Source organism: Pelodiscus sinensis, chromosome 11 (genome assembly GCF_052426305.1).
Source record: "Pelodiscus sinensis isolate ZL-2025 chromosome 11, ASM5242630v1, whole genome shotgun sequence".
NCBI classification, from domain to species: Eukaryota; Metazoa; Chordata; order Testudines; family Trionychidae; genus Pelodiscus; species Pelodiscus sinensis.
Window position 1 is genome coordinate 12,402,291 of NC_143062.1, and position 120,083 is coordinate 12,522,373.

Consider the following 120,083-nt stretch of genomic DNA (forward strand, 5'->3'; position numbering starts at 1 on the left):
GAATGAATGCAAAAAATAACAAGCCAGAAACTCCTTCACATTGGTGCTGACAATGACTACACCTTTGGTCCTGATCTACTCACTTTAGCTTTCTATGTCAATTTCCCCCATCAAAGTAGTTCATAATTATATACATCATGCAGAAGCTGGGAGGTTTAGTTAATTTTACAGAGTGTTTTTGGTGGCCAGCTTTGTTTTCTTCATTTCTCTCAATAGACAAGGAAGTCTGTCTTGTTCCTAGTCTGTTTCTCTTGGTTTTCATGGCTGGTATCTCAGGTACAAGTTGCAGCACTGCAATTCATGATTTACACTTGCCAAAAGAAAGTTAAATTAAAAATCCTTTTGAAACAAACTTCTGTGAGGCTAGTGGGTCAAATAATTATCTGAATTCCCGACGCGTAGCAAGAGAGGCAAACATGGTAGGAGACCGGACTGGCTTACAGGGGAAATCCTTGGTGAACTTAAGCACAAAAAGGAAGCTTACAAAGAGTGGAAACTTGGACAAATGACCAGGGAGGAGTTTAAAGGTATAGCTCGAGAATGGCAGGGGGTTATCAGGAAGGCGAAAGCGCAAATGGAATTGTGACTGGCTAAGGATGTGAAGGATAACAAGAAAGGTTTCTACAGGATGTTAACAAGAAGGTGATCAGAGAGGGTGTGCGGTCCCTACTGGATGAAGTAGGTAACCTAGTGACAGATGATGTGGGGAAAGCTGAAGTACTCAATGCTTTCTTTGCCTCTGTATTCACGGACAAGGTCGGCTCCTGGACTTCTGCGCTAAGTGACGCAAGATGGGATGAAGATGGACAGCCTGCGGTGGGTAAAGAACAGGTTAGGAACTATTTAGAAAAGCTAAACATACACAAATCCATGGGCCCGGACTTAGTGCATCCGAGGATACTGAGGGAGCTGGCAAATGTCATTGTGGAGCCCTTGGCTATTATCTTTGAAAAGTCGTGGAGATCGGGAGAAATCCCGGATGACTGGAAAAAGGCAAATGTAGCGCCCATCTTCAAAAAAGGGAAGAAGGATGATCCAGGGAACTATAGGCTGGTCAGTCTTACCTTGGTTCCTGGAAAAATCATGGAAGGGATCCTTAAGGAATCCATATTGAGGCACTTGGATGAGAGGAAAGTGATTAGGAATAGTCAGCATGGATTCACAAAGGGCAAGTCGTGCCTGACCAATCTGATTAGCTTCTATGATGAAGTAACTGGCTCGGTGGACATGGGGAAGTCAGTGGATGTTATATACCTTGACTTTAGCAAGGCTTTTGATACGGTCTCCCACAATATTCTTGCCAGCAAGTTAAGGGATTGTGGATTGGATAAATGGATGGTAACATGGATAGAAAGATGGCTAGAAGGCTGGACCCAGCGGGTAGTGATCAATGGCTCGATGTCAGGATGGCGGTCAGTTTCTAGCGGAGTGCCCCAAGGTTCGGTTCTAGGACCGGTTTTGTTCAATATCTTTATTAATGATCTGGACGAGGGGATGGATTGCACCCTCAGCAAGTTTGCGGATGACACTAAGCTGGGGGGAGAGGTAGATAGGGTCCAGAATGACTTGGACAAATTGGAGGATTGGGCCACAAGAAATCTGATGAGGTTCAACAAGGACAAGTGTAGAGTCCTGCACTTGGGACGGAAGAATCCCAAGCATAGTTACAAGCTGGGGACCAACCGGTTAAGTAATAGTTCTGCAGAAAAGGACCTGGGGGTTACAGTGGATGAGAAGCTAGATATGAGTCAACAGTGTGCCCTTGTAGCCAAGAAGGCTAATGGCATATTAGGTTGCATTAAGAGGAGCATTGTCAGCAGATCCAGAGATGTCATCATTCCCCTTTATTCGGCTTTGGTGAGGCCGCATCTGGAGTATTGTGTCCAGTTCTGGGCCCCCCACTACAAAAAGGATGTGGACGCATTGGAGAGGGTCCAGCGGAGGGCAACCAAAATGATTAGGGGACTGGAGCATATGACTTATGAGGAGAGGCTGAGGGACTTAGGTCTGTTTAGTCTGCAGAAACGAAGAGTGAGGGGGGATTTGATAGCAGCCTTCAACTTCCTGAAGGGAGGTTCCAAAGAGGATGGAGAGAGGCTGTTCTCAGTAGTGACACATGGCAGAACAAGGAGCAATGGTCTCAAGTTGTGGTGGGAGAGGTCCAGGTTGGATATTAGGAAAAACTGTTTCACTAGGAGGGTGGTGAAGCACTGGAATGGGTTACCTAGGGAAGTAGTGGAGTCTCCATCCCTAGAGGTGTTTAAGTCTCAGCTTGACAAAGCCCAGACCGGGTTGATTTAGTTGGAACTGGTCCTGTCTAGAGCAGGGGACTGGACTTGATGACCTTCTGAGGTCTCTTCCAGTTCTATGATTCTATGATTCCGTGAATGATCTAAAATCTTAAATAAGGTTCCTATATAATACCTGAGACTCTCACAAGCATGAATCCATCATTAACAACCCCTCGCAATAAAGAACTCATTTTGCAAATTGTCATATAGTCAAAAATCTAAGGGTGAATCTCAAATGCAAACTAGTCCGGTTAAAGTAAACTCAGCCTTCGTGCAAAGTAACAGCTGCTAAATTCCACAAGGGGGCAAAAATCTCTGTTTTACAAGACTAGATCCATTTTGGGCTCAGCTTTACACCCACTGCTCAATCTGGTAGCAACTCTGTGAATTTAGGGTGTGTCTGCACAGCTCCCTTACCTAGAAATAAGCTATGTGATTTGTGCTATTTTGAAATATGGAAATAAAGGGCTATTCCAAAACATCCCTTAACCCTTGTGCAATGAAGTTTACAGGGATGTCAGAATAGTAAGGCAATTCTATTTTGATATAACAAGCTTGCTCTAAGACGTGGAATAACTCCAGTATCGCGAAATAGCGCTGCAGTGTAGACACAGCCTTAGTCTACAAATAGTGTGTGAAGGACTGACCGAGGTTAATTTGATTTCTATACCAATGTCCCTATGTGATACATCCACCCTAGAGCTGACGGATATGCCTACAAAGGGGGAAACTAAAAATGTTGCAGGCAAACTAAAAAGAAACATGCCCCAACAAGACCTCAGTAGGTGGAGCCATTGGCTCTCTGGCTGGGAAGAGCCAGTTCCTGCCCAGTCCTTGCCCTGGGGGCCTGGCACCAGCAGAGGGCTAGGCCAGCGTTTCTCCACCAGTGGTGCCAGTGGGCAGAGAAGCCTGGGGACTGCATGTGTGTGTTGTTATTTTACAGCCTTTTATTATTTTTGCACTTTTTACACCCAAAAATGTCGTTGCCCGCCCAGCGACCGTTCAGTTGTGTAAACCAATGTGTTGTAATGGTAGAAAACATGGGGGCTGAAAAGTGCAGGTACTGGGGGGGGGGGGGCTTATTTTTTAAACGGGCACTTTATAAAACAGCGGTTGAGCGCGCGCTAGGAGCCCGCTCCTTCCCGCCCTCCCGCAGCCCCTCGCGCGCCCCGGTCAGAGTCTGGGCACCGGGCCCACGTCAGCCCGCCCCGCCCCGCCAGGGCTCGCGGGGGCTGCGGGCGGGAGGCGCCGTCACAAGGGGCGGGGAAGGGGGCGCTGAGCTGCCGCGGTGACTCTCCCTCCTCCAGCCCCGCAGGGGGAGTCTGCGGCCGGGACTGCGGGCGGGCTCCGGGCCGCCTGGCTGGAGAACGGGCGCGAGCGAGCGAGCAGCGGCTGCCCCGCCAGGAGGATGGTTCCCTCCCGCGGCTGGAGCCTCCCGGCGCTCGGCGTCCTGCTGCTGCTGGCGGGCGGTAGGTGCCGGGGGTGAGGGCCGGGCCGGGCCGGGCCGCTCCCTCAGGCGCTTGGGGAGGGGGGAGAGCCTCAGGCACCACCTTGGGACCCCCCCTTTGAAACGGCACCACCGCAAGGGGAAGGGGCAGTACCGGTCTGTACTCGGCAGGGGGACTGCGCCGCCCGGTCCCGGGGAGGGGCCCTTTGCATCAGACCCCCAGGGCCCCGGAGAGCCGAGTCACTCCCAGCTAGGCGAGTCCCAAGCAAAACTCTTCTGCCTCATACTGGCTGCGAAGGGGGATTAGAGGACTTCTCAGAAATTGTCCGGAACATCTTTTCCTGATCTCATTCTTCAGAACACTGACCCTGGCATCTCTTCTCACCGAATGCGTGTCCTGACATGTTTGGGACAGGCTAGATATTAACATTAGATAGGATTCCCTCTGCCCCTCCAGCAAAACTGTACTATATTAGGGTGGGTGTGTTTAGCACATCAAGTTTTTTTGCACTAAAAAGGAGCTATTGGGTACAAGGCAATGGTTCTCACACTGCAGTCTATGAACCTCCTTATGGGCAGGCTGCAGCTCCAGGCTCATTCCCCTGCCGCCCCCCACAGCTGGGAGCCTGTGCTGGTGCTCCAGTGCCAACTTCCCACTGCAGTGGAGGGAAGCCATGAGCTTTGCAGGCCGCATCCAGCTTGCAAGGGGAGCGAACAGGTCTGCACATTACTGTTCCCTCTCGCTCTGGCTGGGGAATGGCATCGAGGAAACTTCTTTCCTGGAGACTTTCCCCACAGCATGAGATGGTGCCTGAGAGCAGCAGGGGTCGTGGAGCCAGGTAAGCGCCCCCGATCCTCCTCATGTCTGGACCCCACACCTCTATTGCCCTTATACTAGGGAAGTACAACGAAGATGGGGTTACTATAAGGTGGGTGAATAAGTGCCTGGAGAACCATTCTCAGAGATCAGTTATTAACAATTCACAATCCTGCTGGAAGGACATGACACAATTGGCGTTCTGCAGGGGTCTGTTTTGAGACCGGTTCTGTTCGATATCTTTATCAGTGATTTAGATGATGGCATAGAGCATAGGCGGGGAACCTTTTTTGGGCTGGGGACCACACACAAGTGAGAATAATTTAAAACAAAAAAACCCCCACCAAACCCACCAAATCCTTACTAATGTGGCCCCTGAGTGAGAAGCAGAAAGACACTCCTCACATTCCCCTCACACACCAGAACCTTGGGGGGGGGGGGGGCAGGTTAGTGCTCCAACCCTACAGGGAAGTGTTGGGGAAGCTGGAGCACCAGCACAGGTTCTCCATTGCTGGGGGAAGCCCTTAGTCTCAGAGGCCAGACCCAGGAAATCCTAGGGCTACATCCAGCACCTGGGCCTGAGGTTCCCCATCCCTGGCATAGAGAGTATGATTATTAAGTTTGCAGATGATACCAAGCTGGAGAGGTTGCAAATGCTTTGGAGGATAAGGTCAAAATTCAAAATGATCTGCACAAGCTAGAGAAATGATCTGAAGAAAATAGGAAAAAGTTTAATAAGGACAAATGCAAAGTGCTCCACTTAGGAAGGAAAAATCAATTTCATACATACACAATGGGAAGTGAGTGTCTAGGAAGGAGTACTGCTGAAAGGGATGTAGGGGTCATAGTGGACCACAAGTTATACATGAGTCAGTGTGACACTGTTGCAAAAAAAACAAACCTGATTCTGGGTTGCATTAATAGGAATGTTGTGAGCAAGACATGAGAAGTCATTCTTTCTGCTCAACTCTGTGCTGATTGAGGATGTGAAAGACTAGTCTTTTGACTAGTTGATATCACCCCTCCCCTTTTGCTGCCTCTATTTTATAAAATACAAGGGGCAGCTGTGGAGCCCGGGATCAGCTGGGAGCTCCTCAGCTGATCTCGGGCTCCCTGTGGCATTTCCCCAGAACCCAGGATCAGCTGGGGACTCTCCCACTGACCCCAGGCTCCATGGCTTTGAAATGCACAAGAGTCCCCAGTGGGGGCTTTTGTGCATTTCAAAGTAGGCACCCACGTGCAGCCTGGAGTCAGCAGGACTTCCTGCTGGCCCCGGGATGTATGTGGAGTTCCGCATTCCTCCTTTGGAATGTACAAGAGCTCCAACAGGGGCTCTTGTACATTCCAAAGGAGGAATGTGGAAGTGCCTATTGACTAGTCAATGGAAATTCCGTGGACTAGTCAGATAACTGCATTTTAATATCCTTAGTGCTGATTAGGTCTCAATTGGAGTATTGTGTCCACTTCTGGGCACCACATTTCAAGAAGGATGTGGGGCTAGACTGTCACTCCTTTCTGCTCCAGGACTCTACATCCCACCCAAACCCCTTCATCCCTATCTCACTCTCTGGCTGCTCCCTCCCACATGCTGGACCCACGCTTTTGGCCCAACCCCAGAGCCTAGTGGGGGCTCTCAATATCTATTAACCCCGAGGAACCCAGAAGAGTTAATTTGCCCTTTGGGAAGCTCTGAACCTTTGTCCTCCCTGTTCTCTACCAGGAGTGCCAGGGGAGTGAAAAATTTCCGTTGGGTGGCCACATCAGTGAGTGTTGGGTGTGGTTTTTGCATTTTGTGCCTCTCCCTTTTGTGTGGCCTCCTGATCCAAAAAAAAAAAGGTTTCCCCACTCCTGCCATAAATAAAGACCATGTTGAAACCTCTTGTTTGGGACATAAACTAATTTTAACTTAATATTTATTTAATTGATAATTGACAGAGAGCTAACGAGCTTTCTCGGTGTAAAAATGTTACACAGATTAAGATGGATTTATGTGAGGTTTCAGTCCTGTTTGGCATAGGGATGTAATAGTGTAGTTGATTAACCAATTAACCGATAAGCAAAAGCTTATAGGTTAATGCTCTAGACAATATGCATTTCTGCTCTCCCTCCTCAGTTAATTTTTTAGCAGGCTGGCTCACTCCTAGCTCGCTACCCCCACTGTGTGTCTGCATTTAAAGTGTATTAGGAGCCGGGCAGGCAGCTCAGTTCAGCTCAGTTCTGGCTCGTGGTGGGTCCAGGAGCTTAGGTCTCCCTCCTCCTGACAGGGGTTGCTGCCACACCGCACTGCTGTCTCTGTATCCGAAAATCATTGCTCTGTCTGTTAGCAGCTATTGTGATCAAAATAAAACCAAAAGGAATGTCTAAACTTTACTTTACATGCATGGGAGAAAAGGTAGCTCTCTCCAAGCAATCTTGATTGGAGACAGCATATTATAAATGGAAAGACTGAAGGCTGAGAACTCACCTTAGCTGTGTTGGAAATCATGAATTTAGACACAACTGAAATAGTATTTATTATATTCTGATATCACACTTGATGAGCTGACAGCTAAGTTCGATTAATCGAAACATGTTTGAATTTTCAATGTCTGACTATTGGTTATTTCCTTATTTTCAGCTTTCGGTGAATATTGTAGGGCATACACAGATTCTGATGGCCGTGTGTATTCTGAAAAATCCTGCCCACAGTTCTGCTGTGGAAACTGCATCAGTCGATATTGCTGCTTGGATAGGTCTCATAAACTTGGAGAAGATGAACAGTTTATGTGTAACATGCAAAACAGGTATGTGACAAATTCAAGTGTGTGAGCTAGTACATGATTTTTTTTCCCCCCAGCATACTGGAAGATAGTAGATAAATAAGGGTACATGGATTTGTGGTTAGAACAGAGGATTTGAAATAGTTTCCAGAGCTGTAACTAAGCATGTTAGTGCCCAAGGCATGTGAGCATGTTTGCACCCCTGTAGCTTTGTGCACTGGGAGGTTGCCACACTTGCTCCAGACTGGTTCTAGCCATGGGAGGTCCTTTAGGCTCTTTTCCCAGAATCGCGGACTTTTTCTGTAAGCCATGTAATTTGTTTCTTTAATCCCATCTGGTAGGTGGGTAAACTGAGGCATAAATGCTTGCCTACCTGACACAATTGTAGAATTCTTTGAATCTTTGGTTGCAAGGCTTATTCCTCCTCCTCGGAAAGCAGTGGAGAATTAGTCCTTTTGCAGTATAAAACAGTTGTATAAAATTTCTCAGACATGCAGAAACTATAGGAAACCCCCGCCTTGCAACGGCCCGAGTTGCGACCCCCCACATTTACAACCATCTTTGTAAGTGCAGAAGGGGCTGAAAACCCCCAACTTACAGATGGCGCCTATCGTAAATTCGGGTTTGAGTTATGACACCCAGGAACCGATCGCGTCGCTAGTTGGGGGCTGCCTGTAGATTCTTACATTTGTGACCACATGCATATTTGCAATGGTACCATAAAACAGACAGTTAAATAACACGTCGCTTTTCAGAGATAATTTTGTTATTCAAGGCCAGTGATTACTGGATGGGGGGACTGCATGCCCACCGGTAAGGGAGGCAAAAACGGCAATTACCTGGGGCCTAGATAGTCAAGGGTGTAGTGCTTCTGGCCATCACCCACAGGCCTCTTTGAATTGCTGCTGGAGCGCCATGTGGCTCTCTGAGGGCTGGAGGAGGGAGGGCCTGCCGTGGTTTGAGCATTGCAAATGACTGACAGCTCGAGGCCCCACCCCTTCCACGGGCACAGAGCCACCCCTCCTCTAGGGATGTTAGCGTGTAGCCGATTACATACCTGAATTTCATCTGGCTTTTTCCTGATAGTGAGCTCAAGATATTCTCTGTTACTCCTAGCAGTAGGAAAGCTATTTTTCATGTATATCTAGGAATCCCAGAGAAAATACACTGACTTTCAAAGAGTGGAAACAAGTCCCGCTAGGTGGGATAGGCCTTTCCCCTGTGAATTAAATGTCAGTAAGCAGGCATGGTGTAACTTATACTGCACTTTTGAGACTTGGATTTGTCCTATTACAGGACATATCAACCCATGAAGGAAGAAACTTTGAAGTTGCGTTCACACTTCGATGATGATTGGGCACCTGGTCCCAGGTAAATAATTTAAGGCTTAAGCCTCTTTTTATCAAAGATACTTTATGAATGTGTGCATACAACTTATGCAAAAAGAAAATACTAACAAATCACGCCACAGTGTTCTCAAGAATACTGTATATTTTAGTTTATATGAAAAAGTAAGGACTTGAAAATAAAAACTGCACAATGTTAGTTTAGGCTGTAATCTCAACAGTATGTAATTTTCTATCTTAGTGAATGGAAGTTTTTCTAAATCATTGTTAGTCTTATAGTATATTTAAACACTGGCCAATTTTTTTTGCCTGTGGTGGCTACATTTAAAAGCTTCTTTCGTTTCTGATCTATAGAATAGGGAACAGTAAGAAAAGCCTGTACCTCTCAAACTGGTAAAAACTCTAATTATACCTGCTTTGCAACTGGTAGGTTTTTGCTTTAGGTTTGTTTATTACAGGGCCCATAAGTATGTTTAGTTTGCTGAGCAAAATATGTCCAGCATTTCTGTTCAGCACGGGGTGCAATTGGGTGCTCAGACAGGGTGCCTACCACAGCCCCATGGCTCTCTTGGAAGTGGCCAGATGCTGTTGCCATGTCTTTGTATGCCCGTTATGGACGGGGGCAGCAGCGGGTCTCCGCATGCTGCTCCTGCCCACCCAGCACCATCCTTACAACTCCCATTGTCCTGAAACTGGCCAGTGGGTGCTGTGGGGTGATGCTTTGGTGGAGGAGGCAGAAGGTCTCAGCGTACTACTTGAGCCCACAAGGAGCATGCAGAGACATGGCGGTGTCACCAGCCATCCACTTCTGGGAATGGCACAGAGAAAGAGAAGGGGTACGTCTACACTGCATCCCTAGTTCGGACTAGGGATGCAAATGGAGACAACCGAAGTAGTTAATTAAGCGGGGATTTAAATATCCCGCGCTTCATTAACATGATCTCGCCGGCGCGCTAGTTCAAATCGCAGCTGATTCGAACCAGAGACGCGTTAGTTTGGACTAAAGCTCTTAATCCGAACTAACATTACTCCTCAAAAAATGAGGAGTAACGTTAGTTCAGACTAAGGGCTTTAGTCCAAACTAACGTGTCCCAGCGCGCACTTCCTGGTTTGAATCAGCTGTGATTCGAACTAGCACGCAGTGTAGACATACCCAAGAGAGTGTCTCACCGAAGGATCTTTCCCACGTCTGTGTGATGTGGTTTTGAAACAAACTGCACAATGGTTGGCTTCTTGAAGAACTTTTAGGTGTATACAGGTAAAGTTTTCTATATTGTAGGTTATCTTTTGATGCTACCGTAAGGATGTTAAAATATGAATAATCAGCTATTTGAGTATTCGATGGAATTTCCATCAACTAGTCGATGGGGGGCACTCACTACCCCTGCTGCACCTCTGCAGTTCAAATGTAGTAGGAGCCAGGCTGCTAGAGGCAGAAAAGGGTAAGGGCTGGGGGAGAAGTGACTAGTCGCTTACATCCCTATGCTACATATCTCTGTGGGCAGCCCATGGTGTACAGCCAGATCACTATAAATACACTTAACAGTAAAACTATACTGAGCATAATTTAATCTTCTTTGATTCAGAAGGTACTTCAGCGTCTTGCAGTGCCTCAGGATCATAATTATTAACATCAGTTATCATTGTAGACATAGAAGGTGTTGGAAATTGGGCTGAATCTATACTTACCCGATGAAGCTGCTTTTTTAAATAAATCCTGTTTCCAGCTTCCTTACTTGCCTTCTGCCTCTTTTGCATTAAAGTAGAGTGCAGAACATGCAATTGGTAACTTGCTGGGCAGTAGATCAGTCTCGGTTACTAAACTGAAGATTTGTATTGGGACATAACAGAAATACCAGATAATTGATCTGGTTAAAAACTTTTGCTGTAATGAAGCCTTGAAGGTGTGCACATACTTAAACTAGAAAAATCACATGATATAGTTGTAGAAAACAGCTAAAAGTCTGCAAGTCACAAGGACAGGATAAAATGTATCCTAGAATAATCAACGAGCTGATAGAGGAGGTATCTGAGCCATTAGCTATCATCTTTGAAAAATCATGGAAGACAGGAGAGATTCCAGAAGACAGGAAAAGGGCAAATATAGTGCCCATCTCTAAAAAGGGAAATGAGAACAATCCAGAAAACTATAGACCAGTCAGTTTAACTTCTGTGCCAGGAAAGATAATGGAACAAGTAATTAAGGAATTCATCTGCAAACACCTGGAAGATAATAAGGTGATAGGTAACAGCCAGCATGGATTTGTAAAGAATAAATGTCAAACCAGTCTGATAGCTTTCTTTGATAGGACAATGAGCCTTGTGGATAAGGGAGAAGCGGTGGACATGGGATACCTAGACTTTAGTAAGGCATTTGATACTGTCTCGCATGATCTTATCAATAAACTAGGGAAATGCAACTTAGATGGGGCTACTGTAAGGTGGATGCATAACTGGCTGGATAACTATTCTCAGAGATTAGTTATTAATGGTTCACAATCCTTCTGGAAGGGCATAACAAGTGGGGTTCCTGAGGGGTCTATTTTGGGACCGGTTCTGTTCAGTATCTTCAACGATTTAGATATTGGCATAGAGCAGTGTTTCCCAATTTTATTTGACCACGGAACACTTTTAAACTTGGAAAAATTTAAAGGAACCCCTACAGCCAGGGGAAAAGTTTGACGAGCAAATTACACCACAATTAATAGTAATAAGATGCTTAATATGGTCATTTTAATTCAGCATATTTTAAAACAAAAATCACATTAAATGTGTACAAAAAATAAAGCTAAAAATAATATGAATTATATTGACAGTTTTCAATGCAAAGAGGGGTTTTTCTTCTTTTCTTGGCAAATTCTTTTTATATTTGGTTTAATACTAGAAAGTTGGATTCGCATATCTGCTGCAGCATTCAGTCGACTTCTGTATTTCATTTTTGTTGCTGCATAGTTCGAGAACCCAGCTTGGCACAAGTATGTGCAGGTGAAGGGTAATGAATTGTACATCTTGATAAAGATGAATATTCTTGATTTTTGACATAAGTCACCCCAAAATGTAATCAGAGAAACTTCTTTAAATGTTTGTATTAATTAGCCATCTGAAGGGATTTCGATTAGGTTTTCATAATCTTGTGTAGAAAAACTGACTGGCTTTTCTGTTAACTTAATGGATTTCAAATCCAGTTATTGTTGTCATTTATGGTTGGAAAATACTTAATGATGTTCATGTATAAATCGAGAAGATGATCTGCAATGTCACTGAGAATATCTTCATCAAGTTTGCATTCATTTTCTTCAAGGAAATCATTTGGGGTTGGTAAACAATCCAAACTATTTTGTCCTACAGACAAGATCCAAAACTGTAGCTTCCATGACAATGACAACATTTGATCTTTTGCATTAAAAATATTTACAGTCTTTCCTTGCAGTGACAGATTTAGTTTTCTAAAGATGACTGCAAAATATGCAGCTCTCGATAACCACAAAAAGTTTGTTAAATGATCAGACAGTTGGAATTTGTGATCCATCAAATATGCGGAGAGCTCATTATTCAACTCAAATAATCTAACCAGCACTTTGCCTCGTGATAGCCACCTGACTTCTGTATGTAGAAGCAGGGCTGTGTGCTGACTCCCCATATCTTCACACATAATTTTGAACAGTCTTGATTGTAATGGTCGAGTTTTTATATAATTAATAATCTGTACTGCTTCGTCCAATACATTTTTAAGAGAGGGAGAAATATTCTTAACTACCAGAGCATGTCTGTGGAGAATGCAATGACTGCTGGAGCAGTTTGGTGCTACATTTTTTTTTTCATGTTTCAGCAATAACCACTGTTCCTACCATTGCTTTGGCACCATCACTGCACACATCAACACATTTTTCCCAGCTTATTTAATGTGTTTTCATAAAGTTATCGATACAATTGAATATATTCTCACCAGTCGTATTGGTTTGCAAAAATTCACGTAAAAGTAAGTCTTCTTCAGTAGAACTATTAAAATCATAACGGACAAATACAAGCAGAACTGCAAGACCTACAACGTCAGTGGACTCGTCTAATTGTAATGCATATGCATCACATAAATGCAGCCGAACAATAAGATCCTTCTTGATATCAGCAGCATAATCGTGAATACGACGTGTGACAGTATAATTTGATAGCGGCATAGCCTCAACTTTTTGACAAGACTCCTGATCCAACATACACTTTACAGTATCTTTTGCACATGGTTTTATGAGTGATTCCCCAATAGTACAGGCAGTCCCCGAGTTACGCGGATCCAACTTATGTCGGATCCGCAGTTACGAACAGGGCTTTTCTCGCCCCGGAGGACGGGAGCGGCGGGACGCCCAGATGCACCGCGGTCCCACCGCCCGCGTCCTCTGGGGTGAGAAAAGCTTCTCCGCGTCTCCCTGGTCTGCTGGGGGCGTAGCCTCCTCCCCCCCCCCCCCAGCAGACCAGGGAGACGGGGAGCAAAGCCGCGGAGGACACCGGCCGTGGGACAGCCGCGGCACGTCTGGGCTGTCCCGCTGCCCGTGTGCTCCGCAGCTATGCTCCGCGTCTCCCTGGTCTGCTGGGGAGAGCTCCCCCCAGCAGACCAGGGAGACGGGGAGCAAAGCCGCGGAGGACCCGGGCGGTGGGACCGTGGCGCGTCTTGGTCCTGCCGCCCGCGTCTCTCTGGTCTGCGGGGGGGGGGCACAGCTAGTGCGTCCCCCCAGCAGACCAGGCTTTTCTCCGGATGCTTGTGGTAGAGCAGCTGGGGCGCTGCCGGTTGGTCCCGCAGCGCCGCTCTGGGCGCTACTGGACCAACCCGGCAGCACCCCAGCTGCTCTGCCCCAGGCGTCTTGATTCAGCCGCTGCTGGTCAGTTTCAGAAGCGGCTGACTTGGGGACGCCTGGGGCAGAGCAGCTGGGGTGCTGCTGGGTTGGTCCAGTAGCGCCGAGGAGCGGCGCTACTGGAGCAACCCAGCAGCACCCCAGCTGCTCTGCCCCAGGCGTCCCCAAGTCAGCCGCTGCTGAAACTGACCAGCGGCCGACTACAGGAAGCCCGAGGCAGAGTTGCTCTGCCCCTGGCTTCCTGGAATCAGCCGCTGATCAGTTTCATCAGCAGCTGACTTGGGGATGCCTGGGGTTCTTAAGCTGAATCTGTATGTAAGTCGGAACTGGCGTCCAGATTCAGCCTGTTGAAACTGATCAGTGGCTGATTCCAGGAAGCCCGGGGCAGAGCAACTCTGCATCGGGCTTCCTGTAGTCAGCCGCTGGTCAGTTTCAGCAGCGGCTGTATCTGGACGCCAGTTCCGACTTACATACAGATTCAACTTAAGAACAAACCTACAGTCCCTATCTTGTATGTAACCCGGGGACTGCCTGTATGTGCTTCTCTGGCGAGCGATATACGATAGCTAACTTTGTAAGATGCCTGTTGCATTTTCATTATCAGATTTGGCAGTTTTTGACAAGAGTTTACTTTTTTCAAGCGATTAAAGCTTCCGCTTAAAAAAACTAATGTCTTTATCTTTGTATTCTGAATGATTTGTTTCAAAATGTCTTCGCAAATTAGCAGGTACTAAACAACTATTAGATAATATTTTGTTGCACAGCACACACTGGGCATCTGGAGCATCTTCATTTCCATTGCTTGTGAATCCAAATGACAAATAGTCCTCACGATACCTGTGTTCCTTATTAGTCGGCTGTAATTTTTCATAATTAACTTGAACTGCCTCAGTATTTTCCTTGCTGGTTTCAGTAAAAATATGGGAGTTTGAAGTACTCACTTTTTTCTTTAAAGTTCCTTGGGGAATTTTGATACTAACTTGTATTCTTAAAGTCACAAACAGGAGCCACGTGTACTCACAGTGTTTATGGGGATTTCCGTTCCTTCACAGTGAGTAAAGGATTTCCGGTGTTCCACTCACTGATAGTACCCCCCCCCTTCCCACACACACACACTTTGCCTTTACCAAGGGACCTAGAAGCAGCAACAGCTGCTGGTCCCGCTTCTCCCGATCAACCCAAGATTCCTCTCCCCCGTCCCCCACTGCCGCTCTGCTTTTACAAAGGGACTTAGTAGTAGCAGCAGCTTATTTAGTTTGTAGATCATACCAAGCTGGGAGGGGTTGCTTTGGAGGATAGGGTCATAATTCAAAGTGATCTGGACACACTGGAGAAATGGTCTGAGATAAATAGGATGACGTTTAATAAGGACAAATGCAAAGTATTCCACTTTGGAAGGAACAATCAGTTTCACACATACAGAATGGGAAACGAATGTCTAGGAAAGAGTACTACAGAAAAGGATCTAGGGGTCATAGTGGACCACAGGCTAAATGAGTCAACAGTGTGATGCTGTTGCAAAAAAAGCAAACATGATTCTGGGATGCATTAACAGGAGTGCTGTGAGCTTCTGCTCTTCTCTGCACTGATTAGGTCTCAATTGGAGTATTGTGTTCAGTTCAAGAAAGATAGTAGTAAATCTGTGTGCGTATAAAATGACTTAATCTTTAGCTGACCTTTATTTAATTAAAAACAAACTATTGAACATATTCTACTGGGCTGTAGCAAGATTACAAGTGATGAAACGCCACCAAATTGGTAGAGTCCTGCAAATTCACGGATATCTTCATCCATGGATGATGGATGCGAATATCCTCAGCTCATGTATCTGCATCCATATCCACAAACAAATTTTACTTTATGAATTGGGGGCTTGCTGAAGACTGCCATTCATTGGCTTCTGTCACCTGATAGCCCCTTTGAGGACTATTTGAGAAAACATATGACTCTTGTTAATTTCTGCCTTTTCAACATTGGTGAGGAGGGGCGGCTATGTTCATGACTGGCTATAAAGTCTTAAATAATTGTTCTTGGTATACGAGGTTGAAAAAATGTGAAGTATTTGAAATTCCAGGGGGATTTCTACAAAAAGAAGAAATGCTACCTTAATGCTCTTAATTTGTCAAAAGTGAAATCAGTGTGTAGATTGAAAGATGAATACTATTTTAACAAGTATATATATTAGAGGAGATAATCATACTTCAAGAATATTTAAAACATGGCTTTAAACTAGATTGATCTAGGGAGGCTAATGAGGGCAACCGGAGTTGCAAATCAAGCCCGGGATTTAAATATCCCGTGCTTGATTTGCATGTTCCTAGCCAGTCGACATTTTATAAATTGGCTAGCCCAAAGTAACTTCCCGCATCTACACGTGGCAGTGAAACAGAATTCTTATTTAAAGCCCTAACTCGAATTAGCTGGTATTCCTCCTGCAATGAGGTTTACCAGCTAATTCGAATTAGGGGCTTTAAATCAGGATCCCGTTTCATTGCCACGTGTAAACAGCAGTTACTTTGGGCTAGTCAATTTCTAAAATGGCGACCGGCCGGGAACATGCAAATCAAGCCCGGGATATTTAAATCCCGGGCTTGATTTGCAATTCCAGTCACCCTCATTAGCCTCCCTAGATCGATCTAGGGGGCTAGTGTAGACGTATCCTGAGAAAATACGTATTTTCCCATTCTCTTCTATACAAATAGCTCTGCTTCCCTATTGTATTAGGCTTTTCTCTGTTGCACCAAGTTTAAAAACTCATTCATGCAGCTTGAAGACTGCTGTAGAGTTGGGAAGCAATGCAATAAGTATACACATATAATTGATACTCATCTCTATCAGTGTTGAAAAAGATCTTAAGCTCCCTATAAAATGTCCCAAAAATTAAGTTAGAGCACTTCCACTACCCATATTATTAATATAAGCATTTATGCTTCAAGGTAAAAATAAATCCACAATTCAGTCCACGGTTACTTACATTTTGACTCATAAGTTCTTTGGAAAAGGAAGTGGAGATGGAGAAAGAGCCATTTTTTGTTAAATTTTATTCCCTTGATTTTTGCTATCAGTATTTTCTTAAAGATACTGTTTAGTAAGGAAATTGGTTAATATATTGCGTTTCACAAAATTCTGGCGTATAACTGTCCCTCCTCTCCCTTTAGTTTTGCTAATTTCAGGCACATCCCATTGTCTGACACAACCAAACCTTGACGTTGCTTTAAGTTGCAATAAGAGGAAGCTGCATATCAAATTTGGTGGTCCTTTCTCTTATTGTTTTGGAGGAATTCTTGAACAGACTCATGGATGGACAGACACACTCTAAAATATATAGTAGAAGATAATGGAAGTTAGGTGCCATGTTAACTATAAAGAGACTATTTCATCTCCATACTGATGTTTGAACACTGTGGAGATGAGCTCTTGTAAAGGTTCCATCTCTGTTCTCTCGGATGTAAAAAGGTGTTTAAAAATAAAACTGTTAAGAATCCTGGCAGTTACCTCAACTGCAGGCTCTGCAGTATAAAGCTCTGCGAATTAGGCCTACCATGGACAGGGGCTGCTCTGGTGGACCGGCTGGAAAAGCCCCTGACTGTGGTGAGAGGCAGTGGGATGGGCTTGCCATGGATAGGGGCTGTTCCATCTGTCCATCTGGAGTAGTCCTGTCTGTGGGAGGTCCCTGGAGGGCTGTAACAGCCCCTGTTGGTTAACTGCAACCTGTAAGCCTCACCTTTTAAAGGTGAGGTTTCCCGGTTAACTGGTTAACATTTACATCCCTTCTCTCTCTCCCTTTTTTTGGGTGTGTCTAGACTATATTCCTCTTTCAAAAGAGAAATGCAAATGAGGGAAATCGAAAATGCAAATGAAGTGCTGATTTACAAATCTCATGCTTCATTTGCCTAATCTCCAATCCCTTTTTTGAAAAACGTTTTTTGGAAGAAAAAAAAAGCAGTCTAGATACAGTTCTTTGGAGGGAAAAAACCCTTTTTCGAAAGAATTCTTATTCCTGAAAAAGTTAGGTTTACAGGGTTTTGAAAACCTTTTTCGAAAAAGTGATCGGACAAGATTATGCAAATGAAGGTGAGATTTGTAATCAGTACTTCATTTGCATTTTCAGCTTCCCTCATTTGCATTCCTCTTTCCCCTTTGTTACTGTATGCTATGAAGCTAGTGTTAGTTACTCTGTGCAAGCCTCCTATTTTCAGAAAGTAAATAACAGAGTGAGCATGCACAAAGCAGGAGCTAAAGCATTATGGTTTATTCTGAGCAACTCCTCTATTGAAAAAGCAGCAATAAACTGAACAGCAAGTTTAAGGCCCGTATAAGCCATGATTTCAGGGACGTACTTGGTATTTCTTGCACCTAAGTAGGGAATAGGGCTTTTGCTTCAGAACATAGACAACTAGAAATGTTAACAGGATATTCAAAGGTAATTTTTTCTTTTGTTTTTGTGATTTGTGGTGTTAAAATTAGGTGACATGCATCTTTGTGGCTTTTAGTGAGCTTTTCTAATGAGATGTGCCATGTAGACTTTTTTGGTGTTTGATTGTGTTCTAATACTGTATTCACATTTCGGCTTCGCTGTCTGTTTTTGAAGTTTCACAAAGTATGTTTCACAGGACTTTCACAAAGTATGTGTTGAGGTGATGGTGGAGGAAATGAAAATGACAAATGCCATAGTACAGCATCTGCACTCAGCTGTCTACCACAGCTAGCAACTGTTTCAGAGCATCCTTAAAGCAGGAGGAAGTGTACAGCGCATGAGCATTATGAATGTTGTTAGTTTGTGTTTAAAGTGACAACAAAAAGTTCACAGGAAATAGTGCAAAGTTAAGTGGGGAAAGGAAGGTTAGGGACTTTACATTCCCTGCTCCTCCATGGAAGCTTTAAGAGTAAGATGTCTCTTCCATTAGAATTCATGGCAACACCCCTGCTAGGTCAAAGTTTAGTATTTTGCATTTCATCACCTCAGTTGCTAGGTTGAAGGGATGAAACCTGATTGTTCACAATTCAATCTGGGCTTCTGTGAGTTTTATCTGTGGCTGAATGTAGACTAAGAGGCAATCCTTTACAAGTTTAACCAACTCTTTCACTGACATGAAAAAGGTTTAAGGTATTGTATTAGATTCCATAGTGTGAAAATTGGAAAAAACAAATTTTTTTTCTTACTAAAATTCATTCTGTGGACTTCTTTCAAATGATTCCGCTGTAAATTAGGAGATGCAAACTATTAATTTTGGATGAAAAGGTATTTAAGGAAATCTCTTAAGCAAACAATCTAATTTTAATCTTATGTCCACCAATCTGTCAAAGAAGTGACAAAGATTGTGGAATATCTATCATTGGAGATTTTTAAGAGCATCTACTTAATCCTGCCATGAGTGCAGGTGTTTGAAGTACAGGCAGTCCCCAGGTTACATACAAGATAGGGACTGTAGGTTTGTTCTTAAGTTGAATTTGTATGTAAGTCGGAACTGGTACATATTGTAGGGGAAACTCTAGCCAAACATTTCTCCAGAGCTCCAGGGCGCGCGGAGCTGGTGGCAGCAGGATGCACGTGCCTGGCCCAGCACGGCTACTGCTGCTGGCATGCAGCCCGGGGCGGGCCACATCTGGCTGTGCAGGGCCCCACGGCTGCGGGGGGAAGGGTGCTGCTGGCCAGCACTGTGGGGGTTAACGTGGTCCCCGCCCCGGGCGGCCACTGCAGGGTGGCTGCTGGGAGCTGCTGCAGCCCGCAATCCGGGAGCCGGGCGCGCGGCACCTCATAGCAGCTATAAGGGATGCTGGGCACCCCTTACAGCTGCCATCAGGCACCCCCCCCCCCATAGTTTGGTGCCCCAGGCAGTAGCCCAGCTAGCCCATGCCTTAATCTGGCCCTGATGGAAATTGTTGGCTTTTGTAGACTGAGCCCATGTCTGCAGAAACCAGCCCCTCTCCTAGTCTCCAAACAGACAGGAGTGTAGCTAATTCCCACAGTACTATTAACCCTGTGTGGTTACTTTAGTCAGCCTTGGTGGTGCTAATTGAGCAGACAGTACCTTTCTGAAGCCCTTTTCATGGTGTTGCATACAGAGTATTTAATTTTTAACATGAATTACTTTTACAGTTTGGTACCCTTTACATCTTTTGCTTTTAATATGTAAGTTAGCAGGTTAAATGTGAATGTCTGAATTTGCAATTGTTTTAACAGACTGAAATGTAATTACTGGAAAACAGTGGACAAATTGGAAGGATTGTGTTGCTTAGATGTGTGTGCATAAACAGAGGACGCCCTTACACGCAGAGGAAGGTACTGTGCCTTTAAGAAGGCTTCTGTAAGCAGTGAGTGAGGTGTGTCCAAAGAAGCGTGCTGTGTCTTTCTGCTTATGTCACTGTAGAAAATCAGGCCTACAGTACTGGCGGCATTTCAAGAAATGCAGTTCAGTTTCATTTCTCAGTGAGGGAGGTGAGAGCCTGACAACTGTAGAGAAAGAAATTCAGAGAGAGACATCGGAGCCGAAGCTGTTAAATTAAAATGGGGTAAGCTTGAATTTTCCTGTGTGCAGACATGTCCTCTCCCTTGATATTAAATGAGCTCTGTGGATTTGCTGTATAACAAATGTGAAAGCAGTCAAACAGAATAGCGTCATAGTATCTAACCAATTATTTCAACATTTCCAACTGAAATTGATTTCAACAAAAACAATGTAAGGTATGCACATCAAACTTAAACTTATTTCTTAACTTTTAAAATTAAGTGGGTTACTATACTAAGGATTCTTGAAAAATGACAAGGGGATTTTTAGTCCTTGCATAATGTTTAGGTTTAATGTAGTTGAAAATAAGATTTCTTAGAGTGACTTGTTTCCTAGACTTGCTTGTCTAGAGTAAATAGCACGTGCTCTCTAGTATGACACACATGGGGGACTTATTTTTCTGTCCTATCCATATACTGTATATTTGCAGTTTCAACTTAAATTTAAAAATGCAGAGTATTAAATTCTGATCTGTACATACAATACCTATGATAATTCAAGTGTTGAACTCATAGAAATGGGTTTGTCTTGTCTCATTTGTAAAGATATATGTGTATCGGGAATAAGTGTTCTGAATTTGGAGATTCAAATAAGTATTGGCAAGAATAGGTAATTATTTTACAGTAACTTATAGCCCAGACATTTACCGTGGGATATAATATTGTAGTAGTCCCATTGAAATAAGAAATGTTCAGAGATTGAAATCAAAGGGACTGGTGGTAAGAGTTATAATCCACAGTACAATATTTGCAGGGTTGGTCCATAATCTGAATATGATATAGCCAAGAAAATTTTTCAAAATTATTTTTATGCTAGAAGTCTTTCCAGCGTTGCCCAGGTCAGGGGCGGGATGTGGCTATGTAGGCTTGCTGCTGATGCTCTGCAGCCCTAGTCCTGGGGTCTGGGGGAAATTAGGGGCCACACAAACAGAGCGCCCATGCTGGGCAGCAGTGTGGGGGTGGGGGGGTGCAACTGTAGCTCCTGCAGTGGGACAGGGGCTGTGCTGGTCAGCCCTGGCAGTGCTCCTGGGTGAGGGATGGGAGGTGGCTGCGGCGGTAGGGCTCTTCTTCCTCCCCACCCCGGTCTGCTGGGACTGAGGTCTGGGGAGCTAGAAGTTTGTGGCATGGGGGCCACTTACTTACTCCCTTGATGGTCTGGCTGCCCCCAGTGGTCACTTTGCAGTATAGCTGTCCCCGGGAGGTGACTGAGTATTGCTTCCCTCCGCTCAGCCCCCTCCCTTTCCATGTTATGGGAAAAAATCAACTTTCAAGCACATTCCATTTTCCTGGCACAACAAAACCTTGACCTTGCTTTAAGTTATGCTAAGAGGAATCTGCGTGCCAAATTTGGTGGTTCTAGCTCTTACTGTTTTGGGGGAATTCTTGGACAAACGGACTCACAGATAGACACACATACAGATCTCTAATAGATAGCTAGATGGCAGATCTTGTGTGTCACACTTTTTTAGTCCTACTTTTATTTCCTGTGACAGACGGATTGTGATAGGATAGGACTTTTAAGAAATTTAAGTTAGTCGTCTATCACTTTGAGCCTGACTTTGCAGGCAGATGTAGGACAACACCCATTAATATAAGTAAAGAAAAAGGAAAAGGAGCTTTTGAAGGAAAAGTCCTCTAAAGACATGCAGTGAGAATGTGCAACTTGGAGCAGATCCTCCTGTCCCTCATTTTGCACTTTGCAGGATAATGCATCTATGGGCCTCCTAGATCTGGATGCCATGAGCATTACTGCCATGGGACATTTGTCTTGCAATCAGTTATTTCTTGGTGGGCACTCCTAGCTCACTGTTGACAAGCTGATCTGCACACTGTCTGTCTGCAACAGAGCTGTGATGTCCATAGGAGGACTCAGGGTGGCTGCCCCAGACCCTGCGCTTTGTGGGCCCTGCAGCAGCCTACCCAACCATCTTCTGGGTGGGAAGGACTTAGAGGTCTGGCGTGGCTGCGGCAGCAGGGGTTACTTCCCCCTCGCTCACCACACAGATGGCAGGAGCCTGGCATCCTGCTCCGCACCCCCCTGCTGTGCATGGCTTCTCAGCAGTGGCAGGAAGCAGAGCACCCCGCCCAGAGGTTCCAGTTCCCTCCATCACTTCTTCATGGAGTCAGGTGGCAGGAGCTCCTGCCACCTGCATGGTGAGTGAGTGGGAGACAAACCTGCTGCTGCTACACCAGGACTGTGTTGACCTGAGGAGGATGGGGCAGGTACCTACACCTCAGGGGGGTTGCCCTGGGGCCCCGCATGCCCCTTCAGTGAGGCTGTGGCAAGTGATTTGCCAGCATGATAGGATGTCCAGTACCTCCTGAAAATTAGGCCCTTTTAAAGTGTCAAATCAGGTACCAGAAACACAAGTCATAACAAAACAAAACTGAATTAATATTTTCAGATTTTAATTTGAAAGATAGAAAGATGGCTAGAAGGCCGGGCCCAGCGGGTAGTGATCAACGGCTCGATGTCAGGATGGGGGTCGGTTTCTAGCGGAGTGTCCCAAGTTTCGGTTCTAGGACCGGTTTTGTTCAATATCTTTGTTCAATATCTTTATTGAGGGGATGGATTGCACCCTCAGCAAGTTTGCGGATGACACTAAGCTAGGGGGAGACGTAGATACGCTTGAGGGCAGAGATAGGGTCCAGAATGACTTAGACAAATTGGAGTATTGGGCCACAAGAAATCTGATGAGGTTCAACAAGGACAAGTGCAGAGTCCTGCACTTGGGACGGAAGAATCCCAAGCATTGTTACAGGCTGGGGACCAACTAGTTAAGTAGTAGTTCTGCAGAAAAGGACCTGGGGGTTACAGTGGATGAGAAGTTGGATATGAGTCAACAGGGGGCCCTTGTAGCCAAGAAGGCTAATGGCATATTAGGTTGCATTATGAGGAGCATTGCCAGCAGATCCAGAGATGTCATTATTCCCCTTTATTTGGCTCTGAGGCCACATCTGGAGTATTGTGTCCAGTTCTGGGCCCCCCACTACAAAAAGGATGTGGACGCATTGGAGAGGGTGCAGCGGAAGGCAACCAAAATGATTAGGGGGCTGGAGCATATGACTTATGAGGAGAGGCTGAGGGACTTGGGTCTGTTTAGTCTGCAGAAGCGAAGAGTGAGGAGGGATTTGATAGCAGCCTTCAACTTCCTGAAGAGAGGTTCCAAAGAGGATGGAGAGAGGCTGTTCTCAGTAGTGACAGATGGCAGAACAAGGAGCAGTGGTCTCAAGTTGTGGTGGGAGAGGTCCAGGTTGGATATTAGGAAAAACTATTTCACTAGGCGGGTGGTGAAGCACTGGAATGGGTTACCTGATGAGGAGTCTCCATCCCTAGAGGTGTTTAAGTCTTGGCCTGACAAAGCCCTGGCCGGGTTGGTTTAGTTGGGATTGGTCCTGCCTAGAGCAGGGGGCTGGAATTGATGACCTTCTGAGGTCTCTTCCAGCTCTATGGTTCTATGATTCTAAAAAAGCAGCAAAGTATACCCACCTAAAACCACCGGTTAGGAGACTCGTGTGAAGAATGTGCCCCCCGCCCCAGCCTGACATAGAAGGGTGAGCTTTGCAGTGTGTTCTGATGTTCTTGCACCCAAGATCATATTTTGAATTTAAGGGCAACCCAGAATATACCCTTCCCTGAAGCCTCCTCCCTGCTCACTCCACCTCCCCCTTCTCACCATCATTCACTTTCACTGGGAAGGGCAGGAGAAGGGGGTGCTAGCTCCCGCCCAGAGGTACTGACCTTGAGCAGTAGCTCAGCAGGGCTCCCTGCCTGTCCAGTCCCTATTCCACTCCCAGGAGGGGACAACTTACCCTGCAGTTCACGGAGGGGCACATGGCTCAGAACCCTGTACCTAGCTTCAGGCACTGCCTATGCATCTCCATTGGCTACCGTTCCCTGTCCCTGGCCAATGGGCACTGCTGGGACAGTGCCTGCAGGCAGGAGCAGTTCATGGACATCTCTCCTCTCCCCCCCGGGCCATGCCAGCATCCTGGCCACTTCCAGGAGTCGTTTGGGGCTGGGGCAGGCAGGGAGGGAGCCTGCCTTTATGGCAACCCTACTGCATTGTCAGAGATCACAGTCAACTAGGGGAGTTCCAGGATTAACCAGTCAATCACAATCAACTGGTTGGTGACCACTGGTTTAGATACAGATAGTTAAGCAGATGCAATTAAATACATCTCATATTTGTATCTGTCATAGAAGATTTACTCAGAGTTGCTTGGGTCCTTCAGGACAGGGGGTTGGCGGTGGGGGTGGGGGAGTGCAGAGAACTGCAAGGTCAGAGGAGGCTTACCAGGGCTACCCGTGGGGGAAGATTGGTGCTGCTCTAGAGGGAGGAGGTGGCCAGGACTCTGCTTCCCTAGGCAGTCAGCAATATTCAGAACCCCGGCCCCAGCTGGCCATTCTGCAGTATAATTTTCCCCTGTGATTGCTGCCCCCAGAGGAGCATAACTGACCCCTCCTATCATATCCCTCTCTTTCCACATTTTGGGAAACAACCTAATGCCAGGCACGTTCCACTTTCCTGGCAACATCAAACCCTGACCTTACTTTAAGTTGCAATCAGAGGAAGCTGCATGCTGTATTTAGTGATCTTAAATACAGCTCTTACTGTTTAGGAAGAACTTAAAAAACAACAAATAGTCTGCCACCTTAAAGACTAACAAAACATGTAGATGTTATCATGAGTTTTCATGGGCGTATCCTTGGATGGATGGACTCATGGACAGAGCATATCTGTATCTGCAAAAATTAGCCCGAGAGATAAAGTAGATATGCATGGTTTTGCAGGTTCAACTCATGGACGGACAGACAGCTGCACAAACTCTCTAAAATATATATAGATGAATATGCATTAGAACTACAAGGCGTGCTGTGAGATTCTGGGGATATGCCTGTCAAATTGAGAATAGTTTTTTCACCATTTCTGATTATGTTGTTCTTGACTTTCTTTGTGGATTAAACCATGCCTTTTGTAGCAGAGGCTTGAAGCATATTGAACAGACTGTGTCTGAGGAGCTGTGACAGAGCAATCAAAGACTACCAACACTGAATTTCTCTTCCCTACTGAGAAATATGCTTTTTTCTCAGCAGGGCCACTGACTTTAAATGTGTCTCTGCACAGAAGCTGGTGCTTGGACCTCCCTGCAGCTTATAGTTCCGGGGAAATATAGCCAGGTTGGCCTTAAAAGAGGCGCTGCTCTCAGCAAAGGAGGTCATTCCAGTGCTAGAAGCAAGACTACCAAGCCAGAAGGGTTGCCTGGCCTAATGATTGGGGCCAGATCCAGGACTTAGTGGGGTAGTGAGGTCAGATGCAAAGATTGCATTCATTTGTTTTCCATAGATCTGTAACTCTTGTCTATTTCAGAGTAAAATGTTTGTGGATGAGAAATTGCTTTGCTGACCCTGTGTACTTTGTTTTACTGCCACATTGTCCTTGAAGAGCATGACTGGGAAATTAGATCTCCCACTGCCAGGTGCCCTCTGGAGGGAGCATGTCTGAGCAACTAGGAACTCAGAAACAGAACTACACTGATTCCAGAGTTTTGGCAGCTGGGCTATAGATACGGTAACCATATTTTCTGAATCAAAAATAGGGACATATTAGCCACACCCCTGAACCCATTTTGCCTCCAGCCCTCTTTAGCCATGCTCACCTGCCACCAGAAATCCCAAGTACTTCCAAGGTCGAGATGGGCGCATGACCAGAAGTAAAGGGTGTGGCTCAGAACAGAAAACATAAATCATTTAATGGGTCACTTGTCTCACCTGGCAGGAGTTCATGAACTCCAGTACTTTCATGAAAATATCTTACTAAGATAGGAACAACCTTTTTGATAGTTGTGGTTAGATGAATCTACCGTAACAGTGAGACATGAAGTTTTGCCTAATTCCTGTTGCAAAATCTTTTGAGCTTCTGGAGCAAGAACATTTTTCACAATTGCGTCACTTTTTGCTTGTGCTGATGAAAATGTAGGCCCACACAATGTAGAAATTAGCTTAGAGGTGCAATCTGAAGATCTGAAACTGTGGTGGTGTTTTACTGCTTCCTTTGCCACAAGCTCCGTTTTCACAGAATCATCTTTTAGAATAAATTTCTTGATTGCTCCGTAGCTTCCAGTGCTTCAGACAGCTAACTGATGTTTCTTTGAGTATGTACAGTGATGTCAAATTTCCTGTCATGGGCAACATTTATCTCACTACTTCATTAGGTGCAAAATGTTGTGTGGATTGTCATGTTTCTTTAAAAAAGGATATTCCTTTTGCAAAGCCTCAGTAAAAGTGTGCTTCTTCTCCTGCTCTTTGTATTCATTTTGACACTAAAATAAAATTTTACAATTACATTAATAGGCTGTGCTTGCTAGTCTCCCTGCCGATACACTTGCCAATTCCCCCCCTCCAGCCCTCTCCAATACCCCAAACTTCCCTTATGTGGTCCCCAACCGAAACACTTCACTCCCCTGATGCTCCAGCCCCACAGTGTGCAGAGGGGCAGGGAGGAGTGAGGTTCAAGGCCTAAGGCCAGATTAACTTTTCTGGGGTTTCAGAGTTAGTCGATTTTGTGGGGCCCCCTAGTCTCTGGGGTGGATAGGGATGGCATTGTAGGAGGGGGTCAGGGTGCAGAGTCTGGCCAGGAAGGAGGTGCAAGAGCAAGGGAGGGGGCAGGAGTAAGCTGGGAGTGGAGGTATGGGGCCTCAGCAGATTGGTGAATGAGCAGGCTGGGGGTGTGGGCAAAGAACTATCTAGAGCAGGGGGCTCCAACCTTTTTACACTCAAGATCACTTTTTAAATGTCAGGGCAAGCCAAGATTTACCCCATCCCTTCCTCACGACTCCTCCCCTGCCTTGGGGCCCTAGCCTCTCCATTCCCCTCATCTCCATCATTTGCTGTTCCCAGCCCTTACTCACTCACTGGGTTGAGATGGGAGGTGCTGGCTCTGGAGTAGGAATGAGGGATTTGAGTATGGGAAGGGGTGAGAGGTGTGAGTTCTGGAGGGGAATCTGGGTGCAGGAGGAAGGATGGGGCCCGAGGCTGGAGAGTTTTGGGGTGTATGAGGGGCTCAGGAAGGAGAGGGTTGGGAGTATGATGGGCTCAGGGCACAGGTTTGCAGTGTGTGGATGGTGCAGGAGTGTGGAGTTGGGGTCTGTGGGAGGTGCAGGAGTGTTGTGATGCTGCAGCCAGACGGGGCCTTGGCCTCAATTGGGGGCTTGCTGGCCAGGCTTCATTTTTTATTAAAATATTATGTCTGACACAAAACATTTCAGCATTGTCTGTGTTTATGGCAGGGCGGGGAACCTGTTTTGGGTCAGGGGCCACTGGCCCACAGAAAAATCAGTTGGGGGCCACACAAGTGAGATGCAAAAAAAATAACCCCTCCCAAAGCTTCACTGATGTCCCAACTGAGACACCTCCCTCTCCTGGCACCCCAGCCCCATCATGGGGAGGGTAGGTAGGACTGAGGTTCAAGGCCTCAGGCCAGATTAACTCTTCTGGGTTTGAGGGATAGTGAATTTTGTGGGCCCCTCCACACTCTGAAGTGGGGCCAAGAATGAGAGATCCAGTGTGTGGGACAGAGCTGCCAGTAATTGGGATGGGTGCAGAATCTGGGTAGAAACTAGGATATAGGAGCAAGCTGGTGGTAGGTGTCTGGCCAGGAGGGAGGGGGCAGGAGCAGGGTGCTGGTGGGTTGGCCAAGGGGATGAAGTAGGGTGCTGATGGGGGTCTGGCTAGGGAGCAGTGGCCGGGTCCTGGTGGGTGTCTGGCATGGGAGCAGGGTGCTGGTGGGGGGGAGGGTCTGGCCAGGGAGCAGTAGCAGGGTGCTGGTGGGGGTTCCGGCCTGGGAGCAGCAGCAGCTCGGCTAGTACCTGGGAGTCTCAGCTGGCGCTATCTCACACAGCTCTGTCTTTTAAATCTAAGACCTACATGGCTCTTACTAGTTTTAAAAAGACAAGGGAATCGGTTGATTCCCATCTGGCAGCTGCTCTGCCCTTTAAACTTAGCAAGAGCCATGCACAGGACAGGGCCAGCTGAGCTTCAAATCAGCTGACCCCAGTTTATGCAGAGTGCTGGTCTCCCTTTTAAATCTAAGACGACCTGCATGGCTCTTGCTACCTTTAAAGAGCAGAGCTCCAGCTGGACTGGGAATCAGCTGATTCCCAGCTACAGCTGTGCTGCTGCTCTGCTTTTTAAAAAGCAGTGGGTGGTCTTAGACTTGAAAGGCAGAGCCAGTGCTCTGCAGAAATGGGGATCCAGCTGATTGTCAGATATTTGGTCTGCACCTGGGAATCTGCCTGAGACACCAAGAACTAGAAACAGAGATCAATAACTGCTCAGACCCAGCTGGCTTAATAGCACATGTGATTCAGCAATTATAGCTAACTAGCTAACTGTAACCCACACACCTACTAGGTGTGGGTCACTGTCCCATGTAGTAGCACTCAGACTCCTTATAGCAGTGTTTCCCAATTGGTGCAAAATGAGGGGTTCCGCGAGGAGCCGGCGCTCCCCCGCCCCCTCTGAAAGAGAGAGAGAGAGCCGGCTAGCCAGCAGAGGCATAGGCAGTGAGTTGTGTGGGCTTGTGGTACCCATGCTCCCACAATATTTGGAGCTGGAGCAGGTCCCGACCCCCCCCCCCCACCACCACCCCTCCCGGCGCACGTCCTCCCAACCCGGCCCCAGAGCGTCTCTTCCCCCGTCCCTGCTGCGCGCAACCTTCCCTGAGCTCCCGCTGGCTGGCTGCTGTTGCCCTGCGCAGCGTGCTCAAACCAGTGGGTGGAGAGACGCCCGGACGTGACGTAACGGTCACGGCCCAGGATTTTAAACTTGCTGGGTGCTGTGTTGCGCCGCATGGCTGAGTTGCGGCTTTGGAGTCTGGGGACAGAGCACAGACTCCGGCCCCACAAAGTGGAAGGCAGAAGGTACGGGAGAGGGAAAGGGAAAGGGAGGGGAAGGGCTGGGAGAGGAAGGTGCTTGTGCGGAGGGGGAGGGGAAGGGGAAGGCACCAAAGGGACAGGGGTGGAGGAGAGACAAATGGAAGGGGGCCAAGCGCAGAGAATGAGGAAAAGGACAGGAGGAGAGGTGTCAGTGGGAGGGGGACAGGGTGATGCTGGGAGGGGAGAGGGTAAGGGCATTGGGGGCTAGAGGGGTGAGGGGAGGTGCTGGGAGAAGGCTTGAAAGAAGGGGTGGGCATGAGGAAGGCTGGGATGGAGCAAGTCATGTGAGAGGGCACAGGGGCATGAGGGGAATGGGGGCAGAGGGTGGTGAGGGGTGGGCATCAGGGAAAAATGGAGCAAAGGGGGCAGGGAAAGTGAGGGAAGGGGGAGGCACCAGGAGGGTACAGGGATAAGAGAAGGTGCAGGTGCCAGGGGATTCTGGGCAGACACCTGCCCAGTGGAGGGACCACCATCAGAGGAGAGACGCAGGGCAGGTTTGTAGAGGGAGGTGTTAGGAGAAGGGATGAGGAGGGGTAGCTCACATGATCAGAGTGGGGCTACTGGAGAAGTGGGCACAGGGAGGAGAGAAGGGCTGGTGGAGGGGGGCAGGTTACAGGAGGGCTGAGGACAGTGAGAAGAGCAGGAGTCAGGACAGCAGAGGAGGGTGAGGAGTCGGGGGGGCAGCAGGCACCAGGGGAGCTGACATGGCAGCAGAGGGAAAAGGTAGAGGTTTAAAAATATTTAATAACTTGGGTGGCACATCCAAACAATCCACATGAACTCAATACTGGTGCACAACACAAAATTCATGTTGCTCATGTGAGGAAACTCTCAGGCTATGTCTACACTGGTTGTTTCTTGTGCAAGAACACATCCGCTCTTCCATGTGCGAGCTGTGCTTTTGCACAAGAGCATCTATGGCAGTGTGGACACTCTCTTGCCCAAGAAAGTGCCGATGGCCATTTTAGCCATAGGGCTTTCTTGCTCAAGAAATTCATGTTGCCTGTCTACACTGGCCTCTTGCGCAAGAATAGTTGCTTAAAATGGCTTATTCCTAAGTGGGAGCATTGTAGTTCTTGCGGAAGAAGCCCTGATTTCATACATGAGAACATTAGTGTACTTGCGCAAGAACACACGGCCAGTGTAGACAGGCAGCAAATTTTTGCACAAGAGCAGCCGCTTTGGCGCAAGATTGTGCCAGTGTAGACACAGCCAGGGGGAGGGAGGAAGGCAGGGGTAGGGAATCAGCACTGGCTCAGCATGTCTGCATGGTTTGGGGGAAGGTGCAGGGAATTGAGCTCAGCTGGGTTGCAGAGTGGGGAGGTCTGGGGGGGCTAGGTGGTGGGGTGGGGTGTGTGTGTGTGTGTGTGGAGCTCAGAGTTTGACTGCAGGAGGAGGGAGGTGCCTGGAACTGGGGCTAGACTCAAGGGGAGGGAGGGACAGGGAATCGGCTCTTGGCTGAGCAGTTTTGTGGGGCTTGGAGGAGGTGCAGGGAAACGGGGATCAGCTGTGCTTTGGGGAGGCATGCAGGGAACCAGTGCAGGGCTCAGCTGGGCTGAGGTGGATGGGGGAGGGCATACAGAACAGACGGGCAGGTCAGCTGGGCTGTGAGGGGCTGCAGGGAACTGGTGCTGCACTCCCTTGGATTGTGAGGGATGGTTTTGGGAGAAGTACAGGGAACCAGCAGGGGTGGGCAGCTTAGTTCGGTTGCAGGAGACAGAGGTGCAAAGAAGCCTAGTGGGGAAGGCGGGGGGACCAGGAACCCTGAAATGACCTTTCCTGGTCCAAAAATTCCTCATCTGGGAACAGTCAGGTCTAGAGGGTGCCAGATCAGGGAGGTCCAACTCCTATCCAAGTCCCCTCCTCGCACCCTCCCTCGTAGCCAGACACCCTACATCCAGCCTGCTTCTGCACCCTACCTATCTGGTCTGCACCCTACCCAGACCTTGTCCCCTTCCGCCCCCCAGCTCCCTCCCAGATCCTGCACCCCATCCCTATCCCGCTCCTTGGCAACCCTGCCATCCACCCTAGCACTGCCCTGGCCCCAGCACCTTGCCTCACACCCCAGAATTCAGCACCACCCTGGCTCTGGCCCCAACCCCAGCACCCTGCCATCCACGCTAGCACCCAGCAGCACCCTGTTCCTTGTCCCAGCACCCTGCCAGTCACCCTAGTGCCCAGCAGGACCATGTCCCTGTCCCCAGCACCCTGCCACCTGAGCCAGCATCCTTCCACCCAGCAGCACCCTCTCCAGCCCCAGCACCCACTAGCACTCTGTACCCTACCCCCACCAGCACATTTGGGACCACATTAGTGAGGCTTGGGGGTTTTTGGAGGAGCTTTTTTTTGTTTTTTTGCATCTCACTTGTGTGGCCCCAACTGACTTTTCTGTGGGTCAGTGACCTTTGACTCAAAACAGGTTCCTCACCCCTCTCACATATAAAGACAATGCTAAAACCTTTTGAGTTTGACATAATATTTTATTTAAAAATGAAGCCAGGCCAACAAGCCCCCAATTGGGACCAAACGCCCATTTCATTGCAGCATCATAACACTCCTGCACCACCTGACCCCAAATCTGAGCCTATCATACACTGGAACCCCCGTCCTGAGCTTCTTACATCCCCAAACTCCTGCATCCCCACATCCTCAGTCTTCTGTCACAACATTCCTCCACCATCCACACATCACAAATCTGTGTCCTGAGCCCATCATACTCACAAACTTCTTGCCCTGAGTCCCTCACATATCCAGCCCAAACTCCTGCACCCTCACATCCACAAGCCCTGGCTTGCTCGGCACCCCAACCTTCCACCTGAACCCAACACTCCCCAGCCTAGAGCCCCCTCCCTGAGTCAACAGCCCCTTCTCCTGCATCTAAATTCCTTCCCAGAGCTTGTACTTCTCACCCCTTCCCACACCCAAATCCCTCATTCCCACCCCACACCTCACTCTCAATAGGTTGACACAGGTATAAGGGCTGGGTATAGCAAGTGATGGAGAGGAGGGGAACAGAGCAGATGAGGCCTCACAGAAGGGAGATGGGGGGGGGGGTCTTGGAGAAGGAATGTGAATTTCATGAATTGGTGGGTCCCTTTCTCCTCCGCTCCCCCCCCTTTTTTTTTGCTTGACAAACCTAGGGGTTCCTTGAAATTTTGAAAAGCTGGAAAGGGTTCCTCAGCCAAATAAAATTGGGAAACACTGCCTTATAGGGGGAGAGTGAGTTTTCTCTACAGCCCATAGCTGAGAATCAGCTGGCTTTTACCTCAAGCTCTAGTTCAGGGCTATTCAACTTGTGAAGCCCTGTGGGCCACAATGATACTCACAGCACTTGTTGAGGGCTGCAACTTAAGTGTGGGTGTGTACACCTGTAAATATATATGCAAATGGCTTCTTTCACACTGACAGGCATGAATACAAAGATTAAGGCAAGACTACACAACACATAGGCCTCATTTAAGTCAGTTCTGCTGATATTAATAAAATGCAATATTTACCCAATGTCCACCCATATGATAGCACTTTTAATGAGCTATGACAGTCCAGGAATTTAACTACTAAAATGCATATCAACGAGGGCTGTCAAGCGATTAAAAAAACTAATCACATGATTAATCTCACTGTAAAACAATAAGAATACTATCTATTTAAATATTTTGGATGTTTTCTACATCTTCTAATATATTGATTTAAATTACAACACAGAATACAAAGTGTATAGTGCTCACTTTATATTTATTTTTTATTACAAAACATTTACACTAAAAAAAAATCAGCTCACCTCAGTGAAGTATTGTTGTGCAAATTCTATCATGAAAGCTGAACTTAAATTCTCCTCCTATTCAAAAGAATCCTTGTTTAGCTCAGCCCCAGCTGTGGGCAGCACAGGGCTGGAGGGGGGTAGACTCTGCTGTGGGCAGTGCAGAGTTCAGGGAGGGCTCAGACCCCAACTGCAGGTGGCATAGGTCTCAGGGGTGGGGGTCATCCCCCAAGCTCAGGGAAGGGATCAGCCCCTGAGCTGGGAGGGTAGACCCCACCATGGGCAGTGCAGAGTTTGGGAGGGGGGAATCAGCCCCAGAATCAGATGTGGAGGGAAGGTCAGTCCCAGCCCCAGGAGGCAGAGAGGGTGGCTTGGGTGAGCTCTGTCTGGGGTGTGTGTGTGGGGGGGGGGGGGAGAACAGGATATTTTGGGCAAGCCCCAGGCCGTTTTATTTTAAAAGATATGGTCACCTAGGAGGGGAGAGGGGCGGGTGTCAGGGTCTTTACTTTTCTTGTTTACTTCTCCGCTAGAGCTTCAGGGTTTTTTCCTCCTTTCTGGCTGCTTTGGTTTTCTGTGTGCCCTCTGGTGGCGGTTTGCATTCCTGCACCTTACCAGAGTAGGTCTCTAAAGCAGTTCATGCTGGTTTGTTGACTTATGCAATTAACGCAAGTTAATTTTTTTAACGCGTTAATTCTGCCCTGCGTTAATCACAGGCATTAAAGCCCACTAATTGACAGCCCTACTGTCAACAGAAGACCATTATATTGACTATTTTTTTGTTTTGTCTCCCACCCTCAGGCTGCATGTTGAGTAGCCCTGCTGTAGAGACTCAGGCACTAGACCAGGGCTACTAAACATGTGGGCCGCATGCAGCCCACGACCTGTTTGTTTGCGGCCTGCGGTGAAGTTTGGGTTCCGTGAGGCCTGCGGGTGGGAGCCAAACCAAAAAAGTAGTCAATATAATGGCCAATCCTCACCTACAGACAGCTCCTTAACTTCAAACAAATTCTTTCCAGCAACCACATGGCACACTTCCATCCATACTCATCCAGGAACCCACCCCTGCCATCAACTCTGTCCACACATCTATACTAGAGACATCATAACACATAAATGACCACATCAGAGGCTCATATAATTGCACATCCATCAATGTGTTCTGTGCCATCAAGTGCCAGCAGTGCTCCTCTGCCATGTGTATTGGCCAAACTGGACAGTCTTTATGACAAAGGATAAATGGACACAGATCAGATATTCGAAAGGTAACACACAGAATCCTGTTAGGGAACATTTTAACTTGCCCAGGCACTCATTAATGGATCTCAAAGTTACCATATTATTACAAGCCAATTTCAAAAAACAGCTTAAAGGGAACTTAATATCAGTTACAAGTTTGATACATGTAATAGAAGTCTAAACAATGACCTTAACTGGATTACCTGCTACATACCACATTCTAATGATATAAAAAGCCAAGCACTGGGTCCTTAAGAGTACTTAGAACCCACTCCATCAGCTTCACTTAGCATGAACACTGACAATCCCCCCCCTTTTTTTTCCTTCTCTTTCCCTCCCCTCTCTTTTTCTCTATTTATTTTGCAACCTGACTCCATTCATCTGAAGAAGTGGGTTGTGCCCATGAAAGCTCATGATACCATCTACATTTTTTGTTAGTCTCCAAGGTGTTGCAGGACTACTTGTTTAAGATTTTTCAATTACAGACTAATATGGCTACCCCTCTGAAACTGTTCCTTCACTTCAACCTGTCTTTTAACCTCAGAGTTTGGAGTTGCAGGTTTCATAGGAGCTTTGTCTTGCCAGTGCTACATATTCTAGTTTTGAAGCAAGCTTGTTTGTTTATTTTTAATCTGGAGTTCAGAGAAATTACTTTGTGCCAATGCAGAAGTTTGTTAGGTCTATTTAGATCCCTAGCTACATTTAAGGTTCTGCCCATCAGAACTTAGCTATTCATTCAGGTTGTGCTGTTGTAAAATGAAAAACACCATTGGATTTAAACACATTTTGGATTATTAGGTGCAACAAGCTGTCCCTGCTTGCCTGGAACTTCTCCAGTGGCCAGATGATTATCCTGTTAAAAATGTAGGGTTACTCATTAATTACTGGCAAGTGATTTATTGCTCCACCTTGAAATAAGGGAAGTAGGAGTGGCTCTGTAGAGAAGGAAACTAAGGAATTGACTGAACAGGCATCATAAAGGAATGCTAGAAAGACACACGCTTTGTGGAGGAGACTAACTCTGGTTTTTATTGCATTTTGAGGTTTGGTTTGGTTTTTGAATAACCCAAATCCTAAAAGATATACTTTTTCTGACCTCTTTGTGTGAACTATACGGAGCAGCCATGATGAGGAAAAACAACAAAGAGCCTGGTGGCACTTTAAAAGCTAACAAATTTATTAGTGCATAAGCTTTTGTGATGTTCTAATACCCTAATGAATGTGTTAGTCTTTACATGCCATCAGACTCGTTGTTTTTGCTGGAGCAGATTAACACCGCTACTCTCTGAAACTGGTCATGATGAGAAGGCTAACTCCTCACACAAGATGCTAATTTTTCTAATGCATACACGAGAAGTGACTGTATTTGGATATAGTCTTTTTTCTTTTTTAATACCAATGTATATAGGTCACAATCTTAGATTCTTTGTGCGTTTTTCTTCTAAATTGCTTTCTGCATAATTGCTATCATTCCATTAAAGTCTATTATCCAAGCTGCACTGTCCAAGACAGATTTCATATTGCGTTTTGGATAGAGTCTTCAAATTAGAAATATACCAGAAGACATCTGTGCATAATGTTAATTTATCAACATGAAAAGCATATGTCAACTAAGATGCACTAAACATTAAAAGTCCTGTATTATAGCTGCAGATGAATATTGATTATGCTTCTCCAGACCATTAACTGCCTTATTCATCTTGCCTTGCCTGGAAATTAATGCTTTGATATATCTGTTTACCATTAAAATGAAGTTTCAAAGTACTTTTGTGATAAAACTGTTAGGAAGTAGACTGTACAGGAGGCCCCTGACTTGCAACCGCCTGAGTTCCGACCCCCCCGCACTGAGACCCATTTTTGTAAGTGCGGAAGGGGCTGGAAACCCCCGACTTATGTCCTTGGCCTGCTTTTATGATGGTGCATGGCACCTATCGTAAAAGTGGGTTCGAGTTACGTCCCAAACTTGCGGCACTTCTCACAGAACCAATCATGTCACAAGTCGGGGGCCTCCTGTACATCCTTTTGTTAGTAAATAGTTCTGTAGATGAAAGAAAGAAAGAAAGTAGACCCTCAGTTATGAATGCCTCATGAATGGAGGTTGTTCATAACTTTGAAATGTTAGTAATTATGAACAAAAACATTATGGTGGTTCTTTCAAAAGTTTATAGCTGAACACAGACTTAATACAGCTTTGAAACTTCACTATGTTGAAGAAAAATGCTTGTTTCCCTTTTTTTGAGGAAAAAAAAGTAGTTTAACACAGTGATGTATTGTATTTGCTTGGGGGGAAAGGTTGTGTCTCTACTGTTGCCTGATTATGTACTTCAAGTTCCAAATGAGGTGTGTGGGTTACTGGTCAGTTTGTAACTCTGGTGTCCATAACTCTGAGGTTTCACTGTATGGACTTCTGATACCTTGGAAAATTAGTACATTCACTTGGCACTTTCATCTTTCCATACCTTTGTTTGTCTAAAAATACTTGTTGCTATACTTGTGTGATGGTGTGTTTTATATTCTTTATGGAAATATGCTTATGAATATGCATCACTGGAAATGCTTTATGCAAAATACTTCTTGTCAGGTATCATTGGAAAAGTTATCTGCTGAGTGTGTATATTCTGTTTGTGTGCATGTATTATTCCTGTATTTGAAGTGAAGTTAAAAATAGGAAGTATTAACCTTTGCTACTGATGTAGGCATTGCTAAGTGAGGGCCATGAAAGGAATTTCAGAAATTTGATGAGGACAGTGATCTGTAAATGGGTTTATTTTTTCCTATGAGTCAGCCCAGAATCCCCATAAGGATATCTGTTTAGGTCACCTGATATGGGAGTCCATCTTCAGTTAAGTACTTTTGCACATGGATTGCCAACAAACAAAGCCTTCCCACCTTCTGCACAACCTATTTAAAAGGGGAGCCCCTAGAGGCAGGGTTGCCAGTCCTGAGAATAGGGTTTAACCAAAAATACCGATCCCCGCCCCCTTCCCTCCCCAAAAAAATCACCAAGGAAAAAATTCTGTTGGGGGGGGAGGAGGGGGAAGACCAAAGTTGTTGAGCAAAAAAAAAGGACCCTGAGAGTTGTTAAGCTTAAAAACAACAACAAACAAACAAACAAACAGCATGGCCCCTTAAATAAATGCTTTTGAGGCTTTTTGGCCCTAAAAGGCTGCCGGCAGCCATCCGCCATCTTGTCTTCCTGCTCCGGGCCAGACATCTCCACTGCGGAACCAGATAAGCACCCGATATTTTCACCTCCTGGCTGGAAAAAAATCAGAAAATACTGGACATTTTAGGTCCAGTATTTAGGTGCAGGTATTTTCTGAATTCTTTTACCAGACAGGAGGCGAAAATACCGGACTGTCTGGGTCAGTAACGGAGACCTGGCAACCCTACCTGAGAACCCCTCTGTTTATTATATAAGATGTCTGATGAAAATCACTGAAACTCAACATTAAGAATGATTGGGCCTAGACTAGAGGCTTTCCAGTCTGTGAAATAAGATGATTAGAATTATTGTTAGGGTAATTATTGCACGGTATTACATGCAACAAGTTTCGTAGTGTACTAAGCTTAGCTGGTGTATTTTACTTTGCTTAGTAACTTACTTTGTTATGTGTGCAGTTATTTACAACCACCTAAATCAGCAGTGGGCAACCTAGGCTAGCGAGTGACCGTGTGAGGTGGCCCACTGAGATGGAGGGCCAAAGATTGTTGTAACTATGACGATCTCCTGGGATAGGGTATTTGCTTAAGAAAAAGAGCAAACAACATGAGCTTATGCTTTAAACTTTATACAGAGTAAAATGGATTTGTTTGGGGTAGGGATGTCAACATGTAGTTAACTGCATGATTAATCAAAAAGCCTTAGCTCATCGGTTAATCCTACCAACTACACACACTCCCCCTTCTTCACTACCTCTATCAGAGGCAGCAAAGGGGGGCAGGAACTGATACGCATGGGGAGCTGGCTTTTAAGCTGGCTGCCTGCTCCCATGGAGCCAACTCCACCCCCTTCCCTCTCCTCTCCCCACTGCCTCCCAGAGAGGCAGCTGGCTCCCCTCAAGCACCAGTTCCCACCTGCCCATCTGTATGTAAACTTGTAACCACTACAATTTTCAAGTGGTTACACATTTACACAAATACTGGATAGTTAACATCCCTATTCTGGGGTTCAGGTCCCATTAGGCCTCAGCACTCACGTGCACAGTCAAGTCCCTTTAACTGAGCTTGCTGAGATCTGAGCTGCTCTCAGCATCTGTATTGCACTGCTGATGGCTGTGATCCTATTTCTGTGTCGGTGCTGGAGGAAGCTGGAGGGCCTAACCCGGCTGGACAGAGGGACAGAGGGTTGAGGAAGGGGGGGAGCGCACGAGGGCAGGTAGGTGGGCTTAGTGGTATTTTCAGCACATCAAGCGACAGTGTGTACTTTGGGAGTATTCCCTGACACAGATTTATCTTGCTCAGGACTGTTATGTCTCCAAAGGACTTCATGTAAACCAGGGGTTCTTAACCTTTTTACCTTCACACCTCCCCTGAAAGTGAACTTCATGTTCACACTCCCCTGGGAGGCATTTTGTGCACAGGCTAGCCCCGCCCCTCACCTGACAGGAAGCTAAGGGGAGTGGCTAGGACTATAAGAACTCTGCCAGGGAGCTCAGTTAGGGCCCAGCCTCTGAGGGAGACAGAGGCCTGCCCAGAGCCTGGATGACGAGACTGAGACCTGGCCCGGGCCTCCCACAGCTGCCTTCCCTCAGGCCAGCGAAGGCTTCCCTGCCTGGGCCACCAAGGCTTGGCCAAGCCGGCCAGCAGGGCTACCCTCTGACCTAGAGGAACCCAAGGCTCTACTGGTGCCTGGCATTTCGGAGGACCGGCCTGACCTGAAGGCCTGGCTCGAACCCCGAGGCCTGTCTGAACCCTGGGACCTGGTGCATCAGCTGGATGCTGGATGCAGCCGTCCGAGCTAATTCCCAAGTCCGACGGCTGGTGGTGTTGTGGGGTCAGTGAACCCCGTTACAGTGCCTAAATCAATAATATGAGCTTTTTACTTTGAACCTTTTCCTAACAAATTTACGTAATATTTGAAGATGAAAGTCGGCAATGCTCGCGTATTGTTGTTGTAGTGTGTTGTCACATAGGCCTGATTGATTCGCACTGCTATTGTAGTGTGCCGATCTCTAGAAGTTAATAAGAAATTAACGTTTACAATTTTAATTCATAATATTAATTATAAAGAAATCTAAACTTTAGAATTTTTCCAGTGAGAAGGCAATTGCGATAAATTTTGTGGGAGGCACCTCACACCTCCCCTGTATCCCCTTCACACCTCCCCTGGGGAGGCGCACCTCACTGGTTAAGAACCCCTGATGTAAATAGATGTATTTAGTTTGAGCTTTCCCTTTATGGACAAAAAAGAAAAATATGTTGACCACAGAATGTGTACTTCCTGAGGTTCTGTACCAAGCCTTTGCCTCTTGATGTTAAACTTCCTGATAGAGTAAAACCACAAACTTAAAGAAAACGTAACTCCCTACCCAGTTAATTGCATTTGACGTGAAAGAAATTACTGTGCTCACATGTTAAACATTACTTTATGCAGGGTTACTCTTCTTTTTAAAAATTCTTGTATGTCTCAAATAGTTATATCATGAATAGGGCTTTTCTTTGTGTATATAAGAGTGAAGTCATATATTTATGGTTAAATCTGGATATGGTTACCTACGTTTACTTCTCCTGTATTTGTTAAAATAGGACACATTTTAGTACATTGTCATGGTGCTTATTTTGCACAGCTGGTTTGGGTTTGGGTATGAGTGAAACTGGCTCCTTGGCAATTACAGTTTGTGACAGTGAGTTGTATATTAGAGACGTGTGTCAAGTCCAGTGCTCATGTTACTGAAATAGCAGATCTGGAGAGTGTAAAATAACTTCCTTCAGAGTCCACATAGTCAAAGATAATGGCTCAAAACTTACTATGGAAGCTGCTCAGAATACAGCAGTGGCAGCATGTTGTCTATTAAGATGTGTAATGGTTGGGTAGTTTGGTTTTCATAATCTTCTCCCTGTATATCAATTAGTTCGCTGCCTTGTTTGAATTTGTTGCTGCTACAAACTCTGAACTCAGTCCACTCCATGACTTGTAGTTAGACCATCTGAGTCTACCAGCCATGGACTGTTCCAAGTGCTTCCTTAAAAATCTGTGGAATGAAATATAATTGGGTATGTCAAACTGCACAGTTAAAAATTACCTTCACTTCACTTCCCTCTTAAGTTAGCATTGTTTGAGTGACAGTGGCTTATTGCAAAATAATACTTGGGCTGCTGTGTCTGTACAGGCACCGAGCTTGCTCACCTGTGGCACTAGAACTTCCAGGGGCATATCCTACTGCTCTTTGTGCTATAATACGCTGAGATACTCTCTAAAGTCTTTTCCATTCAATTGTGGGACAATGTGTCTGTCCTTTCTAGAGTCACAGGGGATTGTGGGAAGGCACTGGACCAGGTGGATTGATTTAAATCAAGATGATTTAAATAGCCAAGGAAAAAAATCATTGATTTTTTTTAAACTGGTTTCCACCAATAAAACTTAAGATTTCTTAAACAATAATGCAAATCTGATGACCAAAACTAGTTAATTTACAACTCAGTACAGTATTTTACAACATTGAAAAAGATTTTGTGTAATGCTTTTTAGATAACTTGATTTTTCTTAATTTAGGGAATAGTACAAGATACTCATGACCTGTGTCAGGCTGCAGAAGCAGCAGCGGTACATTAGGAATGGTAAAAATTAAATCAAACGTACAAACACAATAGCGCTTTATATTTTATTAAACTAAATCGTAAGTTACACACGTTTCACCTTTGCAGTTGCAGCTATCTCCTGAATTGCTGGTTGCCTGCTGTCCTTAAACTTGCTTTTTTTAATTTTCAAATTTTATTAACTCCAGCAGACAAGTCCTTAGAACAGTCCTCTTAAAATTTCTACCACTACCTCTCATCATACACTTTGGATGAGATACTTCTGTTTAATCACAGTTTTATTCACAACATTTTATGAGAATTAGGGAATGTGTTTGTTTAGGTAAAAGTGAAACTGCTGAAAACTTCTGAGGTTACATATTTACATGCAGGGGAGGAGGGAGAGCACCAGCTCCACGGGAGCATCTTCCCCTACCCGCACACTGCTGCCTGTGGGTGCGGGGAGACAGGGGCAGATGACAGTTTTGCGGGGTCCCGGGCAGCGTAATTCCGCGGGGCCCCCCCTTTGCCACAGCGCATGCGCAGTGACGCCATGTGCATGCGCAGCGGCGCCACGGAGCATGCGTGGGGCTTTTTGAAGCGCGGGGCCCGGGGCGGCTGCCCCGTTCACCCTGCCCCATATCCGCCCCTGCGGGGAGAGACAGGTTGCTTTGAGAGAGCTGGCTTAGAAGCACAAGCACCAATTTCCCTCTACCACTTGGGAGGGAGGGCTGTTTGTAACCCAGGGTCAAGAGTTAACCATGTACATATTTACATTTTCACATCTCTAATAAGAATAGGCTAATTCTTAATGAATTGTTCAAAATAATCAACCACAGAATTCCATCTAACATCTTGAGGGAGAATTAGTTTGGATCTTCCTGCTCTCTTCAGTGAAGTTGAAGCAAAATGGTTGTTACAGAAATACTTTTTGACGTCAGCATTTTCTTTTATTCCTTTAATTGGTCTTCTCCTGCTGAAATTAAAGTGATGGATAAACTGCTCTTCCTTTCCACAGGGCCTAACCCTCAGTGTAGCAGGGATGTAAAAACTGCTCACAGAGTTTAACTGGTTCACCACTGTCTGTGGGAGGCAAAGTATGCTCAGTTGCAGGTGGTAGGGGCCATTGGCTGGGCTGCCTAGGGGAAGGCTCCAGTTAGCCAGTAAGCATGCTGATAAGGCACATGCTTACTGGTTAACTTTTAACATCCCTATCCCACCGAAATCCAGACTCGCTCCTCTTCTCCAACATCTCCATGAAACCATTGAGCGAGAGAGTGAAACTTCAGGGTCCTTTGCAACCACTACTACTAAAATGTCACAATACTTTTAACAAATTAGCTCTGGAATGAAGAGCAGCTGGTTCCAACTGATCCTATTGTATGTATTTGTGTGACTACTAGGGATGTGAAGGACTAGTCGACGAGCAAATGCTTATCGGCTAGTCGACTAGTCACTTCCCCGGCAGCAAGGGGGGGGAGGGAAAGGGGTACTACAAAGCAGCAGCGCTGCTTGAAGCCTGGAGCCAGACGCCGGGCTCCACGCGGCGCTGCTGCTTTGGAAAGCAGCGTGTAGCCCGGAGCCAGCTGGGGTGTCCCCAGGCTGCACGTGATGTTTCAAAGCAGCAGTGCCAAGTGGAGCCCAGGAGCTTGCCAGCTGACCCCACGCTCCATGCAGTGCTTTTGCTTTTGAAGTGAAAGGTGAGGTGCCCTATCGACTAATCAAATTAGTCAATTACCCAGTACATCTTCAGTGACAACATTAACATGATTCTGTCATTAAGACCAGGATACAGTCTACCCAGTAGAACAGATGTCTCAGGTAAATTGCTGGAGAATGAGAAATTTGGATTTTTTAAATTTAATTTAATTTTATTTTTTGGCCCACTGCTTGAGGGTAAACTTGTTAACCTGAGTCTTGACAGGTGAAGCAATATCCACAATGATCCTGTTGTATGTGCTTGTGTGACAACAGAAGGAAATGTCTTCCTTATAGAAATAATTGATACACCAGAAAATGCACACACAGCAGAATGCTTACAACTAGCAGTAAAAGCTATATCAAACTGTGGAGAAAAAATCATGCTGCAAATGTATGCAAGATGAGAGGAAATTTAGAAGATAGCAAAGAGAATTGCAAACTAATAACATACAGTTGCAGTGCCCCATTAGATGCACCTCCTAGCCAACAACTTCAGTGTTCCAGAAACAAAGGTTACTGTTGTTGAAATTGCAAAATATTTCTATAACAACCATTTTGCAACAGTTACTTTGAAAAAAATGAGAGGGACCAAGCTAACACTCCCACAAGATGTGTGATGGAACTCAGTAGTCAACTGTTTTGAGCACTGTATAAAGAACTAGCCTAATCCGATAACAGTTTGTGAACAAAATTGTGAAAAAATAGATGGTACCGTCAAAGCCAAATTCTCAAGATTGGGCTTAAGAGAAATTTGAACACATGCTGAGTACCCTGAAGCCTATTTCTGTAGCCTTAAACAAAATGCAAGGAAATACCGGTTTTATTGGTGATGCTGTTGAAATTTGGAAGGAACTGAGTGAGATCTGAGGAAGAGAAATATGCAATGGCAGAGTTAAATTACAAGCATTAAAATAACGAGTGGGACAAGTCTCCAGTTAATTTTCTTGCAAATATTCTCAATACTCAGTACTAGGGTCAAACCTTAATTGCTGAAGAACAGGTGTTGGCTATAACATGGGTATCCAGCAATCATCCCTCCATAATGTCAACTATAAAATTTCAGAGCCAAAGGTGAACCATTCAAGAAATTTAAAGACTAACAAGATGGTTTATTAGGTGATGAGCTTTCGTGGGCCAGACCCACTTCCTCAGATCAAATAGTGGAAGAAAATTGTCACAACCATATATACCAAAGGATACAATTTTAAAAAATGAACACATGTAAAAAGGACAAATCACATTTCAGAACAGGAGGAGGAGGGGGGGGGGGAGGTAAATGTCTGTGAGCTAATGATATTAGAAGTCATAATTGGGGAAGCTATCTTTGTAATGGGTAAGATAATTAATGTCTTTGTTTAACCCTAAGCGTAAAGTGTCGAATTTAAGCATGAATGACAGTTCAGAGGATTCTCTTTGAAGTGTGGTCTGAAAAGGTCTTTGAAGCAGGATGCAAGTAATCAAGTCGTTGAGACAATGTCCTTTCTGGTTGAGACATAATATAAATTATATTTCTGATCATGTGCCAAAAGTGTCCGTCTGCTACGTACATTGGACAGACGTCTCAGACACTTCGCCAAAGGATCAGTTCCCACAAAACAGATATTAGACAGGATCACAAAGAAAAAACAGTTTCTTGCCATTTCAGCCTGAAAGGACATTGTCTCAACGACTTGATTACCTGCATCCTGCTTCAAAGACCTTTTCAGACCATACTTCAAAGAGAATGTAAAACTAATCTGAAAAGTTTTCAAAATAAATCACTGTTGAAAATGTATAGTGTGTACCTTCTAAAAAATCAATCCTTCATAGAATCATAGGGTTGGAAAAGACCTCAGGGGATCGAGTCCAGTCCCCTGCCTGAAGCAGGACCAACCCCAACTAAATCATCCCAGCCAGGGCTTTATCTAGCCGGGACTTAAAAACCTCTAGGGCTGGAGATTCCACCCCCTCCCTAGGGAACCCATTCCAGTGCTTCACCGCCCTCCTAGGGAAATAGTTTTTCCTAATATCCAACCGACATCTCCTCCACTGTAACTTGAGACCATTGCTCCTTGTTCTGCTAACTGTCACCATTGAGAACAGCCTCTCTCCATCCTCTTTGGAACCCCTCTTCAGGAAGCTGAAGGCTGCTACCAAATCCCCCCTCACTCTTCTCTTCTGCAGACTAAATAAGCCCAAATCCCTCAGCCTCTCCTCATAGGTCATGCGCTCCAGCCCCCTAATCATTTTGGTTGCCTTCTGCTGGACCCTTTCCAATGCATCCACATCCTTTCTGTAGTGGGGGGCCCAGAACTGAATGCAGTACTCCAGATGTGGCCTCTCCAGAGCTAAATAAAGGGGAATAATCACATCTCTAGATCTGCTGGAAATGCTCCTCCCAATGCTCCCCAGTACACCATTAGCCTTCTTGGCTACAAGGGCACATTGTTCACTCATATCCAGCTTCTCATCCACGGTAATCCCCAGGTCCTTTTCTGCTGAACTGCTGCTTAGCCAGTCAGTTACCAGCCTGTTACAGCTATCTCTGAATTGTGGATAATATGTATTAAGGTTATAACAACCAATCAGTATGCACTTTTTATGTAGAAAACCATGATTAAATCGAGTCGTCTTGACTAGTGATGTAAATCATGATTTAAATATACTTGATTTAAATCAGATCCACCCTATGGCAAACTGAGCACTTGTTTCTTGTCTGAAGTGAAAGAAACAGGAAATGACCACACTATTCATAACCGTATGAGGTTTATTTTTACCCTTGAGCACTTGTTACTGTGAAAGATTTTGAGAGAACTGAAAGTATTTTTATTTACAATCGTTATAAGTACTGACCATCCTGAGTCATATGACTTCTGAGTCAGAAGTGTTTTGTTTGGAGAACTCACAGAACTAAGTTTTTTCTTAGCTAATTTGGCAGTGGAAATAACCTTGTTTGTGAGAAAAACATTCACATTTAACATTCTCCTATTCATAGAGCAATTTTAAAAAACTGTGAAAAAATTGTTTGATCCCCCAATGCCTCTTCTCAACCGTCATAATTCAAGAAGTGGATAAGGAGCCTAAGCAAAACAGTGGTTTCATTTTTCGGAGGATTAAAATTTTTTTTCTTTGTCATTTGAATTAAAATATTTAGCATTTCAGGTTTTAACAATACTCAGAAATTTCAGTGAAAACAGCCCAAAAATGCCAAGTTGAGTTTTAGATAGATATATTGAAATGCCACCAGCTGTCTCATGGTTTCCCCTCCCGCCAATCCTAAACTGATGTGGATCTCTTCAGAGACTTGCAGATTTTGGCAGTTTCAGGTTAATCCAGTAAATTCCTCACAATTAGGGCAAAAGTTCCTGTTCCCTATATTTTCAGCTACAATTTTAACTTTTAATCTTTAAGCTAAGGCCAATTTTCTAACAAGCTACTGTATATGATTGTAAATGTGGGGGGGAAAGTTAGTTTTTTAAGAGATTTTATCTTGATTTGCCCAGGCTTTCCATGTGATTTACACAAGATACATGACTTCTTTGGTTTCTCCATCTCACAGAAAGGTTATGAAAATTATATTGAATATTTTATAAAGCTATTTTGAGATCCTCAAATGGAAATAGATTTTTTTAAAATGTGCGTTTAAGCCCTGTGGTTGGTGAGACTTTTTAAAATTAAGATATATTAAAACTCTACTCTTTTGATAAAGCAATAGATACTCATGTAAAGAATCTCAGAAATATTTTAGCTTCTGACACTCATTCTGATGATATTGGGAATAGTTAGGCACCATAAGTAGTAAACTCTGAAATACAGTACTTAACTTCCTTGAACAATTTGCCACCTTCTTAGCTCAGTAGGCTTTGTTTTACTATTCATGGAAAATACATTTAACTATAAAGATTTTTGGGGAACAGTAAAACCAGCTCTAAGGCCGGGTCTACACAAGGATGTCCCATCAACTTTATCTGTATACGGTCAATTTTCTAAGAGGTCTATCCACACTACCACGCCTCTTGCATTGACCTTCAGGACCATAGATGTCAATTTAAGTACTCCTGCTTTGCACAAGGAGTAATGCTATTCCCGACCTTATACAGTCGAATTTACAGTATTGTAGATGCAGCGCTGCCAGAAAGTCGAGGCTGTTGGCCTCCCGCAGTTCCTCACCCTGACTGTTGTCAGTCACTAATAGAGTAGGGCCAGGATTTACTGCTGTGGTGTCCGGACAGGTCTCTGGCTCCATTTCTGTTTTGAAACTGAAGGGGAGGAGGGAAGTTTTAGGAGCCGTCCTGCCCCCCCGCACATTCCCATTGGCCGGTTTCTGGCAGAAACCAGCCAATGCGAGTTGGTTGTTAGAATAATAGGCTGCTAAGAAGAATCATGCCCCCTCTCCTCGGCTCAGTGATCATGAAGCACATGGCCGGGCAAGCAGGCAGGCTAGCTGGGAAACATTTTAAGCTCTGCAGGCAGGCAGGCTAGTTTGGCAGCTCCAGAGCCTGCTTCTGGCACCCTAGCCCTTCCTGCCCCAACTCCCTACCTCCCTCCTCCCCGCTTAACATACCCAAACCCTCTGTCCCCCTTTTACACCCATACCCCCTCCCAGATCTGGCACCCCAATCTCCTGCCACAGATCGCAATACACTCCTACCCTAAGTCACATCCCAAACCCCTGCACTCCAGTCCCCTGCCCTAGGTCACAGCTGCCTGCTTCATCCCAATTCCCTCCCAGACTCCCGTCTCCCTCCTGCACCCTAGTCCCTTATCCCAGGCTCCCTTCTGCACCCAACCTCCATCAATATTATTGGAAGAGTGCGGCCCTCGACTACTTTCCAAAATCTTGGACTGGCTCCCCATCAAAAATTATTGCCCACCCCGGTGTAGGGAGTGTTTTGATGATGGCCTCTAGAAATCCCAACATTTTTTAAAACATTTGTTTTCAAAACATATGGCATTTCTATGGAATAACTACCAAAGGCTCAATAACACAGAGAAAAGTGATCCTACTTAATATGGAGGGAAAAGTTGCTCCCAATAAAACACTTTGACAAAAATAGCTTAAGTCCGTTGCTGTTTGACTGACAGTAATTGGCACACCTTCTGTGTTACACGTTTATCAAAATTTTGAGACCCTACAACTAGCTCTGTCAATAAATGGAACAAAATTTTTATTATGGGGTGACTTGCAATGGAACTTTGTGAACTAACTAGTTGATATACTAAAGAGACTAGCTTCAACTTACTCTTCACAAACAGCAGTACATAGCAGATCAGCTTCTTAAGAAAACAAAGGCTGTTTCTTCTTACAATTAGGTAATAAGATCACAGAGCCTCTCAAATTCAGATGAGTCATTCAGTTTCCCTGAACTGCCAGCAGTGAAAATTGATCACCCTCTGATGGATATTCAGTTGCCATTGTGAAAATGGTTGCAGATAGTATGCATACATATATTTTAATTTAAAACTGTGATAGGCAATAAGGCAGGAAGAAGGCTGGGAAATTCTTTAGGCTCAGCAATAAAGCAGACAGGATACGTCTAAACATAATCTTGTGTTCCTTATTAAAGTTCATTGTTAAAAGAAACAATGTTGACTTCCTGCTATTGTTTTTTTACCATTGTTGGATGATATTGTGTCAGAACTTCATTCATTTTGAACTAGCCTAAATAAGAAATATAAATGGCAGATTTACCTGTGCGTCAGATTTTTTTTCACTCTAAGTCCACAAAATGGCCTGAATGGAAAAAGTACTTCATTAGATTTCAAATTACAGAAGATAATAGCAGATTGGCTAAATGCATGAATTTTGTAATTAAAGCGTAAAAGGCCTCTGCTTGAACAACCTAGGTGATGTATGTACTAGTAAAGGAAGAAACATAGAAAACTTTTTTTCCTAAAAGCTTTTGGGACTGGCAGGTCCTACTCCCACAGGTCCCATTGGCCATGGTTCCTGGCCTGGAGAAATTATGAAGTCTGCACAGGTTCAGGGACAGTACACAGAGCCTCCCTGTGCCTAAAGGCTGCAGGGACTTGGCTGGTGGCCACTTCCAAGAGCCGTGCAGAGCTAGGTGCATAGGAAGTTGGCCTTAGCCCTGGGCTCCTGCTGTGCTGCCAACTGGACTTCTACTGGTCCAGTCAGCTGTGCTGACCAAAGCTGCGAGGGTCCATTTTTTTCCAGGTGTTCCAGCAATTAATTTGATGTTTAATGGGCAATACACAATGTTATCAATGAAAAAAGTGATCTTGGGCTTCTGAAAGTTCAAAAACCACAGTCGAAAAATGCAAACTTGATTTCTGGTTTACTTACTAGGGGTGTCAACGTGTAGTCGACTACACAATGAACTGCTTAACCTCTGTATCGGAGGTAGCAGCGCAGGGTGGCAGTCAGCCAGTCTGTGCAGGGAGCTGCTTTTTAAACTGGCTCCCCTCGCAGACCAGCTCCTGCCTGCCACCCCATGCTGTACAGAGGCAGCAGTGTGGAGTGGCAGAGGGCTCTCCAGGAGTGGGGCTGGGAGTGCACTGGCTGCTGGTCCCATCTCTGGGACTATAGAATAGTCGTGTAACCACTAAGCTTTCATGTGATTACACGACTATTTGGTTACACAATATCTAACATCCCTAATATTTACCTTGATAAGATTAGTCGTGAGAACTTAACGAGACTAAAATGAATTTAAAGCTTTATATCTCTAATCTTAAAAATGCGCGCGCACACAACCTCATCACAATGGAAAAAACTAAACTAGCCATGTCAGGGCTCGGTCATGCAAAAAAAAAAAAATCTTCCTAGAAGGTGCAGAGCACCCTCCTGCTCACATTGTCTTTCGATAGATTTGAGTTCACTCAGGACTGGATCCTTAAATAGTTGTTCACTGTTCAAATATGTGATTGTAAACAATAAATGGTATCAAAATTCTAATTAGAAGAGTAGACTTCTAAGCACTCTTGCATAGCCAAAGAATGTAACTGTAGGTGTGTGGTAATTAAGTTGCAGAGAGAACCAGGGTGACTTTCAAGTGCCTCTTCTTTTTCAGTTTTGGGACCTTTGTCGCTCTAGGGGTCACCATCTTCGTGGTGTTTGTCGTCACTCTCATTCTGTGTTTCACCTGTTCATGCTGCTGCTTGTATAAAATGTGTCGGAGGCAACAGCGTGAGTATTGTTTATTTACATTTTCATTAACTTTTATCTTTTTTCATTGAAGTTTTGTTTTGATTATCAAACTTAGCAATCCTTCCCTGACACTTCGAACTCTGATATATATAGGAATATCTGGATTTTTTTCTGAACATAATTATCTATCCATTTTTTAAATGTTTTTTCTTCAATGAGCGAAAGTTGGAGTAATTGATTCCTTTAAAAATTCCTCCCTATGCGAATCTTTTTACAAGAGAAGGACCCTGAGAAATATATCCAGGCCCAAACAGTGCAGCAAAAACTGTGATTGTAATTAGTAAAAGATCATTAGTGACCGGATATTAACATTTTCCCCTCCATGTCCTGCTACATTTAAACAAGGAATCCTATCTGTCTTTTTGGTTTATCACTGAGGAACACATTATCTAAACCATTTCCTGAGCTAGCCATATTATGTCAATTAAATCAGGAAATATTTGTCAATGGGTAAGCTGTGTTGTGTTGGCTATGACTCAAAACGTACTGTACCAATTTGTAAGTCTTAATGCCTATTTTTCTACTCTAGACATCCCACTAAAATCCAGTTTGAAATGAGAATTACATGAATAATTTTCCAGAACCTAAGCCTTAGAAAACTAGAATGACAGGAAATCAAAAGAATGTTTGGAGTGTCTGTAATTATTGAAAATCTTTATTTCAAATATAGTGTTTTATATATTAAAAGATACACCCAACTTTTGGACTAACTTATGACAAACCACTAGTATTATACTGTTGACCAATTAAACGGGAACATTTTAATTAGAAATGTATTTTATATTTAACTTTAATTGCATTAGTGAGACCAGTTTAAAAATCTTTACTTGTTACATGATTCCAGCCCCACCACAGTGCTGCTTATCAAAAAACTTGAATGTTTGCAGGGTATGAGGATAAAGTGGACTAAAAATAGGTATGGTGGCCTAAATTTCATGCACACAGGTCTTGAGCTATAGCCATAGTTCTGTAGTTGGGAGGAAGGGAAAACAGGAATCAAAATCGTAGCTGCTCAGTTTAAAGCACACACTGCTTTAACTGTTGGCTAGGAACACAAATATATTTTGCTGTATGTCACAGGTAAGTCACATGGTAAGCTGGCCTAATTGTCAGGGGATGACTCCACTGCTCTTTCCTCTGTTCATTAGATGGATCTTTGTCAAGTTGCATATCACAGGCCACTCCCTCCTATACATCCCTTCTTTTCCACCACAGGACTCTGCCATGGCAGAAGGGCAGGAGAGTAGAAGAGGGGGATCTGGGTTAGGGATGTTAATATTATTGTGTGTTTGTGTAAATGTGTAATTGCTGGATTTGTTAGCAGTTACATGTTTACTCTCAGGAGAACCAGCTCCTACCTGCCCATCACTGCCTCTGATAGAGAGGTAGCAGCGTGGGGGGCAGGCAGCTCCATGGGAGCTGGTATGTGCCTGCTTGGAAGACAGCTTCCTGTGTGCCTCCCCTAGCCCCCTGCAATGCTGCCTTTCTATCAGAGACAGCAGTGCAAGGTGGGGGCAGGCAGCTCCAAGGAAGCCAGTGCTCATGGGGTGCTAGCCTGCCCCCACTGCACTGTGGGAGGCAGTGTGGGGGGGGGGAAGCGCAGGTGGCTCCTTGGGCACCTGCATGCATGAGGAGCCATCTTAAAAACCAGCTCACCACAGGCTCTACTTGTGTAATGATTAGGATTAACTGATAAACCTAGGCTTATTGGTTAATCGTGTAAATAACTACACACCAACATCCCTAATCTTCCCCCCCCTCCAATGGATCCTGATTCAGAGCTGTAAAGGGAAGTTGATGTATCTGTACCACTTTGTTTCCCAGGTTAGTCCCCCTGGATGGGGCACAGTCACAGCCTTTGTAGTAGAATATAGTTCTACAACATTCTCTCTTTCAGGTCTTCTATTGGTTCCCAACTCAGGAAAAAGAGAGAGCTTATGGATCAGTACTGTAATGACTCTTCCATAACTCCTGCTGGAGTTAATAACTCCTTCCATGCTGCCCCATGGGCTACCATGGACCTTTTAACTGTTCCTCCACCTTGTCCATGCCCTGCCCCTGTTATGGGGCAGGGTCTTCCTGGCTCAGTACTGCTCCATGCCTTGCTGTTTTTTGGTGTGTGGCCTGTAAACACCATCACACGCTGTTCATGAAGTACTTGGTAAAGCTACACTGCCACTATGAAGTGGTGGTAAGTGGCACAGTAGAGAATTAGGGCTTGTACCCTTTTTTAAGTTAAATTGGGTGACAATTAATGGAATAATTGACATACCAAGTAATAAGAGCTGTGAAAATAAGTAGCTGTTCAGCCCAATATGTTGAGTAACAGAACTAACATGGATCAATGCTGCTAGTGTTAACCTATCCCAGTAAACACTATTGGAGGTTTAGTAACAAACATGGTTCGTGTATTTTGCTACAAATCTCAGAGGAACATGTGCCAACAACATGCGTTGAAGAAACAGATTTTTTTTTAATGTCTGAAGAACAATAGGAATCTCTGAAAAATAATGCTCAAATACAGATAAGAAAATATCTGCCTTGAGAGAATCTCCTTTTTTAATCTTTTCTGCCTTAAAGTCAGATGACGAGATGATGATGATACTCTGTTTTACAGAAGATAGTGAGTAACTTAACTTCTCAGACGAGCTTTGTTTTTAAAAAGTCAAGGAATATTTTTTTCTTTGGAGGGCAAAAGGAGGAGGTAAATTAACCATTGTCCTGGCACATGAAGGCCCTACTCCCATATAGGTCAGTGGAGGTTTAGCTGTGGACCTGAATGTGAGTATTTGAACATAAAAACGAGTAGCCCTGTAGCACCTTAGGACTACTCATTTTTAATCATAGCTACCCCTCTGAGTCTCGGAATCTGTTGGAGAATTCTGAACTGGGCTTTCTACCTGTGTGAATTACAAAGACAAAGCAATCCAGGATTTGCCTTTTGGGAAATGGAGAGAATAATCAAAATATTCCAGATCTTCATCACTTCTTCTGGGTGTCTGCTTGACACATTAGGAGTAATGCAACTTATGTTTTGTATATTTATAGCTGTTGTGACCACCACAACTGCCACCACAGTGGTTCATGCACCATATCCCCAGTATCCAGGAGTTCCACCGGGTTACCCAGCAGCACCCTATCAAGGATATCATCCTGTGCCAGTCCAGCCTCACCATGGAATGCCAGCAGCATACTACCCAACACAGAATCCTCCGCCCTACCCAACGCAACCCTCAGGACCACCGTCCTACCATCAGACAGTGGAAGGTAAGGCCATAGCCAGAAGGGCGAAACACAACTGAAGAAGAAAAATGTAATGTCTGGTTTTTTTCTTACACTAAGCTCACTAGCAAGACTACTGCATTTGTAACCTCTGTTAATTATACCCAAGCACTATCAGTCTGGCTGCTTGGGCATCCTCTTTTAACACGCTTGGCTTTCATAGGCTTAACATTAATACTTCAGAGCAGCGTTCCCTGTAAGCTGTGCACTTGTGCAGCCACTCAGGTGAGATTCAAATGCCACTCAGCTGATTAGCTGGTAGTGCACATAAAAATTTATTCCGAAGGGGGATGGAAAAAAAATCCACAAATGGATGGAAAGGATTAGAGGGAACATTGCTTCACAGAGATGATCTGTTTGTTTGCATTTTTCCAAATGAGATTTTTTTTTAAGTAAAATAGATTAAAGATGTGCCATTAGAATTTATACTAAGGGCACGTTGACACTGCAAAATTCAGTTGACCTATAGCCACTGCAGTACATTGCACATTGCTTGTGTGCTTTTGCACTTGGCTTTTGCAACAGGCCTGGTTCCCAGGTGTGTGGGGTGGGAGCGTGCACACAGGGCTCCTTGCATTGCCCCTGCCCCAAGTGCTAGCTCCGTACTCCCATTGGCTGGGAACCTGCTGCTGGCTGCTTCTGGGGGCAGCATGGTCTGTGGTGCAGGAGTGGCAGGATTTGCTCCACTGCTGACCAGGAGCCACTCAGGGTAAGTCCCTCCTTCCCCAGCCCTGCAACCACCTCCCCCCAAAAAAGCTGGAGCCTCCCTCCTATGCCCCAAATCTCTCATCCTCAGCCCCACTCTGGGGTCCCCACTATGGTCAAATTATGTTGGGTCACACGCATCAACAATTTTCTCCAATTGGGTCATGAGTAAGGGTGTTAAGAGGCGGGTCATTCACTAATCACATAGTTCAGTGTTTCCCAATTGGTGCTCTGTGGAACCCTGGGCTTCCATGAAGCGAAAGTAGGGGTTCCGCGAGGAGCCGGTGCTCCCCTGCCCCCTCTGAAGGAGAGGCGCCGGCTAGCCAGCTTCTTAAAGAACACAGAGGCGACGCAGAGGTGTAGCGAGGCGGGGGCAGAGGGGAACAGTTGCTCCCAGCCGGCACACTAGGGGGGTGCCGGACAGGAGTGACCCTATGTGACCCACAGCGGGGAGGGAAGCACTTCCCCTCCCCAAAGGAGCCGGCGCACACTGCCTGAACAGCTGGGGCTGCGGCACCTGGTAACTTAGTTCCGCGGCCTTTCTGCGTCGGGGGAGAAGTCAGGAGACCCGGGTCTGTGCAGCTCCGACTGTGCAGGCAGCGCTCTCTGCCCTGGGACTCCCCACCCTTTCCCTCCCCCCACCACCACAGGATGGCATCATGCAAGTAAGTTGCTGGAGTGCAAGAACCCCTGCTGTGCTCAGCGCGCACACCAGCTGCTTGGGGGAGGGAAAGTTCAGTCGCACACTTCCTGGAACTCAGAGGTGCTACAGGATTGCCTGGTACTGGTCCCAGCTGCCAGGTATTGGTCCCAGCTGCCCCTGTCTCCTGCCCAGGCCCCCCACGAGTACCCTGCCCCCACCAGCACTGTCCCCAGCACCACCCTGTCCCCAGCACCCTGCCACCTACCCCAGGAACCTGGCCCCAGCAGCACCCTGGCCCCAGCACCCTGCCACCCAGCACCCAGCAGCACCCTGCCACCAGCACTCAGCACCACCCTGGCCCCAGCACCCTGTCACCCAGCAGCACCCTGGCCACAGCACCCTGCAGCCCACCCCGGGACCCTGTCTGTGTCTCCAGCAACCTGCCACTCACCCCAGGACCCAGCAGCACCCTGTTCCTGTCCCCAACACGCTGCCATCCACCCTAGCACCTAGCAGCACTCTGTCCCCGGCCCCAGTACTCCTGCCACTCACCGCAGCACCCAGCACCACCCTCTCCCGGGCCCCAGCACCCTGCCATCCATGTTTTTCAAGTTTGAAAGATAATGTCATGCTCTATGATCATCGTATCACACAACAGCTCTATTTCCCTGGAAAAACTAAACTCTTAATATCAAGGGTACAGGTCTGTAGGTGGGGGGGTGTAGGGTGCGAACACATCCCCCAAGTTGCCCAAGCCTCCTTCCCCCATGCTCCAGCCAGCTGGGAGTAGGCTGGGTCTGATTTTCCTCCCCTCCTCCAGGAGTGAGGTCAGGGGCAGGGCTGGGCTGCTGTGGAAGGAGCGGGACAGCCACCAGCCCCACCCACGGCTTGGGCTGGGCTGCCGCAGCCCAGCCAGCCAGGCTGATTCTGCCCTAGCCCACCCAGGTGGCCAGGGAAGCAGGCTGCTTTGTAATCCACCAGTTGACCACTTGTGATGGACCGGTCGGCCGCCATCCATGTCTTGAGCATCTCAGATTTAGGGTATAACTGGGTCCTGCTGGGTGGGAGGGATGTGAAGGACGAGTCAAATGCTTATTGGATAGTCGACTAGTTGCTTCCCCCTTCTATTAAATAGAGGCAGCAAGGGGAGGTGAAAGAGGAGGACACTTCAAAGCGGCAGCGCCGCACGGAGCCCAGGATCAGATGCTCCATGTGGCGCTATCGCTTTGAAATGCCACAGGGAGCCCGGCGTCGGGCACCTTGTGTATTTCAAAGCAGCTGTGCCACTTGGAGACTGGGGTCAGTGGGGAGTCCCCAGCTGACCACGGGCTTCAGCATTTTCACTTTCGAGGTGTAGCCACAACTCTAGGGCTGTTGCTACACTTCAAAGGCAGAGGCGCCCTATTGACAAATTGAATAGTCGATGCAAAAATGCATCGACTATTCGATTAGGCAATTAACCGATACTTAACCTCCTTAATGGGCATCCCCCATGCATTGGGCAATTAAGGCGGCTTGGTAGCAGACTGTTCTTTTCATTGCAAAGGTAGCTACCAGTTAGGACACCGATATAAATCAACAGTAGACAAACTGATGAAACGTATGCGTTAGATTCCTTTCGCTGACAGTTCATTTTGAAACGGCTGGGGGATGTGTTCGCACCCTACACACTGCAACTACGCTTGTATTAATATTATTTTAGTTTAAATTAGTATTTATTTTTGAAATTGGTTTTTAGGTGCAAGTGGAAGATAACTGGAAAATAAGGGACCATTGTAAATTTAAATGAAAATTATTTAAAAATAAAATACTTTATAAAAAATGGTCCCTTATGTTCCATTTGTGCCCATTTTTATTCAAAACAGATTTAAATATTGCAATGGGGAGAAAAGAGCAGCAGAAAATAAATATTTTTGTAAAATTATATTTAAAAATTGCAGTCCACATTTACAAAAAAAAGCACACATACCTCCTCCTCCCCTCGCCCCAGGAATTCCTGGGTACAGGCCTGGGGTAAGTCTGAGAGCTGGAGACAGCTCACTCAACAACTACCCCATCAGGGTCATCTGAAGAAGTGGGCGGTGCCCACGAAAGCTCATGATACCGTCCACATGTTTTGTTAGTCTTCAAAGTGCTACCAGACCATATGTTGTTTAAGTCTTTACCCCTTTACTGTGGAAGGTGTTTCTGGAAGACCATCAGAACGGCCATGAACCTCTCCACCCTCAGATAAAATATAATATCCATGTCTGCTTAAGTTTATATAACACTACGCAACGAAGTTCCTACTGCCTCTCCCCCTGCCCATTTGCTGTTGCTTCCTCCCCCTCTTTGCTTTCCCCTCCCACCATCAATTTGCTGCCGCCTCTAGTTATACAATCATAGAGCTGGAAGAGACCTCGGGAGGTCATCACGTCTAGCCCCCTGCCCAAGGCAGGACCAGCCCCAACTAAATCAACCCAGCCAGGGCTTTGTCAAGCCGAGACTTAAACACCTCTCGGGATGGAGATTCCACCCCCTTCCTAGGTAACCCATTCCAGGGCTTCACCACCCTCCTAGGGAAATAGTTTTTCCTAATATCCAAGCTAGACCTCCCCCACTGTAACTTGAGACCATTGCTCCTTGTTCTGCCATGCGTCACTACTGAGAACAGCCTCTCTCCATCCTCTTTGGAACCCCCCTTCAGGAAGTTGAAGGCTGCTATCAAATCCTCCCTCACTCTTCTCTTCTGCAGACTAAACAAACCCAAATCCCTCAGCCTCTCCTCGTAGGTCATGCGCTCCAGCCCCCTAATCATTTTGGTCGCCCTCCACTGCACCCTCTCCAATGTGTCCACATCCTTTCTGTAGTGGGGGGCCTAGAACTGGACACAATACTCCAGATGTGGCCTCACCAGAGCCAAATAAAGGGGAATAATCACTTCTCTGGGTCTGCTGGCAGTGCTCCTCATAATGCACCCTGATATGCCATTAGCCTTCTTGGCTATAAGGGTACACTGTTGACGCATATCCAGCTTCTCAGCCACTGTTATCCCCAGGTCCTTTTCTGCAGAACTGCTACTTAGCCATTCAGTCCCCAGCCTGTAACAATGCTTGGGATTCTTCCGTCCCAAGTGCAGGACTGTATACTTGTCCTTGTTGAACCTCATCAGATTTCTTTTGACCCAATCCTCTAATCTGTGCAAGTCACTCTGGACCCTATCCCTCCCCTCCAGCATATCTACCTCTCCCCCTAGCTTAGTGTCATCTGCAAACTTGCTGAGGGTGCAATCCATCCCCTCAACCAGGTCATTAATAAAGATGTTGAACAAAACTGGTCTAAGAAAAGATCATTGGGGCACTCCTCTAGAAACCGACCTCCAACCTGACATCGAGCTGTTGATCACTACCCGTTGGGCCCGACACTCTAGCCAGCTTTCTATCCATCTTACAGTCCATTTACCCAATCCATACTCCCTTAACTTCCTGGCAAGAATATTGTGGGAGACAATATCAAAAGCTTTGCTAAAGTCAAGGTATATCACATCCACTGACTTTCCCATATCCACAGAGTCAGTTACCTCATCATAATCAGATTGGTCAGGAATCACTTGCCCTTCATGAATCTATGTTGACTATTCCTGATCACTTTCCCCTCTTCCAAGTGCTTCAAAATGGATTCCTTGAGGATCCCCCTCCATGATTTTTCTGGGGACTGAGGTAAGGCTGACTGGTCTGTAGTTCCCTGGATTGTCCTTCCCTTTTTTAAAGATGGCCACTACATTTGCCTTTTTCCAGTCATCTGAGATCTTTCTGGATCTCCACGAGTTTTCAGAGATAATGGCGAAAGGCTCCACAATGACATTTGCCAACTCCCTCAGTAACCTCAAATGCATTAAATCTGGGCCCATGGATTTGTGTATGTCTAGCTTTTCTAAATAGTTCCTAACTTCCTTCCCCACCAAGGGCTGTCCACCTCCTTCCCATACTGCGTTGCCTAGTGCATTTGTCTGGAAGCTGAGCTTGTCCGTGAAGACAGAGGCAAAGAAAGCATTGAGTACTTCAGCTTTTCCCACATCATCTGTCACTAGGTTACCTCTCTCATCCAGTAAGGGCCCCACACCCTCTCTGATCACCCTCTTATTGCTAACATGCCTGTAGAAACCTTTCTAGTTATCCTTCACATCCCTTGCTAGCTTCAATTCCAGTTGCGCTTTCGCTTTCCTGATAACTCCCCTGCATTCTCGAGCAATATATTTATAACCCTCCCTAGTCATCTGTCAAAGTTTCCACTTCTTATAAGCTTCCTTTTTGTGTTTAAGCTCACCAAGGATGTCCCCGGTAAGCCAGTCTGGTTGCCTACCATATTTGCTTTTCTTGCTGCGCATCAGGATGGTTTCTTCCTGTGCCTTTAATAAGGCTTCTTTAAAATACTGCCAGCTCTCCTGGACTCCTTTCCCCTTCATGTAAGCATCCCAGGGAATCCTGCCCATCAGTTCTCTGAGGGAGTCAAAGACTGCTTTCCTGAAGTCCACGGTGTGTATTTTGTTACTCTCCTTTCTTCCTTTGGTCAGGATCCGGAAATCTACCATCTCATGATCCCTGCTTCCCAGGTTGTCACCCACCTCTGCTTCCCCTACTAGTTCCTCCCTGTTTGTGAGCAGCAGGTCAAGCTGCACATGGCCCCTGGTCAGTTCCTTCAGCACTTGTACCAAGAAGTTATCCCCAACATTCTCCAAAAACTTCCTGGGTTGTCTGTGTCCTGCTGTATTGGTCTCCCAGCAGATGGTCGAAGAAACCAAAGCCCTCTCTCAGACACCACCTGCGCAACCACGCATTTACTTCCTCAATTTGACGATACCTACCCGGACCTTTTCCTTCAACCGGAAGGATGGACGAGAAAACCACTTGCGCTTCAAATTCCTTGATCCTTCTTCCCAGCACTACATAATCTGCTGTGACCCGCTCAAGGTCACTCTTTGCCGTATCGTTAGTTCCTACGTGGAGAAGCAGGAAGGGGTAGCGATATGAAGGTTTAATCACTTTTGGAAAACTCTAGGTCACATCCTGAATGCGAGCTGCCAGTAAGTAGCACACTTCTTGAGATTGCAGGTCTGGATGACAGATGGATGACTCAGTCCCCCTTAGGAGGGAGTCCCTGACCACCACCACCTATCTTCTTTTGGGGGTGGTGGTCGTGGAACCCCCATCCCTAGGACTATGCATCCCATGCCTTCCGATAGATGGTGTTCCTTTCTGATTTCTTCCCTGAGAGGTCCCTGCCAAAGCATTCTCCACTGCAGTGCCTGTGGAAAGAGCCTGATAGCGGTTACTTACCTCTACAGGAACGGGGGATACCTGAGTTGGCCACCGCCTTCTTCTAGAGGTTACATGCTGCCAGTTTTCCGTGTACTATACTGCCCGGACTGGCTCGTCAGCCTGCTGTGCCTGCAGGATTAAGCGCTGCCTTCTATCGAGAAAGTCTTCATCATCTCTGATGGAGCGTAGGGTCGATACTTGGGCCTCAAGTCCCCTAATTTTTTCTTCCAAAATGGTGACCAGCTTGCACTTAGAGCAGATGAAATCCCTTCTTTCTTCTGGGAGGAAGACAAACACGGAACACGCTTTGCAGGTAACAGCAGCAGAGCTATCTCCATCCATACCTGCCTTCCTTCTGGGAGATTGCTCAGCTGTTATTAAATGCCTCCTCAAGGGGCCTGTATCAGCTTCCTCCTTTATCTGGAGAACTCCCTCTCCAGACTCCCTGTTAACAGCCCCTATCGCCTCTGGCTGCTCCCTCCCGACTTCCCTATGGTCTTGTTCAGGAAGAGTGCTGGTGCTGGGGGTCTAAATTGGGATCTGCTGAGAGAGTTGGTCCAGCTGCTCTGGCAAGGGGGGGATCTGGCCAGCAAGAAGGTGTTTCGCTGAGTACACCCTGCGCAGGAGGAGAGGCCCCGCTGCATTCAGCAGGAGTTCTGGGGCTGGGGGGATTATCACAAATCAGCTAACTGGCTGCCGGGGGCGTTGGGGCTGTAGCCTGGGAGCACTGAGACGATGCTGCCTTGGCTAGGAGCGGCTGGAGTCAGGCAACAGCCCAGGCCACCCTGTTAGGGGGCTTGTAGTCAAGCAAACTCCATCACCAAGCCCTGAGGCACACCTACCCACACAGGCTTTTCCCTTGGGCCTCCAGCCTGGGGGCCAGCTGTCCTGCACATGAGGGGCCACTGCGGGGGGAAGCAAAGCTTTGCTTCCCACAAGCATTCAGGGGTTTTCTGCTTAGCCTGGGTTCTTGCTCAGCATCCCACACTCTCACCTACACCCCAGTACTCTTCCCCAGCATGGCGCCCCCTCCCAGAGACAGTACCCTGCACCGCCTCCTACACCCCAACGCTTTCTCAGCCTGGAGCCCCTCCCCCGCAGAGACAGTACCCTGCACCGCCTCCTACACCCCAGTACTCTGCCCCAGCCTGGAGCCCCCTCCCAGAGACAGTACCCTGCACCACCTCCTACACCCCAGTACTCTGCCCCAGCCTGGAGCCCCCTCCCAGAGACAGTACCCTGCACCACCTCCTACACCCCAGTACTCTGCCCCAGCCTGGAGCCCCCTCTCAGAGACAGTACCCTGCACCGCCTCCTACACCCCGATGCTTTCTCAGCCTGGAGCTCCTCCCAGAGACAGTACCCTGCACCACCTCCTACACCCCAGTACTCTGCCCCAGCCTGGAGCCCCACCCAGAGACAGTACCCTGCACCACCTCCTACACCCCAGTACTCTGCCCCAGCCTGGAGCCCCTTCCCAGAGACAGTACCCTGCACCACCTCCTACACCCCAGTACTCTGCCCCAGCCTGGAGCCCCCTCTCAGAGACAGTACCCTGCACCACCTCCTACACCCTGATGCTTTCTCAGCCTGGAGCCCCCTCCCAGAGACAGTACCCTGCACCGCCTCCTACACCCCAACGCTTTCCTTCTGTACCCAGATTCCCTCCCAGAGCTTGTACCTCCCACCCTTTCCTGCTCCCAAATCCCTGTCACTACCCAGAGCCCGCACCTCCTGTTCCTACCTAGTGAAAGTTAGTGAAGGTGGGGGGAGAGCAAGTGATGGAGAGAGGGGGAATGGAGTGGGCGGAGCCTCATGGAAGGGGTGGGGCCTTTGGGAATGGGCGAGGTGATCTTGGGTGTAAAAAGGTCGGAGACCACTACTCTTACCTGTGTGTTGTTGGAACTGCTTACTGGCGTTTGACATGACGCTCACTATTCAGCTACAGCCTACAGAGGAGAATTTATTATGTAAGTCACAACAGAAATGCTCAATGCTGCAGATGGAACAGGCAAACAGCCTGCCCCAAAGAGCTTCCAGGCTCAGTTCTCAAAGTGGGACTTTCTCAAGTCAGCACTAGGAAATTATTCTCCAGCTCTAGAATGTTGAATCTGTGACTTCTGCAATAGGAACTAGAGCTGTCATTCAAAAGTAAATATAGAATGAAAATATTAATACGTGCTGCTGGGTTGTCTTTTTTTGTTTTTTTTTTCAGCTGGTGCTGGATTACCCTACCCAGTCAATCAACCTCCCTACAATCCTGCTTACATGGACCCTCAGAAGCCCACCTATTGAATGGATTTTCTATTGTGTGTCTGTGCATAACAGTTTTCAAAGCTGTTGTTTACACCATACAGCTGTAGCACATTTTTTTAAATGCAGCAGTCCCTCATCTCTGTAAGGAGAGAAATCTAAATCAGTAGCTTTTTAAAATACACTGAGCTCAGCAAGAAAAAAAATCACTTGACATTCACTCATATCTCAAGCAGTCATAACAGAACTTGTTCAAAGTCCAGTGACAAAAGGGTGAAGAGCGAATAGTTCAAATATGAGAACCAGTGTGTTATGCAATAATTTGAAGGGTGTTTGTAAAGAATGATCAGAAAAAAAGTTGTCATAAGTATCCAAAGCTGTAGCATTCATCTGCATGCTATTAATTTGAGATACTAATTGTCAGAAAACTTCAGTAAAATGTGACCTTCCTTTTTTCAATTTAACACTTACTAATTTTTTTAAAGGGAAATTTCCTTTGTTGGAAAATAATTGCCTTTAGCAAGGGATAGTGGAACATGTTCTAATAACTTTTTTCCCCCCACACTAGTTGCATTTGCCTTGTGACAACAGGCCTGGGCTTAATCTACCCCTTCTATTCCTTTCTGGTTTTAAAACTTGAAACATGTCAAGTCACTAGGTGTCTTTTCATCTCCTTTGTTTAATTCTTTGTTCCTGGCAAAAAACATTTATCATTCAGTTAAAAATATAAAAAAGCTGAAAGTCCAAGGCTGCTGTATGACAACTATTGGATGAGAATTTGTTTGCTTCATCATTGCAAATAATGACTCTGTTTTAGTGATACTGGAAAAAATATTCACCTTGACAGAAACATGCATTGTCCCTGTGATGGAAAACAGTTTTTCTCAAAATTTCAGAAGAGTAGTCTATGGCCCAGTGTTAAATCCTTCTCACTTGCATGTACAGTAGCTACTTCTAAGAAAAGAAGATGCATCCAATATTCCTGACTACCTCTTGACATCTTGAATGTTCCTTTACAGGAACTTTATAAGGAAAATACCTTGTCTATAAAAATAACTGCTGTACAGCACGTTGAGATCTTTTCCCCAAAGACCAAATCCTGCTTTGGTCCACTGGGTTTAATGAGAGTTTGGACTAAGGATGGCAGGATATGACCACAGAGAAGCAAAGGAGTTGAATTCAGGGAGATCGCACATAGGCATTTTTCTGCCTATACATCCTAAAAGCTTCTTGTCACGATTTCAATGGGCTATAAAAGTCAAAGTCCTGCTTTTCAAATTCAGAATTTGTGCTTACCAATGATTTTAGGCAGACTGCACAATCTGATTTAAAAAAAAACCCAAACAACTCATTTCTTAAATTGAAATTAGGCTTTTATTGTCCAGCATTAGCGCTATCTTTAGCTATTCAGTTACTTTTCTGGTTTCATTTGTTTAGAGTTGTTTACAAGAGGCTTGTTCTGTACTTGTGATAGGTTACATACATACATACATATATATAAAAAAATCAAATTTGTATAGTTGTGATTTTGTCAATGATAATGTTGTTTATCATTTTTCTAGCTGCAAAGTGGTTGTAACAAACTAACCTTCAAAACAGCTTTGGCTGTACTTCCACATAGTATCAGGCATGCAAATATAAATGAATGAGCAGTCTGTGCCTGGGTTTTTAACCTTCATTTGAGGTAGTCTTCAGACAATTTTCAGCAGTTGTCCAGCATTCTGGTATGAAGCCTCATGCTTTCATTGTAAGACAGCACCAAGGATAGCACTGTGCTAACAAGAAGAAATGAGGCTTGGAAGCGTGCACAAAGCAGGGGCGGAGGGATGCGTTATACATGGCATGTTCCTTTTCTTCCCTGCTCTGCAAACAGAAGATTGGGTAGCACTTCAGTATAAATGCTGCACTTCTGAAGATACGGTGGAACAGCTGGAGGGGAGAAAAATGGAGGAGTTTGTCGTTTCGGGGGGGGGGGCATGATTAGGAGAGCAGTAGCACAGCAGAGGAGACAAAGACCATCACAGCAACCAGACTAAGACAGCTGCCAGGGTAGAGGCTGAACAGAAAGGGGCAACTCGTCCACATGGATGACCTGAGATCTGTAGGCCTGGGGCTAGGATTTTCCCTAGTTCTAATCTGTGAGATTAGAAGGTTGTGGCCTCTGCACATTTGTTCTTTCCCATGCTCAAAGTGATAACTCCTTGTGGTACAATTTTGGACATAAGAGGATAATTTAGGTTTCACCATTAAAGGGGAGATTGTGGCACAAGGTTAACTTTGTGTGTAGGCATATACCTGGCCTATGGGATTCACAATCCCTAGCCCTGAGAAAATTGTCCAAAAAAGGAAGATTCATAGTAGAGATAGTATAGACCAGATACTATACAATGGGCATTCAGGATGGTAAGAGAGACATGCTATTCTAGGAGAGAGGGATGTAATCTGATTAGGGATACAGTAGGAATTTCATGTGTGGTATCTTTCTTTCTGTCTATGTGTTAATAAGAGCTATGAGGTACTAATGAAGAACTGCTTAATGAATGAATTATTCCTGAAGCTGGATATGGTGAAGGAGTGGGAAACAGATGCAGATTTGTACATTTCATGTTTCATAGTGGAAGTATTCAACTTAATCTCTTATTCTTAGTGTATTCATCATTAAGATTAATATTGGACCAAATTCTGTTGTTCCCATATAACCTAATGAGTTCTGTTTCCATATAACTTGGGTGTTAATAACATGGGTGTCATTAAAAGCAGAAATTGGCCCATGAAGTCTTATTTTATGTATAACATGCCAGACAAAAGTGGCTTATGCAATGCAAATGTCAAACTGATAGTGTTAAGGGAGAGGGGAAATGGAATTCAAGCTTTAAATGTTTCCAAAGTGGTGTTTTTTTATACTCAGTAAGTGCCCTTATTTAGAAAATGTCTAGCAAATTAAATACAGCAAAATACTCTGTACTAATTTACCATGTAATTCTTGGTTTTTTTCCTCAATTATAACAGTGTTTTATATGTAGTTTGTAGCTACAGGTGAGAAGTATTCAGAAGAACTGGCATAAAATCTGTGCACCTATTTATAATAAATGCAAATGTTTGAAGTATATAGTGTCTATTTGGTTTACTTACTTTCCAGTTGAAAGTTGCCACATTTAGAAGTGTGCTTCTACAGCTTCATGTTGTTGTAGTGCGTTTGACAGTTCAAACATTTGTACTTCTAGTCATCTTGGATGGCGAACTTCGATCTGGCAAAAATGGGCATGGGAGGGACAGGGCAATTTCTCTGCTATCTTGACAAAATGTTCAAACATTTAAAAGGACCATCTGTAAGGCACTGGATTAGAATTGAAAAGTTACATTGGTGGCATTTAGGCAACGCATTAGGAAAGCCTAATGAAGACAACAGAGTAGAGACTTAAACATCCACTTGGCTTTAATCAATAGGGTAGTGTGCCTTACCTCTTCCATGTTAGAATGCTTGAGTTAATACACACTAGCAAATCTCTAGTGTAAACAAGGCCTATGAGTGAGTGGAGCATGAAGACGATACTTTTTCTGACTCTGCCCAGAAGAGCATATATGTCCAAATGAGGTGATTTTGTTATATGGATACTGTGCACTAGAAACTGAATGTAGACTTCTTACTCATTTCATAAGGGCCATTGAGAAGTCTTGAGTTAATGACAACTGAAGGGTTCTGAGTCCCATTATTAGAACATTGAACTGTCTGGCTCCCCATAATCTCTACTTTCAAAAAACGTGTTTATGTAGGCTTTATTTATCTTGGAATAATCAGGAGTTTCCCCTGGAACATAGCAATGGGTTGTATATAGTTTGGTAAGTAACACACAGGTGAAGTGTAGAAACTTAACTTCACATTGTCCTCTCAACTAAATTGTTCTTGACAGATGAGAGTCAGCAGATCATAGGTACAGTCCAATCTCATACTATAGGTAGCTAGTCTACAAAACAAGAATGATACAGGTTGAACTGTGGTTAACCAGGATTCCCTGGTTCGGCAGGACCATGGCTGTTCCAGGAACAGAGAAGGCTGTAGGCTGGACTCCCCGCAGCTGGACAGCCTGGCACACCACAGCTGAGCTGCTAGGTACAACCCAGCAGGGCTGCCTGGCAGGAGCCAGGAGTCTGGTGCACTGCAGTGGGGCTGCCTGGCTTAGCAGGGGCAGAAAACTGACAGGGCAGCAGAGGAGGGGAGCAGCCAGGAAGCCAGCAGCTGGTCCAGGGCTGGGGTGGCTGATAGCAGGGGGCAGATGTGACCTCCTGTAGTCTGGCAAAATCCCTCATCCGGGACCAGTTAGGTGGAACCTGTAATGTCTAGGCTGGAAACTGTATCAGGGTCTATTAAGATTGTAGTAAATCAGTAAATGCAACCAATTTTCTGATAACCATTTACCTACAGTCATAGCTGATGTTTTTTCCCCTTAACTTGTTTCTTTTGTCTATTTTTTCCACAATTCTACAATAATACGGTTTCTTCTTCCAGTGTTTGCTCATGTCCATTCCATGTAGCTGTGCACGCAGCGTACACACACCATCAGAAATGTTTCCCTTAGCAGTACCCGGTCAGGCCAGCAGGGGAGTCCCCTCCAGCAGCACTGGTATACCAGCCAATATATACCCCTGCTGGCCCTCCGTCCTCAGTTCCTTCTTATTGCCCCCCTGTGACGGTCATTGGAACGTGCTCTTGCTCTCACTAGCAAGCGCCGTTTAGCAGTTAACTCGTTTCTAAAATTCTTTGTTCTAATTTCAGCAGTTACGGTTCCTATCAGTTCTCTAAATAGTTGTTAAGTGGTGTTTTCTAGTGCTAAGGACCCACCGTGGTCCTTGCTATGCGTGCCCAGTGCATGCGACTGCGCATGCCTGGCCCTCAGGGCTTCAAACTCTGTGAAAAGTGCCAGAGGCCTATCAGGACCATGGGCGGCACCGATCGAAGCCTACGGCACCGCGCGCCTTGGCACCAGAGCCTAAGAAGCATTGTTCCGCTATGGTTACCGCCTATGCTGCTCTGGGCCCAAGCGTGGCACTGCCTACAGGGCAGGCACCGGCAGCGACCTCAACCCAGGCCCATGGCCTGGCACTGGACCCGGCACCAGAGCAAGTGTCTTGACCAACAGTGAGCGCAGTACCGGCCACTGCAACCGCTGGCTCTGTTCAGGGCCTCCCGGGCCTGGCCATGCCTCTGCCTCCCTGCTAGCTCCAGGGTAAACCGGAGTTGATGGCTCAGCCTCATCGGCCAGATCACCAACTGCGTCTGCCTCCACCCCGCCATGGTCAGCGTCAGAGTGTTCAACTGACTCAGAAGCGGAGTCCACGTGGTGGTCCAGGGGATCCAGGTCCAGGTCCTGGCACCAGTCCCACTCCTATCGATCACGGCATCAGAGTACCTCCGCTCATCAGCAACAGCATCCTGGTACTGGTGATACTGCAGTCCTGGCCCCCACATGCTTCAGGCCCATCTCAATGGCCGTTTTGGACCCCATGAGCCTACCATCAGAGCCAGGGCATGGGCCCCTCTAGCTGGGAGTTGGTCCTTTCTGCTCCAGGGCATCTGCTTTGATGATCCCATTGACCTGGTCGCCCACATCAGGGCAGTCACTTCCCCCAGGCCAAACCTCCCCAGAGCCCTCAGAGACGGAGGGCTGGATGGTCCAGCCACCCACAGGGCCCTTACTGGCTGCCTCTCAGGTCCTCTAGCAGGCCGAGGTCCCTGTGGAGATGGGGCCAAAGGGGTCCTCATCCTCCCCCAACGAGGCCCTGGTTGACACTCTCCCTTCCATGCCCACCATGGCAAACCCCGGTTTCTATCCCACTGACAGACAAGAGGGCCAAGCACCAGTACTTCATGTCCTAGGAAGGGAACGAATATCTCTACTCCCATCTGCCTCCAGGGCCCCTAGTCAACCAGGCGGTGAACTAAAGGGAGAGGCAGGGACAACCGGGCACTAGCCCCAAAAATAGGGACATCAAGAAAATGGACTTGTTAGGCAGGAAGGCCAATGCAGGTTTCACTGTCTCGCTATGCCTATAACACCTGGGTCTCCATGGCTAAGTTCACCAAGCTGCTCCCCAAGGACTCTCGGCCCGCGTTTAGAGTCCTCTTGGAGGAAGGCAGGATGATTTCTAGGGCCATGCTCCAGGCTGCCCTCGATGCAGCTGATGCGACTGCACGTGCCAAGGTTACGGGCCTGGTTACTCAGCGACCAGGGAGAGCGTGACCAGGAACAGGTAACAGGAGAGTTTGGAGAGGGAGGTTAGAGGGCACTAGTGACTTGTGTCCTTCTTTAAAACCTAACTCTTAGAATAATCTATACTCCAGAAGTTTAAAAAGAATCCCAGTTTGTACTTAAACTTATTCATTACAAACATGGAGACAGAAGCCCAGCAGCAGAGTGGGGGCTATCCTGTTTATTGCATTGTGTAACATGTATGATTACCTGCCCTGTGGGCGGGTGGCGTATGTGTGCACCCATTGCAAGGAGCTCCTGACCCTCAGAGACCGAGTTCGGGCTTTGGAGGACAGGGTGGCTGAACTGGAGGAGCTAAGGGAGGTAGAGAGCTATGTTGATGAGACTTTACGGGACACTGTAGTACTGTCCCACCTCCAGTCTGAGAGCCCCAGTGTTCTTAAGGAGGATGAAAGTCTCAAGGGAACAGAGCATTCAATGGGAGCAGAGGGAAAACATCCCGTAGTTGGGACCCTCCTCCCAGAGGATGTTGCGGTATCCTCTCATACTGAGGATACCTCTGATGGGAAGGGAATGCCAGTTAGGAAGGGGCAGGTGGTAGTAGTGGGTGATTTGGTCGTTAGAAACATAGATATTTGGGTTTGTGATGACTGGGAGAACCGTATGGTCACTTGCCTGCCTGGTGCAAAGGTTGCGGATCTCTCAAGGCATCTAGATAGACTTATGTGTAGTGCTGGGGAGGAGCTGGTGGTTGTGGTACCTGTAGGTACCAATGACGTAGGGAAGGGTAGGAGAGATGTCCTGGAGGCCAAATTTAGGCTGCTAGGAAAGAGACTGAAATCCAGGACCTCTATGGTGGCGTTCTCGGAAATGCTTCCAGTTCCACGCGCAGAGCCAGGTAGGCAGGCAAAGCTTCAGAGTCTCAATGTGTGGATGGGACGATGGTGTAGGGAAGAAGGGTTTAGATTTATTAGGAACTGGGGACATTTTTGGGAGAGGGGGAGCCTATACAGGAAGGATGGGCTCCACCTAAACCAGGGTGGAACCAGACTGCTGGCACTAAACATTAATAAGGCCGTAGAGCAGTTTTTAAACTAAGAGATGGGGGAAAGCCGATTGGGGCGGAGATGCACGTAAATCGGAGAGAGACTTCTCTTAGAGGAGAATCCGTTGATAGAGATTCTCTAAGCTGTAGTCGGAAAGAGAGGAGGGGAGAGGGCAAACCATGGGCCAGAGCTGACAAACAACCGCATACAAAGGAATCCAATGCATCAGGGAAGGGCAGACAAATAAGCAGTGGCAAATTTTTAAAGTGCTTGTACACAAATGCTAGGAGTCTGACTAATAAGATGGGTGAACTGGAGTACCTCATATTAAATGAGGAGATTGACATAATAGGCATCACTGAAACCTGGTGGAATGAGGAAAATCTGTGGGACACAATCATACCGGGATATAAAATATATAGAAAGGATAGAGCAAGCCGGGTGGGTGGCGGAGTGGCACTGTATGTGAAAGATAATGTAGAATCAAATGAAATAAAAATATTAAGTGAATCAACATGTTCCATAGAATCGCTATGGATAGAAATTCCATGCTCCAATAATAAGAAATTAGCAGTAGGGATATATTACCGACCACCTGACCAGGACAGCGATACTGACATAGAAATGCTGAGGGAGATTAGAGAGGCTACCAAAATAGAGAACTCTCTAATAATGGGGGATTTTAATTACCCCCATATCGACTGGATACATGTCACCTCAGGAAGAGAAGCGGAGATAAAATTTCTCAATGGCTTAAATGACTGCTTCTTGGAGCAGCTGGTACAGGAACCCACAAGGGGAGAGGCAATTCTCGATTTAGTCCTGAGTAGAGTGCAGGATCAGGTCCAGGATATAACGTTACAGGACCGCTTGGGAATAGTGACCATAATATAACAACATTCAACATTCCTGTGGTGGGAAGAACACCTCAGCAGTCCAGCACCCTGGCATTTAATTTCAAAAAGGGGAATTATGCAAAAATGAGGAGGTTAGTTAAACAGAAATTAAAAGGCACAGTGACTAGAGCCAAATCCCTGAAAGCTGCATGGAAACTTTTTAAAAGACACCATAATAGAGGCCCAACTTAAATGTTTACCCCAAATTAAAAAAACATAGCAAGAGACCTAAAAAGAGAGTCACCGTGGCTTAACCACCATGTAAAAGAAACAGTGAGGGACAAACAGGTATCTTTTAAGAAGTGGAAGTCCAATCCTAGTGAGATAAATAGAAAGGAACATAAACACTGTCAAATCAAGTGTAAACATGTAATAAGAAAAGCAAAAAAAGATTGAGGAACAGCTAGCCAAAAACTCAAAAAGAAATAACAAAATGTTTACGTACATTAGAAGCAGGAAGCCTGCTAAAAAGCCTGTGGGTCCCCTAGATGATCAAGCTATAAAAGGAGCAATCAAGGACGATAAAGCCATTGCGGAGAAACTAAATGATTTCTTTGCTTCAGTCTTCACGGCTGAGGACGTTGGGGAGATTCCTGAATCTGCACCGTCCTTTGTGGGTGATGAATCTGAGGAACTGTCCCGGATTGAAGTGTCATTAGAGGAGGTTTTGGAACAAATAGAAAAACTTAATGTTAACAAATCTCCGGGACCAGATGGCATTCATCCAAGGGTTCTAAAAGAACTTAAATGGGAAATTGTTGAGCTATTATCTGTGGTTTGTAACCTATCCTTTAAATCGGCTTCCGTACCTAATGACTGGAAGGTAGCCAATGTGACACCAATATTTAAAAAGGGCTCTAGAGGCGATCCTGGCAATTACAGACCGGTAAGTCTAACTTCAGTACCGGGCAAATTAGTCGAAACAATAGTAAAGAATAAAATTGTGAAGCATGTAGAAGAACATAATTTGTTGGACAAAAGTCAACATGGTTTCTGTAAAGGGAAATCCTGTCTTACTATTCTGTTAGAGTTCTTTGAAGGGGTTAACAAACATGCGGACAAGGGGGATCCAATAGATATAGTATACTTGGATTTTCAGAAAGCCTTTGACAAGGTCCCTCACCAAAGGCTCTTGTGTAAATTACATGGCCATGGGATAAGAGGGAAGGTCCTTTCTTGGATTGAGAATTGGTTAAAAGACAGGAAACAAAGGGTAGGAATAAATGGTAAATTTTCAGAATGGAGAGGGGTAACTAGTGGTGTATCACAAGGGTCAGTCCTGGGACCACTCCTTTTCAACTTATTCATAAATGATCTGGAGAAAGGGGTAAGCAGTGAGGTAGTAAAGTTTGCAGATGATACCAAACTATTTAGGATAGTCAAGACAGAAGCAGACTGTGAGGGACTCCAAGAAGATCTCACCAAACTGAGTGATTGGGCAACAAAATGGCAAATGAAATTTAATGTGAATAAGTGTAAAGTAATGCACATCAGGAAAAATAACCCCAACTATACGTACAGTATGATGGGGGCTAATTTGGCTACGACAAATCCGGAAAGAGATCTTGGAGTTATCGTGGACAGTTCTCTGAAAACTTCCACACAGTGTTCAACGGCAGTCAAAAAGGCAAATAGGATGCTAGGAATTATTAGGAAAGGGATAGAAAATAAGACCCAGAATATCTTACTGCCCCTGTATAAAACTATGGTACGCCCACATCTTGAATACTGTGTACAGATGTGGTCTCCTCACCTCAAAAAAGATATTTTGGCCTTGGAAAGGGTTCAGAAAAGGGCAACTAAAATGATTAGGGGTTTGGAACGGGTCCCACATGAGGAGAGGTTAAAGTGACTAGGACTTTTCAGTTTAGAAAAGAGGAGACTGAGGGGGGATATGATAGAGGTCTATAAAATCATGAGTGGTGTGGAGAGGGCTGATAAAGAAAAGTTATTTATTAGTTCCCATAATAGAAGAACTAGAGGACACCAAATGAAATTAATGTGTAGCAGGTTTAAAACTAAGAAAAGAAAGTTCTTCACACAGCATGTTGTCAACCTGTGGAACTCCTTGCCAGAGGAGGCTGTGAAAGCTAGGACTATAATAGAGTTTAAAGAGAAGCTGGATAAATTCATGGAGGTTAGGTCCATAAAAGGCTATTAGCCAGGGGATAAAATGGTGTCCTTGGCCTCTCTTTGTCAGAGGCTGGAGAGGGATGGCAGGAGACAAATCGCTTGTTCACTGTCTTCGGTCCACCCTCTCTGGGGCACCTGGTGCTGGCCACTGTCAGTAGACAGGATACTGGGCTAGATGGACCTTTGGTCTGACCCAGTACGGCCGTTCTTATGTTATAAGCCACAGCTTCTGGATGCAGGGTTCTGAGGTGGCCCCCTGAACCACAGAACACTATACAGCAGTTTTTGTACAACAGGCAGGGCGGGGTTGTGTGTTTCAAAATGTTGTGATGCTTACAATTACCATCTCAAGCACTGTCCTGAATGCAGAAAGTAATTACCAGCTACTTTTTCAGTGAAGGTTCACACATTACATTATCACATTAAATGGTGGGCCAGTCAATTGAAAGTGGATCTCTTATGACTATACACCGATAAACAGTGAAAAATACCATACCTTGTGGTATGGTAGCTGTGTTTACCACTTAGATTCCAGAATTCCTGGATGTACTGCAATATGTTTTAAAGTGTTTAAAAAAAGTGAGAGTTTTTTTTTAAAAAACATGCTTCCCTTGTTGGCAGAGCCATTTTGAAGCCTCTGTACTCAGAGGAGATAAACTTCTTTTTAAATCGGAGCTGAGCCTTAGCCACATGAACATAGCAGCTGGTCCTTTCAGAAAAACAGAAGCACCTTTTGTAAGACTTGCAGTTCAGTTTCAAAAGTGGGATGCTCTGTGATTTGTTGGGCTCAATGCAAACAATGTATCTAGGACCATCTCCTATTAGATTGCAGACAGTTATCAAAAGGAGCTGCCCTGCAGCGAGGCGAGCCCAGGGTGGAGTGCGCAGCCTTAAGGGGAGCTGCTGGCACGTGTAACACACAGGAGATGTGCAATAATTGCACAGCCCTGCCTGACTTGGGACAGGGAGCCACTTTGCAAGGATCCCTGCTCCATCTGTGCCAGAAGCTGCCCATGATGGGTGAGATTTGACTCATGACCAGTTTGCAAGTGGCACCTCTGCAGCTTCACATTACATCCTGATTCTGCTTTGACAGTACAGACAGGCTAGCAGCACCATGCATGAGCCCAGGCCTGTCCACCACTGCAGTGAAGGGATGCTCCTAGGGGGCCCTGCCCCTCAGAACATGGAGCCCCACAGGCTTGGTTTATACAGGACTCTCCTCTGCCTCCCTTTTAGGGTTGCTAACCTGTCAGGACTGTCCCCACAGCGCCAGGAATTGAGATTAATCTTTAATTAAAGGTGATGTGATGAAACCTCCAAGAATTCGTCCAACCAAAGATGGCAGCCCTCCTCTTGTGAGCAGCATATGGTGTGCTAAACCCCAGGCACAGAAGCTCCTGGAGCTCATTAGTGCACACTTCGGGAAAACCCTGCTGGCTACCATGGGGCAAGGGGGAGGAGGTGGGGGGGAAATGTACAGAAGGGAGAAACGCTCTACATCCCCTCTTCTGCACTCCAGGTCCTTACCTCCATACACCTGCTTCTACACCCCATTCCCACCCCTCGCTTCAGGAGTTTCTGCACATTTCAATGGTAAGTCCACTGCCTCACCCGCATAAACCCAGCTCTGATCCCCACAGCATCACTGCCTCAGTTCTTTCCTCTTTTCCCCACTTTTGCTCCTAAATCAACAGCATTATGACCACAGTACCACGTTTAATTCCCTAGATTTTGGAATTGAGATGCAGCATTACCAAGTTATTACATTAGACCATCAGAGCTGTCCGACCTTTTGTTAAAATACATACTTGCACTGATACAGCTTTGAGACCTTTTCTCTTCTGTGCACTTTTAAAAGACCAGCAGTTTCATCAGTTCTTCAGGGGGAAAGATGCATTTATTTCATTTTTCAAGTTCCAGAAGTCTCTGCAGAATCTTATTTAAAAACTGCAAAATTTTTAACCTAGTTTACATGACTCAAACCACCTTAAATCTATACAGGTTAAATTAGACAAATATATTCTGTACATTTTTGCTACAGCTAGAAAATAAGCCGTATCAGAACTCTCATCTGTAAAGCAAGTATGTCACCCATGATGCTCTTTAAAAAAACAAAAAACAAAAACCACACAACCCTTTTTCCTCTCTGTGAAGGTACAGTAGATTTGTATTGATTATAGCCACTTCATGCAGTTACGGTTGAAAGCCCGTCCCCCTCCCCCCCACACACATGCACAGCTGCAGGTAGTATCAGATGTTGCAAGAGAAGCGCACATACCATGAATCCACTGGAGAAGTCATTCTTCAGTGACGTAGGAAAGAAAGACATTTCCCAATCTACTGCCTTATCTTTACACTCCTGCACAAGATGGTACACTGCTTTTTTAAAAAAGGTTTGAGAGTCCCTTTTCCCACCATGCCATGCCAGTGTTCCTACACATTGCCAGTTATGAAATTCAGAAACACAAGTGTCTTTGGTCATAGTTGCAGGGGCACAGTAGGTTTTAATACTTTTTTGAAGACAAAAGTTGCCAACTATGTAAATGCAATACATACATTTTAAAAATCAGAATGCTCAGTATTAGAACGAGCGAAATCTTAAAGTGGGCCAATCCCAACATGCAGTAATGTAGACAAACACAGAATTGAGACAATACACGCTTTAAAAAAAATCTTGATTGTTATCAAGTTACTAAGATCTTGGGACTCAGCACATTCAAGACAGTAAAGACTTAATCATAGTAACTGGAAAGTGTTTGAGTTTGAAGTTTTAACTTCATTCACAGCAAGCTGGTGCCAAGGTTAGTTCCATGTCACTTATTTCAAGTATTTTTACATTGTAAAATTATCAAATAAAACCTTTAAGTTTAATTATATAGTATCAAAAATATTTGATATCAAAATCTGAATTTATCTAGCAATTGAGGTAAAAACCCTCAAACTTTTATATGTGAACCATGCTACATTTAAGTGACAATAATCACACATCATTAATTGAAATGTTTAGCATACACAGGATATGTTCAGGTTAACTGACACGCATAATAGCTCTGTTGCCAAGTAAAAAGAATTCAGATGGGGTGGCTTGGTGATGAATTACTAGCTGCTGTCCATTTCTTGATCATCTACTTCTGGCTCAGGAGGATACAACTCATCCAAAGCCAGCTCTGAAACAGAGTATCAGAATATAATTTTAAATACTTTAATAGAGGAATTTGATTTAAGTATAAACAAATATGGTTAAGAACATAAATGAGCAGACTATTCAAGAAAATAACACTCTGCTCCAGAAGTCTCCTCCTCCCACTCCAGCTCCAGCTCCCCCAAGAACACTTTTCAAACGACTTCTATCCTGGCAAAATCCAGAAGGTTTGATCCAGTCAAGTATTCTAACACACACGGTATTTTCATTTTTTGACTTTTCACTTCACAACCTAATTAACTCTTGATTCTTCAATTTTGATTCTGGATTTTGCAAGATAAAAATAAAATAATTGATTGTTATATTTAGCTGAGTGTTTCCAAATCTACCCTTGGTAAACTGTACTATTTATACAGGATGAACCTCCCAAAACTGAGATTCTCTGGTCCTGCTGCACCACGGACGTTCCAGAACAAGGGAATCCTGTCTGGGAGCCCCAGGGACAAGAGGGCTGGTGGCTGGGGCGGCGGCAGCCTGGGTTGCTGCCACTGGAGCTGCCTGCTGGGGCCAAGGCAGCATGGCAGCCCAATGGTGGAGGCAGGAAACTGGGACCGGCAGCAGGGCAGGATGGTCAACTGCGGGGGGTCAATAGCAGGGGACCTCCCTTGGTCCAGCAGATTCCCTCATTTGGGACTGGTCAGGTCCCTAAGGTGCCGGACTACAGAGGTCTGACCTGTAGCATGCACAGAAGTTTAGGGCTAATTTTCATAGTTTACCAATTAAAATTTCCAGATAGTCTTAAAAAAGCCACTATCCCGGCAGCAGACTACATGTGGTGTTACATGGAAAATAGAGTCAGAACTTCAACATCTCCAGGACATAAAAGTTAGTGAAAATGAACACTTCTCATTTGGTAAGAATGGATACAGTATTAAGGAAGAGGAATGCGCAGACCACTGTTCAGCAGTGTGAGAGGAGACAATATTGGCATTGGGAAAGCCTGCATGCTCTACCGTTCTAGGTGCAAGAAAGCAACCCCGAAGAGAAAAATGTGAAATTAATGAAGCAGACACTAAGATGCATCAACAGATTATTTAAATCTGGTGGCATAATTACTAGCTCAGAGGATTTCTAGAGCCTAACATGGGAGCCAGCAGATGTCAGCATCTGTTACAAGATGCACATTCAAAATTTACATAAAATTCATTATTTGTGCCTGCTGAGGGGCAGATTCATTACGAACTGTATCTATCCTTAAACACAGAGGACAGTCAAACATGCCAGAGAAGCAGGCAGCCTTCTGCAGGAAGGCAAAGAGTTGGATCTTCTTATGAAACACTGTCCCAAAGTCAAGCAACACAAACCCCATACAAACCCCACCCTTTTGAGAAGGGTAGAGTAGTAAGAATGGATATTGTGCATTTGATTTTTAAGTATTTAGTTTCAGGTAAGATCTTACCTTCAGAGGCCTTCAGATTTGGAGTTTTTTTGAGGATGGCTCTGACACCAGACATGGCTTCATCATATTGATGGAGAACTTCCAGGCAATGCTCATGAAACATTTTATCTTTCTGAGACAGACTATGCAAGAGCAAAACAGTGTCCCGTAAAAACTGAACAATTCGATCTTTATACGCACTTAAGTTGCTCTCAGACCTTCTAATCTTCACCCATTGCCTATGCAACATTATAATAAGTGCCTTGACTATCTGCAGAAGAAAAAAAATTAGAAGATTTTCTAACTTTTTTTGTTTTTGCTGAAATTTGGAGAGCAAGTCATTTCTCAGTCTAGCAGAGAAATCCAAGCTTTGTCTTAGAAAGCATTGATTAAAGGCTCATAAATCACTATGTTGTTACTAACAATATGAAGTGGAATTTGTCTTTTTTAGCAGTTCTAGTTACATACCTCAAGGCTGCACTGGCAATCTGTACCAAGGAGTAACAAAGATGGACTGGAGCAGCGCACACACTTAGTCAGGAATCTAACAGTCTAGTACAAAAAGATGCAGATTGTATTACACTGAGAACTGGGATTCTAGAGATTTAGCAAACATGATCATGCTGCAAATAAAGGGGGAATGGCATTTCAATAATAGTTCCAAAGATTGCATAATTTTGAATAAAAGTCTACCTGACATAGCTCTACAAATCTAACACTTTTCCAATGAAACTTCACATTTTAATCATCCTTGTGACCAGCAAGCAAAACCTCCCTAACACTCTGGAGAGAAAGGGGGACAAAGCTTGTAGGTAGTGATCAATCACTAGACTTGGAAGGGACCTTGAGAGGTCATCAAGTCCAGTCCCCTGCCCTCATGAGAGGGCCAAGCACTGTCTAGAGATCATAAAACAGAATGAACTGAATGTTCACAGCAGACAAAACCCAAACCTCAGGTGCCTTGTACATTCTTGTTCAAGTTACACTGACAGAATAAAAAACTATAGTAAAGACACACTGAAGTTTAAGAACAGGGCTCAATATTAACAGTTTCTCTCAAACCAACTCCATGAATATACAATGGTAAAGGAACAAAGATCAGTAAGCCTTTGCTATGTGTTAATACAGCAAGTGATGCAGTAACAGATCAGAGGCCAGCTATTCCATACTAGTACCAGGGATGTAAGTAACTAGTGACAATCTGATAAGCATATTGGGAGAGTCAACTAGTGATTCGACTAGTCACTTCCCTCCCCCTTGCTGCCTCTATCACAGAGAAGCAGCAAGGGGGGGAGGAGGGGAGAGTAGGAGCCGGCTCGGGGGGGGGGGGAAGAGAAGCTGGCTTAGAAGCCAGTCCCCCCTCATCCCCCCGAAGAACCATCTCTGCAGGCAGCCAGGAGAGGCGCAACGTCTGGGACTGTGTGCAAGCCGGGAATCAGGTGTCCCAGCTCACGCCTGGTCCCCCCTGCTGCACTTTGCCTTTTAAAATTTATTAATAAATTTATTAATAAATTTAAAAAAGACAGAGTCTCAGTGGGGTTAGGTTCCAGGGCCGGGAGCTAACCCCATGCAGCTCTACAGTTACCCCTCTTATCAAGTATGGAAATTCCATCAACTACTCAATTAGAGGATTAAATGCCATTTAACATTCTTAAATGGTACTCATATGAGGGCAGAGATAGGGTTCAGAGAGACTAAGACAAATTGGAGGATTGGGCCACAAGAAATCTGATGAGGTTCAACAAGGACAAGTGCAGAGTCCTGCACTTGGGAAGGAAGAATCCCAAGCACTGCTACAGACTGGGGACGAACCAGCTAAGTAATAGTTCTTCAGAAAAGGACCTGGGGGTTACAGTGGATGAGAAGTTGGATATGAGTCAACAGTGTGCCTGTGTAGCCAAGAAGACTAATGGCATATTAGGTTGCATTAAGAGGAGCATTGCCAGCAGATCCAGAGATGTCATTATTCCCCTTTATTCGGCTTTGGTGAGGCCACATCTGGAATATTGTGTCCAGTTCCGGGCCCCCCACTACAAAAAGGATGCGGACGCATTGGAGAGGGTCCAGAGGAGGGCAACCAAAATGATTAGGGGACTGGAGCGCCTGACCTATGAGGAGAGGCTGAGGGAGTTGGGTCTGTTTAGTCTGCAGAAGAGAAGAGTGAGGGGGGATTTGATAGCAGCCTTCAACTTCCTGAAGGGAGCTTCCAAAGAGGATGGAGAGAGGCTGTTCTCAGTAGTGACAGATGGCAGAACAAGGAGCAATGGTCTTAAGTTACAGTGGGAGAGGTCCAGGTTGGATATTTAAAAAAAAACAAAACAAAAAAAAAACACCCACTATTTCACTAGGAGGGTGGTGAAGCACTGGAATGGGATATCTAGGGAAGTAGGAGTCTCCACCCCAGAGGTGTTTAAGTCTCGGCTTGACAAAGCCCTGGCCGGGTTGATTTGGTTGGGACTGGTCCTGCCTAGAGCAGGGAGATGGACTTAATGACCTTCTGAGGTCTCTTCCAGCTCTATGATTATGAAAAAACAAGATCTCCCACTTTTTTATATGGGGAACGGTGTCTGGCACTGATTTATATATAAAAACACATAATAAAATAAGGTTGTACTCAAATAATTTGCACTCAGATAGCACAGTGACTATAGTACAATAACTTAACAGAAAAAAATCTGTCATTAACACACTGAGGAAAAGCCAAGTAGTTTCACGAGGCATAAGGGATCAGTCAGCAAAGGCTTCCCCAGCTGACTGATCTGCGTCTAGACTACCACGTTGTGCCAGATCAGCTGATCGTCGGCACAGCGCGGCGGCCATGTTTATTTTAATGAAGCGGGGATTATTTAAATCCCTGCTTCTTTGCCTACTCTGGGTAAACTAGTTTACATGGCTCCGTTAACAGAGCCATGTAGTCTAGACATACTGGGGGGGGAGGGGTGACAGATGATGTGGGAAAAGCTGAAGTACTCAACTGTTTCTTTGCCTCTTGTCTTCACGGACAAGGTCAGCTCCCAGACAAATGCACTAGGCAATGCAGTATGGGAAGGAGGTGGACAGCCCTTGGTGGGGAAAAGTTAGGAAATATTTAGAAAAGCTAAATACACAAATCCATGGGCCTGGATTTAATGCATCCGAGGGTACTGGGGGAGTTGGCAAATGTCATTGCAGAACCTCTGGCCATTATCTTTGAAAACTCGTGGAGATCGGGAGAGATCCCGGATGACTGGAAAAAGGCAAGTGTAGTGCCCATCTTTAAAAAAGGGAAAAAGGACAAACAAGGGAACTACAGACCAGTCAGCCTTACCTCAGTCCCCAGAAATATCATGGAGGGGGATCCTCAAAGAATCCATTTTGAAGCACTTGGAAAAGAGGAAGCGATCAGGAATACTCAACATGGATTTGCGAAGGGCAAGTCGTGCCTGACCAATCTGATTAGCTTCTATGATGAGATAACTGGGTCTGTGGGAAGTCAGTGGATGTGATATACCTTGACTTTAGCAAAGCTTTTGATACCGTCTCCCACAATATTCTTGCCAGCAAATTAAGGGAGTATGGATTGGATAAATGGACTGTAAGACGGATAGAAAGCTGGCTAGACTGTCGGGCCCAATGGATAGTGATCAATGGCTCGATGTCAGCTTGGCTGTCAGTTTCTAGCGGAGTGCCCCAAGGATCTGTTCTTGAACTGGTTTTCTTCAACATCTTTGTTAATGACCTGGATGAGGGGATGGATTGCACCCTCGGCAAGTTTGCAAGTGACACTAAGCTAGGGGGAGAGGTAGATATGCTGGAGGGCACGGATAGAATCCAGAGTAACCTGGACAGATTAGAGGATTGGACCAAAAGAAATCTGATGAGGTTCAATAAGGACATGTGTAGAGTCCTGCACTTGGGACGGAAGAATCCCAAGCATTGTTACAGGCTGGGGACTGAATGGCTAAGTAGCAGTTCTGCAGAAAAGGACCCGGGGATTACAGTGGATGAGAAGCTGGATATGCGTCAACATTGTACCCTTATAGCCAAGAAGGCTAATGGCATATTAGGGTGCAATAGGAGGAGCACTGCCAGCAGATCTAGAGAAGTGATTCTTCCCCTTTTTTCAGCTCTGGGGAGGCCACATCTAGAATAATGTGTACATTTCTGGGCATCCCCCACTACAAAAAAGATGTGGATGCATTGGAGAGGTCCCAGCAGGGCAACCAAAATGATTAGAGGGCTGGAGAACATGACCTATGAGGGGAGACTGAGGGATTTGGGTTTGTTTAGTCTGCAGAAGAGAAGAGTGAGGGGGGGATTTGATAGCAGCCTTCAACTTCCTGAAGGGAGGTTCCAAAGAGGATGGAGAGAGGCTGTTCACAGTAGTGATGGATGGCAGAACAAGGAGCAATGGTCTCAAGTTACAGTGGGGGAGGTCTAGGTTGGATATTAGGAAAAGCTATTTCCCTATGAGGGTGGTGAAGCACTGGAATGGGTTACCTAGGGAGGTGGTGGAATCTCCAGCCCTAGAGGTTTTTAAGTCTCGGCTTGACAAAGCCCTGTCCGGGTTGATTTAGTTGGGATTGGTCCTACCTCGGGCAGGGCACTGGACTTGATGACCTCCAGAGGTCTCTTCTAGCTCTAGGATTCTATGATCTGGAAAGCTAGAAACTATGCTTAATTTGGCAACAAAATTGGCCTGGTACCTCCATCCCTTATCTCATTTTGTGGTCACTTTGGGGGTTCTCTCAGGGTCTACTATGCTGGTTATCTGTGCAGAACTGGGGCAACACACACACAGCTAACAGTTATCAACATTCAACAATGTATCAGTGAGGATGAAACTAAAACTAATAGTACAAGAACACGACCGAGTAAACCCTTAAAAAATTACATCTTAATTTCAAATAATTGTTCCTGAAAACAAAAAAAAGTTTAGTTGTTTAATACAGAGGCAGATAACTTCAGCCAAATCACTCTTGGGCAGTGCTCAACAGTTCCTCCATTTTCAGGAAGCAAACAAGCAGCATGTATGAAGAGAGTCTTCACTTACCTCTTGTTCCAGCTGAAACCAAAGCATTTCAGGTGCAGACTTATCTGGTCTTGAAGTGATATACATGTACAGTGCAAGAAGGAGACAGGTGTCTGAAATTATATTTATATTATTTCATTAAGTTCTCTATTATGTGATAAGTTTGTTGATACAAAGATCTTTTTTTCCAGTAAGAATGGACAGTCCACTGGTTGAGATGCTCATGAGATTTGGATTCAATTTCTGGGCAACCCTGGACAAATCACTTATTCTCTCAGTATTTCATTGTGTGTAAAATGGGAGATAGCACTTTCCTACCTAATGTGAGTGTTGTGAGGGTAAAGACAGCATGGTGAAGGGACCATAAATACTTAGAAAAATTAAAATGTTGGAATAAGTCCTAGAACTTTTAGCTAAGCAATGAGACTGACAGTAGTTCCAACTTCACTGTGGAGGTAAGGAGTTGGCTCTCTCCATTCTTTTATGCCCATTCACAGAGCAAGAAAATTTAAGGCATAGGACCAGAGACCAAAAGAGCACACATGTGTATAAAGAATGGAATACATATAGGACTACAAATCTCCAAAAAAACCCAGTTACCTTTTACAATACATTATAAAAAAAAAAAAAAAAAAGCACCACAATTGTTCAACAGTTTCTGGGGGTCAGTTACATAGAGGTTTATTTATCAGGACCAATAAACAGGGTCTAATGACTAGGGTAAGTGTTTAGACAGTTTTTGTTTTTTGGTGTTTTTTTGGTAAGTATATACACAGAAACCACAACAAACTATACATAAACTTCTCTTGATGTGTTAACCATTTGCTACCCAATATTAACCTAATTCTTGAAGCATTTGATTGTATATAAATATGAATAGTTAAACATATTATTTGTATTACACGGATTACAAAAAAAAAAATGTATAAAAATTCCATTTTGTTTTAAATCTTATTCTGATATTCTTTAACGGACAAATAAACTGAAGAAAAAAAAAAGGAGTAAGATAAAGAACAAAAACTTTAGAGGATGGAAAGTGGAGACAAGAAGGAGCATACACATTTAATAGAACCATTCAGATACTTCCAGGAAAGCATTCCTTATCTAAGAATTTGGGAAGTGAAAGGTGGATGTATTTCTATTACAGTATAACATTCCTGCTATCATGGTCAGGTTTATGTCATCTGTTGCTTTTTGGGATTTCCATTTTTGTAGCACTAGTCATAGTTAGTGCTCTGCTAAACCAAGTTTTTCATTTTTATTCCAGAGACCAGCTCTGTCCTGTAAAGTCACGTGCCAATTAGAGGAAATTTGATTTTTACTTCTCAATAGCACTTTTACATATTAGCCTAACATCTTGAATGTACACCTGAAAAGTAGTGAGGAGAAGTCCATGTGGTTTTTAAAATACAGGTTGAACCTCTCTAGTCCAGAACTCTTTGGTCTAGAAACATCCGCAGTCCAGAATTATTTTAGTTAGATAGAGGTCTGCTTTTCATGGGTGTGGCCAAGTTTCCCGTGGCTCCATAAAGTTTGTTACAGCCTCCAGTCCTGGTTCTCCGTGTTCTGTTATTTAGCTCTAATTTACCCCTTGCAGCCCAGAAAGCAGTGGAAGTGTTGGCAATGCTGCTAGATATATTAACTTTCCATGGTCCAGAAAATTTCTCTGGTTCAGAACTGGTCATGTCCCAAGGGTGCTGGACTAGAGAGATTCAACCTGTATCACATTGTTTAAAATTAGCATCAGCTGGCCAGTTCTCAGGTAATATTGCATAATTAGCTTTTCTGAGTTAGTAACTGGAGCAAAAAACTTATGTATAAAAATACTTCAATTTTCAACTCATCTTCATAAATAGGATGTTTAAGAAGTATAATGATTAGTAATTTCACTCCTACCTGAGTGACAACAAAATTGAGCAGCTAGTTTCTGGTGATGAATAAGCATGGCCAAGAGTCGCACGGTCAGATGGACAGCAGACAAAGGTATCTCAGGACACACAACGTGAAGCAGAGTATGGCTACTTAGCAAGTGCCAAAAGCTTTTAAAAGGAAACCAGAGTTAGGAATTTGTAAAATGACGATTTTGGGCAGCAAATCATTTTATTTAGGATTTTAAACACTGATGTAGACATGATGATCTAGTTCATATATGCTGCACGTGACAGACTATAGCTACACAAAACATAGGTCTACTACACAGCTATTCCTCCAACTTAGGAGAAAAACTATTGTTAGAAGGAGACCACTCAAAGTAAATATACTCAGCCACATTTTCAAAGGATCCTCTAATTCATCCTCTAAAAACAAACCTGCAATTATGCACACAATCACTTCCAGGCCCAAATCTCATTTAGAAGTATACTACATTATTTAAGAACTAGGATTTTGTTCCCAAAGCAATGCAAAGAGTCAACATTTTGAACATATTTACCAAGTGACTCTGATAATGTAACAGAACACGTTTAAGGGGAATTGTGACTATGACAAAAGCTTGAAAAATTTTCACTTGACAGTGGCAAATGAGAACTTGCCTCTGAGGGTAACCACAGCTGTGAAGTGTAAGCATAGCAGAACTAGTTCAGTTTTACTGCTGGTGGGCACCTATAATGTTCATGAGTAAAAGAGTCTCAGAGGGGTAGCTGTGTCAGTCTCTACCTGCAAAAACAAGGAGTCCTGTGGCACCTTAGAAACTAACAGATTTATCTGTTAGACTCTAAGGTGCCACAGGATTCCTGTTTGTTCATTAGTAGAAAAGGCACTGGTGTCATCCACAGTTGCTATTAGAAGTAACAATAGAGAGAAGTCTGTGATCACCTCATGCACATAAATATTGCTGTCATCCATGTGCATCACAATTTTGAAGAGGAAAATAGGAATTGTTTGGGAATGCAAACTAAAAGGGATGGAAAAAATTGTAAAACATTCTCAAGCTTGTCTTACCTTATTAGTAACTCGGCTGTTGAATTCTCAGCTAGTTTCACCAAAACCTTCAGGCTTTGATTCATGATACCGACTTTCTGGGAACCTGTTGCTGATGAAGACAAAGCTAATAGCTGAATCAACTTTTTGAACAAAGAAGGCTGGGATTGGTCATTATTAGCAGCATCTTGAGTTTCTACAGTTAAGTCTTGTGGTCTTGAATTTTCTTTTTTATCGTCAGACTGATTATTGCACATCGTATTCTTTTCCATCTTAGACACTCTTTTCATTTCTGAAGATAGTAATGTATAAACAACATCCCAGCTGTAATATACCAAGTAATAAAGAACACCTAGAGATGTAATTGTAGTCTCTTCCAGAGTAGATCTAAAATCCTCTGTAGCGGATATTATACTTGAATTAGTTCTAGAGGAACTAACTGATTGGTCTTCAGAAGGACTATTTCTTGACTTTGCCCACAACTGTAGAGCTTGACAGTATGCACTGATATGATATTCCACTAGTGGCAGAAGATGCACTGCGCCTGGGATCTTAAAGCGTTTAAGAAGGAATAATCCTTGCTCACTTTCTGCCAGGTCTCCCTCAGATGAGCCTTCATCCAGAGCAATCAAATTCAATCCTGTTATTGCAAGTTTTTGAACCTCTCTTAAAGCAGCAAGAGAAGAAGCTCCATCCTGAGAATAAGATGTCCTGAGGCTAGATATTCCTGTAGATCCTCTAGTCAAAAACAAAATGAAATTGTTCAAAACATGCAATGTACCAAAGACAGCAAAATAGCCAAGCATATCTTTTGATCTTCTGGTTATTCATGAAAAAATAATTGCATTAAGATGTCCAATTTCAAAATAAGACAGTTAAATCACCATTGTATGCACATGTGGGAGAAAGACCACCACTAGAGCACTCTTCCCTACCATGCAAGCAGCATAACTTGCCAGCTGACCTTACCGTTAGTCCTCTGGGTAGTTACTGCTGGAAGGCCATTTTTTCCATTGTCTCAGGTCAGCTACTTGATGAATAAACGCAAATCTGGCTTATTTAAATTGCAAAACAGAAAATATATTGTGAAAGTCTCCTTACTCCTACACTACTTAAGGATGCAAATGATAAAAAACAGTAGATGTATGCCTAAATTTTGACAGCGGCACTGATACTTGAGGCATTTCCCCCCCACACACACAGATTATGTGAGAAGTTAGCCTGTACATTTTTTATAATTGTATCTATTGCACTTTTTTCAAGTATGGTAAATGTTCACTAGATACATTATTTAGCACAATTGCCAGCAAAGCTGAATAAAATTAAATGGATGCATTAGTCGTACTTTTAAAGCCCTGTAGAACCTCAAAGTTACGAGCATGTTGGGAACAGAGATTATTCATAACTCTGAACAAAAACACAAAAACAAAAAAGTTCCAGTTGTCCTACAAAAGTTCACAAATGAACATTAATTAAAGCTTTGACACTTTACTGTGTAGAACAAAAGTGCTACTTTCCCTGCTCCCCGCCCCACTGTACTGTGTAGAACAAAAGTGCTACTTTCCCTTCCCCCTGCCCTACTGTATTTTACATTTAACACAGTACTGTACAGGCAGTCCCCGGGTTACGTACAAGATAGGGACTGTAGGTTTGTTCTTAAGTTGAATTTGTATGTAAGTCAGAACTGGTACATATTGTAGGGGAAACTCTAGCCAAACATTTCTCCAGAGCTCAGTTTTATTCTCCCACACCTCACTTCCCTCAGTCCTTTATTCTCAAGCTGAGGTGTCTGCTGAGAAAAGCCACTCCGCGTCTCCCTGGTCTGCTGGGGGGGGCGCTAGCTTCGCGTCTCCCTGGTCTGCTGGGAGGAAGCAGCTACTGCGGGGTTGCCTCACCCCGTTTGTAAGTAGGGATCCGATGTAAGTCGGATCCATGTAACCCGGGGACTGCCTGTACTCGCTTTTGGGGGGGGGGGGGGGGAGGAGAAGAGAACTGGTTTCTGCTGCTGCTTGATTAGGTACTTCTAGTTTCTAAATGAGGTGTGTGGTTGACTGGTCAGTTCCTAACTCTATGGTTCTACTGTACTTCCTGTCCCAGGTTTGTCCTGACCAGATGATGCATTCAAATGGCATGACATGATCATATTTCTTTCTTCAGAACAATTGGGAGTGGCCAAAAGAATGGATGCTAATGTATCATGGAACATGAACTTTCATACAAGCATTCACATGGTTTCAGCCACTACAGTATTTCAATTGTACAAAAACTGCAGAGCCTTAGAAAAAGCAATGCATGAATGAAGGGAACATGGAAATAACTTCTTAAAAGGAAAAAGGAAGTTTACATCCCTAGTCAAAACTATTTTAAACTTATTGTTTCACCCACTTCTAGTTGGTTAACTGGTTAGTGGGGCATCCGGACCCACCACAGGCAGGAGTGGCACTGAAGCAGCTCGTCTGCAGTAGGCAGGGAGCTGCTCCAGCCCCACCAGTTAACCTTAACCAGTAAGCCTCACTCATTAAGGGCGAGTCTTACTGGTTAAACCTTCACATCCCTAGTTTGAACAAATACACAAATTCCCAGTACAAGAAACAAGAAAGCTAGGGACTAGCATACTGAAGACAACTTGGCTTGGAACACTATATTTGTGGAGAGACACAGCAGTGTTATTTATGTAGCAAGATATCCAAGATAAAGATACTTTAGCAGCTAATGAAAATATAGGACAAACTGATTTCTATATACAATTTTACAGAGTGATGAAAAACCAAAGAATTAAATACTATTTCTCTCTCAAGACATGGCCCCAAAACACAACTGGATCTAAAATTATCAGTCCTTTCATATCCAGAAATACAATACAAATTATCAGTGTTTCAAAGATCAGAGATTCAACACAAACTACTCCACTTAGGAAGAAACAATCATTTTTACACATACAGAATGGAAAGTGACTGTTTAGGAAGGAGTACTGCTGAAAGGGATTTAGGGGTCACAGTGGACCACAAGCTAAATGTGAGTCAACAGTGTGACGCTGTTGCAAAATAAAAAGGAAACATGATTCTTGGATTCATTAACAGGAGTGTTGTGAGCAAGAACTGAGAAATCATTCTTCCGTTCTACTCTGTGCTGATTAGGCCCAAATTGGAGTATTATGTCCAGTTCTGGACAACACATCAAAAAAAGATAGGGAGAAATTGAAAGAGGTCCAAAGAAGAGCAACAAAAATGATTAAAGGTCTAGAAAACATGACCTATGAGGGAAGACTGAAAGAACTGGGTTGGTTTTAATTTAGAAGAGAGAATACTGAGAGGGGACATGATAACGGTTTTCAAGTATCTAAAACAGTGTTATAAGGAGGAAGGAGAAAAATTGTTCTCCTTGGCCTCTGAGGATAGGACAAGAAGCAATGGGCATAAATTGCAGCAAGGATGGTTTAGGTTTGAAATTAGGAAAAACTTCCTATCAAAGTGATTAAACACTAGAATAAATTCCCTAGGGAGGTTGTGCAATCTCCATCACTAGAGATATTTAGGAGCAGATTGGATAGACATCTATCAAGGATGGTCCTGCCGTGAGGGCAGAGGTCTGGACTTGATGATCTATCGAGGTCCAGTTCTAACATTTTATGATAAGAATTACTGTAGATCCTTTAAAGTTGGAAATGTTTAGGCCACCATCAGGGCCTTGTCAAACTGGTGATCCATTTAAGGAAATTTCTGATGGTGAAATTAAATGATCTCTTATAACATCTGCAGTTTTATAGTGTTGTAATTAGAGGGATCCTGGCCCCAAAAAGAAGTTGATGTGTGTGTGTGCAGTGTTATTGTGGAGGAGGGGGGATTGCAGTACTGCTACCCTTATTTCTGTGCTGCTGCTGCAGTGGCTGCTGGCTCAGAGCCCCACTCTGAAGGCAGGGCTATTGCCAATAGCTGGAAGGATGGCATGGTAGGATATTGCCATCCTTATTTCTGTGCTGCTTCCAGCAGAGCTGGGACCTGCATCAGCAGCTGCTATTCTGCATCCACCCAGACCTTAAGGAAACAGCACAGAAGTGAAGGTAACATGGTAGGGCATGGCCACCCTTAATTCTGTACTGCTGCAGGTGGAATGCTGACTTCAGAGCTGGGCACCTGGCCGGTGCCTGCTCTCTGGCTGACCAGTTCTGAAGGCAGTGCAGAAGTAATATAACAACCTTTAAAATGACCTTGCAACCCCCTTGCAATTCTTTTAGGTCAGGACCCACAATTTAAGAAACAGTGGTCTCCCCTGTAAAACTCTTGTAGAGTATAGGATAAACACACATAGATTTCACTGGGGGAGACCAGATTTCAATGCCTTGTTCCATAGTGAGGCCTCTGGACTTTGAATCCAGGGTTCTGAGTTCAAATCTCAGTGGGACATTTAGTTGACTGGATAGCGATGATGTCTCTAGTCTCTGTTTGTCCGAAGCCGGGCATGGATGGCAGGGGTGAGATCACTTGATAATTCCCTGTCCCGTTCATTCCCTCTGTGGGCCCCTAGCATTGGCCACTGTCGTAAGACAGGATACGAGGCTAAATGGACCTTTGGTCTCACCCAGTATGGCCATTTTTACGTTCACAATCTGTGACGTGTTTTTCATGGCTGCCAATTTGGTAGGGACCTAATAATCAAGTACTTACATGGTATCCAGTTATAGTATTAAGATTTTAGAATTTATATAACTGCTTTGCCAGTTGCAATGCAAAGGCAGCTTTTAAGATCATTACCTCCATTACAAGCTATATTGCTTAGAAGTATTATTTGACAAGAAGACATCTGAATAATTTAATCAAGGAAAACATTTGCAAAGTACAAAGCCCCACAAATATCACAGCAATATCTAGAGATTGTGAGCAAACATTTTTGGTGAGACAATCCTGTGTGTTCCTTTGGCTTAATTATCCTATAACAAAAGACAAATAATTTTGACACATCAAGTGAAAAAAGCAATTAAACAGAAAGGAGCAAAACAATCTTGTAAAACATGCTGCAAGGCCTATGCACTTAGGATTTTGCACCACATTCATATTTAAAAAAACCAAACTTTATATATACTATAAATGTACTCCCAGTAAAGAGCACAATTTATCTCTCAACAAAAATTGTTAACTATTAGGGCTGTAGAACAATTTAAAAAATTAATCACGATTGATCGTGCTGTTAAATAATAAGACTACTCCAGCTGACCCCAGGCTCTGCGTTGCGCTACCCTTTGAAATGCCACTGTAGTGTTTGAAAGGGGCAACATCGCGGGAGCTTGGGATCAGCTGTGCAGCGCTGCCTCTTTGAAATGCTGCCATGGTGGTGTTTCAAAGGGCGATGCTGCACAGAGCTCAGGGTTGGGTGGGGACTCCAGCTGATCCCAGGCTCCGCTTGCACTGCCACTTTGAAACACCGTGTGAAATGCCTGCGATTAACATGTGTTAATTTTAACACATTAATTCTGCCTTGCATTAATCGCAGGCATTAATGTGTGTTACTTAACAGCCCTATTAACTATAAAAACCTGGTAATATTAAAACTTACGTGTTGAAAAAGCTAGGCTGCAAGACCGACCCAGGTAGTACTTCAGAATTACTACTAAGAAGATGACAGAGTCCTAATAATGAGCCACGAACAATAGGCTGTTTCATCAGTGCATTTAGTAAGATAGAACCTGCAAAGATATACAAAACCCTTAGGATGTTCTTTTCTATTCATTGGAACATGAAACAGACTCCAAGACAAGGAAACTAAACGTCACAATATACTGTATTCAGGATACATCTAACAAAAATTTGAATTTAAAAATCTAAAATAATTTTACCTCAATTAAGTCTCCAAACATGAATTAAAATGTTTTATGTCAATAGTTATCACCATATCTATAGATTCTCTATTGCAGTGGTCCCCAACCATTTGACGGCACCAGGGGGCGTGGCCGTTCGCCTGCCGGGCACCAGAGGGCGGGGACACTCGCGCACCAGGGGGCGGGGCCACATATATGCCACACCTCCATTAGCCATGTGCCTGGGGCCGGTGCCCCCCATAGCCACGCGCCCGGGGCCAGCGCTCCCCATGCGCTGCGTGCCCAGAGCGCGGGCGGCCACTTCGCCGCACTCCTGGGGTCAGCACCCCCCCCCACATAGCCGTGCACCTGGGGTCAGCACCCCCCCACATAGCCACGTGCCCGGGGCCGGAGCTCCCCATGCGCCACGCACCCAGAGCACAGGCGGCCACTTCGCCATGCTTCCGGGGCCGGCACTCACCGTGCGCCATGCGCCCGAGGCCGGCTCTGGCACAGCACATGCGCCATGTGTCCAGGGCCAGGCTAGCTTCGAGCACTTGGCGGGCGCACACAAATGCCCCCACGAGCGCCATGGCGCCCATGGGCGCCGTGTTGGGAACCACTGCTCTATTGCATCTCAATTTAGTAAAATTCCTTAACCAAAGACCTATTTTATCTAGTTACTCATTTGATCCTCAGGACAAATATTCGAAAGCCATACTAGGTGTTAACAGGTATCATATGACCCTGCCCTGAGAATAAGGATTGTGTACTGGTAGCTTCCTAGTTTTGAAAGCTTACAGATGCTGCTATAGTCTTACTAATGTATTTGTATTACTTCCATCCTCCCCCATCAACATTCTCCTCTTTTCTACATCTGCTTACAGTGAAAAGCAAGCACAGAATCAATTGGAGTCAAAGAAAAAGGCAACCACTGAAATTCTTCAACCCATATCTTTCCATATCTATGCCAATGTGAAGGTTTTTTGAGGAAGGTTATATCAATATAGAACAATATCTCCCTACAAGTTCTAATTTAAGATTCCCATCAATAGTGAAAGCAACGGAAGAATTATCCCATCATCATCATCTTTTTGAACAACAACATTGTAACTGTCTAGCTAATAAGAATAATGTTGCTTAATAGAAACATACCCCACCGCTCTTAGGTCATGGGTTCCCAAACGACCCAGCCCCCCCAGTCAATCCCTTGCTATTTTTGTTTTTTGGCCCTGGTCAGTCCCTTTTTTTTCTTGCTCAACAAGTTTTGCTGCTGGGGGGGGGGGGGGGGGAGGAAGAGCCAGAAAAGGAGGGTTTCTCAAAAAAAAAAAAAAAAAATTCAAAAAGAGGGCGTGATGCCAAAAAGTTTGGGAACCACTGTCTTAGGTGGTACCAGACTCGGAAGTGATCTCATTTCTGAATTAAGAGAATGGGGTTACCTTGAGTGTTTTGTCTTAGAACACCACTGTGAAACACATTGCTCTTCATCACATCTTGCTTCACAAGTTCAGTTTCAAGACAGGGGGCCTTACGGCCTGAAACAAAAAGGTACAATGATGCAAATAGTCAAAACAGCTCCTTATATATGCAATACTGTATAATCAATATGCATATTCAAACAAATAGCAGTTGTGAAAGCATTAAATAGGCATGTGGAGAAAAGTTATTATGAATGATCTGAATTAAGGCAAAGAAGTGTGCCAAACAAAGCATCAAGAGTTAATGCAGATGTAGCAGCATTAATTCATCCTTCTGCATTAGAGGGTGAGAAAAGTCAACAGAAAAAGATGGTCTTTGTTCTATAGTCTAGGATTTTAGTTCAGCATCACTATTCTACAATGATTTTGTTTTAAGTTAGCGGACAGTCAATATATTCAGAGGCAGTCCTCAACAATACTTAACACATTCATAGTTCTTTCAACTTGAGGATATCAAAGTGCTTTACTATATTACCAGTGGCAACTCAAACTCACTGCCCAGAGTTACAATTGAGACAAAAACCTTAGCTAGATTAAAAAAGGGTATTGGCCATTTATATGTGAAAATATTGAGTGTTGTCATAGTAATTGCTAAAAACCCAGTACTTTGAAATGGATGTGTAAGTATTTATACTTTTGCTATTGTACTTTCTTCTAAAGTACAATAAAGTTTCTTGTACTTTTCTAAAGTAGCTGGTACTGGTAGTTGTTGGGAGACAGGATACTGGACTAGATAGACAAATGCTCTGATTCAGTTGTTCCTATGAAGATTAGTTTGGCCGTTGGCATGTTTGAGCGTTATCATTTCCTAGCATTAACCTGACTCTCACTCTACCATGCATGCATTACTTCACTTCACACCCCCATATTCAATTCTTTGCCTTCCCAGCTTCAAATTGCCTTTTCAAGCATTCATTACTTATCTGCATCATTTGAAAGTGTTTCTTTTTAAGAGATAGGTGAGCTATTATCCCCCCCTTTTGGCAGACTTTTACCATACTAACAACCTTCCAAAAGAGACAAAGGTTTAGTCATTGTTCAGGACCTGATCCTGCAAACCTTGCTCACAAAGAGTCCAATGAATACAGGTTGAACCTCTATAGTCTGGCATCCTCGGGACCTAACCGACACTGAAACAAAGAACTTGCCAAACCATGAGAAATTTGCCTAGCAGCATAATGAACACTTCTACTGCTTACTGCGCTCTTAGACATTTAGGGGTAAATTAGAGTTAACAGCACAGAGAATCAGGACCGGTGACTATAAGTAAACTTTATGGGGCCATGGGAAACTTGGCCACAACCATGGTAAGTGGACATCCAGCTAACTAAAATCATGCTAGACCACAGATGTTGTGGGCCGGAATGCCAGACTGGAGAGGTTCAACCTGTAATTTCACTTTATTTCATTGGAGAGAATCTTGCACAGTGAGGTGTCTCAGGGTATGTCTATACAGCAGTGTTATTTCGGAAGAATGTAACAAAGAGCGTGTCTATACAGCAAGCCATTATTTTGAAATAATGTCAAGCTGGAGGACTTCTTACTCTGACTCCTGTAACCTTATTTCACAAGGAACAGTGTTCTTTCTTCAACTTCCTGCTGTGTAGACAGCACCAAAAATTGAATTAAGCTGTTTCAACTTCAGCTACGCAATTGACGTAGGTGAAGTTGCGTAGCTTAATTCAACTTTTGCTCTGACTTGTGCTCTCAAAGTCAGGTCCTCCAATAGTCACATACTCTTCCTGTGTTCAGCAACTGAAACAAATAATTTTATTAAATGGTATTTAATCCCCCAAAATCCATGTAGAAGTAGTAATTGTGTAAAAAGACTTTCAAATCCTTCAATGGAGAGTAAATAAATAGAATACATACTTCCTTTCCTTTTTGAAAGGAAAGATCAGGGCATTGAATGACAAGTGGTAGTAATTCAAAAAAATTGAGACAGACACAGATATGTTAAATAAGGTAACTATTCAAGAACTTGCTTTTGTTGGCAAGAAACAGAAAGTGTGTTTTTTTTAAAAAGCTAAAACACCTAGACCAGAAAACAGTCACTTCTATTTTGAAATGCATGTATTCATATTGCATAGAACTATTACTGCAAACAGAAGTTTCATAGTTGACATGGTCCAGAGACTGTACATGAGGGTTAAAGCAAAATATCAGCTATAGGGTATTAATACAAGTAACTGCAAAGGAGAAGAGAGTGTAAAGCAAGAGCATAGTGCTGTGGTAACTGAAGGCAAACCCTACTAACTGTTCAGACACACACAAGACAGGACAAACACAAGCGAAAACAATAAATTCAAAGTTTTACATCTAGCTACATTTTGGATATTATAAAAACAGCACCTTACCCTCCTTGTTGAAAGAGGTCTCAGCAGGCAGGTTTGCCGCAGAACACACTTTAACACACATGTCAGCGCTGAAAGTCTCTTTTGTAGGGAAAGATCTTCTTAGACTGGAAGAACATCCTTTCAATTTTGCAGTTCCCGAGAGATGCTTCTTAGGGCTAAAAGATTAGATCAAAAGCTTGGATAAAGTACTATTTTCACTGTGCTCTTTTTTGAATGTTAAGAAGCATCAGACTTTTTTTAAAAATACACATTTAAAAGTATCCAATAATTCTGATGTGTCAAAGATACTGCATTACACACTAATTACTCCAAGAACAACATTCACATTCACATTTTGAAATGTTTAACAGCTTTGTGAAATAACTTCTATGATTTCATAAACACACATATATACTACCTTTTCACCAGTATCTGCAGTATTGTTAGTACCACATTTACACTTGAATCACTTAACTAGCTAGGATATGATCCATCTGAAAATAAACATAGCTTTTCAGGCCATGCAAAATGCAGATGTTGGCTGCACAAGTCAAACTTATTTGGTGGGGGAAAGGGTCAGCTTACTGCAGGTCAACAAGGAAAAAAAATTTTAAACAGGCACAGTGGAGCAGGAGAGCATCTTTTTCTGTGCTTCTGGCTATGGAACCACTGTCTCAATGTTTGTGCTGTATGGGCGCACAGCATTCAAATTAGAGTATCTACTCAATCAGTTCCAAGAAGTAAAACATTTGGCTACTGGTCCAGCCCTCAATTTAACAAAAAAATCAACCCAACCAACAACTTTAAAAACCCAGTCTACAAGTATCTGTGACTAGTGACAAGTGGGGCAGAACAAATAAAACAAAAAACAAACCCCCCAAAAAGAGGAACAGGACACCACGCTAGGTGAAAGCAGCAAGGAGTCCTGTGGCACCATATAGACTAACCAAAGCATTGGAGCATAAGCTTTTATGGGCAGATTCAGACTAACACAGCTACCCCCTGATACTCAACACCATGATATACAAGTATAAGTATATGCTAATCTATAAAGGTGCTACAGAACTACTCATTGTTCCATACATGAAATAATTCACATTTGAATTTTCTGTATTCCAAATCTATTTGGTACCTGGCATTTGTAATTGATGGAGTAACAGGCTTAGTTCTTTCACAGTTCTCAAGTTTTGCTCTCAATTCATTCATTTCAGCATCTTTAAACTGCAACTCTGACTGCAATGACTGTAACTGAAAAAGGGATGCAAGTGAGGAATTTTGCACTAAACTGGAAGAGTAACATAGAAATAGAGGGTTGGCAGGAAGATCGACACATCATCTGGTCCATTCCACCTCCTGCCTCCCTCCTTCCCATGGCTGTGGCAGAATTAAATATACTTATTTAAACTTCTGTCAGGATGATCTATGTTCTTAAATATCTTCAATAATTGGGACATCCAGTGTAAATTTGTTAACCTTTGGTCCATGACTTGAACTCAGATCAGGAATAATCATTTTAACTTAGAAAGAGTTAAAATGTTTCCTAAATTAGTGTATATAAAAACTAACACTAATGGTGCAGGACCATTCATTTAAGTTTTAACACTAATACAGATAGGAGAATAAGCAAAGAAACAAATGTTTCAAAAATGGGCTTAGCAATAACTCCAATTCCTATTTAGCCTGACCCATACTGGTAGCAGTTAGCATAAGGTCAGATTTGGAATAATAAAGGTTCACATTGATAAGTGGTCTTGGTGAGAATATTTAACAATATATATTGTGGATATACTGCCTAGAGACCAAAAAGGTTTTATTTAGCCAGGCTTCTTTAGCCAAACTGCATACAGAGCTTTCTACCGGGGCAAATATTTACAATAGCTGTCTCAAAAATTACTAACATGAATGGCAAAACACACAAACCCAAACTACCTTTTTGGAGAACTCCTTTTCTTTTTCACTTAGTATCTGCTCTTTTTCCTTTTCCAGCAGAATGTATGATTTTCTCTGTTCTTCCATAGTGCACTCCATCTGCAGCATTGAATCCCGCAAAATTTTAATTTCTCCATTTTTTACAAGGATTTCATCCTGTATTTCTTTCAGCTGTAAACAGAACATGCCTTTAACAAAGTGTGGATTTATATCACTGACACTATGAATTCAATACAGCCAAAAACAGAAGTCACAATTTGGCCAAGAGCTCTTCGCCCAAGGAGTAAGCTGACTTGTTTGTTAAACAGACTGGCCATCTACAGATCCAGATATCACAAAACCCAGGTGATTAAAGATACCTTCAGCTGGACCTAAGCCAAAAGTCAACTAAAACAGCCACAAAAAATGGACATAGCAAGTCGTACACCAAGAGAATTGTGGGGCGGGGGAAAAGGGGGGAGATAAAATTAACCTTTTGCTTAACTTCTTCGTGTTGTACTTGCAGTACTTCAAATCCAAATGTGTCTTTAACTCTAATATCTTCAGTGCCATTTCCTGGTGAAAACAGGAAACAGATATTAAGTCCACTTTGAAACGTAAGAAGTTAATCATATTTCAAATATTATTCATCATATATTTATACTTATAATAATATTTTATTTGTAAACGTCAGTAAATATCACTTTCACCATACACATGCAAACCAATGAATATATTTGCAAAAATCAGGATATAGACAGGGAAAGGGAAAAAATGTTTGGGAACTGAGTTTGATTTAAGCATATCAAGTTTTTAATAGTTTGACAGGTGATGTTGACAGTTTGTGTTTTAACCGTTACAAGGGTTTAATTACTGAAATGTCGTCATCTACTATCATTAAATAATTGTCTGACCTCATACCTAAGTTTTAACAATTGTGGGAAACCATAACAGATTTTAAAGCATTTCTTCAATTTTTATCAATGCTGTTTAAAGGTATACAACAAATTAAAAACGGAGTATTAATATTTTTGCATGGGGATGTAAAATCTTGTTTAATTGGTTAACTGGTTAAAAGTAGTTTTTCACTAGCTAATGGGGGGCAGACAAGGGCTGCCCCCTCCCGAGCCTGGGGAGGGGACCAGTGGAACTGGAGCAGCCTTCTGCCTGTGGCCGGGAGAGGGGCTGCTCCCGGGTACCAATTAAACACTGCGGCTATGTCTACACTACATCCCTTTTTCGTAAAAGGGATGTAAATTAGACATATCGCAATTGCTAATGAAGCATGGATTTAAATCTCCCCCGCTTCATTAGCATAAAAATGGCTGCCGCTTTTTTTCCCCCCCCGCACGGAGCTTTGACAGAAAAAAGCACCAGTCTAGATGCTGATCTTGTGAAAATAAAGCCTTTTCCAAAAGATCCCTTATTTCATAGAGAGATAAGGGATCTTTTGGAAAAGGCTTTATTTTTCCGAAAGATCCGTGTCTAGACTGGCAATTTTTCCCAACAAAGCTCCGTGCAGAAAAAAAAGCGGCAGCCATTTTTATGCTAATGAAGCAGGAGATATTTAAATCCCTGCTTCATGAGCAATTGCGATACGTCTAATTTACATCCCTTTTACAAAAAAGATGTAGCCTGCATGAATAACAATTCAGTAGGCACTTCTATTTGTTTTAAGTTTGTAGAAGATTCTTTTCCTCTTATCCCATTTTCACACACACCACAGATTTTAAGCCAAATTTAAGGATGCGTCTACACAATACCCTAAACTCGAAATAAAATATGCAATTTGCGCTATGCAAATTGCATATCTTATTTCAAAATTTGGCTCATGTACACAGCACCAACTTTCAAAATAATGTGCTATTTTGAGACATCCCTTAACTCTCATGGATGCTGAAACAGCATGCCCATTATCTCAAAAACCACACGGAGATAATGAGACACGGAGTAGCTATTTCAAGATACCTCATGCAGCGCAGACGTACCTTAAAGTGTCCTTTAAGCACACACGTTATCACAGGTAAGCAAAAAGCTCAGAAAACCAAGTATTGTCAAATGCCCACCCAGCTAATTTTAAACTGGAATAAGTCTGAGCTCTGAATTTTAGAGTACAGACTGAACCTCTCTAGTTCAGCACCCTGGGGACCTTACCAGTGAGGAACCAGAGAAGTTGCCAAACAGGAGACCAATATTGTCTAGCAGCATTACCAACACTTTCACTGCTTACTGGGTTCTTATACATTTAGGAGTAAATTAGAGCACAGAGTCAGGACTGGCAGCTGTAAACAAACTTTAGGGGCCACAGGAAACTTGGCCACACTCATGGTAAGTGGACATCCAGCTAAATAAATCATGCCAGACCACAGATATTGCTAGACCAGTGAATGCCATAATAGAGAGATTCAACCTGTAGCTCCATGCACCACCACCGGATTTTGCCCACAAAACAGAAGCCTCAGAGTTAAGGATCTATTTAGCTTTTATAACTTCAAACATTGATCGGTTAAGGCTAGACTCCTAAAAAATTAAAACACATGCTCTTTTTTCCATTACAGCTTAATAGGATTCAATTGGTGAGCACTCATACTAGAGTACATTTTTAAAGGTGCTATATAACTATGCAAATAGCACCAATGAAATATAGCCACCAGACAAATGGCACATTCAGCATACTGTCTGGGAGGGGGGAAAATATCAGTGAGAGAGAATATTTTGGTCAGGACACAGGCAAACTTCTACTCACAAAAATGCTATGGGACCTTCCACATGCTGGCTGAAGAGTCAGGAATATTCTTATCTGAAAAACTTCAGACATAACAGAGTCACACAAAATTCAATTTACCTACTCTGAAAGGATTCAGAGCTCATTTAAACCTGGCTAGGATTTAAAAGGGATGTTCTAGGGAAGTGAGGTATTTTGTAATCAATGCTCAGACCACCAATAGATTCTCATTAATACAAAGGTTATAAAATAGTGGTGCACATAACAGATTTTTTTTTTTTTTTTTTTGGTGAAAACAAAAGTTACTGATCAGCATTTACAAGGAGTAGAGGATCCCACTCATTTAGAAGATTCAAGATAGTTATATGATATTATGAACAGGTCACCTTCCCTTCTCTCCTAAGGGGAAGTTTAAAAGTCACTTATAAGTATGACAGATATTACACAACCACATATGTAGCCTAGTAGTTAGAATTGATGTCTGGGAAGCCAGATCTCCTGCTTTCTAATTCCATTTCTGCCCACAGCTTGTCCTCAAGCAAGCTACTTCACTTCATTGTGCCTCAGTTTAATCATCTGCATGCGATTCAAAGGCATTGTGACACTAAGTTAAAGCTTGCTAATTAGTTTACATTCTTAAGATAAGGCACTACACACGTAAAAAAAAGATAGATTACTGTCATTTCAAAGTATGATCTTTCCAAATGATCACTTTCATATACTTGGAGCACAACTTCTGGCTACTTCTTACTTAATGCTATTTTATGACACGTAGTTATACTATATGGCAAATTCTATAACTTGTTCTTTAAGACATGTTGTCAGATGTACATACCAACTCTGAATGTTGATGGTTAAGTTATCCAGAAGCTAAGATTTGCCTGATAATTAAAACATTTTTTCCAATAATCCTAGTAATTCAAGATAGCGTCAAGAACCTAAGTGAACATTTCAGCAACAATGAAATTTACTTTTGGGTTGAGCTTAGATAATCTAGTCAAAAAAGTTAATTATTTTATACATTTTTCTAGGAAGTTTAGCATTTCAAACCTCAGATCTGGAGCATAAGGAGGCACTAAGCCATTCAAATCCCCAGCTATACTCCCCTATTCCAGAATACACATACCGAACTGGTCTTTCCTTCTTTTTTCAGCACTAGAGGGAATACTCCATAGTTCAATATTCACAGACTTTTGATTAGCGTTACTCGGAGATAACAACGGTCTGGAATTCTGCTCAGGTTTCTGGATGCTATTTGAATCTAGATCTTGTGATAAAGCCTGTGAGGCAATTATGTCTATTTCTTCCAAGTCATCAGCTGTAAAGTCATCATTGTCTCCAAAATAATGTTCTGTTTGTTTGGACTTGGACTCAAAACCTTTGTAACGCTTGTTTGGTGGAAAGCCATCTCCGTGGTTCCCAATACATCCTCGACTAGTGGATTCTCGATAAACAGAAGATGAAGCCATACTCTGTGCCTGGTCCACACCATATAATATGGAGCTATTTCTCTTTTTATTCGCAAATAATGAGTTTATCGACATTGTGCAGAAAAATTTAACCTGTGAAACAAAATAAAGCATTTTAATCCTCAAAGAATCTTTTTCCAAATCAAATATATTCTACAAAATACAAACAATTGAACCTCTGAAGAAACATGTGCTAGCACACAATGATCAGGGTTCAAGAGTCTCTAATGCACTCCCTCACTAACTGACTGGAAAAGAGGACATGTGAACTCCAGAGCTTCCTATCCATTTCAAACGGGCTTTGGATCATTTAAATCAAAGCTTCGTGGTAACAGAAAAGAATGAAAGAAACAACTGTAGGTTTTTTTACAGCCATGAGAAAAACGTCATTCTACAGAATATTATTTAAGACCATAGAAATATAACAACAGGACTCCAAGAGGAGCAGATCTATGAATTGAAAGGGCAAAACGCTAGTGATGTTAGATAGCGTGTAACTGAATAGTCATGTTAAAACATCAAGTTTCAGCAGTTAAACAACTATTCAATAGTCTCCAGGGGTGGGACCAGCAGCCAGTGCGCTTGCGGCAGCCTACCCTGTCCCACTGCCACATACAGGCAGCAGTGGGGTGGGGGGGAAGGGCACAGGCAGCTCCGTGGAGCAGTGCTCAGGGGAAGCTGGCTCCTGCCTGCCCCAGAATGCCTGTAGTTGACAGGATTAACCAATAAGCCCAGGCTTATCAGTTAAATGTATAGTCGTTTACACGGTGACATCCCTACAAAATACCTTTTCAAAAACTGTTCTAGAGGAGGACAAAAAAGGAGATGTGCCCGTGTTCTTTCCATCCCTACATAAGAATACATGCCTTGAAATTATGTATTTCATGTTTTCCAAGAGAAGCACACATTATGATCTCAGATTCTAGGATCTCCTTGTTTAAGTCACACAAACCTAAAACTGTTAGAGTACACTTAAAAAGGGGAAAACATTTTTTGAAGTTGTATTAGAGTCTAGAGGACTGGTCACCAACCAGTAGATCGGGATCTACTGGTAGATCTTGGAGCCTGACAGGTGATCTTTACTGGTTTAGCCAAGAAGCTATCAGATGCTGGCACTTCAGCTGCCCCTCCTCCCACTGCCACGCACCTCTTGCCCTTGTTTCTCCCCCACCCCTTGCTGAGCAGGGCAGAGAAGGGGCACTGATGTCAGGGTGCCCCCACTCCCACCCTGTATTCTAACTCCACAGAATGGAGTGGGGGGGGGGCACAACAGGACTTGGGATGGGGTTTGCTGGCTGCTTTTGAGAGTGGTGCAGGGCCAGGGCAGGGGTGAACCTGCCTTAGCCTCACTGCATCACTTGTGAGTGTCCAACTGGAGCTTGCATCCTGAACCCGTCCCAGTAATAGACTCCCTCTTGCACGTCAAGCCCCTGCTCTTGCCCCAAGCCCTCCTAGACCCAAACTCCCTTACAGAGTCTGTACCCAGAACCACCTGCTGCACCCTCATCTCTGTGCCCCAGGCTCAGCTCAGAGCAACTTCAAATCACTTAACATTTCAAATCTCTCAAGCCAAGATCAGAGCCTGAACCCCAACCCTCTGCCTGTACCTGTTGAAAGGGAGGAAGGATGGAGGGAGGGAAGATGAAGTGGGCAGAGCCCTGGAGAAGGAGGCAGGGCAAGGGTATTTGGGTTTGAGATAGATCCTGGATTACACTTAAATTCAAAAAAGTAATCTTGTGCTTAAAAAGGCTGGAGATCACTGGTCTACAGCACTGTCAAAATTGCTAACATTTATAACAGCAAAAATTCTGATAACATCATTACAATTTTATTTTATTCCCTCTCGGTTAGAAAAGCAACAATGTGTTTATTACTCTGATCTTACAGATTACAAGACACCACAGATGCTTACTTTCTTGACAGTTGCCCCCTTTGAATTCAAGTACCCATACACCAGTGGCCACCAACTAGTTGAGTGCCATCAGCTTGTTGATCCTGGGGTCTCCCGGTTGATCACAATCTCTGGTAGTGGGACAGGGCAGCGGCAGCTAAGGCAGACCCATGCGGCAGATCCATTCCAGGAAGGAGCCAGCACCAGCCCCTGAACGGAGGGGGGAGGAGGAGAAAAGGGGAGGTGTGAGGGAGCAGGCGGCTCGCGAGGTTAAAGTGTTCCAGGGGGGTGGCCGCGTTAGTCCGGCTGCGGGGCAGGGAGGCGCACGGCTCCGCTCAGCTGGGCTACACAAAGCCCCGCGCGCAGGTAAAGCGCCACGCGGGGAGAAATCCACAAGCCACCGGTCAGCACACACGCGCCGCTTCTACTCGCGCCCAGGGCGCGGAGCAAACCCGGCCTCCGGCAGCTGCATGACCCGGCGGAGCCGCTCCGACGCGAGGCGCGCCACAGAGACACAGGCCGGCCCGACGCCCCCACAGGCCCGGGGCGCTGGACTCAAGGCCCCCCACTAGGGCGCGCCTACAGCGGCTCCCCCCGGCACGGCGGGACGCGGGCCCCGGCGAGAGGAGCTTTGCTCGGTGCCCGACGTGCCTGCGCGCTCGGTTCCGGCCCGCACCGACCTCGGGCGGCCCCGACCGGGGCAACGCAGCGCCCCGCGGGGAGGCAGGAGGATCCGTTACCCCGCTGACTCCTCCCGACAGGCGCGCGCCACCTCTGCCTTCTCAGGCCCTCCCGCCAGCGCCGCCCAATCAGAGCATCAGTATCCAGCCGGCGTCACTCGCTACGGCAGCCCGGAAGGATCAGCTAGACAGGGGCGTGGAGGGGCTGGATGTAAGAGTCTCAGCGATTGGCCAGCTGTGTAAGCTTGTCACTTATTGGCCACGTGCTCGCGATAAGGCCTAGAACCGCAGGCTTCCTTTGCTACCGGACTCGGGGCTAGCTGCGGAGTCTGGAGCCCGCTGTGTGGCGGGGTGACGGGGCTGGAGCCAGCAGGCGGCGCAAAGCCCCCCGCAGCGTGGCCTCTTAGCCTCCCCAAATTACGTAATGGCGTGTGACATCACGGCCTAGGCAAGGAACAGCAAGGTCCTGGAGGCCACATTTAAGCTGCTTGGAAAGAGACTGAAACCCAGGACCTCAATGGTGGGCTGGGTCTACCCGGCATGATCTCGCGCAAAAACTTGCTGCCTGTCTACACTGGGTGCAAGTTCTTGTGCAAGTAAACTGGCGTTTTAATGTGTGAAATCAGGGCTTCCTGCGCCAGAGCTCTGACGCGCCCGCTCAGGAATAAGTCCTTTTTGTGCAGCTGTTTTTGCGGAAAAGCGTCCTTGCCAATCTAGACGCTCTTTTCTGTTAAAAGCATTTCCGGAATATCATGCCAATCTAGACCCAGCCCTAATGTCATTACCTCACAGAAACTTCCCCTATTATAACCCCTATGTCATTACCTCACAGACACTAACCTTCCCCCCTCATCCCCACTGTGTTCTAAAATTTGATTTGTAAATTTCACATGCATTCATTTTTTTGATTGTATCACTTTGGTTTATATGGTTGTGCCGATTTTCTTCCACATATTGATCTGAGGAAGTGGATCTAGCCCACGAAAGCTTATCACCTAATGAACCATCTTGTTAGTCTTTAAAGCGCTGTTGCATAAATTGCTGGTTTCGTCCCCTTGGAGGCTAGTCTGATTTACCCCAAGAAGAGAGTCACACTTTCAGGCTGGGTCCAACTCAAGTTTATTGGTTGCAACCAAGGTACGGCTAAGGAACTCAATGTTCAAAGCAGAGCCGAACCTGAGTGTTGGCTAAGCATCCTTTTTATACTTTCTTTAACTTTCTTATCTAACTTGGCACGTCTTGATTTGTTACCTTAGCTTCGTGTTGCCGCGTTATTGGTTAGCATATTTCAACTCTATTCCATTCAGTAACAACCACCAGTATAGCTTACTTAAGCAATAGCAATTAGCAAATTTCCCTAACTCAAGTAATATGTGTAATCCAGTCCTTGAGAAATGGGTCTAAACGGCTAGTTCCCCTTTTTACTCCAGCTTCTAAAACATGCTCAATTAGCTAAATGATATGTGCTGTTTCAAGCTTAAGTAATGGAAGGGGGAAGAAGCACACATAGTCTTTACTATATTTTACTACAGCGCTACATAGTTCTGTCTTTTGTTTCATATTAATTTAGGGTGAGCTTAAAAAGGTTTTTAAAATTTACATTGCAAATGTAAAATTAGGTTAGAAATATGTTTCCCGGTGGGGGCCTTCTCTAGTTCAAAGAGTTAATATAATTTACTTATGTTTATATCACACTAAAGCAAGCTTGACTGTCCAAATATTGCTAGAATTTCTCTCTTTTAAAAAAAAAAATCTTTCTCATGCTTCTAAACAAATACTATGGCAAGCTTTTTAAATGATATTTGAATCCAAATTGCAGGGACATATTTATTACTCTCAGACCAAATAACAGATACCTTTATGGTAAATAAATCTTAAATCTCATTGTTGTGGGTTCATCTCTAGCTGATCCCAATATGTGCTTCTAAGGTGTGATTAATAGTTGGATGCAAGATGTTTCTCTCTTACAATGAAAACACTGTTTTCTTCATGGGCAGAGGGTGAGGGCCCAGCTGGGGCCCCCTTCCCGGAGCCAAGCCCTGCCCACCCTCAGCTCTATCTTTCCTGGCCACATGGAGGGCTGGAGCTGTCACTGTTCCAGCCCTCCATGCTGACTGGGGAGCAGGGCTGCCATACTATGGTCCAGCTTTCCCCTGCCACCAGGGAGCCAGGCTGCTGTACAGCAGCCCCAGCCTTCCTGTGTGGCTGGAGTAGGCTATTGTGGAAAGGCTGTGCCTTTCCTTGCCTACATTACCAGATGTCCATCATTTTCATCCCAACCTCTAGATAAAAATCAGATCAATCACCATAATTCTGATTTGAGTGTTTGTGGTAGGAAACCCAAAAATGACTGTAACTGTGATTCACTGTGGTCATTACCATAGATCCGTCAATGGCTATTAGCCAGGATAGGTAGGAATGGTGTCCCTAATCCAGGGGTCAGCAACCTTTCTGAAGTGGGGTGCCAAAAGTTAACCCTCCTCCCCTGGACCGTGCTGCTCTCTGGAGGAGAGGAGAGCCTCTCTCCACCATGCACCCCATGGACCTCCCTAGTCAACGGAAACCTTTCTGCGGACTGGCAGTTGCTAATGTAAATTCGGTTAATTACGTAATTACATCCCAGCCGGTTTGCTAGCGCAGCAGCTGGGGAGAACAGTTTAAATCACTAAGGCTGCGTCTACACTGGGCCACTTATTCCGGAAAAGCAGCCGCTTTTCCGGAATAAGCTGCGAGCTGTCTACATTGGCCCCTTGAATTTCCGGAAAAGCAGTGACGGTTTACTGTAAGAAATCAGCTGCTTTTCCGGAAAAACTATGCTGCTCCCGCTCGGGCAAAAGTCCTTTTTCTGGAAAAAACTGTTCCATTGTCAACTCTCCCCTCAGCACTGGCTCTGCCCTAGTGCGTTTGCCAGCGGCTGGGAATGGGCCCCGGGACGGGGCGGTCCCTGCTCTGGCCCCGCCCGCTGGGGTGCATCGCGCCGCGCGCTGGTCCCTCGCAGCCGAGCACTCCCCGGCTCGCGCCAGCTGCCGTGTCCCTGCGCAGGCGCGGAGCGGCCGGACAGCCCCTCCCCCACGCTAGCGCGCTCGCGCGAGGCGTCTGTTGAAACGCTTCTGAGGGTCCCGTCCCCAAGGGCTCTCAACGCCCGCCCCTCCCCCAACGCTCGGCGGGAAAGCCCAGCCCGCCGCTGTCCCAGCGGCTCGAGGTGCCTGGTCACACCCGTCCGCGGGCAGCAGCACAAGAGGAAGCCGCCAGAGCGCTCCGGATTCGGGGATTGAGCTCTCCCCGCGGGCACTGCCCCCTCTGCCCAACCAGCGCCTTCGGGTTAGCACCCCTCGCTGCCACTCCCGCTCATTCCCCCGCCAATCCCATTGCCGGAGCGCGAGTCTGGCCCCGCCCCTAAACAGTCTTTTGCTCGCTCTCTCTCCAGCCCCTCCTGCCACAGGGACACACAAACAGCGTTTCTGAGTCCGTCCAGTCAGGAGCGCGAGGTGCTCTCGGGTACCGCCCCACCTCGACTTCCCAGCCAATCCGGGAGCAGAGGCCGTTGGTGAGGCTTGGGGCTAAATTCTCTGTGACGCAGTGGATGCGGGGCGGTGCCATTGGCTCTGAGAGGCCCCGCCCCGCGGACACGGTCCCTCACTGTTTACTCCCGCTCCGTCCGCCGCGGCCGCTGTAGCAGCGACCAGTGGTGGCGGGGCCGGCCGCGCGTCCCGCACCGCCCCGCGGCTGAGCCCTGCGCTGAGGAGGCGGACAGCGGGGCGGGGGCCATGAAGACGGAGATCTCCACGGCCGCGGGCTTCATCACCCGCCTGCTGCGCACCCCCGGCGGCTTCGGCGACGAGCAGCTGCGCTGCTTCAGCGAGTCGCTGCAGGAGGCGCTGCGAGGTGCGGGGGCCCGAGCCGGGAGCGGCGGGGTCCGGAGCCCCTGAAGCGGCCCTGTGCCCCTCCCCCCGGGGACCGGAGCCGGCCCAGGCGGGCAGCCCCGCCCCGCCTCCCCGTCCGTGTCTCGGCCCCGCGGCGTTACCGGTCTCGTTCGGGCGCCTGGGACACTCCCCGGGCATTAGGCTCCCCTGGGAATCCCTCCCTGTGCCGCTGGGGGGGGGGGGGTTGTGCTGGGGCCTGCCCCGCCGTGCGAGCCGTAACGCGTCTCTCTCTCTTTGTTCCCTCGCACAGACCATTATAAGCACCACTGGTTTCCCCTGGTGCCCTCCAAGGGCTCAGGGTACCGATGCATTCGGATCAACCACAAGATGGACCCCTTGATAGGGAAGGCAGCCGGCACAATCGGACTGAGCCATGAGAGACTCTTCCAGCTCTTACCCAGTGAATTGACTCTTTGGGTTGACCCCTTTGAGGTGTCCTATAGAATAGGAGAAGATGGGTCTATCTGTGTTCTTTACGAAAGCCCCCCACCAGGTCTGAAGACTGCCAAAGCTCTGGAGAGTAGAAACAGCTGTAAAGAGGAGTGGAGAATTGGCAGATCGAGCCCTTCCAAGAATTACAACATGATGACAGTTTCTAGTTAAAAATTAACATTCCTTGTACAATGATGTATGTATGTATCCCAGTTTCATAATGAAGTTAGATGATGTAATTGAGATGTTGATTTTCACCCCACATAGCCATTAAAGTTGTAGTATTACTGCCAAGTTCTTTGTTGTGGCCAAGGGCTAATGTATAAGCAGTTCTTTAAACTGCATGTATTTTCTGGATTGTATACTGTAAATGAAATGTACAGTAAGCTCATTGTTCTACAGATATATATTTTGACAGAATACTTGGCTATTTGTAATAAAAAGAAAAGTAACTTAATTTTCTCTTCACAATGGATTTCAATTTATAATAACATTCCACAAGATTCTTGAACTTACTGAGCAATAACTTCTAGGGAAAACAACACAGCTTTAGCCTACTATAATAATAAATTTCTTGACTGATTTGCTTGTACAGACTTTTCTCAGGGTCATAAAAATACAGCTGCAAGGCAAAAAATGACAAATATAACTTTCCTACTAGCATGGAGAGGTCCTATCATGCCCAAGCAACTTTCAAAGAAGGAATGTGTTCCCTGTAAACTATTTTGGAGCAAAACAATATAGTAGAGACATAATCAAACAATTCTGTTTATCTGGCTTTCAATAAAATATATTAAATCTTGCAATGAACATAGTATTTTTTTTAAGTATGGTGCTTTCATTATGTTGGTTCACAGTGATTTGTTTTGATCTACAGAGTTTTTTCCCTGTCAGAACTGCTCATATACAAAAAAATTGGGAAGGTAAAACACGTCTGACTTAGTAAAGGACAGGGCTTTATGCTCCTGGATATTTGGTTTTTAAATCTGAAAAAAATAGTTTTCAATTAGCTATAATAGGAAAACAAACATCTTGAGTACAGAGTAAGATATATATTCATCTTAAACTACGTGGAAATTTTAATTAAATGTAGTATTCTCTCTCCTCTATCATATTTTACAAGAAACTAAAAATGAACTAATACATTCCTTTTAGAATTTTACATTTTGTGCCAAGTTAGTTACTTTTTTAAGTTTAATTTGGTAAAATCATCTTAAATAAGATCTATAGTTTTATCAATTACAGAAAGTTTGAGGGAAGCACTAGTTTTCAAAAAAGTAGGCTAAAAGCCCACCAAATAGTCTGCTATGCAGGAGATTCTGGTATTAATGTTTCACCAAAAAATAGAGAAATTGTTGCCGTTATGGGTTTTTTAATAGTCATAAGCTTTACATTTTTAATAGAACCTTTGAGGACTGCATGCAGCTAGTGCTCATGTTTTCAGGAGCCCTGTTCTAGATCATAGTTACATGGTTAATGAAAGAGAGCTTTGTCTAATGTCAGCATGTCAGCAATAAGCCTTGCAAAATGTCTCATTAACATGGTAAAACATGCAGTTGAGGGACAAGTCTAGGCAAATTAGAAACACTGAAAATAATCCATTTCTGTTTTGGAAAAGCTTTGTAACTGCTGGTTACATCCTGATTAACTAGGGGACAGTGGTTTTAAGTAACAGCTATTAATCTGAAGAGAAAGCATAATTGTTAACATTCTTTAAAAAAGCATAAATGTTAACAGAGTAAACTAACTGATTATTTTTGCTATTCTCCTAATATGTCACCCTTACCACACAGTAGAAAGAGTAAGTGAAAAAGCGAAAGTGTAGACTGAAGAGTTTCTAAAATAAGATTATTTTTTGAAAGATGGTACAGATGCTGTATTTTTGTCACTGGATTTAAAACTACAAAACACTGCTCTATGGTTTAAATTCTCAAAAAGGTATGGTCGTTGGAAAGATCTGGTGCTTTCAACATTCAAAACTCACCACAAGTGAAAAGCAGTCCAACCCAGGTTTCTGCCTCCAATTGTCAGTGCTTCATGGTCACATTGTTAGCACCTCTGTTGCCAGAAAGAGCGAAGAAATGTGGGTATGTATCCCATAGTTCTTTCTGGAACTGTGTAATAGCTGACCTCTGAACTGCAGCGCACGGACACCTGAAAGAGAATTGCTCTCTTGATAGAGAAGCATGTTGTCATTGCTATGTGGAAGCTGGTGACTCCTGATTACTACCGCTCAGTTGCAAATCAGTTTGGAGTGTGGGAAGTTTACTGTATACTGTCCGGACAAGTGTGCAGGGAAATAAATTGCATTTTGCTGCATACATAAGAACAGCCATAATGGATCAGACCAAAGGTCCATCTAGCCCAGTATCCTGGCTTCCAAAAGTGGTGAATGCCAGATGCCCCAGAGGGAAGGAACAGAACAGGGAATCATCATGTGGTTGCTCTCCTGTCACCCATTTCACAGAGGCTGTGGGACACCATTCCTACCTATTTATGTATTGATGGACCTAAACCTCCGTGAATTTATCTAGTTCTTTCTTGAACCTTGTTAAAGTCCTAGTCTTCACAACCTTAACAACATAGAACTGTGACTCTGGGAAATATGGATGATATAGTGATTGGCTTTGCTAACAAGGGCTTTCTGAACTGTGACGGAAAGGGGCAATCAATGTCACTCGTATTGTAGCGCGACCCCCCTCGCCCCAGAGTACATCAGTTGTACAGGGTACTTCTCTGTGGTATTTTAGGTGCTTGTGGATTACCGTGAGCATTTCATAGACATAAATGTGGGGTCTAGAGAGGTGAACAATGCAGGCATCTTCAGGAACACTGACCATTGAGAAAGCTGCATGCTGGGACTTTCTTTCCAGACCAGAAAATTACAGTGGAAGGTGTGGGAATGCCCATAGTGATCTTAGAGGATGCGGCTTACCCCATTACTGCCCTGGCTCATGAAGCCTTACACAGGACCCCTGAACAGCAGTAAGGAGTTGTTCAACAACAGGCTAAGCCAATGCCACATGGTTGTTGAATGTGCCTTTGGCAGACTGAAAGCAAGATGGACGTGTGTCCATGGCAGGCTGGACCTTTTGAAGGATAGTATCCCCAAGGTGGTGGCCGCATGCTGTTGCTTACATAATTTGTGTGAGACACAGGCTGAGAGGTTTGCCCATGTGAGGAATAGTGAGACATGATGCCTGGACACACAATTTGAGCAGTCAGATAGACACTTGTCAGAGAAGCCCATAGAGTAGGGGGGGAATAATGTTGGGCCAGTGTTCCCCAAGAAAGTACCATCTGGGCCTGTGGAGCAGGTACACATGGGAACAATGTGTAGTAATCCTACACTTGCCCACGGCTACCATTAGTCTTCCTGAGGGTTAACAGGCAGACAGGCTGAGCTTCTGCATGCTAGAGGGGGGCCCTCTTTTCCTCGTGCAGCCAAACTCTGTGCCACCTTGACTCCGGCAGCACTGTCTGAGGAACATTTTGGGAGAGCGTCATACCACAGTGGTGGGGAAATGGCAGCCCTGCCATGGAATTTACCTGAGAAAATTGATAAGTACATCAGACAAAACTTCAGCACCATCTCCCAGCAAGGTTCAATTGATAGTCTGTGTGCCCATTGATGTTCCTGTTTGGACATAAGGCAGACCCAGGCAGAGCTTAGCCAGCTCCCAGAAAAACAGCCTTTATTTGCACCACTCCAGTGCCCCTTGCCGGCTGCAAGAGCAACTTTCCAAGCTGCCGCCTGCCCCTCCTCTCCCCCGCTGCAACTTTGCATCCTTGCTTTCACAGCCCAGCTCACCCCACAACAACTAAACACCCCACATGGCCCCCAACTGTCCTGCCCTCCCCTCCTGCACAGCAACTTACCCCCTCTCTTCTGTTGCTTCATGCCCCATATCTCTTCCCTTCCTGCATGCTCCATGTCCAGTTCCTGAGAATCCTCTCCAACATCAGAACTTGAGAACAATTCCTCATTGCCTGGCCCACTGGTGGCCATCGGATCAACCCTGCTAAGCTCTTTGTCTCTTTCCACTTCTTCATCAATAAATTCTGTCTCCAGGGCAAGTGTTTCTGATGACTCTTCTGGGAAGTACTGTGGGAAGTATCCACACTCCTGGGGTGTGCACGTGGGGTCCCCACCCTGGATTTTGTCCAGTTCTTTACAGAAATGGCATATTTTGTATGCTGCACCAGACCAGCTGTTTGCCTCCTAGTAGTATGCCTGCCGGAGTTCCTTTAGCTCTGCACTGTAGGGTGTCTTGCTCATACCTCTTCTGACACAGGGTTTTTGAAATGTGATTGTACATGTCCCACTTCCTATGGGTCACTTGCAGCTGTGATTACACTGATACATCCCACAAATCATTAAGATCTAAAAGCTCTGTATTGCTCCAAGCAGGAGAGTGTTTTAAGTGATGCCCACCCCTGGCTCCCTGAGGAGATGCCATGAGGACCACTACATAATGATCCAAAAGCACCAAAACACTACGACCCAGACACCAGGAAATGGATTTTTAAAGTTCCCAGGGTTTGCAAGTGGGAGAGGAACATCTGTTTACCTGTGTACATCTCTGCAGAGCAGCAGAGTTCAAAGCCCTGGCCAGAATGGCTAATGGGGCATTGTGGGACACATACTGAAGGACATTAAACTCAACAAAAAACTTTTTGTAGTACTGTGACGGCGCATTGGGGTCCCCCGCCTCCTGCACCCCCGAAAGGGCACGAACAGACTCCACCAGCGGGTAGAACAGAGGGAGTTTATTGCCTCTCCAGAATACAGCACAGCACAGATGTCACCAGGTTACTGGGCAGGCCTAGGATGCCTCAGGTCCCCTTGATATGGGGTGGGGGGGGGTCCGGCTTCTAAACCCCCCAGCCTGTTGCTGAGGCTGCTTCCTCCATGCTCCCAGACAGAAAACTAACTCACTCTCCTCCAGCCCTGCCCCACAGCCAGGGGCGGCATTCCACCTTCCTTTGTTTCTCCCCATGGGGGTTAGCTGGTCAGACAGGTTTGGAGCCCCCTTTGCATAATGACCAGACAGCAGAGGTCGTCACAGCCTTAGCAAGTTACCCCCACTACGTCACAAGTACATACTACATGACTGTGGACAATAAAGGCAGGGGGAGAGACAAAAGTCTTGTGTGGAGACGGAGGGTTTTAGTTGCTAAAAATGGGGGCATATCGTGACTTTTGTCATGTCACAATGTGAACGCTCTCCGGGTTTTGTTGCCAGAAAGGGGGCTTTGGTGACAAAACTTGCAAGTGCAGAGAAGGCCTCAATCTGTTTTATAAATCCCTTTCCTAATTACAAAAATGTCTATTAAATGACCTCAAAGTCTCTTGTTCAATGAGAGTAACACCAACTCCTTTCATTCTTCCTCATAACTGAGATTCCTGAGACCTGGTATAATCTTTGTTGTGCTAAACGGGAACCTCTCCCAGGCAAATATAAGGCCCTTGCCAAAGTAAAGTGCCCAAAACTTTACACAATATTCCAGAGGGAGCCCTAAAGAGTACACAGTAACATAGAGTCTTTTGTTGTGTTTTCTGTCCTGCTAGCACACCCTGGACTGTTTGCCTTTTTTATTGCAGCTGTTTCCTGGTTGATGGTTTCAGAGGGGGTTTTTACAGTAACTCCAAATCCTTTTCCTGATTGCTGCACTGAATGATTGTTCTATGTAAGCACATATTTCTCAGCATGGTTCATTGCCCGCAGATTAATGATTTTATTTGTGTCTGTAGGGCACAACATTTGTGCTCCACTGGTCCAGTCACCTAAATAATCCTAATCTTTATGAATATGAGTGTTGTGTTTCTTTGGTTTGCATCCAGTTTTAGATTATGGGTAAAGCTGACGGTAATATTTTCAGTATCATCTCCTAATGTGACTTCTGTATACAGTGAATGAGAGGTACTAAAATCCCCTCCCTGCTCCTCTGGGGGTATGTCTACACTGCTAAGAAAAGTTGGAAGAAGATACACAAATTGCGAACTGCAATTTGCATATCTTTTTCCAAAAGAGGCTTTTCCGAAATTTGGCCCATCTACACAGGGCCAAATTTCGGAAAAAACTCCTCTTTCGGAACGTCCCTTATTCCACTCACCAAAAGGAATACAGGGATGCCAAAAGAACACATCTGCTTTTTCGGAAACTGTTCCAAAAAAGCAGACGTGTTCCTTGGATGTGGCAGAGCTTTTCTGGGATACCAGAGGTATCTGCAGTCTAGACATAGCCTAGGTTGGATATCTTCTTTCCCACTTGAAAAGTTTCTGTCTACACTATACATATTGATTGTACATATTGTACATATAGATACCACCATCTTCTGTGTTTGACAGTTTTCTGTATAGTTTCCTATTTTACTTATTTTTCTGTGACTCTGATTTACTTCTTAATCGCTGACATGAAACTTGGTTTCTGAAAAATTGGAATTAATTGAATTTCCCTTGTCTGTCAAGTCCATATCTACCTTGAAGGAGCAACAGCAGTTTAATTTATGTTCATTGAGTATAATCAAACAGCTTTTCCAGGTTATTATTTTTCTTATTAGTGTTTTATTGTTTTTCAATGTGCTGCCTCACAGAAGATTCCTATCTTTTCCAGTAAATATTTTTTTTGGCAGCAGTCAAATGGGTTACTTTTGTTTTGTTTTCCAAAGTGTTCAGGTGGTTACAATAATAGGACTGTTACTAATAAATAGATCAGGGCTATTCAACTTTGGAAGCCCCAGGGGCCACAATGATACACACAACACAATCCGAGGGCTGCAACTTACGTGTGGTTGCATATATAAATGCAAATATATGCAAACAGCTTCTTTCACACTGACAGGCATGAATACAAAGATTAAGGCAAGACTACACAACACGAAGGCCCCATTTAAGTCAGATATGCTGATATTAATAAAATGCAATATTTACCTGATTTCCACCCATATGACAGCACTTTTAATGAGCAATGACAGTCCAGGAATTTAACTACTAAAACGCATATCAACAGAAGACCATTCTATTGACTCGCTGTTGTGGAGCGTGTTCCCAGTGGAAGCCATGTTCAAAGGATCCCACCCATGGGCCACATGTTGAGCCCCATGTAAACCCAAACTGCACCGTAGGCCGCAAACAAATGGGCCGCATGCTGAGTAGCCCTGATATATATGATAGATATTTGGAATATGAAATAATATCGCATACCAGACTGTATTTTTATGATTGTCAAATTTGGAACCAAACTTATAGTAGAAATTTTTAAATCCTTTATTTGTTAAACTGTTTTCATTGTGTTTCTCTCAAATTCAAGCATTTTGATGGCCACATGACAAGGTATTTAACTGTAAAATCAAAAGGTGGGTTACATAGTTCACAAAACGATAAGCCAGGGTTTGGTTTTTTTACATTGTAAAATTAACAGTCCTACACAGATTCAGAAAACATTCTTTCTTCCTGAGCAACTGGGGAACCGTTCTGTGTATGTGTGTAAACCTTTGGGGCTCAGTCAGTGTGATCCAGAGGTGAAAGTAAGCCATTGCTCCACTCCAGCAAGGAGTCGACTGGGGTGCTTGGCTGCAGGCGGAGGTGCAGCGTGCTTCCAGCCGGGCTCCTGGGGCTGTCTTGCAAGCTGGAGCATCAGGCAGCCAGAGAGGTGAAAGGGGCTGACTGGGGGCATGCCCCCCACCACTCCAAGACTGACACAACCCCGAGCCTCCTCCCTGCCCAGAGAACCCTTTAGGAAGGGCCCGAGATTTGCCCCAGAACACTGCTTGCTGTTCCCCTGCCCGTCACTGTCAGGGCGCGAGAGGAAAGTGCGCAGTTTGCTGCATTCCTCTATCTCTGGCTGGGAAGGGTAAGGGGCAGACTAGCTGAGCACTTTCCTCTCGCTCCCTGACAGTAACAGGAGGGGGGAAAGCAAGCAGCGTTCTGATACAAATCTCGGCTGGGGGTGTGTGGCTTCAGCCCCACCTGCCCTCCCCCTCCCCTCTATGCACACCCCAACCCCCAGTCTTGAGCCCCCCACATCCCCTGCCCTGACTCCTGCCCTCCCCACAACTCCACCCCCACCACGTTCAGCCCCTCCTCACCCACTAACCCTGAATCCTGCACCCCCCCACTGCCAGCCCTGCCCTGAGCCCCTCCTCACCCCAACCCAGAATCTCGCACCCCCACACCTGTGCCCTGAGACCCTCCTCACCCACCCACCCTGACTCCTGCATCCCACACACCCAAATCCTCGGCCCCAAAACCCCACATTCCCAACCCTTAGGTCTGCACACACCCAGCCTCCTGCCTTGACTCCTGCACCCCCCACATCCCCACACCCTGCCCTGAGCCCCCCATCCCAACCCTGACACTTCCCAGTCCCCTGCCCTGAGCCTCCTGCAGGCCACCCCCCATGAAGTACCTATTTACAGGTATGTACTGTCCTATCCCCCACCCCAACCCCTGCCCTGAGTTCCTCCCATGAGGGGTTGCCATATGACAGTGTCTGTAAGGAATTTAACCTACTTTCACCCTTGCTATTATTCTTTGTCAAGAGCCCAACCCAATGGGCCTCTGATCCTGATTGGTGCCTTTAGCGGCAACATCGGTACAAATAATGAATAATAATGTCTGTGTGTAAATATCCATTCTCTCACATGTATGCACTCTCCTCATTCCTAGTAGGACAAAAGCTCCTAGATATTGAAATATTTTGATTACATTTAAATGATACATCATTAGTCATAAGCTGAAGCTGAGATCATTTTACAAAGCATATGGTGAGCTTTTGGAATTTAATGTCGCTGAAGATCTCTGGGACAAAGCCAGTGGATTTTGTACACTATTGGTAATTACATGACTACTACTCAAATAAACATAATCTGGCGAGAAAGAGCTGTATGCCAATTTGTAACTGCTGGCAATACTTTTGATTCATAGTTGTCAGAGAGAAGACAATGCATAGCTGAGGCCCATTAGAAGCCTACCTTGCAGTGTATGACTGGGAATTCAGAAGGGGGAGGATCTGCGGGAGTCTCTATCCAGGGACTGGTGGTGGTTAGCAACCTGAGCTCTGACTGGAGTGGACCATAGAGGAGGAGAATACAGGTGTAGTTACCCTAAAAGTGTGACGCGCCCAGTGAACTCAGAAGGACTGGCTTGAGTGTGGAGTGAGAGGTATTGGCCCTAAGCCTGATACTTAAATAAGAATAATTAAAAATGTTTCAAGACATAAACAGATTTTCCGATAGGAAAAAAACCTGGTGACCTTCCTCCTCAGCTCAGATATACTCCCAGGTATGTATTCCACTGCACAGCTGGATCTCATGGACAGCTTTGCTTTCTTCTGAAGTATCAGATATCAACCATTGCTGGGAACAGGACACTGTACTAGATCAGATTTGGTATGGCAAATCGTGTGTTAAGAGGCCTGGCCTTAGAGTCTGGTGGGAGCAGGGTTGCTGCAGCAACTGTTGTAGAGAGGGCCTTTGAACCAAACTCTAAACCCTACATATAAGGACTGTATTTGTAATGCAGAGAATAAAACCTCATTGATGTACAAAGTACACAACAAACAGAAATTCAAGGTTTTTTTTTAATCAGTAGAGAAAGGTAAGTTGTCAATAAAAAGCAGATGAGAAATATATCTCAGCAAGAGGTCTTAGCTTTTAGCAATGAACTGGCCAGTAGTGCACATTAACTTTAATTGCTGATTTGCAGTAGAAACTATCATTTCTGTCAATAGCAATTTGACAAAAGTTGGTAAATCAAAGGGCAATAAAATTACCAACTCATAGTCTGCTGTGTGGGAGGCAGATCTCTGTCCCCCTAACAAAAGAAGGAGACAAAGCTCTGATTTCTTGGAAGCTGGAAGTAATTGCTATTTAAATGTCTCTTCATGAAGAGTGATTCTCTGTTTTCTATGTAGTGAGACATTGGCATAAATTGAATGGCCTCATTCTGCCATGAAACCTCTGTTACTGAAAGAAAAGTCATTTAAAAGGGGAGGACATATATTCTCTTTCCCTGCCTTCTGTGGCATGTTTATTAAGATCTTTTCTTAAAAGAGCCATCTGCTGAGAAATACCAGCTTGATTGCTATTGAGTGAACACTGAACATCATTAAAATGACGGTTCTGGAATTGGGTCTATTATGGTTTTCTGTTCAGTGGTTGAGATTTCACAGGACCTGGGTGCAAAGCGGATGAAAAACACATCAATATATTTTTTTAATGATTTAATCCTGAATTAGACAGGAAACCTATTTCAGAGAGGTCGCCATGTTAATCTGTTTCAGCAAAAACAAGGAGTCTGGTGACACTGTAAAAAATAACACATGTATTGGGGTATTAGAGCATAAGCATTCATGAACTACAGTATTTCCTTGTCAAACAAGATAGCATGGGATTCATAGAAGGTGTCAATAATCATAGAATTGGGGTTTTGTTATTATTTATTCTCTAAACAAAATGTCATTTTTACAAAAGGTAAATGTAAATAAATGACCCAGTAAATTAAAGCACAACAGGAACAATGTGATCAAACAGCTGTAGCAAGAAAAAAAAATCACACATTGTACTATTCTTCTCAAGTACAATGCTCCAGATGGCAAACCCAAGCAGAAAGGAAAATAATTGTACCTCAGAGATCTGAAAAAAACATCACTTTTTAAATGGAAAGAGTAAAATGCAAACCTTGACAAACCATGATAAGAATATTTTGTCAAAGCCCCCCAAACTTTATGAAATTCGACTTATGAATATGAATAACTCAAAGACGCTTTAGACAAAATGCCTCACGTAAGAAATCAGTTTTCAAGTGACAATCTGCTCATTGTGTATATCCTGTCTGTATGCATGTATCATCTTGTATGTGAAGTTAGAAATATGAACTGGGGGTCTGTTTATAATTCTCAGTGAGGGCCATTACTGATGTTCTTCAACATAATGGTTCAGTATTCAAACTAACAACCTATGGGTATGTCTACACTACAGAGTTAGTTCGAACTAACGGACGTTAGTTTGAACTAACTTTCATAGGCGCTACACTAGCGCTCCACTAGTTCGAACTTAATTCGAACTAGCAGAGCGCTTAGTTCGAACTAGGAAAAAAGAGAGTTACTCACCTGGTGCAGTTACGTCTGTTCATCGAGATGTGTGTCCCCGTGGGTGCGCCACTCGAGGTGCTGGGCTCGTCCCGGCGCCGCAAACCGGAGGAATTTTCACTAGCAGTAGCCCCCCTGCCGGACTGCGCATGCGCGAGTGCCCCTTCGCGCCTTTCATCTGAGCGCGGTCCGGTCTTGTCAGTTTCCTCCCAACTGGAAGCATCTGAAAGACATAAATAGAGGCGCCGAAGCAGGGAGGAGGGTGGGACGTGGAGCACCCACGGGGACACACATCTCGAAGAACAGACGTTACTGCACCAGGTGAATAACTCTCTTTTCTTCATCGAGTAGTGTCCCCGAGGGTGCTCCACTCGAGGTGAGTACACAGCAGTGGTCCAGCGTGACCTGAGTGCTTCGGACCTATCGCTTTCGGGCTGTAGACAAGACAGCCTGAGCTACCCTCGAATCGGAGGTAAGTATGTTCGCAAGGGCATAGTGTTTAGCGAATGTGAGGGTGGACGACCAGGTTGCTGCACGGCATATGTCCTGCAATGGTACTCCATGAAGATAGGCAATGGATGTAGCTATGCCCCGGGTGGAATGAGCACGAAGACCGCTCGGAAGAGACTTGTTGCGCAAGGCGTAACATTGTGTGATGCAAGCAACGACCAAACGGGAAATACGCTGTGCAGAAAGTAGTTTGCCTTTGGAGCGTTCGGCTGTAGAAAGGAAAAGCCGTTGAGATTTTCTAAAGACTCGAGTTCTGTCAAGGTAAAAGGCCAGTGCTCGCCTGACATCTAGGGTGTGTAGACGTGCTTCTTCCAATGAGGAGTGAGGCTTTGGGTAGAAAGTCGGTAGAATTATAGGCTCATTTATATGGAAAGCAGAGTTGACCTTTGGCAAAAACGCTGGTTGGACACACAGTACTGCCACATGACTGAAGAATTGCGTATACGGCGGATCGGCGGAAAGAGCTGCTAATTCGCTTACTCGACGCGCCGACGTGATGGCAAGTAGAAACACAGTTTTCATCGTGAGCATCCGTAGACCACATGTTGCAAGCGGCTCAAAGGGTGTGCGAGTCAGAGCGTCCAATACCAGAGGTAAGTCCCAAGGCTCTGGTGGGATCCTGTGGGCCGGATACAAGTTGCCTAACCCCTTCAGAAATCTCTTGGTGATAGGGTGGGCGAACACTGAATAGCCGTCAACGGGAAGACGGAAGGCTGAAATTGCCACTAGATGCACCCTCAGGGAAGAAATAGTTAGTCCCGTTGTCTTTAGATGCATCACATAATCCAGTATCTGTTGTATAGACGACAAGTGAGGGTCAAGATCCTTTGCCAAACACCACGAATGGAAACGGCACCATTTATAGAGATAGGATTTACGCGTTGTACTGCGTCTACTGTTAACCAACACGCGTCTCACTTCTTGGGAACATAAGAGTTCCGAAGCTTGGAGCCAACTAGGAGCCATGCTGTGAGGTGCATGCGGTCGATGGCTGGGTGAAGAACCGTGCCGTGTTTCTGGGATAGCAAGTTGGACAGCTGCGGTAGTCGTCGTGGATAGGCCGCTGACATTCTCGACAGCTGTGTTAACCAAATCTGCCTGGGCCAGAAAGGTGCTATCAGAATCACTTGTTGTGCCGCCCAGTGCTATCTTCTCCAAAACCCTTGGAATGAGTGGAAGAGGAGGAAAGGCGTATAGCAATTGGTGGTGATCCCAGTCCAGAAGGAAGGCATCCCCGAGAGAGTTCGTGCCGATGCCTGCTCGTGAGCAATACTGAGGACATTTCCTGTTGTGTCGAGTGGCGAACAAGTCCACCTTGGGAAAACCCCATTGCAAG

The 120,083-nt window shown here is 44.9% G+C and overlaps 3 protein-coding genes across 7 annotated transcripts; 2 read left to right on the plus strand and 1 right to left on the minus strand.

Annotated features, from left to right (window-relative positions):
- The first annotated feature begins 3,529 nt into the window (after nt 1-3,529).
- On the plus strand, nt 3,530-64,821 carry SHISA5 (shisa family member 5). 2 transcript variants are annotated; one of them, XM_075939348.2, is made up of 6 exons: nt 3,530-3,760; nt 7,173-7,338; nt 8,611-8,685; nt 49,398-49,513; nt 52,583-52,801; nt 61,677-64,821. In XM_075939348.2, exons 1-6 carry the CDS (start codon nt 3,700-3,702, stop codon nt 61,754-61,756), a joined length of 717 nt encoding a protein of 238 aa, XP_075795463.1. In that variant the 5' UTR covers nt 3,530-3,699; the 3' UTR covers nt 61,757-64,821. The 2 variants fall into 2 exon arrangements, with proteins under 2 accessions (XP_075795463.1, XP_089637210.1); XM_089781084.1 differs by lacking the exons at nt 3,530-3,760; nt 7,173-7,338; nt 8,611-8,685 and adding an exon at nt 19,836-20,017.
- On the minus strand, nt 64,333-102,944 carry ATRIP (ATR interacting protein). 4 transcript variants are annotated; one of them, XM_089781082.1, is made up of 15 exons: nt 102,850-102,944; nt 102,131-102,319; nt 99,876-100,311; nt 96,518-96,600; nt 96,046-96,216; nt 95,249-95,364; nt 94,138-94,292; nt 91,742-91,837; nt 90,062-90,191; nt 84,533-85,249; nt 83,489-83,631; nt 81,614-81,705; nt 77,050-77,133; nt 76,603-76,852; nt 64,333-75,168 (listed from the first exon to the last, which is right to left on the minus strand). In XM_089781082.1, exons 3-15 carry the CDS (start codon nt 100,291-100,293, stop codon nt 75,101-75,103), a joined length of 2,523 nt encoding a protein of 840 aa, XP_089637208.1. In that variant the 5' UTR covers nt 100,294-100,311; nt 102,131-102,319; nt 102,850-102,944; the 3' UTR covers nt 64,333-75,100. The 4 variants fall into 4 exon arrangements, with proteins under 4 accessions (XP_089637208.1, XP_089637206.1, XP_089637207.1 ...); XM_089781080.1 differs by having other exon boundaries at nt 102,790-102,925; XM_089781081.1 differs by having other exon boundaries at nt 102,131-102,898.
- A 3,457-nt stretch (nt 102,945-106,401) lies between these two features.
- LOC142830959 (protein BTG1-like) lies at nt 106,402-107,954 on the plus strand. The gene is made up of 2 exons (XM_075939344.2): nt 106,402-106,674; nt 106,963-107,954. Exons 1-2 carry the CDS (start codon nt 106,557-106,559, stop codon nt 107,313-107,315), a joined length of 471 nt encoding a protein of 156 aa, XP_075795459.1. The 5' UTR covers nt 106,402-106,556; the 3' UTR covers nt 107,316-107,954.
- The last annotated feature ends 12,129 nt before the right edge of the window (nt 107,955-120,083 follow it).

Coding starts and splice junctions, on each gene's coding strand:
- SHISA5 (XM_075939348.2), top strand. CDS start 3,700: ATGGTTCCCTCCCGCGGCTGGAGCCTCCCGGCGCTCGGCGTCCTGCTG. Junction 8,686..49,397: donor GATTGGGCACCTGGTCCCAG/GTAAATAATTTA, acceptor CTTCTTTTTCAG/TTTTGGGACCTTTGTCGCTC. Junction 52,802..61,676: donor CTACCATCAGACAGTGGAAG/GTAAGGCCATAG, acceptor TTTTTTTTTCAG/CTGGTGCTGGATTACCCTAC.
- ATRIP (XM_089781082.1), bottom strand. CDS start 100,293: ATGTCGATAAACTCATTATTTGCGAATAAAAAGAGAAATAGCTCCATA. Junction 96,217..96,517: donor ACGAAGAAGTTAAGCAAAAG/GTTAATTTTATC, acceptor TTCTGTTTACAG/CTGAAAGAAATACAGGATGA. Junction 76,853..77,049: donor ATTGCCAGTGCAGCCTTGAG/GTATGTAACTAG, acceptor TTTCTTCTGCAG/ATAGTCAAGGCACTTATTAT.
- LOC142830959 (XM_075939344.2), top strand. CDS start 106,557: ATGAAGACGGAGATCTCCACGGCCGCGGGCTTCATCACCCGCCTGCTG. Junction 106,675..106,962: donor GCTGCAGGAGGCGCTGCGAG/GTGCGGGGGCCC, acceptor TCCCTCGCACAG/ACCATTATAAGCACCACTGG.